The following is a 144179-nucleotide window of genomic DNA, read 5'->3' on the forward strand; positions in this document are numbered from 1 at the left end:
AAACAACCTAGTTGAAACTATGTAAAAAATTCGGTTACATTTCGGATAGTAGGTATTTCACATTATCACACCTGTCCAGGGGCACCAAGCTTTATCTGACTCCAGTTCCCAAGGTCAACTAGCCTACATAATGTGGTATCCAACCTAGTCGAATAAAAGATTGAATCTCGGATAATCGGTTTTCAGATATTTTCGGTGAGCCGGCTTTTGTGGCTCCGTTCACCTGAAAGAGGTTTTTTCTATCACACCAGCTCTTGTGGCTCCTCGTTTAAAATGTTTGAAAATAACCCCAGAACAAATAGTTAATATGTTTAATGTAAAGGCAAAAACGTAGGCAAGAATTATGTTAGAGCAAGAAATACATGCTCGAATAGGTTTCTTGCCTGTCCTAATTAGATCGGCAGTCATTTTATTTTTACACACTTTACCCTATTGGAAAAATGTGTGTGGAACACAATTATGCCCTCTCCATATTCAATTATTTATGCAATGCGGATATACAATATTTAGTGCATACTTTTTTACATTATCTGTACATAATTGTTGTTTGAACAAAAACAATGATATCAAATGCCCGCTTTCACTAATGTGATTAGTCCCCCAACGATCACAAAAGGAGCCGTTCGTTCGGGAACAACTCATCCCTACTTCTCACACCTGATGATGAACCGCACCAAAAATACATCTAGTGCCATCCCATGTTTCTGAATTGGCCATGTTTAATCCAAAGGAGAGCAGGTGGCTGAAAGTTAACTGGAAAATAGTACGTTGGTGGATATGTCGGTTCTATATTTATCAGTCAACTTCCCTGAGAATAACATGGAGCAAAATCTAAAGCCCAAACAAAGTGCTTATATCACTGTATCACAAATTGAAGAATCATCCTTTAGAACATTACATACATATTATGGAGGAAAAGTACTTGAAAAAAATTTCTTCACCAGTTTTACTTTTGTTGAATAAATACTGAATTCAAACAATGTAGGTACATTTATTATGGTTTTGGAGAAAATGTTACCTGACACAGAGAGCAATAATGTTGGAAATACATTTGCATTATTCACATATAACAATGTATCATGGTAGCTGATAGCCTTCTAAATTCGATTCACAGGGCTTCCACAGCAGCATTGTGATATTCCAAAATATGGCACTGGAAAACCTGGTTGACATGAAACACTTATTCTTTCCTTGAAGGAACTTCAAGGCCCTTTTGGTCTCCATCTCAATCCCTGGTAGTGCCGACCAACTTGAGTGTTGAGTCAGTAAGCCCCATTATAAAATAACTAAACCCTCAATATCACAATACTTAAGGAATTAAAGAATTACAAAAAGTAAAAAAAGATTTTGATTGAAATACTTGGTGTGGCATTATAGCTTTCTTTAGCAGGTCTAAAACTGCCCAAATCTTCCTCAGTTATTTCATGGAGCTGTCATGGTGAGTGAATTACCTAGAATCAGTCATGTAGTGTTAAAATCAACACAGTGATAAAAAAAAAAAAAATCCCTTAAAAACATGCAATGTCCAGCAGGAGCAGTGTCTAAATGGGAAACATTTATGACACCAATGTTTTTAGTTTCAATAACTCTCAACATTGACATTGTTGCAGACCTATGTATCAGGGAGATTTTTAAAAACACTTAGGTAACTGACTAGGTCCACCCAGTGGGTAATGGTGGCTGGGTTGCTGGAGCTCTTGATGACCTGGGCCATGAACATTGACCTGGAGGATATTGATCTGAAGATAGCTGAATCTTGTTTATTGATCTACTCCCGCTGCTCTCTTGGTACGTTTCCTTGGTGAGGCTTTGGGGGATGCCGATGCCTTGCCTGTAAGACAGAAAGAATGGTAAATATAACCTTTAAGTTTATATTCATCTTTGTACAGTTGTGGCTATAACAGTAGAAAATGGAGAAGCTTCAACACATTGCAGAATGGATGTCTTACAGAAACATTTACATTTACTATTGTAGTATCATTAGACATTCCTGAGGGACTTTTCATGCATGTGTGGGGTCTTTCTTGTCTCTTTCAGCTGTGGGATATGCCTAGCCGTCTTACCATTTAACCCTTCTTGGTTAAGTGCAAAGCAGATGGCTGAAACTTTTCTTCTTCAGTTGCTTTAGGTGGTTTTTTAACCATTCAAACCAACATTTGACAATTTCTGAGGTTGAGTATGTTCTTAATAGATCGTGGGTGGTTGATCACAGTTCAATAAGTCGCAAACTTCTGACTATATGAACATGAATTCCAAGGTCCCGGAAGACAGACTTTTAAACTTGAGAATGTCCATGAGGATTATATTGTTTCTGACATGCTCAGACAGTTCTTTGGTCTTCGCCATCTTGACAGTAGTACAGACAGCAGATATTTTTTTGTTTATCCTGTGTAGTTGTGACATATGCCAAAGCAACTCTTAACTACATAATTGTCTCTATTCTCAATGCATTTTTTATAATATGGAGAATTATACAAATAAATAGAAAGGTTGTGAACATTTCTGGCTGCAGAAGATACAAACATGTATTAGCCAGAAAAACTATGGCAGACTATCCAAGCTCAGTGGCAGACTATCCAAGCTCAGTGGCAGACTATCCAAGCTCAGTGGCAGACTATCCAAGCTCAGTGGCAGACTATCCAAGCTCAGTGGCAGACTATCCAAGCTCAGTGGCAGACTATCCAAGCTCAGTGGCAGACTATCCAAGCTCAGTGGCAGACTATCCAAGCTCAGTGGCAGACTATCCAAGCTCAGTGGCAGACTATCCAAGCTCAGTGGCAGACTATCCAAGCTCAGTGGCAGACTATCCAAGCTCAGTGGCAGACTATCCAAGCTCAGGACAAAAGTCTACTTACTCATTATGTTGAGGGTCTCCTGGGGAATCCAACTGATATCCACATTGTTCATCCCACCAGTGCCTGTCTCCACCTTCACTGGTAACCTTTTCCTCTGCACAACATAGGTGAAATATAATCATTATTTACCCTTCGTTCTCATTTTGACAGTAACATTCAGTATCACAGGTTAAGAGGTGGAGATATTTAAAACCACAATTAAAGATTTATTGTAAATGCATTCATGAAATGAAGAAGACTCGCACCGTCCTAGACTCCAGCACCTGGTACATGCCAAAGACTGCCAAGGCAACTAGTCCAGTCAGGAAAATATACATGAACATTCTGAAAGGGAATTTAAGAAAGAATAATTGTTAACGGGTAATGTGTCAGACAAACAATATAAACTTTTCTCGCCTTATTTAAACAAATGTACCTGAAACTGCCGAGAGATATAGAGTATACACTCCTGTCACAGGCTTCATATTTTGCTGCCTTTAAATTAAGTGTAAAAAGTGACAATTTCTCTGATTAATAAACAAGAAACCAGGCAAGCCTAGTTCAGCCGGCCTGCAATAGAAAGTATTGCCCTCTTGAGATTCTTCAGATTCAGGCTCACTATAACGTTATTACTCTATGTTGTAGCCAGCAAATGTGTTTGTATAAAATAATGTAGTCAGTGGAAGTTTTAGCCAGCAAAGTTTCGTCTATACAGAATAATTAATATGAGTACTTCGCTTCGCCTGTGAGGAAATACGAGGTCAGGACCTATAGTTCGCATGTCCGATTCTCTAACCACTACACTATTTAACAAGGTGTACAGAGTCAGTCAGTCAGTCAGTCAGTCAGAGACATTAGCTCTTCTTAGCCGGCTCCCCTTACACGGTCCGGCAAAAATAAGAAGGTACTGATTACATGAAGTGTGTCTTCACAGACCTGTGCTAACGCTTGCCATGAGGTGTTTAATTTTATAGGGTGGTCTAGCTTAAGTGCTGATTTAAATTGGCTTAAATATCAAGGAGGAAATGGTGGGTTTTATACATTTCTGTCTATCGATGATTTCCATTCAGGTTCACTCAGCTTGAGCAAATCAAAGAACAACAATAAGATACATCTTATCACCCTAAGGTCAAAAATTACAGCTGTAATGCTTCCAGCACTAAAATATGGGTTTTAAAGGTGTATCTAATCAAGACTTCTTCATTTTTTTCTGTTTAATGATTGGGAAAATGTTTCCTTCACTTTGAAAAGGTGTACTGGTAGTGAATTGTAGGAATAAAAAATAAATAAATCTAAAATGTGATGATTGTGATTTATGTTAAGGCAGCAAATGGGTGAGTAGTCTTTTCACTGTAAATGATTGTCACCCAATACTGGCGTGGCAATACCTAAGGGATTTGACAATACCATAATTAACATGTGACAATAAGCCCTTACGTCTCTCCATCCAGTCCCTCCTCCAACTCAACGATTGTGACTGTCTGGTTGTAAATGGCCGTCTGGAAACCATTGCCCTGTAGCACAGTCAAAACACAAGTTTTGCATTATATTAAAATACATTTCTCAAACTGGTCAGGGTGATTTCTAAACATGTAGTCAACAGCCCGTGTGACAAGGGCATCCTGAAGATGCAAGACACTGTAATCACCTCACTGTCCTGGTAGTTGAGGAGGATGACCAGGCCGAATGGACGACCAGCCATTGGCTGAGCAGGGATAAAGGAGTACTCAAAGGAGGCCTGCTTCTGGGGCTGCACCACAGTGCTCAGGGGCAAGGCTGTGAACTAGATACCAAAAACAGCTTGACTACTTTTCTTATCAACCTGTTGTACCCAAAATGACAGTAGCCCCCACTATTTAATGACAGTATTAAAAGGTATTCCATAACCACTTGTTAATACAACACATCTAAGAGGAAATACCTAAAATATGGGAAACATTATAAAAAAGTTATATTAGGTTTGCTCAGGTATTTAAAGAAGTGTGTGTTCTAGTAATTGTTAGTTAGTAAATTGAAAGAAAACAGATTACAAACCCCATTATAATGTGAAAAGTTAGTGTGTTGTCAAGAGGATGTTCAATTCATGCAGGCACCATGCGTCCAAGAGCCCACACTCACATTCTGGATGTAGAACTGGAAGTCCTGAGGGTAACGGAAGGAGGCCTCCAGTGAATGAACAGTGAAATCTTGGCTTCCCTTGTTGGTGAAACCCACCAGGAACTTTACAATTTCATTGGCTGGGAACTCTGGATAGAGGGCACAAGATTCAGGGCATGAGTCAGGATATACAAATGAAATAAAAATGAATTAATAAATACATTCCAGAATGTCATATATACTTCCCCTTAATATACAATGAACATCAGTTCATGTGAAAATACAGTCTTCATAAAGAAACACCAACCTTCCCCAGTCACAAAGACAATGGTAGTGTCAGCGTCAGGGTGAGAAGTTACATCTCCAACAGCAGCATCTTCATCTAAGTCATCCTCTTTTTCCTGAGAGATTTCAAAATGAAGTAAAGAAACTCGATTCAATAAACTGAATTGAGAAAAAGGGATTACGTCACACTACTGTCTGGATCATTTTGCAGGGGCAATAGAAATCGGTTTTATCCCAGTTTGACCGATGTTACATACCGAGCCTGGGACCTGATCTTCCTCCACCAGGACTTCTTCCTCTTCCTCCTCCTCATCTTCCTCTTCATCAACTGTTGAATCTAGTGCTATGTCTTCTGCAGAATCTGATTCTGCAGATACCTGGCCTGTTCAAAAACAGATTTAAAAAAAAGTTATCAGTGAGTGCATTTTAGTGTATATATACACACACACACACATTATACACATTATTGGAGTAGCCACCAGTAAAAGCCACTATAATTGGTGATGAAAGTAGTTGTGACAGGAAACTAGGGTTGCATGACATTTATACAAAGATCCATCTTTTAAACTAAAGACTAAATTGATACAAATGGCTATGACAGCAGCTGTCACAACTACTGTTTTATGATTCATGATTCTAATTATTCAAAAAGCTGGACATAAAATCGAATCTTTGAATAGGAAATTGTAATATAAATCACCATTTAGGCCTGTCTGTATCTTGGACCACGTAAATGACAAAGATAAAACGTATCAGAGGTAATTAAAACCGGTGTTAACAATGTATCAACACAGAATCGCTAACAGATCTGCTATCCTGGGACACGTCATCACAGAAGAGAGGGAAACCCAGCGTAAAATAACACAACACACTACAATACACCACATATCATGACTTGGAATTTAATATAATTTCTTCCCTACATATTCGTTTTTTTATTGTCTTTCACCACAAAACAACATTTCGGGAAAATGAGCATTTGCATAGACATGCAAGGTATCAACAAGCTTATTGAGAGATATTTCCAGTGCTGTGCTACTACTAACATTACATATTAAATACATTGGTTAACATAATTTGTCATATAAGAATACTGAGCACAAAACAAAGCCGTTTTCAAACTTTAAATACCACTCAATGAAAAAAAGTTCGTTATGCCACGTCAATGTTAACTTTGCCAACGTTTCATTATTTCAACTAACTGATAATACAAATCCTAAAAGTTTGAAATAACTTACCGAATGATATTAAGCCACATGGGAAAGCCATGAGAAAAAGCAAAAATATTTTTGATCCGAAAATAAACATTTTGCTACCGTCAAGTTTGTTGCTTGCAGCATGAACATCAGCACTCAGAAAAAGAAGGAACTACCTCTAGGCTCACAATGCTACGCTGGCTCCACCAGAGATACTCGATGTAAATACGAGATCCGTCCCCGCCTTAGAAATTATGCTTCCAGAACCCAATACCAGAAATCCTTGAAATGCAGAGATGGAAATCCAAGTCACTATTGTCCAATCGCTTTTAAGGTTGTCAGGCTGCGTCGCTAATCAATAAAATCCCTTCGTGATAGGGTGAGACTCTATCATTTTTAAGTATGTAATGTCAGGATAAATGATAAAAAAAAAAAAAAGAAGTTGTATTTCTCAGATCTCGAAAAAGATATTGTTGCGGGGAAGTATTTTTGCTTCAGTTCGTGTTTTCGGCCCACCTTTTTCTGACAGGTAGCACGGACAATGACATCACCTTCGTATGGTAATATAGAAACCTTCAAATTAAAATCCTGGATTTTCAAACATTCCAATGTCGCAGTTTTTCTCAAACATTGCGTGTTTTGGAACTGTAGTTTAATGTACACATCGCAAAGCAACATCGGTTAAATACTTAAATATATTTTTTTAAATATTATATTATCACTGTATGTTTTGTATTACACCCACTTCAGCAACAATTTCAAGTAATTAATTAATACAGATTTCACTGCAACATGTTTTGATTGCAGAACATTGTTCACGTAACAAGATAAGCATTTGTAATGCAAACATTAGTGAATGTCTTTCTAGTAAAATTAACAACTTATTCCACTTCTGTGTGGCAAGAAAAGTAAAAATAATTTCATCTAATTCAGAGCCTACATTTGACGTATCAGGTACCAACCAATCCTGTGTTCTTGTGCTATATTATTTATTTTCTGTTATCAAATGATAGGCAGGCTGTACATCTGTATAGGAATCCAATCATGTTTCTATATTAATTTGAAGTTGTATGAATCCAAATGAGGTGCAGTGGAATACAATAATGTATCATCTGCTTTCACATTAATGTCTACAATATTTCTAATGTCCATTATATACAGAATGAATAACAGAGGAGCCAATATATAGCCCAGTGGTAAACCTTCGTGCACTTCAAGAAATTCAACTTTTGTTCCTTCAGTCACGATAACTTTCGTAATTTTTATGGACAGAATTTCTAGGCGCAGCCAGGGGCCGGAGGGTGTCAGGTTTGGGGACCAAACGATTTCGTCTCTGCTCTTTGCGGATTATGTTGTCGTGTTGGCCCCTACAAACCAGGACCTTCAGCATGCACTGGGACGGTTTGCAGCCGAGTGTGAAGCAGTGGGGATGAGAATCAGTACCTCCAAATCCGAGGCCATGGTCCTCAATCAGAAAAGGGTGGCTTGCCCACTTCAGGTTGGTGGAGAGTGCCTGCCTCAGGTGGAGGAGTTTAAGTATTTAGGGGTCTTGTTCACGAGTGAGGGAAGGATGGAACGGGAGATTGACAGACGGATCGGTGCAGCTTCTGCAGTAATGCGGTCGATGTATCGGTCTGTCGTGGTGAAGAAAGAGCTAAGCCACAAGGTGAAGCTCTCGATTTACCGGTCAATCTACGTTCCTACTCTCACCTATGGTCATGAGCTTTGGGTCATGACCGAAAGGACAAGATCCCGGATACAGGCGGCCAAAATGAGCTTTCTCCGCAGGGTGGCTGGGCGATCCCTTAGAGATAGGGTGAGAAGCTCGGTCACCCGGGGGGAGCTCAGTGTAGAGCCGCTGCTCCTCCACATCGAGAGGGGTCAGCTGAGGTGGCTTGGGCATCTGTTTCAGATGCCTCCGGAAACGCCTTCCTGGGAAGGCGTTCTGGGCCCGTCCCACCGGGAGGAGACCCCGGGGGAAGACCTAGGACACGCTGGAGGGACTATGTCTCCCGGCTGGCCTGGGAACGCCTCGGTGTCCCCCCGGAAGAGCTGGAGGAAGTGTCTGGGGAGAGGGAAGTCTGGGCATCTCTGCTTAGACTGCTGCCCCCACGACCCGGCCCCGGATAAGCGGAAGATGATGATGATGATGATGATGATTTTTAATCAGAAAAGAGAATAGCTGTTTATTTTCCAGTTATTTTTGATAGAGAGGATAATTGGGTGATAATTGGAACTTTTGGAAAAACTACAGAGCTTAGAGTAATATTTAAAATATGGGCCATTGAGTTAGTCATAAATTGTGCTTGATATAAACCTGGCTGCATGTTGCCTGCCCTGATGGACTTCTTTGCATTTATAGCTAGAAAGAACATTTCAGGTAAACTGGCAAAAACAAAAACAATTCTATATCAACAATTGCATCTTGCTCCTTCCCACTGGGAGTAGGGACAGATGTTCTTTAAAAAAAAGGGGGAAAAGAGTTGCCAGTACAAGTACTGTTCATTTTGGGTAGAAGATCACTAAATCAACAACAAAAACATATAAAGTTCCCTGAATCAACAAAATAAACATATAAAGAATAAAAAAAAAATAATGACTATAACAAATGTATTATTATTAAATTATTTAGTTATTTTATAAATAATAATTCTTCCACCCTCAATGACTTAACTAACCTATTTGTGTTGGGATTTTTTTCAGGTTAATAAACATAATATCACCAAGGCGGTCCCATAAGGCCTGCTTTTGTGCCCTGCTCTATTGACTTTTTACACAAAAAATATTGGCCTATCTGTTGGGACCTGTAAATAACCAAGCTATATCAGAGCTGAAATCTGATTTGTTAGACTACAAAACACCCCTGTTGAATGTAAAATATTTTCAATAGTCGCCCACATTAACACCCTTCGTTTTTGAGTGGGTTTCTTCCTATAAATATCTGCCAGCCAGGAAATTAAGGATTAAAATAAGCTTCCTTTATAGAAACAGTTCTTGTATCTCACTACTTAGCAGACTCCTTTTACATATATATTTATGTAAATTGATACATTGCACAATATTTATGAATGTAATCCCCTTGTACAAGTTCACACAAAGATCTTTACTGAGCACTAGCTACCAGACATGATCTCGCTATTGCCTTCTGTCTCACTGAACTGGAAAAGATGGCTCTTAGTTTTTATGCAGACACCTTTTTTTAACGGATGCAGAGTAAACTAAAAATAGATGAATTTTGAGGCAGTTTATTTTTTATGATTTATTAGGCGATATATGATGTTGTATTTGTTTTCTTTAGGATTATCTGTTCAACTGCATTATTCTATTATTAAATATTATATTACATAAGATATTTATGTATTACATACCTGTTGCTCAAAATCTTACCTAGTAAATAGTTTTTTGGTTTCGATTGCTGTTTTGTTAATGCAGATAATCTAGGCCAATGTTGCATAAAGCCCTTGAATATTTTTATGGTTTCTTTGCAGTCTCTTTATCATTATCAACTGTAAGCAGACAATAACAGCAAGCACATAAGTACATTCCCATAAACATACAAACATACAAACTAAATTTAGTTCGTATCAAACAAAGCCCTGCTGCTAACCTTGATGTAAGACTCTCTCTTTTGCTTAATAGTGAACATGAGTTGTTTACATAGGAAGGATTGTGGTTTTCTGCAGATTGCCCTGCACAAGAGAACATGTCAAGCTAACATCCTGCAGCAATATATCCCAGGAAGAAACGGTATGAACGTGCCTCAAATCTTAAACCAGCACAAAAATAGTATTAATGTTCTAAGAAATGTAGTCGTTTTAGTACAGAATTATTAATTACTGTACATCTACTTGAATCAAGATTTTACAGAGAATTAAATTATATATTTTTTAACCAAGTCTGAATTAATTGGTCTCATAAACTCTCAGTCATGGCAGAAAGATGTAACAGCAGCTCTCAAACAACTGGTGAGTCCAATCTATTTCAATTGCAGTTGCTCTCAATTGTGTACAAGCATTTCTCAGAACAATGTTGCCTAAGTAGTGTTGTAAATACACCGAACTCTTTGGATTATTTCTAAAAAATACAATGTCTTTTCAAAATGCACTGTAGTTGCCTTCTCCTGAATATATACATTAAAGGAATATAGCTTGATGTAATGAAATGACCACTAACAGACCTTAATCCTTCAAAAATCAATATAAACATCTACTATATATATCCAATAAATGTAGCTTTTAAATCTGTTTTCTGTATCTGTTCTGTACATGAAAATTTGTCTGGAGCTATTTTGTGTAATTTGATATTATTTGTCAGTTCCCTTGTATATCATGTTTATTTTATTTATTTCTAATTCCATGTATTCAGTAAATAGGGTTGATCTGCAAACAGGTTTGTATTGTCTTTATCAATAAGCAGAAACACCATCCCCAATTTAAATAATGTAAAGTGAATTAAATGGAGGAACAAAACCTATGTGAATTTATAGGCCACAACCCAGACCAATGCAAATCATTGTAATAGAAGGTCACAAGGTTGAAGATTGACTTCTCTGCATTTCGACATGTCCGTAGTGTTGCACATATGCTTAGATCTTTGCAGAGATTGTTCCTAATAAAACCATTCCCAGTTCAAGTCATGTGTACTGACTGAAAAAAGAGTAAACAAATCGCAAACTCTTCTTTGATGAAGACAATATGTTTTTCTTCTGCTGATAGTTCAAACCCAAGTTCCAAAAAATGCTTGTGTGCAGGAAACTAGAACACTTTAAGTTAGACAATATGTTATTATCATGAAGAAGGCTTTGAAAACCATGAAAGTTTTAAAGGTTGATTTAATTCTGTGTTATACATAAAATACATAATATACAGAAATTAACCCACACATTATTGTAGTGGTCACCCCAAAAAATTGTGACCCAATAATGCGTTAATTTAGTTTCTTTGAACTATTTATTTACTTCAGTGATTTCTGAGTTGAGAGTACAGCAAGTATATAGGTAAGAGTATCTGGCCAATAAGAGAAAGGTTGCTGTCATTATCAAGTTAACGCTAATGTGAATCACTCTAAAAAGAAGTGATTAATTACTGAAATGTTGAGGTATACATATCAGCACACTGCCATAGGATACAATATATTTTTTAAATAGGTTTTCCTGCCTAATTGTGCAGTTAAATAAACATATATTTGAATAAAACGTGGTTCCGGAATGTTTTTCTAAATGTTTCTATATAAACATTCACTGATACATTGTGTTATTTCAACACCTGATGTAATAAGAATGTCTAAGGAATATTCTGTGGGGGTTGTTACAAATATATACAATATTTTAGTGAATATTAGGAGAAAAATACAAATACATTTTATTTTAAATTGGAATTATGACAATTATTCTTTGAATACTAGATAAAATCCTTTCTTAAGTTTTGGAAATGTTTGTAAATAACCCATAAACTATTCATGTAACTCCTTCCCAAAACAAATCTGAGCTGCTGCCTAATCACTAAACCTGCTAAGCACCTTATATCCATGCGTATATCACAACATATGCTTAGTACCAGTGCACCTTATCACTCTGCATATTTATATCACTTTCAGTGGTATAAACTATTGGTGTAATTTATTGATCTCTTTGTATTTTCAACTGCACATTGTGTTCTTGATTGTACAGTTGAAGTACAGTTGAAGGTTTACATACACCTTAGCCAAATACATTTAAACTCAGATGTTCACAATTCTTGACATTTAATCCTAGTAAAAATTCCCTGTTTTAGGCCAGTTAGGATCACCACTTTATTTTAAGAATGTGAAATTTCAGACTTATTAGTATTTGATAGCATTGCCTTTAAATTTTTTAATTTAGGGTCAAACATTTCAGGTGAATTTTGTTAGGTGAATGGCCCATTCCCCCTGACAGAACTGATGTAACTGAGTCAGGTTTTTAGGCCTCCTTGCTCACCCATGCTTTTTTAGTTCTGCCCACACATTTTCTATAAGATGGTGGTCAGGGCATTATGATGGCCACTCTATACCTTGACTTTGTTGTCCTTAAGCCATTTTGCCACACCTTTGGAAGTATGCTTGGGGTCATTGTCCATTTGGAAGACCCATTTGTGACCAAGCTTTAACTTCCTGTCTTGATATTTTGCTTCAATATATCCACATAAGTTTCCATCCTCATGATGCCTTATATTCTGTGAAGTGCACCAATCCCTCCTGCATCAAAGCACCCCCACAACATGATTCTGCCAATCCGTGCTTCCCTCTTGGGATTGGGTTCTTTGGCTTGCAAGCCTCCCCCGTTTTTCCTCCAAACAAAACGATGGTCATAATGTCCAAACAGTAAAATATTTGTTTAATCAGACCAGAGAGCATTTTTCCAAAAAGTTTTTTGCAAAGCGTCTTTTCGCACCAAAGTGAGTTAATCTCTAGGACAGAACGCTTCTACTTTCTGAGTGATCTGTCAGCTGCGTGGTCCCATGGTGTTTATGCTTGCATACTATTGTTTGTACTGATGAACGTGGCACCTTCAGGAATTTGGAAATTGCTCCCAAGGATAAACCAGACTTATGGAGGTCTACAATTTATTTTCATTTTCCCATGATAGCAAGAGGCCCTGAGGTTGAAGTTAGGCTTTGAAATATATCCACAGGTACACCTCCAATTGACTCAAATTATATCATTTAGCCTATCAGAAACTTCTTATGCCATGTCATTATTTTCGGGAATTTTCCAAGCTGTTTTACAGCACAGCCAACTTAGTGTATGTTAACTTCTGACCCACTGGAATTTTGATGTAGTGAATTATTTGTCAAAATTACTTGTGTCATGCACAAAGTAGATGTCCTAACTGACTTGCCAAAACTATAATTTGTTAACATGAAACCTGTGGAGTGGTTGAAAAATGTATTTTAGTCAATTCAACCTAACTATGTAAACTTCTGACTTCAACTGTATGTATGTTGATGCGTTGTCTTGCGATTACGATGCCTTTTGTCAAGTTGTCAGTTTAAAGGAACATTTGTTCTCATTTGGCTTACATAAAGGGGAAATAAACTTGTTTCAATGTTTCTGCTATTTTATTTAGTCAAGTAATGACCCTTTGTCAGGCTTAAACTATGTAAGCCCAAACTATAAATCCTGACTTCTGCACTTTTTCTCTGTTGTTGGTGTTATAGTGTTTGCGGTCTTCTGCGGGTCTTCTGCATTGTGGATCCTACTGGCAGTGGTCTGCCTAATTTTGCTATTTTCAGTTTGCTGGAATATTCTTTGCTGTATAGCAACATATTGTACAGGTAAGACTGAAGTCCAGAGTTAATCAACCTCAGATTTCCTTAGATAATGTTTTTTTACTACATTATTGAAAGATACAAATCTTTTGCCGTTACAGATAAAGGAAAGAAATTTATTCCCCGCTTCAGGAGAAGGTGGGTCCCTAAATTATGTCCAATATTAGAATAAAACAAGGGACAAAGGGATAGGTTGTTTGACTGATTTGTTGGCTGTCTGATCTGTTAATACACATTTCCTGGTACCCCCTTTACTTTAATATAGGCCTGTGCTGGCAAAATAGCCCCATAACATGTGATGATCATTACCCTAATTTACAGTACATGCTTAGAAGTAAAGGGGGCTGGAATCCGATTTGGGCTTTATGATATATTGGCAATACATCACAAATTGTCAAGATGCCTGATTCCTATTTTAAACCAGTTACCAACGAAATTACAGAAATAAAAAAAGGTGTTATGTCATACCGGTAGCGTACGGTCTCACAGATATCAGCCAGTCAGCAATCAGGATTCTAAGTGACCATATCATTCTAAAGGAATGTCCACTCTACTAAGCAATTGTCATCTTTTGATTTGAGCTAATCAAAATGCTATAAGGTGTGGAAGTATTTCTGATGATTGATCATTCAAATAATCACCATTACATCATTACTAATTCATACAATAAATTAGACAATAACCAGTCAGTATCCTACAACACAAAAATGCTAAGTTTCAATAAGCTAGCGAGCGAGCAACAGGAGTAAAATGTTTATCTTGTTCTTCCCTGGCTCAGTGCAGTGTTGAAACAAATATGCCTATAACACCATGTAAAGACAGGTGCATGGGGACCCCAGAGTGCAATAGGTGCTTAAATCACTGCCTTGCAACACTGCTTCATTGCGCCAGCGGTGAAATTCCAGGTTGCGGCATACCAACAATGCCCAGAGGCCAGTGTAGGGCACCTCAAATTGACTGCAAATCTTTTGTTTTTTACAACCATCTCTGCAGTTCTTAATCAATCACTTTATTGTACAGGGGCTAGACTAAGGCCACTCCTTAGTCTAGCCACTCCACAATGAAGTTAAAGGCCTATGACATGCTGCCCGAAAAATCTAACTATTAGGCCTGAATGCTAAGCGCTACATCTGGCAAAAACAAGGTACGGCTCATCACCTGGCTAGTAACATCCCTACAGTGAAACATGGGGGTGGGAGCATTATGCTTTAAATTAGGTCTATATAACTATGACTTGTGGAGAAATCGAAGGTGTCGGAATACTTTCCAAAGGCACTGTAAATTGCAGCAGAAGGAATGGATGCTAATAAGGGGCAGAATTATATTAATTAGAAGTTGCATTCAATCACTTGCTTTCAGGCTGATCTGCATATATTATAGTTTTAATGGCATCTGAAATGAATTAGGATTTATACATGTATGGTTGTGGACTTAACAGGACTAGACTGGCAACTAAACATAATAGTCAACACTGACCAACAAACAAACAGTAAAATAGGCAGGTGATGAGGGGAAAATGAGACACAGATGGGAAGACTAAACTACACAGGTGAAATCAATGAACACAAGGAATGAACCAACACTGAACATAGAAACAGAATGACTAGAACCTAAAGACACTCAACATTGAAATGTAGCAACTGGCACCGTGGTGGCCAATGTGTATTGATAAATAATATGATAACAATTCACATGACGCTACTGACTTTCCAATATGACCCCATCCGGAATTAAAACTCGCCACCTCTAGATTTTGTTATGAACTCTGTTTACCTGGCCATTTAGCTCTTCCTTAGGAAATCAAAACAAGGCTCTGAAATCGTAGAAATCATGATAATGCCCTTAATGAGTAAGAACCTGGGACTTTTGCGATTAACAAAATATTTTTTTTACACCACCCATTTTGTGCTGGATGGGTAATATGTTGTTTATATGTGTAGCTTCACTATTATACCTGTTAGCCAGTGATTCAAAGTGGTTTTGAAGTCAAAGAACACAAACAGGCATACACGTGACACGGTACACTACACAATATCCGGGTACCCTATTTTGCTCAACAGCACCACAACAAGTGGCATTCAATCCCAGAATGCATCTTTAATGACATCAGGACATTTGCCCAGTGCCAGGACGTTTAAAACCAAAGCCTGGTTACTCTACCGAAAAGTGAATCTACAAGCAAAATAATTAATCCAATCCCACATCAAACTGTACAAAGAAATGGTGTATTACCTGAAATCTATATATATTTATTTCAACTGCCATCTGTTTACAGACCTAAAACCCACTAAAACCTGCAGTTTGACATGAAGAAGGCAGGAAGCAAATAAAATCTAGGTCCAGAAATGAGTCAGTATGGAGTTATGGTCTATGATACCTCCCAATACCCCCAATATTTCTCCAACTTTAAATATTTTAGGAAAGGCCCAGTGCCATTACCATCACTAGATGAGGTATTGAAATGTATTGAAAGGAAGTATTAAGAGGTATACCAATTCCTTTTCTTTGTCAGCGCATTAATGCTTTATAGATACATTTTTTGCTCACTGGACCAAACTGTATATGGCTATGAGTAGATGGATTTTTATATTCATTTATTATTTGATTAATTAACCTGGTTTGAATGTAATGGGTTGTTGTGTTGAAATATCTGCTTTGCTAATACCTTAATTGTTTCCTCTCTCCTCATTCTCGATGGGAATCAACCAGTCTAAGTCTGAGACTGAGGGACATGGAGGACAATCCTATCTATGGGAACATCAGCTACACCCAGACTAGTGAGAATAAGTACCCACAGACTGTTCAGTGACCGCTCCATGCATAATTGACATAAGAAGTCACTACCTGCCCTTGGCCACTAGAGGGCTTCCAACCCTTAAGAATCATTGTTTTTGATGTCTGAATGCTGATCAGCCAAGCAAGACCTGATCTTAGAAGTCTCAGATTCATTTTCACTCAGACATCATACCATCATATGTCATGGCATACATTTTTACACAATGATATATAAAACTGCAAAATGTTCTGTCTGCCCTTGAATAGAATTGCAGGAAATAAGCAGTAAATAGCTAAATGTTCTCTACCACAAAATTATAAAGTAGAATTGCAGAGAACTTCCTTTAAAACCTTAACCTTAATCAAATCATTCTTACAGCCTCCAAAAACGACAACATTTTCTGACTATGCTTGTAGAAGTTTAGTTGAATTTCAGACTTAATGTTTCACTATTGACAGAGTATATCCTCAACTACAAAAAAAAAGCTAAGCATTGTGAATTGTAACGAAAGGGAAACGTTCCTTTTAGGTTTCAAATCCCAATTCTATGCTACTATTTGGTATCTGCACTACAATGTGAAGTGATCCCGGGATTAAATTAACCTTTTTCAAAGCTGCTATTTTTATTTGTGGACAGGAATAGACTTCCCAGTCAACTCCTCATCCGTCAGAGATCGTCCGGTCAGAAGTGGCTTTCAGGTACTACATTTGTGTCCTTGTGAAGCACAGGTGTCTTAGCGTCTTTGTTATCCTGTTAATCATGTTTCTTCTTTCTAGGCCCCTAAAGGCCAGGACTGCTATGCTAACCTGACTCTGAAAGCCCCCAAGCTGACGTCGGGTCGCAGCTCCCCACAGCCCAAGATTGAGTACTCAGATGTGGTGATGGCACAGGGGCCACAGGAAGTGGAGACAGAATCGGTGGCCAACAACAACACAGACACGATCTCTGTGTTATCTGACCTGTATGCTTCAGTGCAGACAGGCCAGACCAAAACCCTGGGCACAGTGGAGGACAATGACGGCTATGCCAACCACGTCTGAGAGATAAAGCACTGGTGATACACATTTCAATCTGTGGTAGCATTTCGTTGGTCAAGATTTGGTGATTATGGCATTGGTTGTCTAGCCACCATTTCAGTTTGTAACTATGGAGTATTTGTTGCTATTTTGAAAAATAATGACTGAAATCAAACTCTGCAAAGTGTGTGTGGTTTGAGTAAATGGACTAATAAGATTTCGGCCATAACTTTCCTCCCAACACAACTGAACTGTACTGACTGTCAGTTAAACCATTGCATGCAAACCAGTTAAGCTCCTATTTTCCTCTAACAAAACAAGACAAATATGACAGAGCTCTTAAACTACAACACATTGAAAGAGTGTGGTAATTACTGTGGTTTAGGAGTTGTTCTCGTGTTTCGGGGAGGAGGGTGTATCCATTGTAAAATATGGGGCCCCGGTGAAACAAAACCCTGCTCTACTATTTTAATGATTCAGAGGTATACACAAAATAATCCCAATTAATTATGTAATAGGTTATGTGTAATAACAACATGATAGATTTATATGCTAGTGAGACACACCAAAGATCGTAAGGCTCTGCTGAAAAGGCAAGACTCTCAGCTTTCCAAGACTCTCAGCTTGGTTACCCAGATAGGGCCTACTGTTCTTGAATAATAATGAATTTAATTAAGTAATAGAGGTATCCCAGATATGGGGTACTTACATTCAGGGGTAACTTAAAGACATTTGGACTAAATCAGACTTTATTACAACTTGTTGTAAATATCTTTTTAAAATCTTACTTATCTAATTGCCCTGATCCTTTGTCTGAATGTTTGAAGCAAACAAGAAGCCAGTTAGAGGTAAGATTCAGTCAAGGTTTATATTTGTAGGTGGGATTATTTTCTCTATGATTTCTATGACACATGGCTATTAGGACTGAGTTTCTATTATCTCCTTCTAAACAATAATGTTAAAGTGAGAATGAAATATAACATACATTTGCGAAAAGCAATTAGTTCCTTTATTAATCTACAATATAGTCAGTGTTCATAATTTTATAATAAACAAAAAATCTAATTATATATTTATGTTCTCTGCATATTAGTTTTGTCTTTTCATTTGACGGTTACATTGTCCTGCAAGGGCAATAATGTCATAGATTATATATACAGTGGGGAGAGCAAGTATTTCATAACCTGCAAAATCTGCAGTGTTTCCTACTTACAAAGCATGTAGAGGTCTGTCATTTTTATCATAGGTACACTTCAACTGTGAGAGACGAAATCTAAAACAAAAATCTAGAAAATCACATTGTATGATTTTTAAATAATTAATTTGCATTTTATTGCATGACATAAGTATTTGATCACCTACCAACCAGTAAGAATTCCGGCTCTCACAGGCCTGTTAGTTTTTCTTTAAGAAGCCCTCCTGTTCTCCACTCATTACCTGTATTAATTGCACCTGTTTGAACTTGTTACTTGTATAAAAGACACCGGTCCACACACTCAATCAAAGAGACCCCAACCTCTCCACAATGGCCAAGACCAGAGACCTGTGTAAGGACATCAGGGATACAATTGTAGACCTGCACAAGGCTGGGATGAGCTACAGGTCAATAGGCAAGCAGCTTGGTAAGAAGGCAACAACTGTTGGCGCAATTATTAGAAAATGGAAGAAGTTCAAGATGACAGTCAGTCTCCATCAGTCTGGGGCTCCATGCAAGATCTCACCTCGTGGGGCATCAATGATCATGAGGAAGGTGAGGGATCAGCCCAGAACTACACGGCAGGACCTGGTCAATGACCTGAAGAGAGCTGGGACCACAGTCTCAAAGAAAACCATTAGTAACACACTATGCCGTCATGGATTAAAATCCTGCAGCGCACGCAAGGTCCCCCTTCTCAAGCCAGTGCATGTCCAGGCCCGTCTGAAGTTTGCCAATGACCATATGGATGATCCAGAGGAGGAATGGGAGAAGGTCATGTGGTCTGATGAGACAAAAATAGAGCTTTTTGGTCTAAACTCCACTCGCTGTGTTTGGAGGAAGAAGAAGGATGAGTACAACCCCAAGAACACCATCCCAACCGTGAAGCATGGAGGTGAAAACATCATTCTTTGGGGATGCTTTTCTATTAATATTAAGTTCTGCTTTTCTGATGTATCAAATACTTATGTCATGCAATTAAATGCAAATTCATTACTTAAATATCATACAATGTGATTTTCTGGATTAGGATACCTATGATAAAAACAGACTTCTACATGCTTTGTAAGTGGGAAAACCTGCAAAATCAGCAGTGTATCAAATACTTGTTCTCCTCACTGTATATAGCCTTATGACTGGGCTATTTAACTACTGTCCTGGAGGGCCAAAATACTTCCTGTTTTAATCCTTTGCTCCTAATGTAGGACTATTTTAGAACAGAAACACCAGTTAAGTGTAATTAACTACTAGGTAAAAGCAAAAATCTACTAGGTAAAAGCCATGTCCACCCCACAGTTATAGTGTATTGTTTTTGTGTTGTTGGCAACTGTTTAGAGATACATGTTTTGCAATAGATTTCCATGCACAATAATCGTTAAGTTACATTTCTGTGTAATACCAAATTATGTTGTATTTAGATAATCAGATTGCTAAATGATCCATGATACCTCCATTCTTGGGCTACGTGACACAAACTGTTTTTTCTGTACCCTGGGGTGACTATTCAGAAAGGTTCAGTGGGTTAGAAGTCCTCTCTATTGATTGCCCAACATCTTGTCAACATGTAAAATCAGGACCTCAAACTCAGCTCTGGACATCGAAGCCAGTGCCACTATGTTTATTCTTTGCAACTCTCTATTCAGGGACTTATTTAGACCTGGGACACCAGGTGAAGGCAATTGATGATGAGGTAGAACAGAAAAGCAGGCTCTGGACCTCTAAGAGTTGAGAACCCCTGCCTTGTACAGATCGATCTTCAGAAACAAAAAACATTAGTAAAAACATCGCCACCTAGTGGTGGATTATATTATACACGTTTTTGTCTCTATAGACCATGGGAGTGCAAAGTTTTTGGTTGGGGCCACATCAGGATTTTGAAATTAAATGGAGGGCCACATTTCTTTTGTAATTTGTTAATCCTAAATGTTTAGAAGGCTATAAAAGGGCAGTAATTAAAACATTTATGCAGTAGGTTTAATATAATGTCTAAATAATTTAGTTTCAGATTCAAATGTATAAGAATGCGCTGTTATGTTTTGCTTCCCCTCAAAACTATTTTATTACCTACCGCGGGCCATATGGAATTGCCTTAATTTTCCCACCCCTGCTACAGACAGATATGAGATATGTGTAACATATATGCTCCATTTTTTGTCTACATGTTGATAGGATGTTAGACCATCAGTAGAGGGCCTTTACATTATAGTCTTCTCCATAAGCCGTTCATATTTTTAACACCTCCACAGCCCGGCTCATGGGCTGACTGCATTAGCCAACGTTTCGTCTTTGGAGACCGTTAGAAAAGGTTACATTTTGAATCCGCAATTCACATTAATCACATAAGATCTATAACATTTGTTTTTCACGCAGATAATTCTTATTTCACAAAGTTAACAAATTGCAATAGTAAGGGGGAGAGAATTACCCTCTCTCTCCCAGAGTTAGAGATTTCTGTGCATAGAGAGACTGTCCAAAAATTACTTCAAGCGATTTATGAAATCCCCTTAAACCGCTGGTATTTATCCGGGACAGCGCAACCTGTCTGGTGTTCATCGTGACAAGTTCTCCCATGTCACCCCCTGTACCGCTCACTCCGGGTTTACATGAAAGCTCGCATCCACAATAAAACCAGTGGATAACGAGGATCCAATAATATGCTACATGTCATATATATATTTACTTAATGTAGACAAAATAATATTCATTTTATATATTTGGATAGATGGTAGTTAATAAGTTAATGTCCACAAAACATGTCATAATTTAATTCGGATGACATAAAATATATAAAAGGTTTGAAGATTGTTTATTATCAAAAAGGTGAGGGAAATTTTTAACATATATTTAATTATCGCTTATTTTTGTCCTGTCACGCAGGGGATTTACAATAGTTCAGTCGCAGAGAAATATTTGTAAATTTAGAAATATTCTGACAGTAGACCTAGTATATGACAATGTTCAGGGTGGTGTGCGATGTATTTTCAAAGCTGTTGGGATTTACATGTGAGCAGTTTCAATCGTATGTTGTTGGATAGAGCAGTTCTGTAGTACATAGTCCATACACCAAAACCCGCATTAAGCAACGCCTACCGTCTGTAAATTGCATCTCTTGAATAAAACGTATCTGAAATAATTCCCATCATGCATTGTAGTGCCAACGTAGTCAAATCTGCTATTGCCTAGTTGTCAACATGGCTGCCGGTGTTTGACATCAGCTGGCTAGCATTCGCAGCTCTTCTCAATGGATGCGGTTTGAAATGACACACATTTTCCAATAATTCTAAGTCCACGTCTTTATCCCAAGCCTTATCGAAATAAGCAAGCCGGCTGCTTTGAACATCGCGTGCGTTGTACAATACTCACCCTGGTAAGAGACTGCTATGAGCTAGCAGTATTGTACATAACGTTATTGTAACTAGCTGCTAACGTTACTGATCAGCTCACTACAGTACTAGCTAGCGAGCCGGGCCAGTTCATGTGGTTGCTGTCTTCACTCAGTTATGTTACCTATTACACATTATGATAGTTTAATCGAATGTTATTCAGCTTTTTTTTTGTCAGTGCATATTCACAGCTACATAGTTTTCGAATCGTGTTAACGTAAACCGATGACATTGTTTAACGCTAACTCTGGATTGCTATGTCAAAAGCTGTCGAAGGCGTTCAGTTTTTGCTTCGCTGGTTTGCTTTAATAACCGAAGAATATATTAGAACGTGATTTTTTTTAATGGTGATTAGTAAATTATTAATGTTACTTACAGTGTAAGTCAAAATGGCAAGCCCAAGGACCAGAAGAGTGTTGAAGGAAGTGAGAACCCAGGAGGAAAACAACGTGAGTGTACTAATCTTATACTTCATTTTAATATGGATTTGATGTTGGTAACGACATTTGTTGGTTGGCTGAGCTGTATTGTTAGTAATGGTTTGGTATTGCTACCCTGGTATGAAGGCAAGCAAAAACTGAAATCCTCCATCATAGCAACGTTAGCTAGAAGAGCTCATTCGCTGAAACAATATCTGCTCTGCGAACCGTTTGGCTCCGTCCCATATTTAATCTTAACCCAGTCCACTTTTGGACATGCATTAAACATGCATACCTGAGACCAGTATCACAATCTAGATTACCTTCAACCAGCTATATAAATGCCCAGGGAAGATGTTTTACTGACCAAAATATGGAGTTTAACTGACCAGCTATATTCATTAGTCGTAACGCAGTATTTACTTCCCAAAATAATGTTTTACACTACATTAGTTATTTAGATTATCTAAGACAACCAGATACAGTGGGGAGAACAAGTATTTGATACACTGCCGATTTTGCAGGTTTTCCTACTTACAAAGTATGTAGAGGTCTGTAATGTCTATCATAGTTACACTTCAACTGTGAGAGATTGAGAAAAAAAAAAACATATCCAGAAAATCACATTGTATGCTTTTTAAATAATTAATTAGCATTTTATTGCATGACATAAGTATTTGATCACCTACCAACCAGTAAGAATTCCAGCTCTCACAGACCTGTTAGTTTTTCTTTAAGAAGCCCTCCTGTTCTCCACTCATTACCTGTATTAACTGCACCTGTTTGAACTCGTTACCTGTATAAAAGACACCTGTCCACACACTCAATCAAACAGACTCCAACCTCTCCACAATGGCCTAGACCAGAGACCTGTGTAAGGACATCAGGGATACAATTGTAGACCTGCACAAGGCTGGGATGAGCTACAGGTCAATAGGCAAGCAGCTTGGTTAGAAGGCAACAACTGTTGGCACAATTATTAGAAAATGGAAGAAGTTCAAGATGACAGTCAGTCTCCCTCGGTCTGGGGCTCCATGCAAGATCTCACCTCGTGGGGCATCAATGATCATGAGGAAGGTGAGGGATCAGCCCAGAACTACACGGCAGGACCTGGTCAATGACCTGAAGAGAGCTGGGGCCACAGTCTCAAAGAAAACCATTAGTAACACACTATGCCGTCATGGATTAAAATCCTGCAGCGCATGCAAGTTCCCCCTGCTCAAGCCAGCGCATGTCCAGGCCCGTCTGAAGTTTGCCAATGACCATATGGATGATCCAGAGGAGGAATGGGAGAAGGTCATGTGGTCTGATGAGACAAAAATAGAGCTTTTTGGTCTAAACTCCACTCGCCATGTTTGGAGGAAGAAGAATGAGTACAACCCCAAGAACACCATCCCAACCGTGAAGCATGGAGATGGAAACATCATTCTTTGGGGATGCTTTTCTGCAAAGGGGGCAGGACGACTGCACCGTATTGAGGGGAGGATGGATGGGGCCATGTATCGTGAGATCTTGGCCAACAACCTCCTTCCCTCAGTAAGAGCATTGAAGATGGGTTGTGGCTGGGTCTTCCAGCATGACAACGACCTGAAACACACAGCCAGGGCAACTAAGGAGTGGCTCCGTAAAAAGCATCTCAAGGTTCTGGAGTGGCCTAGCCAGTCTACAGAGCTGAACCCAATAGAAAATCTTTGGAGGGAGCTGAAAGTCCGTATTGCCCAGCGACAGCCCCGAAACCTGAGCGATCTGGAGAAGGTCTGTATGGAGGAGTGGGCCAAAATCCCTGCTGCTGTGTGTGCAAACCTGGTCAAGAACTACAGGAAACGTATGATCTCTGTAATTGCAAACAAAGGTTTCTGTTCCAAATATTAAGTTCTGCTTTTCTGATGTATCAAATACTTATGTCATGCAATAAAATGCTAATTAATTACTTAATATCATACAATGTAATTTCCTGTGATTTTTGTTTTAGATTCCGTCACTCACAGTTAAAGAGTAACTATGATAACATTACAGACTTCTACATGCTTTATAAGTGGGAAACACTGCTGGTTTTGCAGGTTATCAAATACTTGTTCTCCCCTCTGTATGCATCTGAGATATATTTCTTAAGATATAAACGGATGAACATGGCAACTGTCACATGTCACCTTGTGAGGAAAGGTGGGTAACTTTTCTGAGGATATTCCCCATGGTTACTGATGTTTAAAGACAATGTCTCACTCAGTGTGTTTTAGAGTGGAATAACTGGTGAAGTTCTGTAAGTCCTTCCGTCTCCATGAACCGAATCAGGGAAAACTGATGCGGTGAAGCAACTGAACACATTTCACACTGGCACCAAAATGTACTGTATTTACAGTATGTAACTAATACTGATGAAGGTTTGTTTTCTGCTGTCGAACAGTATTTGTCAAACCTTTCTGACTGTTCTAAATGTTTTTTCTAGCTTAAATGGCCGAAGATTACTTATGACTGGAAATGTTCACATTTGAGTCTACGGCCTTTAAAGTGAATTGGGATTTATGCAAATATGGTGCCAGAAGGATCAGAAGTTTCCAAACCTTTCTGAGAGTGCCACACAGTGTAGAGTTTTAGCATGCTCATTGTACAATCGTTTGACCCTGGTAACTTGTACAGTTTTGGCCCTACAGATGGCAGCAGAAAGCAATAAAATAAAAAGTTGTGCATTGCTTTCAGCAAGTAAACCTAATTATTATGTGAGGCAAATAAAGCAATTATTTCCAATTCTGGCTGCATCTATCCAGCCCTCGGTGTAGGCTATTGAATAACAACTCACAGGCTATGGGAACACAGACTCTTTCTCATTAGGATCAGTACTCTTTAATCTAAACTCTTTAAGTTGAATTACAATCAAAATGTATTTGTGCATTGTCAGTTGTCACACATTGCATTTACAAATACGCAGCTTAAAACCTCAAAGCAAACAACAACAATAAATTGATGCACAGTGGCAGAAAAAGTCACTAGTAGGATTGGAACCTAGAAATAAACCTGGAGAAGAGCTGGACCCTTGAGGTGTGGTCAATCCTCTTCTGTTTGTGCTTGGTGAAGATAAGAGTATATGATCTTTCTAAGGCCTCTGATGCTCCTCTCCCAGAAAGGAATAACTTTGCTTGAACTAAGCCTGTGTCCAGGCATTCAACATCATGATGTAAAAAAAGTGAAACTTTTTTTTTTCTTTCACTTTTCAAAATTTTTTGAATCATTATTCGGTGTTACCTGGCAACAATTGACATTATTCTGAATCTGATTAGCACTTATTAATCTCTGCTGTTTTGTAGGATTTCGTTGAAATCAGAGAAGACACAAAGAGGAAGATAGAAAACTTAAAGCAGTAGTTCTTAAATCTCTCTAGGGGGCTTCCAGCCATTCCATGTATTTGATGTTTTCCAAAGCTAACCCACCTAAATCAACATGTCTACTGTTTATCAAGCCCTTGACTACTTTATCTAGGTTTGCTAGTTCAGGGCTGAAATGAAATTGAGAAATCTGGGGATCCCCAGGAGAAGTTTGAAATCCACTGCCTTGAAGATCCTGCAGGAAGTTCTGGCAGGAACTGGGCACTCTCTGCATTTTGCAACAATTTGCAAGTATTCTCTGCCATGCTGGGCTGTGTGGTAGGTTGGTAAACGGATGCCATTGCTATCAAAAGAACATCCAAGCCTGTATACATTTAGCAGAAAGTCACATTCAGTCTCTCTTAATCCTGGGAAAAAATTTATTATGGTCTGGTGATGCCAATGTAGAACGTTTTGGCCTGACTTCCATAAGATCTGTTTGGCGCAAAACCAACACTGCTCATCACCCAAAGTACACAATACTTGCGCTCAGAATATCAAGATATTTTGGCACAAACCCTGCTGCTCTCTATGAGAAAGTTAAAGAATTTCGCCTTTCAACTCAACCCTCTGAAGTGTACAGCCAAAGCAACCAAGGAATTGCAAAAAGAATTAACAATGTCCTGGCCTTGCCCTCTGAGACCAGACAGCTGTGGGCTGACCTAAACAGGGCCATGCACAGGAAATCTGTTTGCAGTTTGACTGAGATTCAAATCTTCTGTGAAAAGAATAGGATAAAATTACAAAATCCAGGTGTCTTCTGTTTCTTGCTATGATGCCCAGAAGATTATTATTAAAAAATTAGTGTTACCAACTAACTTTCCCCAATCCAGCAAGGTAAACTTAGTTTTTCAGTGGACATTCTGTTTCTCTCGTCAGCATTTTATGACTGTGGAAATTGAAAAGAGAAAGTAAAAATCCCCTTGAATGTCTGTTATAAAACTAACTTTACTCTGCAATGTCAAACTAACTTCACTCCCCAATACCCTGCTTCCCATGATTCCGGCAGGATCTTTCTTCTGGCCATTCTGTGTCTCAGCCCTTTCAAATATTTAGCTGAGGATGGATACTCTTTGCCGATCTATTCAAAGGTATAGCTAGCTAGTAAACTGGTTAGTGTCCACATTAACTTTTTCATATTAAACAACAACTTGAAATGGAAAGTAAGCCACATTTTTCTTCCTTCCTCAGCTTTGCTTTGAGTGTGGGGGCTTCAACCCTCAGTGGGTGAGTGTGACCTATGGGATCTGGATATGTCTGGAATGTTCCGGCAAACATAGGGGCTTGGGCGTACACCTGAGGTAAGTCACTTTAAAGTAACAAAATGTCAGTTTTGCTGATTTGGTGAATTTTAATTGCCAGCGAAGGCGTTTTGTGCATGATGGTCGAAATCTTGTTGAATCTGTCATTCTTGATAGGCATGACTGAAGGGATAGATCATTATTTCTCTGATGTAATGGTCACCCGTAATTATGTAAATTCACCCACCATAACTAGCAGCCATTCTCATTTCGTCCTTCCTGTTTGGAAGTAATGAAACGCTGATCTGATCCTTGTACTCCAGCTTTGTGCGCTCTGTTACCATGGATAAGTGGAAGGACATTGAACTAGAGAAGATGAAGGCAGGAGGGAATGGAAAGTTCCGTATGTTTCTGGAACAACAAGAGGATTACGATGCCACTTGGACCATGCAGGAAAAATATAACAGCCGAGCCGCTGCACTTTTCAGAGACATGGTGAGGAAAGCCTGCTCTGAGTCATCTAATGATTGTGCACTGTTTCTCAGGAATACTCCAAATATCACTTTCTAATATCAGATAGTATATTTACTGTGGTCTCAATCACTCATTGTTATGCCTCTGTCTTCTGTTGACAGGTTGCCACCATTGCAGAGGGTAAGGAGTGGTCTGTTGAAACTTCCTTTGCCAAGGACTGGACTCCGCCACAGCCTAAAATAGGTCTTTCGTCATCCCATCGGTAAGGGTATCAAGAGTGTTTATTTAACTTGAGTGTTTCCCATATTATCTAATAATCTGGTATCTGTTTTTCAACATAGCTCAGGGGGCCCACGGCAGAACTCTGGAACACCTAAAGACAAGGCTTTTGAGGACTGGTTAAGTGATGATGTAAACTCTTATCAAAGGTGAGACCACAGTAACCAGGTCAGAACTTATGCACTTCTGGATGAGTGTTGGCTTAATTATGTGCCTTTGGCCCATGAGGCACCTGGGCTGTGTTTGTATAGTCTGTATACAGTCCCTTAAAAGCACCAGGCCTAAACCCGAAATACATTGCAGTAAAACAGCCTTGTTTATCCTTGACGCTACTGCAAATGTGTTAGGAAAAAAATAAGTTGGACTTTATTCCATGTGCTGGAAGTTGCCGTTTTATATCACATGCATGCGCACACACGTTGCTCAAATGTATTGTGTGATTAGGCTGCCATAAACAGAGATGCATTTTCATAATCCAAGATGTTTGTTTTAGACCTGCATATCAGATGAAAGTCCGTTATAGTTAACATTACTCAAGAATATAATGTCACTTCTGGAGTCCAGACCGATCACAATTAGATTTGAAGATTAGATTGAATGAACTGCATTTCTGTGTATTGCTCGGTGCCAACTTGGGCCCTTTTCTTCCTCATGAATATTGGAGGATTTCCCATGTAATAAGTCATGTCTAATATTGAAAGCAGTGTGAATTTTCCATAGACATAGCAGGTATGAAAAGGATCATGAAATCATATCTAGTATGCTGTTTTGTTATAGATTAATCTGTTTCCTGACTGTATTTTCTATGTGTTATATACAGTGGATATAAAGTCTACACACCCTTGTTAAAATGCCAGGTTTTTGATAAATCATGTCAGAACCTTTTTCACTTTTGATGTGACTTATAATGTGAACAATTCAATTGAAAAACAAACTGAAATCTTCAAGGGGGGATTTTTATATCAAGTGTACTGCACAGAACAAAAAACATGTAGTGTGTTGCTTCCACGTTTCTGAAATAAAAGATCCAGAAAATTTTCTATACACACAGTCTCTCATCTGAAATACATAGGGTAGGGCCTGTTCTGAGATACTTTCACCATGTTTGAGGATCTGCCTGCTTTTTTAAATCAAACCAAATGCACCTGGCATGAACCGAGGCTCTGTTTTGCAATCTCAGATTGAATAAGCCTTCTATCAAACAAATAACTTCAAATGCTTTTTGTGAATGTTTGCCCAAAATATTGCGTAGTCTTAATCCAAAAATAAGATTGCACAGGTTTCTTTAAGATCCTTTTAATGCTTATTGTTTTTTTCTTTACTATTTTGTCTTCCCGTATGTGTACAAGTCATTGTAATTCATTTTGCGTAAATGCATCTGCTAAAATGCATGTACTAATTAGGGCTTTCCATTTGTAGTGGTGGTGGTTACAGTGGGAATCAGGAGAACCGCTATGTTGGCTTTGGGAATACGCCAATCCCAGAGAAGGAGGAGCATGATGTCCTGAACAATGCTCTATCTTCCATTTACTCGGTATGACAGTAGTTTTGCACATCATGGAATTTGAATGGTCCTGAAGTAAAAAGTTGTGCCTGATGGGTATTCTTCAGTCCCATTTAGGAAAAAAACATGGCCATTAACATATCTGTCATACTGACTCATGTCTGTTTTGTTTTATAGGGCTGGAGCAATTTCACCATCGGGGCTAGTAAAATTGCAGCAGTTGCCAAAGATAATGTATGTTTTTCCAAATAACTTCTATTTTATCACAGAACTTAATATGAGGATTTATTGATTGCTTTCCCCAATCTTTTATTCTAAAACAGACCGCAAAACTTGCAACCACAGCAACTCTAAAGGTATGACACATTTTTATTTGGCAGATTACTTATCAGAGAGCTTTACTTTCAAACAATTTTCAATTATATGATTTAAGACTACCTTTAACAATGTTTATTTATCCTCTTTTGTATAATAAATTTTTCTTGTGCGCAATTTGTCTAAAGACGAGAATGATTTAGCCCCCCTTTTTGGGACATATGATAATTGTTTTGAGTGATAAGACTTTAATTTCTCTTTATTCAACCATAGACATGTTTTGGTTAAAAGGCTTCTTATATTTCCACAGTAATGTAATTATATTCTAGAACCTGATTTATATTCTATGGATTCACCACTGTATAAATATATTTAACGTGTCAATACAGTAGGTTTGTCCTACAGCTTTCCCTTGTATTATTGCTCATCATTGAAATGGACATAAATAATTGACCTTATTCAGTGAGCATTTCTGTAGTTTGACCTGTTTGTTGCTTATTCACCATCCTGGCTTTCTCTGGACATAGTTAAGGGGCTATAAGCCACCTCCTGAGCCGGTAAAACTAATCGTAAATGCATGGCTCTTTTTCTGTATGACACCTGCATAACTCATTTATTTGTTGTTTTTATGAGACTTGCAGCTTGTTTGGCTGGTCATTGTCGTATTGTCTGATACTGTCTTTGAAAATGTCCAGTACAACTCATTAGTGCATCAAGTGTTGTTATTGTAAGATTTTGCTTGGCAGGAAACAAGACATGTTTTTGATTTAAACATTATTTTAATGTCAAAGTCTGTGAGGGTTTAGCTCCCCGAATGTAAGTTTTCAATATCTGGTGTACCTCTGTTACTGAATAAAATTCAGTCTTATATTAGAAGGGTAGACCCTATCTGGGGAACCAGGGTGTCTGCTGAAAGCTGAGAGTCTTGGCTTTTCAGCAGTGTCTTCCTGCCTTTGATGTGACTCACTAGCATAGAAATCTACCATGTCTTTATTACACATAACCTATTAGATATTTGATTGGGGTTATTGTGGGTATACCTCTGAATCATTAAAATAGTAGAGCAGGTTTTGTTTTCAACATTTTACAGTGGATATACCCCCCTCCCCAAAAAACTAAAACTATTCCCAAACCACAGTTACTACCATATTCTTTCAATAGGTTGTAGGTTAAGAGTTCTGTTGTATTTTATTGTGTTTTGGAGGGGGTTGAACTGGCTTGCATGCAGTAGACAGTCTGGCAGTCCAAAAGTTCAGTTGTGTTGGGAGGACAGTTAAGGCTGAAATCGTATTAGTCCATTAACATCAAATGGGTTTATTACCTATGAATATACCTGCAAAGAGCTTGATCGCCTTCTCCTTGGTGGCTCAATAAGACCAAATAGTTGAGAACCCTTAGAAGTGAGCATTCCTGTCACTTATTATAAAAAGTGTAATCTTGTCACACCTGTATAGATGATTCATTTTGTACTGGCTGACCATAGGGTTTATCCATCCATGCATGACAGTCTCACTGCTCCATTCCCTGTGAAAGTCCCCCCTGTCTGCCCTGCTGACTGTGCTTGTTTAACATCTCTGTGAATGGCCTGCCCCGGATGCCTGCAACTTAGCACCTCAGCCTGCGTCCTGCGTTTGTCGTCAGTGTCGAACTGTGTTTAGTTTGATTCACACATGATGTCCCTCTCACGTTTTATCCCAACTAGGCTGCAGAGTTAGGACAGACTTTAAATGAGAATGTTATCAAACCTACCCATGAAAAGGTAACTGATTGATTATTTTTGTATTTTTTTTTTTAAAGATAATGTTGATTTGGTGGTGGGTCATTTTAGGCTAACATGCTTAATGGAATCCTCTTGAGATTTGAATGCGCATTATGTTCTGTTGAATGCATCTGCTTTAGTGGCTGACTAGATAGTGTTGACTATGCATGTGTAATAGCTAATTGCTTGATTTTGAAAGATTCCCACATAGCTGCTTTAAATGGGCGTTTAAAAAAATAACTAACGGACATCACATGCTCTCTCCTTATAGGTGCACCTATCACCTCATTGTTAATATTTTCCCCAGTAAATTATTGAATCCTAATAACTTTGCTCACCAAGTATGCAACCATTCTCAATCAGTAATACACCCTGTGCTAGCCTCAGTGGCTATGTCTTGATTTACAACACCAAGTTCTTGATGCTGTAACTTTTCCATTAATGGTGATTTGGCTTGTCCAGGTAAAAGATGGCAAGTTGATAGATGAAATGTCCGTCAGCATCGCTGGGCTGGCATCCAAGGTAGGAGAAGGTAGACCTCTGCCACACAGCACAAACCCATAACCAGTCTCCTGAGCAAGGGTCATGGGACGTGGTGCATTCCTTAGGAAGTAACCCAGGTTCAGCTAGGGTAAATACGCCGTGGCTCTCCCCTTTTGATGGAGCCTGAGGAGACTGGTTTGGATGTGTTAATGTGTACATTTTAAACATAGTGTAATGTTATCTCCCATCTCTCTTGCTGCCATTGTTATTCTGGTGGTGAGTACTTTATAGATTTAACTGTACTTATGCTACTACATCCTTTACTTGAGTGAATAATTAACTTTTTGTGTGGTTAAAAGGACATATTTTGACCTAAAATGAGACGTGATCGTGAAGTTGTCGTGTGCCTGCAGGTTCAGGGTGCTGGTGCAAAAAGCTGGAAAGACATGACTGACTTTTTTGCTGGAAAGCCAGAGAACAGGTAACATCCAACATTGATTTAATGTGGAAATAAAGGTGTGAATACCAAGTGAGTGGTGAAGTCGCTGGCGTGGTATTGTGAAGTGACTCTGCCCCCTTTATGACCGACCCTCTCGCAGCTCAGACGGAGAGAGCTACCAGAACATGGACGCCACTGAAGGTTACCAGGGCAACTCCGGCCCAGAACCAGGGCAGGCCCCTGCCAAGGACTTTTGGGAGACCTTTGGCAGCGCCAACTCCTCCAAGCCCAAGAAGTCCCCCAGCAGTGACAGTTGGACCAACGTCGACAGCTCGGCTGCTGAGAAGAAGAGTTCCGACAGCTGGGACAACTGGGGCTCTGAGGCCGCGTCCAACAACAAGCACAGCACTGGAGAGAGTTGGGAGGCCTGGGACAATAACTGGGACAATGCTGCTGGCGGGGAGACCAAGGGCAAAAAGAGCCCTGCCGCCAAACCTGCTGAAGAAACCTGGGACAATGCAGACTGGTAGAGGCCCCTCTCTCACTCACCTCACTCGTTTCTCTAACCCCTTTACCACCCACCCACCTTTCCTTCCTTCTTTCCATCTCACAGGCACTTTCACAGTTGCACAGTTCTGTCTCTGACCAGAGCTGGGCTCAATGCCAGTTCAATATGTATTTTTCTTTCAACAACGAAATGTTGTCGCCTGCGATTTTATATCCTGCCCGTGAACCCCACCCCCAACAGCCACCTCCACCATCCCTCACTAATAACAGGGCCCGTCGTTCACCCAGCTTTAATTATGATTGTGTTAGTGCTGTCTGAGTTAGCATGGGTTAGTGAGTCTCATTTCCCTGAACGTCAATGGGATTCAAGAGATAAGCGTGCTCGTTATAGTGCCACCATGTGGTCCAAATGAATGTTCTGGCCAGCGTTGAGTCTCGACAGTGTTTGCAACGTGTGTATCAAGTTCCTACAATACGAATACCCTTGATTGATTTATATGCATTCATGCCAGACCGCATCCATTTGAATGTTTAGTGGTCAAAACCAGCGCTTTTGGTTTAGCTACTTATCTGAAAAAGATTGCATTGAGCGAGCTTTGTCCATAGATGGAATGTTTTGTGCAAAACGGTGATTCTTTGCCGAAGTAGCGGACTTAAGTGTTTTGCTTCACCGAATTGGAAAGGTCGGACGAACCATGGGGGATTTATTGGGTTCTCGAAGCTTATTTGTTTCTTGTGAGCAGTGGAACCTGCAGTCAAATATGGTTTAGTATGTAGATGCACAAACTCTGGATGACCCCATCAGGGCACTCTCGTCTACTTATTGCACTCTTCCCAGAGAGTCTATCCTAAAACGAGCCATCACTGTCAAGTCTTTTTTTTTTTTTATTAATTTATCATCAACCCTTCTTTGCAATGGGGTCAATTTAGTGCACTAGAGTGGCCCTGACTTGATCAACACATCATGGAGGCGGGTCTCTGCTCCAGTGTGAAACCTTATTCGTGACTCAATCCGGGTGTAAGGGTTCACCATCTAAGGTTAGCATTTTCAGCAGCTTGTTGTAGCTCTGTCATCTGGCCAATCAGTCTAATTTTATATTTGGCAAGACTCATTCAACCAAGTTATGTCCAAATCTGGACAATGATGTCTGGGTTTGCATGAATGTACAGGGAACAATTCATAGTCCTCTCAGCGATTCCATCATGGGGGCAAAAAAATATGGAACTGAGCTCAACGCAAACTCAGCATTCCTGAATACCGGTGTTTACTAACTTTAAAAGAAAGCGCCGTTTCATTTAATATTTAGTTTTTCTAGATAAGTGTGTGTATATACCTTGGTGGGGAAAAAAAACGTAATGTACTTAAAATATACTAAAATCAAAACTGTAAAAATAATAATGGACTTAAATTAATACTTTTTTTTTGACAATGTCCGACTCGCTAATAATTACCAACATGAAAGCTAGATAGTCAGGGAGAATGAAATTCCAAGAATGATGGATGGTGGACCAATTACTTAGCTTGCTCTTGTTGAAGACCCTACATGCACCTGGCACAAACGCCTGAAAAAACTGTCAGCCCTCTCTTCATTGAATCCTCTTCAGAGCTTGTAGGTGTCTGTCCGACTTTAATATTTTAATGAGGAAAAGATTATTTTAATTCAAACTGGTCAAAAAAATTATGTTAAATTAATCATTGGGCAAACAACAAGTCTCAGGCCAGTCATGTAAGAATCCTAGCAGGAACTTTTTTTATGAAATATGTTTATGCACCTTTGCTATTATTTCTGTTCCATATCTGCCTTTATAATGTCTGACTCCGTTTCACCCCTTTGTTGATGCATAAGTGAGTATGTGAGGCATTGCCTAGATGATGTTTCCACTCCTCAGAAAGAGGACAAGGAAAGGCAACTAGTTCTCAGTTGCAGCAGTTTGTTGGCATTTCCTTCCCCTGGCTGTTTTTCTGGTAGAACCAGAGCATGTGGGCTGCAGTGGCATGCATTGTCTTGTCTGAACAGAAAAAGGGCATTTGCTAAATTAACAGAAAACAAGTCTTAGGTTGCATGTTGTCTTCTGCGCGCGCACACAAAATACAATGACCTGAGATGTAAACTGTGATGACTAACTGTGCAATGCTTGTGTAATAGTGCATCTTCTGCGGTAGTGTTCTCTATCCCCTGCCCTCAATTTTATGGTTGTGTTATGAGCCTTAAAGAGCTGTCTTCAGAGCTGTCCTCATAGTTATCTATTGGTGAACTGTTTGGGTGTACAGGTATGCGTTCTCCTTGAACATGGCCAGTGTGTACTCCATGAAATTATAAATTATGAAAGTAAAATGAGGTGCTTACAGTTTTCTTCTGTATTTCTGATACTTTGTAATTCATTTTTCTTGTACTGTATTATGTTTTATGATGACATAACATTTTCAGTTAGAATGAGAAACCCGGTTTCTTGTGTTTTTCCCATGTTTTCTGTCACGTTTTAGATTGCACAGGCCAATCTTTTTAAAATAACATTCAGTCAGGAAATAGTATTTTTCGATATTGTACATTAAATGACCATTGAAGCCTATTGTTTGGAGAATTACCAAAAGAGTTGAGGCACCCCTTTTTTTTTTAACCTTGTCTAAGTGCAGTTGAGTGTGGGGGAGTTCTCCTCAGTTCCACTAACTGACAGTATCTAGACAAGCATTCCATTTTGGCAATTGATTGAAGGGAATAATCCTTGTGTTTTTAAATGCCCTGTGAAACAAAACAGACTATTGAAATTAGATTTAAGAAATTATGTAAGGTATCTGGTTCATATGAGATTTAAAGAGCACACGCAGAAATTCCCTTGTCTCTATGACAACCGACATAGAGACAAGCTTCCATAATTGTTTTTTGGTAGGCCAATCTGGTCTGCTTATTGCCCCCACCCCGGTTTCCTAGAATGAGACGTCTCACCAGCAAGTGTTTTCGGTTCGAGGTTTGCCCCACCGGCCCCAGAACGACCGAAGAATGAGCCACTGAGATGTCTTGCTCTAGGGCACCCCCTCTGCGGGGCGGGGACAATAACCAGACTAGAGTGTCCGGGTAAGAAAAATAAAATCATGGGAATTGCTGGATCTCTACTTTCTGTTACGTCTGATGTGTACCATTAGACAAGTTTGCGTGTCCCTTCGTACTGTATAAATATGTTCAAGTTCTGGTCGTGGGTGTGTTTTTGTGCACCACCTGTTGTCTGTATGGAAAATAAAAACTTATATATATGTGGTATGTTTTGACTATCATTCATTCCGCGGTGAATATAATCTTTATGTAATATGCTGTCGATGTTATCAATGTTCGCATCCAGATCCAGTGGGATCTGTATGTTAATGTATACATTGCGCTAAATTGTATGCACGGCTGAAAAAAAGTGAAAGACAGGAATCCTGTGCAGTAGTCATGGACACAGACCTTATGTCCCGCCTACGAGGAGTGGTGATGTATCATCTTACCACAGAATCTCCATTGGTGGAAGTATCAGACAGCGGCGATCCGATCCGAGCAATGTGGTAAGGTAAGTAACTACCATTGCATGAGCGATTTACTAATAGTAAATAAACAATTAGGATATTGGATGCATTATATTATTTTGTCTTTACATTCTTACGAGACTACTATTTAGTGCGCCTGCAGACAGACCAAATGGATTATCGGGAGTAGTCTACTGAAAAATAGATATTTGCGAAGGAACATATCGCGTGAAGGCTTTTTTTTTTTATTGTGATTACCTCCTGAGAGGAATACGTTGTTCTTTCAGTGCGTACGTTTACCATGTAATGGAGATACTGACAAGTCTATTTTGTAAACCGAAGTTATTCTATTGGGCACTGGCTACTATTTCATTCAGGCTCTCCGTTTTTACACCACTAAGTGAATTTACGTGGCTTGCCATGCGATGCGGCTAATTTGCAGTCCATTTCCTTAGTAGCTTGCTTGTAATGTATGCTTAGCCTGCTACATTATGATTTATAAAATCGCTACTTTTATTTGTTTCTCAATTGACCGTGCTGTCCATGTTTCAAAAGATATGGCGTTTAAAACCAGATCAATCCAATGTATCTCCAAGTTACGGCTAATACTGTCATTATGTATTGGGCTGAAGCACCGTCCGCTTCTTACAATGGTATTGTTGATGGTCAGCATTGACCCATGGTTACAAATGCATCCAGCTGCCATATGTGTTCAACTGGAATCACCCGCATTTCTGTGAAAGGGGGGGACTTCCAATCTTTGAACAGAGGGTCAATATCTGTCGTCCTGGGCGCTATGTCCCTCTGGTACTAACCAGTCCATATATTGTCAGGAGCCAAGATCATGCACATGTCTTCAAAAAAAGGATGGAGGCATGTTTTCCGGTTAAGAGAACCATGCAAGCTCAGAATAGATTTAACTGAAGGTCAGTAAGTTTGGACCCTGAGGGCTGTGGGGTCTTGAGACCCAGATTAGGTAGGTCAGTGGTTGTTGGAGTTACTGAGGTTTACTGCAGCCTCACCAGCAGAATTGTCCTTTTTCACCCAGAATGCCTAATTTTTTCCATTCCCACACCACTAAGAGAATACTACATCAAGACGGCTTCCCTCAGATTCAAAACATTTCTATCTGTTCTGCAATTTATTTGTCAGTATTTATTAACAGAACTGAATAAAAATTCTCAATGAACGGATTTACATGGTAGGTAAACATTCAAGGATTTCTTTTTTTTTTTTTACTTTATCAAAATATGCTTTTCCACTGTTAGGCTTTGCTCCAGTGTTTGGCCCTGATATCAATCCAATGAAATGTATTTTATAAAGCCCTGCAGCTTTATATAATCAGAACTTTTAACAGTGTTTATACAGCTATCAATAAGAACTACTAATGAGATGTTGAAGCCCAGTGGCTTGGCAAAACTAGCTTGAAAGGTGGAATGCTATGAAGAGGTTAATAAAGGTGTCAGTAGCCAGTCCTCTTATGAGGTTATAAATAGTAGGCATCCTTTTAATGCCCCATTGTCTAATACATTTAAATGTTCAGATGACCACTATCAGCAACATGACCACGTAGACTTTGGAGGATGTTGCCTTGACAGCTGTTCGTCTCTTCACAGGGTTGCTGATGACATGATTTGAACGGTGAAACAGAGTGTGCAAAGTGCTCTCTCAACAGGTGAGGACGGACATATCTTGTTAAGATCAAACCCAGGATCAAGGGAGAAAACCCAACCGATGTTCCCAGTAATCGGTTTTAAGGGATAAGCATTGTCGACTGGAGAGAATTGCCTTATAGCATTAGATTAGAACCCTGGCTGGGACTGCTCTTCAAACGTGGGGGAATATTGTGGAAGAAACAGCAGAAGGGCTTTTTGTTCTGAATTTATGTTGATCATGATGGCTGCTGAGTCTGAGACCTCAGTTGTTTTGAGGAGAGCGAAGCCTGCTCAGTTGAGAATGGTGGTCTTTAAGGCATTCTGGGCATCTGTTTTCAATTCCCTCCTTTATTGCCCTGGCACACAGGTTCTGACTTTTACACACACACACCCACACAACCAGATGTTTAAACCACTGTCTCTCTTGACCTCTTATCCCTGGCCTTCATGGACTAGTTTCTTAGTGGTAGTTAGTGGTTTTTCCCACCATTGTGGTTGTGGCTTTCTGTCAACTACTGGAATTTCACTCAGTAGGTATTCAGATGTTGTCCTCACTATGCTGAACTTCAGTTTTTATTCAAGGCATAGTGTGCACTAGTATAAGATTGTTTATTTGTAATTAATTCCTTCATATTAAATTAAATTCTATATATCTGGAGTTTGCTCTCTTTGATTCAGTTATTGGGGAGACCCTGGGGCTTCCACTAATCATGGCACCCCAGTTGAGGTGTGAGCCTTAACTGTGCTGCTAGATGATGTTTATGTAAAGCCATACGGGGGGAAAAAATGACCAGGAACCCCTGGGAAACAGGGCTGCCACAGCCCTGGGGGATTTAATGATCTCATCGTGCTCTTGCGACTTCCTGCAAAGCCAAGGGAGGTCATCATGTGAGCTAGCAAGCCCTCAAATGCATTGACACACAAGACTTCGTAGCTGGAAGAGCAGTGTGGGAAAAAATCTAAGTGGCTTGACTTAGGTGCTTAGCTTAGAAAGCTTGCTGCAATCTACAACTCTCCAAAATCCATTGGTGGTTGTTATGATAAGACAGGGCTGCCGGTACAATCAGGTAAGAGATTGGGGATGGGAGAGAGAGGTTAAGGTATAAGAACAATAGTCTGGAATATTTCATTCGTGAATTGAGAATGTAAATAACATTCTTGCAAGTTTTATAAAATCTGTTCTCAAAGTGGAGCTCAAAGAAACAATGCAGGACCCAGTAGCACCAGCATTTGTACCAGCCTTGGCTGGTGCTAAAGCTCAAACTGCAAATCAGTCTATCATATTTCCTGTATAGTGAACTACGTTTGACCAGTCCCCTGCATGCTCTGTTCAAAATGAGTGCACTACCTCGGAATTGGATGCCATTTGAGATCGGGATTGGATGTCTCTCACTTATACCCTCAGACAGCGGTGGCATTGTGGCCCAGTTGATGTATGAGTTCCTGTCTGACAAGGTTAGGTTAGCCTTTAAATTTGCCCTGTCTCTCCTGGTGTCTGTTTTCACGTTGCTGCTGTTGTTGGGCCACATGCACAGATGCTGCAACAGCCTGGCTGTAGAATGTTATCTGTGTAATATAACAAATAGAAATCGTTTTTTTCTTAATGAATGAAACCCGCAAGAGTCCACACTGCTTTTGATGTGTTCTTTGAAAATGTGTCATGTGCTTTTTGTGTCTGAGGATGTTGTAAAAGATTTTATACGTCAGTGTTTCCGAATATTCTTCCCTTTATGGGAGATCTCTTGGGCCATAATAGTATATGGGTTTGAATGAACACTGCTGTTGATCTGTCCTGCATTTGGCAATATGGGACTCAATTCTCTGAATTTTTCTGTAGCTTTTTCACAGCAAGTTTAGGATTGGCTTTGTTGCATAACCCATTCTGTAATCCCAGCCAACGTCTGATTGTGGTCTTGTTAGTCTTAGTCCCTGTGAGTTCTATAGCCAGGAGAGTCTCCTGATGTATGGATATTATTTCCAGATAGATATGAGTGCTGTGGCAATACTGTATCAAACAGCAGTGTTGACCTGGACCCAGTTTGTTATTGGAGTTGTTATAAATGGAATTACATTTTTCTTTGGAAAGTAAACAAAACTGTTTGCACATACTGCTTTAGTGGATCTAGTTACTTGATTTTGTGTTGACGCAACCAAGAATTAGAGATTGTATTTGGCTTGGAAATATGTATGTTAAAAACCTACATCCATTGAAAACAATAAGACAACCAAGGTTGAGACACTTATCTGTGGCCATCTCTTCCCACCAACTGGCTCCTCAGCCAGAGTGGATCCCTGGAGACGGACTTCTGGGAGAATGTTTTTTCACTGATGCCTTTGGATGTGTTCCAGGCATTGTGTGTTTGGCAGAAGGGGTATAGACATTTCCCCAAACAAACCTGTTTTTGGACACTTACCCCTCTGACTTCCTCTGCACTCTACAAAAAGTGTTAGTTTGGAGCTTGTTGGCATCTGCACCATGCAGTGACAAGTACTGCTTGATTATGCGTTGTGTGTATCCCAATGAAACGCTGTTAGCACAGATTCCTACTGCTTGTAGACACATTCTCATCTGTCGTTGCACTGCCTGTCAACCAAGAGCAGAACAAAGAGTCCCTATGGACATGGAATAGGGAGGCTAGCAGGGGTAAACCTGAGCTCTGTAGTATGTTGTATCTGCGGTAGATCTGGGAGCTGAGCTAAATCAACCCCAGCCCACACACAGGTGCTAGGGTTTTTGAGTGGGAGGACAGCTTTTCAGAGATGTGGATCCTATAAAAACTGCCCAGCCCAGATAAAGTATATGTGGTGTTTACATTTTCTTAACAGAAAGGTGCAGAAACGGTCTGTAGGTGCCTGAATAATGTTGAATGAAATGCTGTTACTGGCTGTAAAGGCAAAACAATGTTTATTTATTTAAACAACTACATATGAGATGTTTTTAATTTGGTATCAGTGTCGGACTATTTCTGTCAGAGCTGTAGTCTAGTCAGAGCTTTCGATGCATAATATCACCGTGTTTCACTCTCACTGGTCCTGTGCTTTGATGTTTAATACCCTGAGGCACTGATATTTAGAGGACTTCCACATGAAAGACCTAGTCTCCCCATCAATGGACCAGTCCAATGTCAGTAAGGCTGTTAAAATGCCTTTTTGAAGGGGATTTAGGCATTAGGGCTAAACAAAGTGTGGAGCTACTTTTTGTGGATCTGAAATCATGAGAAGGAATCATATTGATGACTAGCTACCTCAAGCCACTACAGACACAATCTGTAAGATCTATCAACACATCAACTTGAGAGTATAGTTCAGATTTTTGGTAATGCACTTCCCTGGTGTCAGATGAGTGTGGATGCAATCTGTATCTCTGCATCCTGTTTGAAGGAAGGGAGGTGGTTTTTCAAACTAATGCCAAGTCACATGCTAAGAGTACCCCTAGATGTACTGTAAACAGGATAGTACAATATTTTTAAAAGCTTAGTACTGTCTGGTTTGGAAGTCTTTATAAGATGGGCAAGGACAAACTGTGTGTAATCAGACCAAATAGAATGTCTGTTTTTGCTTGGCAATGAAGATCTTCCCTTGTGCCAACCATAAGGTACATACCCTTCTAGAAAAACGTATGATTTAAAAAAAAAACTTTCGGCGATGGTAACACATGTAATATAACAGTAATGAGGTGCTCTGTATAACTCTGTGTTGCCTCTTTCCGGCAGCGTTGTGTGAGAGGACAGCAGCCATGCCACCTCCCTCTGATATCGTCAAAGTGGCAATAGAGTGGCCCGGTGCAAATGCCCAGCTCATCGAGATTGACCAGGTCAGTGGTGGTCTAAAAACAGCTCTAAAGGACAATACAGATCAACATGAACGTTTTAATGTGTTTCCCTTGTGCCAGCTATTTTAAACCGAAGACATTAGATAATAAAAGGGAGAACGACAATAGTATTTTTCTACTCAGACCGGTGTAAAAAAAACAGCATTAAGATTTTTGTCTAGCTTTATCTTGGAATGTCACCAGCAATGGTGCTACCGCAGAAGAATGTTGTCCAACACAATTTTAACGGGGCTTACCAAATTATTAGTCTGTCAACATTTATTTACCTCTACTGAAAGCCAAGCAAGGCAAGGATTAAGATCCATTTAAGTAATAATTATTAGGCCGCAAAAAGCACAAGTAAGATGATTTCAACACCCCATGTCGGATTTGTTCTGGAATTGGTTCTGCAGTTATTTTTGGTATAATCAGCATTCTTGAAACATGAATTTCCTGAAATATTGTATCTGTTAAAGCTAAATGATTGCACTTAAATTGGCCATCTCAGTTTATAGGTTTCAAATAAGTTCCTCACTTCCAAATGGGCAGTATAGAGAATTGTTTTTTCATAACTCTGATACAAATGTATACTTTAGATTTTAGATAAACGTATTTTTCTGAATAGGGTTTTCATTTTCAAGATTTTCAGGAGTGACGTAACATTTTTGCATTGTAATATCAGGAAATATATATTATAGGTACATACAAAAGCGTATTCCAAATATGCTGACATTCAATTGTGCAACAGACACCGGATTTAGTGTATATATTCAGAACACAATTTGTGCTCTTCCTCTCAGATTAATTGTTTGCCAGTTAACAAAAATGTCACAAATGTTTTAATGCTATAAAAATGGACATCACAATGAACATGTTGATCGGATTGTTTGTGACCCTTGAAAGCAAGAGATTATGCTTAAGTGTGATAAATGGCTTGCTGTAATTAAGGTCAATGCTTTTTACTACAGCTGAGAAATCAAGATAAAGAAATGAAATAGCCCGAAAAATTTATATTTCTGCAGTGGACTATGGAGGACCAAAGGAGTCAAAATGAAATGAGTTAATTTATTAAATACATTATTTTAAGTGACACATAATTATGGAATTTCTTGATATAATATCACTTTTCATAAATAATGGTGTGATATTTCCTAATAATGCATTGTATTAACTAATGGCCCTTTTCATCAAAAGATGTATTTAGTAATATCTAAACAGATCATGAAGTTCGTATAAGGCCTATTTCATAAATCCATTGCGTATTTCATAATTACATCTTCAATGTCTTAATATCATGTTGTTTTTCCATGATCACTTAGGTTATGTCAATCAATGCAAGTGGGTGATCTTTAGCCACAGATTGGCCAAATCTTTTACCTTTGCAGATCATGGCTACAAGGCATAAAGCTCGCGTTGGCAATATACACTCACCTAAAGGATTATTAGGAACACCTGTTCAATTTCTCATTAATGCAATTATCTAATCAACCAATCACATGGCAGTTGCTTCAATGCATTTAGGGGTGTGGTCCTGGTCAAGACAATCTCCTGGACTCCAAACTGAATGTCAGAATGGGAAAGAAAGGTGATTTAAGCAATTTTGAGCGTGGCATGGTTGTTGGTGCCAGTGTCTGAGTATTTCCCAATCTGCTCAGTTCTGGGATTTTCACGCACAACCATTTCTAGGGTTTACAAAGAATGGTGTGAAAAGGGAAAAACATCCAGTATGCGGCAGTCCTGTGGGCGAAAATGCCTTGTTGATGCTAGAGGTCAGAGGAGAATGGGCCGATTGATTCAAGCTGATAGAAGAGCAACTTTGACTGAAATAACCACTCATTACAAACGAGGTATGCAGCAAAGCATTTGTGAAGCCACAACACGCACAACCTTGAGGCGGATGGGCTACAACAGCAGAAGAACCCACCGGGTACCACTCATCTCCACTACAAATAGGAAAAAGAGGCTACAATTTGCACAAGCTCACCAAAATTGGACAGTTGAAGACTGGAAGAATGATGCCTGGTCTGATGAGTCTCGATTTCTGTTGAGACATTCAGATGGTAGAGTCAGAATTTGGCGTAAACAGAATGAGAACATGGATCCATCATGCCTTGTTACCACTGTGCAGGCTGGTGGTGGTGGTGTAATGGTGTGGGGGGATGTTTTCTTGGCACACTTTAGGCCCCTTAGTGCCAATTGGGCATGGTTTAAATGCCACGGCCTACATGAGCATTGTTTCTGACCATGTCCATCCCTTTATGACCACCATGTACCCATCCTCTGATGGTTACTTCCAGCAGGATAATGCACCATGTCACAAAGCTCGAATCATTTCAAATTGGTTTCTTGAACATGACAATGAGTTCACTGTACTGAAATGGCCCCCACAGTCACCAGATCTCAACCCAATAGAGCATCTTTGGGATGTGGTGGAACGGGAGCTTCGTGCCCTGGATGTGCATCCCACAAATCTCCATCAACTGCAAGATGCTATCCTATCAATATGGGCCAACATTTCTAAAGAATGCTTTCAGCACCTTATTTTCCACTACAACACACTACCGATTTCCTTCGCGAGTCACACCGCCAAAACAAGTGCACCTATCTATCAAGATACAAGCCTGCACAATTGAAGCTATGCGTGCGCCATGATAACGTTTGCTCTCTACAAATGACTCAGGGCTATTCCACAAAGAACCTGGGCTATTCCTCAAAGAACCCAGGCCTAGCGATGCCACTGGCAATGACTAGCAGCTTGTTTGTTGTTTTAGCATTTCTATAGTCATTTACAGGATGTGTACATATTAAGTGATTTTGCACGAAATTTCTTCATACAAATTTGCTAAATTGCAATCGTCAAGCAGACCCAACTTGATTTGATGAAACAGGCCATGAAGTTATGAAATATGCCATCAAATTATGTAAAAGGCAGTGATATGAAATTGGCCATGAAATTAGGAAATTTACCATGATTTAGGAAATGCGCACAATATTATGATAAAGGTCTTGACATTTTTAAAAAAGGCTGTGATTTTATTAAATACATTTTGTGATGAGAAAAAGGGAAATACAGTGAATTATTTTATAAAGTGGCATTTTGAAGTAAGTTTTTGTAGTAATGTGCCTCTTAAAAGAACACATTTATTATTTAGGTTTTTCAGTTTTACACGTAGTTTTCGATTTCGATGGTGGAAAAATGTTGGAGTAGAATAAACAAAACTGACATTGCTGAAGTCTGATTTTTTTCTTACACTGTTAGAACATTTGGATGCCTATTCCCACATTGCAAAGTGTCAATGTGTGTCTTTAAGTGCCAGAATTTGAACCATTAATGACTTCTTCCTAGACTGGCTTGAAGGATTTTATGCTTGAATTAAGGCCGACAATGAGACAGCCAGGCTTTTGCTGTTCTGGACAATCACAATATTTTCAGAAATATCTTAGAATATTTAGTAGGTTACTGGAATTAAATATAATGATGAGTTTGGCCTTTTTTGAACCATCAACTATTTTCACTGTGATTGCAGTAGTTTTGCAGAGTTTAACTGTCTTATCTGTCTGTTGTGTGTCTGCAGAAGAAGCCCCTGTCTTCTATCATACGGGAGGTTTGTGATGGGTAAGCACCAGCTCCCCGCGCCCAGCTGTTTATAATCACACAGGAACCAGATGTATAGCAGGTCTATAATGAAAATACACAGGGAAACGTTACAAATAGCCAGTTTTCCTGGACTAGAGCACACGGGTGTCTTTCTATAGAAAGTCTACACAACCTAGAACATTTTCAAACACACAATGAAATCCACACATTTAAGGATTTTATTTATTATTGATTAAAAAATGTGTTCATAATATAAAACAAAAAAATCCTAATTTGATAAGTCTCCACCCTCTTGAGGTAATAGCAGGTGGAATCCCCTTTGGGACAGCTGTCAGTCTGTCGGTAGGTTATATTAGATTCAACTTTATTGTCGCTGAACAGTACAAGTACAGTACAACTAAATTCAGTTAGCATCTAACCAGAAGTGCAAATTGAGGAGGGCAGAACATTTACAAGTATTTGCAAATATTAGGTATATGTATATTACCAGTTGAATATGTAGATGTGCAATGAAGGGAAATGCAGTACAAATGGCACTACCAAATGCGCAATAAGAAAATTTACAGTATTAGGTATAGTGTCTTTTACAAGTGGGTTAAAAGTTGTTCGAGTACAAATGGCAATTTCAAAGTGGTATTCAAGATGTGCAAACAAGGCAAGTGAGGGAATGATGTGCAAACAAGGCAAGTGAGGGAATGATGTGCACCCGGGACGCGGAGATAACAGCAGTTAGGTCCCGTGGTAGACGTGTGTAACAACTGTAAGAATGCAAGCACAATGGCAAATCTAAACGTGCAAAGAGGCTGGTTGAATGTACAAGGTGGATGTGCAACTGAAATGCAGGGATAGCAGCGATGAGGTTCCTGAGGTAGACCCGTACCTTTAACAACTGAGAAACATCCATTATCAGGCTTTGCAAGGCAGTGTCAAAGTAGTACAAGGGAGTAGTGCAACAAGGTCCCTGAGAGGCGGGGGGCGGGGGGTTTATGGTGAGTGACGAGTCAGAGTTCTCTGGGTAACAGCGTTAAGGTTATAGTAGATGGGAAGAAACTGTACAGGACTGAAGCGACCTGTACCGCCTGCCTGATTGTAGGAGGGCAAACAGTTTGTGGCATGGGTGTCCCAGAAAGTACAGGCGCTGTTACGTCTTTTTGACCAGGGCTGAGGTGTTTAGTGTCCAGGAGAGGTCCTCAGAGATGTGGACACCCAGGAATTTGAAGCTGGACACACGCTCCACCTCCATACCATCGATGAGGACTGGGGCATGACTGCAGCCTTTAGACTTCCTGTAATCCACAATTAGCTCCTTGGTTTTCTTTGTGTTGAGGGCCAGGTTGTTTTCGGCGCACTATGCTGCCAAGCACTTGACCTCGTCCCGGTAAGCGCATGACCTCTTCCCTTCCCTGTGACTCGTCCTTGTCCCTGATCAGGTCTACCACCGTGGCGCTGTCTGTAAACTTGACGATGGTGTTGGAACTGTGTACAGGAACGCAGTCGTGGGTGAAGAGGGAGTACAGGAGGGGGCTCAGCACACAGCCTTGTGGAACACCAGTGTGTTCAGGATCAGGGTGGAGGAGGTGAGGTTGTCTAACCTGACTGACTGGGGTCTGTTGGTTAGGAAGTCCAAAGTCCAGTTGCAGAGAGAGGGGCTGTTCCCCAGGTCATGGAGTTTGTTGACCAGCCTAGAGGGGATGACCATGTTTACTTCTGGGCTGAAGTCTATGAATAGCATTCTCACATAGCTGTTGGTTTTGTCCAAGTGGGTCAGAGCAGAGTGTAAAGCCGGGGAGATGCCATCCTCTGTAGACCTATTCGACAGGTAGGCAAACTGGTAGGGATCCAGTGTTGGTGGGGGTCAGGACTTAAGGTGGGCCAGGACTAGTTTTTTGAAGCACTTCATGGTTGTTGGGGGGAGTGCAACTGGTCAGAAGTCATTCAGGCTGGACATGGTCAACTGCTTTCGGCACTGGCACAATGGTTGCGGCCTTGAAACACATTGGGACAACTACCTGGGCCATTGACATGTTGAAAATGTCGGTAAAGTTCTTGGCCAGCTGCCCAGCACATGCTCTGAGCACATGCCCGGTGAAGGAGATGTTGCTGGTTGTGGGGGTAGGGTTCTTTGTCTGGTTGTCTGTGATGGCTTGGATGCCCAGCCACATGCGTCAGGGTTTGGAGTTGTTGTGGAAGAGTTCCTTGTTGTGGAAGTGTTCCTCGATCTGCAGTTTATGGTCATTTTTAGCCATCTTGATGCCGCATTTCAGATTGGCCCTGGATAAGCTGTAGGCCTCCGCGTCGCCGGATCTGAAAGCAGCGTTGCGTGCCTTAAGCATTTGTCGGACCTCTTTTCATCCACAGCTTCTGGTTGGAGAAGGTCTTTATTAGTTTATGGGTGGTGACATTGTTGGTGCAGATGTAATCCAGAACGGAGGAAGTATATGTTTCAATGTCTGTATGGGAGTCAAGGGTGGCTTGAGTGGCAAACAAACTCCAGTCTGTGTGTTGAAAATGGTGCTGTAGAAGTGAGTCTGAACCTTCTGGCCAAACTTTGACTGTCCTCACTGATGGTTTAATGAGGAGTAAACACTTAGGGAGTTGAAATAGTGAAAGATAGTCAAATTGCCCCAGGTGGGAGAGGGGAATGGCTTTGTAAGCCTCCGGAATGTTTGTGTACACTGCCTATTGTGTTACCTCTTTTGGTGGGGCAGTAGACATTTCGGTGCAATTTGGGAAAAACTGTTTTCAGACTTCAATGATTGAAATCCCCTGCAATCACCAAAACACCATCTGGGTATTTTGTCTGCTGTTTGCTTATGGCAGCCTGCAGTTCTTTTTTTTGTGAAGTTGGTAGAGGTCACTACCAACTTTACAGAACTTTTCAAGCTCTGTCAAATTCCTTGGGGAGCATTGATGGACAGCAATCTTCAAGTGCCTCAAATTTTCTATTGGATTTAGGCTGAGGCTTTGATTGTGCCACTCAAAAACATTGACATTTTGATTCTGTTGCCACTCTACCATTGCTTTGGCTGTATGCTACAGGTCATTGTATTGCTGAAATGTGAACTGCCATCACAGTTTCAGCTTTCTTACAAAATGTAGCAAGATTTTAATACATTCTCTGTATCTATCTTCAGTATTATTCTACCATGTGGAAAATGGTCAAGCTAAAAAATGGCCTTGAATGAGTTGGTGTGTCCAAGCTTTTGACTGGTACTGTACATATTATTGCACACCAAAAAAAGATGTGCCCAAAATTAAATGTGAAGAATGTGCAAAAATGCAGAAAATCAGACCAGGACAAAAACATTTTCACAGCACTGTATGTTCTTGCTCAGTCATACCCACTGATTTTAGTGACACTGGACTGATTTACAATACATCATCGCATAGTATAAGAATGCTGTTGGATGCAAGGTGTCGAATACCAATCTGCTTTTTCTAAGTGCTGATATTTATTCCATAACATACACAGCTTTTAAGTATAATCCCCAAATAAACATGCTCTGAAACACAATGTATTTAGATCTTAATTACATACTACAGACATACCAAATAACACCTTCTTTCCTTCTATGGGGCCAAGCCAGAAGTAGTCCACAGTGCTGAAAATAGGTTCACTGGGATGCATCCATGGTGACCTTGTTCACCATCATTTGCCAGTCCCAGTCTAAGCGGAGCCATAAGCTTAGGGATTCAATTAGTTTTGCTAAGCTGATATCTAGCTAATGGAGTCTGGGCTGTATTCATCTATTTTCATTCTCTCTCATATCCCAGTCTCCCACCGTCCTCTGTCTCTCTCATATCCCAGCCTCCCATCGTCCTCTGTCTCTCTCATATCCCAGTCTCCCATCGTCCTCTGTCTCTCTCATATCCCAGTCTCCCACCGTCCTCTGTCTCTCTCATATCCCAGTCTCCCATCGTCCTCTGTCTCTCTCATATCCCAGTCTCCCATCGTCCTCTGTCTCTCTCATATCCCAGTCTCCCATCGTCCTCTGTCTCTCTCATATCCCAGTCTCCCATCGTCCTCTGTCTCTCTCATATCCCAGTCTCCCATCGTCCTCTGTCTCTCTCATATCCCAGTCTCCCATCGTCCTCTGTCTCTCTCATATCCCAGTCTCCCATCGTCTTCTGTCTCTCTCATATCCCAGTCTCCCATCGTCCTCTGTCTCTGATGTCAGATCCTAAAACGCCTCGTTCTCCCCTAATGAAGGAGGTCTAATGGCGCACAGATGGGTGCCAGGCTCTGACTTGTGTTTCTATGCTTACATAACCGTTCTGCTTTCTTTTCTCTTTGTCACTCTGTTTCCCCAACTGTGTGATGGTTCTCTCTGACTCCCTCTCCTAGTGCCCCTTCTCATTGTCTTTCCATTTCCTCTCTTCATTCTTCTGATCCACCTCGCCTGTGTCAATTGTGATTACTTCTGCTAACTCTCATTTTCCTCCTCTCTACTTCTGTGCTCTCTGTTCTATCCTTCCTCCCACTCTCACATCTGAATGCATTTTTTCTAAATGTTTACTTTTTTTCAACACGTAACTCCCACAGAATATATCCCCCACAATCTTTACCATCTGCTCCTCTGGTAAATGGAAATGCTGGAGGCTCCCTAACTGACTTTGTTAACCTTATGCACACATTATATACTTTCTATAGGCTGGAAAAACCAACGGCATTACTGTAGATGGGTTTATTGAGATGTGTGTCTGCCTGATGTTTATGGAGGTGTACCGTGGTATTGAGTAGGATAATTGGAGAGTTCGGTCACCTACCTTCCAATTGATTTTGTGTGTGTGTGTACACAGGTGGTCTCTGTCTGGCTCAGAGCAGTTTGCCCTGCGTTATGCTGATGGCCCTCAGCTCTACATCACTGAACAGGTGAGCCTCTGTACCATGTCAGAGGATATTGCTGTTTAGAATTCCTCCACATAGTACACTATATGGTCCCTTGATATGTTACTCTTGCCATTTTATATCTCTCATCATCAATATGAAGTGCCTTTTGCTGCAGCATAATGTTCACTGGTTATATTGAAGTGTTTTCCAGAGAAGTGATGGTGTTATTAGCAATGTTCACTTTCTTTCTTTCCAGAGCCGTAGTGATATCAAGAACGGAACCATCCTACGACTGGCCATATCTCCTGTGAGGCTAATTCTGTTCTTGTTCACACTGTTTAATTCTTCTTCATACAAATGACTGGATATCTTAAGTATATTTAATCAACTCAACAATGAACTTATTGCTTCAAAGTTTATAGTTTGACCAGTGAAAGTTTTTAATAATGGTCACTGCATTAGACAAACCCTGTTGCTAAGCTATAGATTTCTCAACGATCGCCGCTTGCATGTATCCAACAGAATTAGTATTTGAGGTCAACCAGGTGAAACTCAATGGCCACCACCACCATGCTCTGTCCCCTCCACCCCTCTAATAGGCTCGTGCAGCGAGGCAGCTCCTGGACAGGATCCAATCCCATGGCATAGATGCCCGTCTGGAGGCCCTGAAAGAGCTTGCCAAGCTTTCCGCAGACCCCACCTTTGCCGCCGAGTTCATCAACATGGAGGGCATTGGGACCCTTGCTCGCCTGGTGGAGAGTGGCACCCAGTGAGTCACAGACAGACTAACCATGGGTCTATTTTAGCAACCTGACACAGGCAAAACAGAAAGCTTTTCTATTCCGGGAAGCTCCTAATCACAGTCAAAAGCTATAGACGACCACTATTCACATAGTCACAGAATTGTGCAACACAGTAAATCCCTCTAGCTTATAGATGCAGGCCTATTATTATAATACAAATGTATGATACTTATGATAATACCATTAAGTATTAGTACATCAGTCCGTGGACCACAGGTTGAAGACCCCTGAAGGTGAAGGTGCTTGTGTCTGAAGTAAGGGCCTGAAACTGGCGTCCTGCAGCCCAGTTGTAGCCCCCAAGCCATTGTTATGTCACCATGGCAACATCTTATTAAGACCAATAGTCCAGATAGCTCAGCCTTATTTCCACTGGCTTCTGGAAGCTTCTCTGCAGGTGGTTGCTTTGGGGGGGGGGGGCGACACTGATGGCCTGATATTATGCTGTTTTTGGCTGCAGTTGGCTTATGACCGATTCCTTGTCAGTTGGTGGCAGGTTAAATGCTTTTTTGTGTTACCCTCTGAACCACGGCGTAACCCTCTGAACCACGGCGTAACCCTCTGAACCACGGCGTAACCCTCTGAACCACGGCGTAACCCTCTGAACCACGGCGTAACCCTCTGAACCAGGGCGTAACCCTCTGAACCAGGGCGTAACCCTCTGAACCACGGCGTTACCCTCTGAACCACGGCGTTATTCTCTCTTCCACAGCTTTGGGGAAATGCTGGCCTTTACTTTAACTGCCTTCCTTGAGCTAATGGACCATGGAATAGTGTCGTGGGACCTCATCTCTCTGTCCTTCATCAAACAGGTTAGAACTCTCCTCCTTACTTCCACAAAGTACACCCCCAATGACACAGGTTTCTACACTGTTGGCATTGGAATCACAACAGTATGAATTGATTGCTTATTCAGATAGAGGTCTGTTTTATATTTATTTTCTCTTTTCTCTGAACGAGTTAGGGTAGTCTCAGTAGTTTGAAACATAGGCTTCAAACTACTGTCCCCGAAGTCCTGCCCCATGTCTTTTTTTCATTCAAGCGCTGCCGGAACTGAGTGGATTGCTGTTACCTAGCAACTCCCCCATGTTGTTTGGAGCCTTTTCTGAGCTCTTTCAGCTTGGTCTGTGAAGATTTTTAAACACTGAAGTACTGCACAACAACAAGCACTGTAGAAGTACTCTGTCTTTTTATGGGCTGTAGCTACATCTCTGCACCAGTATGCCTTGTTGTTTTTCCAATTGTATGCCATTTAAAAGACAAATCTCTGGTCCTAATCTCTTGTGTTAGTACATCAACTTTCAAATCAAGCTATAAATCTAGATTTAATTAACATTTGTGTCTATGTTAAAGGCGCAGAACAATCGAAAGAAGTAATTTTTTTTTTTTTTTTTTATATATTTCCATACTGACCATAATATATTTCCACACAAAATAATGAAATGTCTAATAATGCCCTTGACTTTCATTCTGTTCAGCTGGGCTGAAACAGTTTGCCTGTGTGGCGACTTCATTAATAGACCAAAAAGAGATTTTTAAACCCGTCTGCCATTAACAGCTAGTTAAACTTACTCCCTTTTCAGACATTGAATACAGTTGAATTTTAATTTTATTTTCAAAAAGTACCACATCAGAGCTACCTTTTAACACATTTAAATTCTGTATTGTTTCCCTGCCAACCACAGACTGTTTTTTAACAGATTTGCTGTGGAGCGTAGGCAGCATGTAGTCAGGCTAGCTAATACAGCTCAAGAATATTTGACTGACAGTTCTGGTCACCCAGGGATGGACATGAGTCCCACTTCAGACCCAGCATTTCTTTACAGACCAAGGAAATGCTGGTTCCAGAGAAGGTTGCTTGCCAGTGTTTAAAAAGCCGTACTCATAGATATATACAACTATGCGGTAACCGATGTGTTTTTGAACACTCCCGGAAAGCCTTAGCAAATTTCACACTAATTAAAATTGCTCATTGCAAATGTTTTCTATTCATGCATTTTATTATTTATTTTTTTACTGAAAACAATCACAGCAAGGTACTGTTATTCAGAAAGTATTAGATTTTCAATGTAAAGGCCGCCGTGCGGATTTAATGGAGTGTTTTCCCTCACCCGGCCGCTGGTCAGATTGCGGGCTACGTGAATCAGCCGATGGTGGACGTTTCCATTCTGCAGCGCTCGCTGGCCATTTTGGAGAGCATGGTCCTCAACAGTCACAGCCTCTATCACCGGGTGGCGCAGGAGATCACCGTGGGACAGCTCATCGGACACCTGCAAGTGTGAGCACACACACACGCACTGGGGCCCCCACACAGAGCTGTGTGGGGGATGTAGTGAGCGCTAGTGCCTAGAAACGTAGTGGAGAAACTAACGTTGTTGCCGTCGATTGTATTGCCCGGCTCCCTCTTCTGGTGACAATGACTAAGATTAGAAGTGTAGAACCCCAGAGACTAATACTCAACGATCCACATAACGATGTGGGTTTTAAATAGGCCATCTGTATTGACAATTGGTTATTCTAATTCTAATATACTCAACCGGTCGCCTCTTTAGTTGTTGTGTTCATGGAAGAGTCCCTGGAACTAGATGCTTCTAACGGGTGTTTCTATGTGTGATGCCTCCTTTAGATCCAATCAGGAGATTCAGACATACGCCATCGCACTCATCAACGCCCTTTTTCTCAAGGCCCCCGAGGACAGACGGCAGGTCAGTACCTGCCCGCGGAGAAAAAAAACAGTGCAGTGTATTCATACATGACCGAGGTAACTCCGACTGACTTATAAGGGTTCAAAAGCCTTAACACAGGTTCTATGCTGTCACCAGCCAACGCATGGAGCTCATGTCACACACATCTCACCATTCGTATGCACTTCACTGTCACTCATACACACTTGACGGCTGCTCATACACGTCAGTGTAACTCCTACATGACCCATGTCATGTAGGCCAACCTTGCTGTTACTGTCTCACTGAGGGCTGAGATCTATTTGTCAGTCTGTTCCATGTCCTTTAAGCTATGCTGAGCCCGTCCACCAGTTTTCCCAATTCAGGTGGTCTATACTTTGGTCTGTGTACACACCATTTGAAAGAAGGTTTGTTTTTTTTGCCTCATAAACTGTCAAGCAACCGTTCTAACGTCCCAGCACAGTTTCTGTAAGAAACAGATTAGAACTGCCTTGGCAGTTTTAGCATATTCAATTATTATGTAATTATTTTAACATTCTCAATCGAGCAATTTCATTTTCTATTTCCAGTATGGTCACAGTCCCTTTTTTAGGAGATATAGACAGCTTTTGAGCATCGTAAAGAGAAACAGTCAGTGGGACTTTTTCATGCAGAATTGACAGGCATTCCTCCAGGAACTGGTCCGTGGACCTGGGTTTGGGAAAGACTGAGACTCCATGCCATGCTATATTGTGTTAAGTTATGCTGTGCTGTAATGTGCATGTCTTTCTATTACCAATTGTAGATTTCATTCAGTGCCAAGCTATTGTTCACGGCCTGTGTCTTACTACCAAGTTAGACTGGACTGTACAGTAATGTGCTGTTACTGTTACCTGGTGTAACTGTACTGCACTATTACTGTACCGTTTGGTTACTTCTGTTACTGTTCTGTGCTGTTACTTCTGTTACTGTTCTGTGCTGTTACTTCTGTTACTGTTCTGTGCTGTTACTTCTGTTACTGTAACGTTCTGTTACTACTGTTACTGTTCTGTGCTGTTACTTCTGTTACTGTAACGTTCTATTACTTCTGTTACTGTTCTGTGCTGTTACTTCTGTTACTGTAATGTTCTGTTACTTCTGTTACTGTTCTGTACTGTAATGTTCTGTTACTGTACTGTGCTGTTACTTCTGTTACTGTAATGTTCTGTTACTGTACTGTGCTGTTACGCTGTTTCTCGTTATGATGCCTGCTTGTATGTCATGCTCCATGTATAAGTGTGCACTCTTTGTTTCCATTGCCGTCATGCCTGCACACCACCTCCCCTTCTCCCAACCCACCCCCTCAGGAGGAGCACACTCACCCCCTGGACCAGAGGCTCACTGTGAGTACACATCACCCCACCACCTGTTTACTCCACCCTCTCTCTGATCCAGCCTTTAAGTTCACTTCACTGTGAATCCGATGCACCAAATTACAGAGCAGGCCTGTCATAGTCACTCTGTGTCCCACTCATGGTAGCAGCTATCTTCAGGTCTCGTCTCAGTGCTGGAGGATATGAGTATCCCAGGGGAAATTTGATTGCAATAGAATTTACATTTAACCGCTATAAACTGGGCCTTGTTTCCTCAAACTGTCCTTTTTTATTATTTTTTTTTATTAACGAGCTTGTTGCCCTTCTCATATTAAGCCTTTTGAGTCTACTTGTATTTGTCTATTTATCCTCTTCTCAGGAAATGGCAAGCACCCTGGCCCAGAAACACCTGCGATCAATCATCCTCAACGTGAGTGTCAGAGAAAGCCTAAGTATGCTTGGATGGCCCGCCCAAACAGCCCTTTATAGAAATGTTGTGCTTTCAAACCCTTACCGACCCGGCGCTCCTAATGTGTGTCATCTCCCACAGCATGTTATCCGAGGTAACCGACCAATCAAAGCCGAGATGGCACACCAGCTGTATGTGTTGCAGGTGTTGACCTTTAACCTCCTGGAGGAGCGCATGATGACAAAGATGGACCCCAGCGATCAGGTAAAAAAATAATAATAATACGTATTGATCCCATGAATCTTACCTCAACGGACAATGTTAATTTTTTGACGGTTTTATGTTCTGCTGTTCTTCAGGCACAAAGGGACATCATTTTTGAGTTGCGCAGGATTGCCTTTGATGGGGAGAATGATGCCAGCGGGACGGAGAAGAGGAAGGCCGTGTACACCAAGGACTACAAAATGCTTGGCTTCACCGTGAGTCCACTTGGCGGGTTGTTTTTATGTTTTGTAGTTATGCAGAGCAGTCGTTCTTAGTTACCCAACGGCACACCTTACAGTTGTAGCCCCGGACAAACATACCTCATTCAACTCCGTGAGGACCTAGTGATTAGATGATTGGAGCACCAGAGTAGGTAATCACCGCGGTAGAGTGGTTGTTTGGGTCTGAGTGTGTTAATGCTCGTTTTAGAGGATTGCCTGATTCTGTAGAGGGTGTTGTACCTTGTTAAAGCTGCTGCTCTATGAGAGCTGCTCAGGGTCTCTTCTGGGTTTGGGTCTTCAGAACCATGTGAACCCTGCTATGGACTTCACTCAGACCCCTCCAGGCATGCTGGCCCTGGACAACATGCTGTATCTGGCCAAGCTGCACCAGGACACCTACATCAGGGTGAGTCCGTGGACCCAGTCCCTACAAAGACTCACTACTACAGACACAATACAAATCTGCACCGGGGCCTCTTTTGATCTTCCAAGAGATGGGGAAGTGGGGCGGGGGGGGTCACAGACAAGAAATTGTATGAATGGACCGGATTGGCCCCCCGTCACTGTTTGACACCACTGCTTTACAGTCAAGGGTTTCCAGGACTAAATGGGTCCGCTCTATTTATTTCCAAACTGGAGAACTTGAGTTCCCCCCCCCACTGTGCGTGTGTCTCTCACGTCAGATTGTGTTGGAGAACAGCAGCCGCGAGGACAAACACGAGTGTCCCTTCGGACGCTGTGCCATTGAGCTCACCCGTATGCTGTGTGAGGTACTCCAAGTGGGAGAACTGCGTGAGTAGCACCCCCCCCCTCTCACACATGGACACAACACATCGCAGGTGGCATTTGTAATCGTACACGTCGTACCTGTATCCTCAGGGGTATCAGCCATTCAGTCTTTTTTTAGTTTTAGTTTTTCTATGACGGCATTGTGCATTTGAATAAACACCCAGTGTGTTCTCCCTCTGTCCAGCCAACGAGGGCTGCAACGACTACCATCCCATGTTTTTCACCCATGACCGGGCGTGGGAGGAGTTCTTCTGCGTCTGCATCCAGCTGCTCAACAAGACCTGGAAGGAGATGAGGGCCACGGCTGAGGACTTCAACAAGGTCAGAGTTCGCCCACCCGGAGGATGACTTCAATGCAAAAACAGTTTAATGAGAATGTAGCTGTTGGCCGTGATGCGCGGTTGGCTCTCGCTGGTAATCCATTGTGTTGGTTCGCCCTGGAATGGCCCAGGTGATGCAGGTGGTTCGGGAGCAGATCACCCGGGCCCTGGCCATGAAGCCGTCGTCCCTGGACCAGCTCAAAGGCAAATTCCGAGCCCTGAGTTACTCCGAGATCCTGCGCCTGCGCCAGTCGGAGAGGATGAGCCAGGACGACTTCCAGTCGCCACCCATCATGTCAGTCCCCCATCGACGTGAACGCTGTGTTCATCAGATTGACGTGCCTCTGGGTTCGGCCTTGTGTCACTCTCCCAGACTCACTGCCGTCTTGTTCCTATGGAATCTGCTGTGTGTGTTGCAGTGAGCTACGTGAGAGGATCCAGCCAGAGATACTGGAGCTCATCAAGCAGCAGAGACTCAACCGCCTGTGTGAGGGCAGCTGCTTCCGCAAGCTGGGCAACCGTCGCAGACAAGGTGACACACACACACTAACAGATATGGTTGTGTTTTAACAAAGTATTTTTTCACTGTTGATTTACTTCAGAGGACTAAAGGCTTGTTTCGTGTCTGTTTTCTTAACGTTGTTTCTCATTATGTCCTCCTCAGAGAAGTTCTGGTTCTGCCGTCTGTCTCTCAACCACAAGGTTCTGCACTATGGGGATCTGGACGAGTCTCCCCAGGGGGAAGTGCCTTTTGAGCTTCTCACAGACAAGAGTGAGTCTCCGGGCTCGAGCGTTCAGTGTCTTTCACTCACTCTGTGGAGCCAGGCTCTCTCAGCCATCTGTGCATTCAGGACAGTGTTTTTATTCTACAATTTATTTTATTTTTTTACTTTTTTTTTGGTATAAGCCACAACTAATCTAATTCTTAATGAAGCACTCACCAGAATTTCAGAGCTAGACTGTTGGCGAACAACCGAGTGTTTTAAACATGCTTAGATCTGTGGGACTGTGCAGAGGCGGGCCTAGAGGCTTGTTAATCTGTTTTTTTGTATTACAGTCCCTGTGTCTGACATTAAGTCAGTGGTGACGGGGAAGGACTGTCCCCACATGAAGGAGAAGAGTGCGCTAAAACAAAACAAGGTACTGTACTGAAGCCTCCTGCCAGCAGAGGGTGCGCTTGTTTAGGACTCTTTGAATTCAACTTTCTTATTCTACACTGCCATTGTCATCCTTCTTTTTACATCATGTATGGTGAAATACTATTGAGCCAAAAACATGGAATATTGTATACCTTGCAGTCAGTTGCAGCCCACTCCCTGTTGGTTATCCAGTGTAGTACAAATGCAGCAGGCTGAAAACACTGCATCCAGTTCTGCAGTGCCACTGCAGCCACAGTGCAGTACAACCGCAGCACTATGCAGTAACAATTTCAGCAAAACACCACAGTTGACCTCTGCTGCATTTCCACTGCAGTTTCCAAGTCTGAAACCACAAATGAAATGTCTGGGCATTACCAAGTGCAAGTCCTTTCGGTAAAAGATTTGCAAAATGAATGAGACTGTTGTGTTTCACGTTCCAGTTGAATAGGTGTGAATACAATTCTACTTCCTGAAATTCATATTCAGTTCCCTGTGGGGGTGTGGCCAATTCACACTCATTGTTTTGAGATACCAAAATAAACCCAACCCTACTCTCAGTGGTTAAATAGTTACATCCCGAATGGCAATGTATTATTTTTATAGCTTTTATAGCTGCTTTGGATCAGGGCTGATTGTGGTGCAAGCCGTTCATGTTAGAGGTCACGTGAGATATCCTCTGTTCTGTGTAGGAGGTGCTGGAGTTGGCTTTCTCTATCCTGTATGATCCTGACGAGAACCTCAACTTTGTGGCTCCTAACAAATATGAGGTAATCAACCCGTTTAACCCCACAGTAAATATTGACATCTCTGAAGACGTGTGTCGCGAATGTCCTGTGCGCTATCTGACCTGTGCTCTCTATGTTGTGTCCACTTGCCTGCTTGTGCTCTGAGCAGTACTGTATCTGGACCGATGGGTTGTGTGCCTTGCTTGGTCGAGAGATGGCCAGTGACCTCACCCGCAGTGACCTGGACACGCTCATCTCCATGGAGATGAAGCTACGCCTCCTGGACCTGGAGAACATAACCATACCTGAAGCCCCTCCCCCTGTGCCAAAGGAGCCCAGCACTTACAACTTCACCTACAACTACGGCTGAGAAGTGTGTGTGTGTGTTTACATAGTGTGTGTGTGAGAGAGGTACTAATTGTATTTGTGTGCGTGTGGGTGGGTGCATAGTAGTGTATATGCGATTGTGTGTAGGAAGACAAGGAAACCACACACACACATTTTCTAGCCACTACAATGTGAGTGAAGTTGGCTGATACTCTGAAATCCAACTGCCCACAAGTAATTCAGGCAGGGTGCCTAACCCTACCAATATTGAAATATCACACTATTATGGTATGAGCTTATTGCAAACTTTTAATATATTGTTTCATAATTTGTCACTTCATGGCCTTATACAATGATATGTGTGAAAGGAAGCTCATTGGAACAGTTACAGCTGAGTCCCACTATTTCTTCATTCATAACAACAGAAACACATTTGTTGAAACCTGACCTGGATTTTCAAATACTGTGCATATATATATATATATGCGCACCGTGTATTGTAGACATAAATTTGGGAGCTCTGTTCAGAACCATGCTGATGTAGGCTAGTTAATTACTTGATTCTACCTCGTGTTTCTGAACAGATTAAATAATCTATATACATACGCTTTGGTAATAGCTGGTATTGATGTTAGAAATGTATAGCCTGGGAATTTAGTTTCCAGAAAACACGTAACTGCAGACACTGTTATTTAAATCATGGCTAATGAGTACCTATACAGTGCCTTGCTAAAGTATTTAAACCCCTGACCAATTCTCATGTTACTGAATTAGAAATGGAACATTCCAAAAAACACCAGGGGTTTATACAGGCCATGTGACAGGAACTTTAATGGTTTACAGGCGGAGGCAAATAGTTACGTAATTATGTCCTTGTTGGGGCAATTTCTGGACAGGGGTTGAATACGTATGGCAGCAACAACCTTTTCCCCTTACAAATAATTCCCAACGTAAACCCAATGCCACCATACATTAATGTATTTTGAGTGTCGAGTGTTTCAAAATAAAATATCAGTATGAAATGTTTATTTACCATTTCTAATTCAGTGGTATTATGTATTGGTCAGAGGTTTGAATACTTTTGCCAGGTACAGGTATATATGACAAATAATCCAATAAGAATGTATTCTAACCCAGATCAGGTTAAAACTGATTCTTTATGGGCCAAGATATTTTCCAAAGTGTCATTTTCAAAGTCGCTCTCGGTGTCGTCCTTAATTAATTACTTATCAATGTTATGTGTTTGTTATGCAGAATATAATTATATTTTTGTAAATGATTATGTAAACTCAGTTGTGAATAGAAGGAACACTAACTTTTTAACAACCTTATTTGACTTCAGAAACAGTGGTTTGGGGCACAGAATGAGAGACTAAGCAAGGTATCAAACCGTCTGAGACAGACATGCATACAGGTTGTTAAATAAGCAAAGCCTTCGATACTGTGTAGTCGGTAGGGAAGTATGTATTTTCTGTTTGTTGGGATTCAAATAGTCATTTGATTGTGGCGTAAAACTCGGACCATGTCGTTGAAGCGCTCAGCAAGGGTGTTGGAATAGGAAGCTGTGGGTTTGAAATGAGTTGCAATATGTAATTATAAATATAGCGTCATAGCATTTGTTTTCCCACTGGCATAGAATTTGGCCGCAGCCTGTGCTGCCCATAGACCTGCTCACAACTGTGCAAGATGTCCCTTTTATTTTCATTGTTTTATTAGGTAGGTATGCTAAGAACACCTTATTTATCGTAATGACCTAGGATCAATTAGGGATAACTGTCTCACTCAGGGACAGAACGACAGGGTTCGTGACCTTGTCAGCTTGGGGATTAGAACCTTTCACTCTTGACCACTAGTTTACCCTGCCATCCTGATGTTAATACGGTGTTGCTACGGTCATTTTTTTGTGGCTGTAATCATTATTTTAAGGACATTTTAAAAGGGATGAAGGTGTGCAAAAATGTTTATAGTACCAGGGGAGGGTTGTGTAAACATTTGTTGCGGAGGGAAGGCGTATTTTCTCTTTTTAAATGACAGCTTGAGTTGGATGAGATTTGTTTTGGGTGGAGATGACTGAAATGGAGGTGTGGCAGAGGTGTGTCTACAGATGAGGGTTTTTTGAAGGGTGGTCATACAGGTCTTGAAGAGACAACCCTATTATTTTATCTGTCTGGGTCCGCTCCATTGTGCTTATTTCCCGCCAGAGCCAGATGGCACCGACTCAGTTCTTCTGGTCAGTTGGCTGGGCCTTGATATTTGATGTATCAGTGTTTTATAGTACACTCTATGAAAGGGATGTCAGAGTCATCACTGTCAAGCTTGTAGCTGCTTAGAAAATTATACAAATTGCCACATTGAACAAAGTGTGGTTGCTAATGGACACGCCAACAATAAAACTTTAGGGAGACTTCTAAAGAGGCTTTAGCATTTGGTACTCAGGCCTCGTTTATACAGGCAGCCCAATTACGGTTTCTTCCTCTCCACTACCTGGTCTTTTGTTCCATACGATCATCAATCAGATGTGCTGGAGGTCACTCTGGATAAGAGCATCTGTTTACATTACTAAGATATAATCTGATTTGAAAAAAATGTGTTATTGGTCAAAAGAGACTTTGGGGAAATCCCCAATTGGACTGCCTGAGAAAATGCAGACTTTTACTTGCTAAGCCATTAACTGTGTTCAGGCTAGTAGTAGAGAATGACTTGTTGTTAGTCAAGAAATAACAACTATTACATTTAAATATGGTATTCATATATAAATCCTTGTCTGTATATATTGTGCTGCCTTATTAAAAATGTATTTTGTTTTGTGTGAATAAATACAAACATGAACATGTTTGTTAATACGATTTCATGTGATTGTGTTGTTAAGCCCATCCGCTACATGATACAGGCTACTAATCAAAACTTAAAATATATTGTAAAATGCTTAATTTCAACACATTTTTGTAAATAAAGAAGTAAACATTTATCAAGACATTATAATTAACAGGTTGACTTCAATTAAAATACGTTAGATATTATAGGATTGCAGAGGTGCTTGAAGCTAAAGTAAAACTATTGATCAGTGGCGTCCCGTTCTGTTTAAGTCACAAGGAGATTTATGCTGCAAATGCTTCCGTAGCTTAGCTACGTTGCTGTTCAGCAAAAGTAAAACATTAATCACACAGACACACTACTGGTGTCTGGGAAGCCCCATGGGCCAGCACAGCCCGAGAAAGGGTGAGGCAGGGGTTTCCTGATCCCATTGCGCTCTAGCAACTCAAATGGCTCAGGCACTGAGTTCATCAGCTGAGTGAGCATGCCCTCACTCGTGTTGACACATGTGACTTCCTTCTTTGAAGAGTAGTGTGGGAAAAATTATATTTGGGTATCCAGGGTAAAGCTTGCCACGGTCTTCAACAGGGTGACACTTATGGGGCACCGTTGTAGTTAGAGTTGGACATGACACAGTTGGGCAAGTATTATAAAGGAGTGGAAAAAACTGAACATTGAATAAGAATAAATCCAAATGTTTGCTTGAAATTTTCTTTTTTTGTTTAGCGTTAGACAATTTGTGTATGACAGTGGCTTTGAGTTAGGTCGTTTCCGCAAGGCCGTCCTGGAACCGAGACGTCCTATTCAGACCGTTTCAGACATGTCCCTGTTCTTTTGGATGCAGCCAGGGCCAATTCAGTCTACATATTGACCCTGTCCAACAGAGGGGTTTCCCCCAAAGCGAGACGTCTCATTGGCACAAGTTCTCTCGTCGGGGCGGGGACAATGAGCAGATCTCCCGGTCTGGATAACAAATTATAGGACGTTTCGAGTTTTTACATTTCTTGAAACGAAACGATATCTGTTTTCCCTAGAATTAACAAGTGATACCGCAGGTGAATTCGCGTACCCTAATTCGCCGCGCTTGTGTGGACCGGACGGAAGCGAGGATGACTTGAGTGCGTTTAGCGAGTGGCAGCTCACTTCACCACCAAAATCTAGCCCTGCAACTAGCTAGCTAGCTAATGGTAGCTAGGTTGTGCAGGCAATAATGATGTGGCCTATTTCACTACATCATCTTAGTGACTTCCTAGCTGTATATGTAACTAAAAGGTGGATTATTTGTAATGTGTAATCAATTTGGCGAAGAACTGTATGCGTAATTTAAATCTAGTTATCTAGTTACGATACGATTATGATAAGATTGTAGCGTGGAAACCATGAAAAAATCCAGAAGTGTTGGTGCTTCTTCACCTTTAAACGGGATTGGAAGACAAGGTATGTTCATCATGAACAGTTTTTTGTTATTTACATATCGGCTAGCTAGCTATCCAGTTTAGCCCATATGGTGTATCTTATAAACTGTCTGTCTGGTGTCATTTGCTAGCTTTGTAGCTAACGTTAACAGTAGCTATATTAGTTTACTTTTGTAAGCCTTTGCTAGATGGCCTAACTACTAGCAACAGCAGTACATGTAACTATGTTACGTTAGGTTTTGTAACTATTTAGCAAGTCTGTTCCAGTACCTTAACGAGTTGGAAAATGTTAGCAAACTAATGCATTTAGTTACCTTGTTGTAGGCTAACAACCTATTAACTACTCATTACAGTACTAGTTGCCTATTAAGGTTAACTATGAACATTTATTTCTGAATATATTGTCAAAACATAGGGAGAACACGTACATGGTAGCTACATTCCTTATTACAAATAGCTAGCTGAATTTACTAATGTGTATTCTTAAAGTAAGCATACAATAATTCAGTTAGTGCAGCATCACTATCCAGCCAGTAGTACTATGTACTACTTGCAAGTCAGTCCAGGCAGAACCTAGTTATTTGGGCTGCTTCAGTCCCTGAGCAGTACAGTGCAAAAGTATTTATTTTGCTAGGTGACCCACGTATTTATATTTATTAAGTTGCCAAATATAATTGAAATCTGAATTACTGTTTTCTGAGCAGTAGTGATGAAACTTAATAATGCGCTCTACCACTCAGGAACGGACTCTGATTTGGGCTAGTAAATGTTGTCACTCAACTCAGAACATTTGATTATTTTACTGGATTACAGAAGTTCACTTTAGTGACAGATGTACTTTATGTCTGTTGGCCATTTAGACCAAATGGCCTTTGTATTATGACTGTAGCTGTTGTGCATTGAGTGACCTTAACTGAACTGTTGTCACCTGGACAGATGGGGACTCTCGGAGGAAGAGGAAGGTAGCGGAGATCTCTCAGGCCCTGAACGTGACGCCGGTGGATGTAGCGGTGCTGAGAAGGATGGCCATCAGTGAGGGAGGGCTGCTCACAGATGAGATCCGCTGTAAAGTGTGGCCCTGGCTGCTCAACGTGCCAACCGATACCCTTCCTGAGGAACCAGGTGAGAGGTCTGGGCACTATTACTTATAGCCTGGTTTAAATCTTATTCATCTGAAAGATATCAGTTTGTTAGTGTGGATGGCATATCCTCTGACAAGTCAAAGGTATGCTTTGGTGTTCCTCAAGGCTCGGTTCTGGGCCCATTATTGTTTTCACTATATATGCTCCCCCTGGGCGACGTAATCCGAAATCACAACGTAAACTTTCATTGTTATGCTGATGACACGCAGTTATATATTTCAATGAAGCATGGAGAAGCCCCTAAATTAACTACTTTGGAAGCATGCGTTTCAGATATTAGGAAGTGGATGACAGATAATTTCTTGCTCTTAAACTCAAGGAAAACAGAAATGCTCGTTTTAGGACCCAAAAAACAAAGAGCATTGTTAGCAGATCTCACTGTGAACCTAGACGGCTGCATGGTCGTATCCCAAAAAACTGTAAGAAACCTCTGCGTTACCCTTGACCCTGACCTCTCCTTTGAAGAACATATAAAATATGTCTCGAGTTGCTTATTGTCATCCTCGAAACATTGCAAAAAGTAGAAACTTTCTATCAAAAACTGATGCAGAAACATTTATCAGTGCTTTCGTTATTTCTAGACTAGATTACTGCAATGCTATTCTCTCTGGTTATCCAGACAAATTAATAAATAAACTTCAATTAGTGCTGCACACGGCTGCTAGAATCCTAACTGGAACAAAAAAATGTGAACACATTACTCCTGTCCTAGCGTCCTTACACTGGCTGCCTGTTAGGGTTAGGGCTGATTTTAAGGTTTTACTCTTAACCTCTATATCAATACATGGACTTGCTTCTACTTACCTTGCTGAAATGATCCAGCCATACATACCTACACGTAACCTACGATCGCAAGATGCAGGCCTTTTAATTGTACCTAGAATTTCTAAACAAACAGCTGGCGGCAGGGCCTTTTCTCATAGAGCTCCACTACTGTGGAATGATCTGGCAATTAAGGTTAGAAATGCAAACTCAGTGCAAACTTTCAAGTGTCTACTAAAAACTCATCTCTACAGCACGGTTTATAATTAGGTGTAGCCTGGCCCAGGGGCGTGAAGGTGACCAGTAGGCTTGATACTATCCACCCTTGCCGTCTTGCCAGGTGGGCTCTCGTCGCCACTGGGATGCCCTCCCTCCAATGCCTTTCGGGGGAAGAGTCACTGGCTTGTTGTTGACTCTCTGTTGCGCACTTGTGCAATTGGGCTGTACGCTGCTGGCAATACTCTGCCCTCATTCAGGGGGGTTGCGGTTGGTGGGTGTCCCTTTGGTTGATGCCTGGCAATGTGGGTGGATTGATTTCCTGCCTGTTGGGGCCCTGTCCGGGGCCTCCCCCGGGTAGGGCCACAGTGTCGCCGGACCCCCCCGTCTCAGTTCCAAGGTGTTACGCTGCTATATTATTGTGCTGGGGGATATGAGGAATGCACTTCTAACTTTCCTCCAGTTTTAAATTTTAGGAGGAGATGAGGTCCTGGTCCACACCTGCAGATTACCTGGTTTGGGGGGCCCGTTGCTGTCCCTGTCCTTGTCCACCTGGTCCTTGTCCTAGCCTCTGGATTTAGCCCAGAGAAATGTATCAATTATTCCAATTGGACTCTTAATATCTTACCCGGCACAGCCAGAAGAGGACTGGTCACCCCTCTGAGCCTGGGTCCTGTCTAGGTTTCTTCCTAAAATTCGGCCTTCTTAGGGAGTTTTTCCTAGCCACTGAAATTCAACACTACTATTGTTTGCTCCTTGGGATTTAAGGCCGGGTGTCTCTGTAAAGCACTTTGTGACAACTGCTATTGTAAAAAGGGCTTTATAAATAAATGTGATTGATTGATTAATGATAGCCGGTAAAACTAGCCTACACACCAATGGACTTGTCTTAGCCCTAGGGTTTTTGCTGTGAGCTTGGCCTCTGAGATGGATGGGTGGGTGCATGCATGTGTATTTTTGTGTCTACGGTATAATTATGTCTAGGGTATATGTATGCATCTGAACTGAGGCATATGAGTCCCATTGTTACTAATTTGGTAGGGCATGGTGCCTGCAGGTGGGCCTGTGCAAAAATGTATACACTCCATGTTAATTTGCAGTGGATAAAAGCATCTGCTAAATTACTAAAATGTACTTGTAAGAATGGGCATCTACAATGCTGTTCTCTTCATGAAGCTTTATCCCATTTGCACATACATTCATCCTGAACAGATAAAATATAATGTCAGCCTTTATCAGCAGGTATTTATCAAAATATATATCTGTAATGTTGGATAGGGCGTTTAGTCCAAAAAGTGTATTATGGTGACGTTTTGCAGTATTACATTTGGGCCTTGTTTCATGTAGGATGCATGTCTTACACTGTATATACTATACACTCACTGGTCGCTTTATTTGGTACGCCTGCTTGTTAATAAAAAGATCTAAACAGCAAATCATGTAGCTGCGACTGAATATATAAAGCATTCCAATGTGGTCAAGAGGTTTAGGTGGCGTTCTACCAAATATTAGAATGGGGAAGATTCATGATCAAAGTGACTAAGACTGTGGTATGATTTTGTTGGTGCCACACATGGTGGTTCCAGCATCTCACGCACTACGGTCTCTTGAGTTTACAGAGAACGGAGCAAAGAACAAAAATATCCTTGGAGTGACAGGTCTTGGGGCAAAAACCCCTTATTAATTAGAGAAGTCAGGGGAGATTGACTTGTCCAAGTTGCAAGAAAGGCCTAATAACTCAAATAATCTGGCATAAGCGACATGAATCCATGGATCCGTCTTGCTTTGTGTAAGCGGTGCCGGCTTCAGACTAACCCAAAAGGAGGCCCTGCCTGATTATAGATAGGTGTACCTAATAAACTGTCCAGCGAGTGTATTCTATCATTTTCACTGTCATTTAGGTCATTCATGTGCTTGATCCATGCTTAGTTTTTCCCCAACACAGCAGTTTAACTCTGCTGTTTTTGAAATCTCTAATGTCATGGTGACATCCCTGAGCAGTTTCCTCCCTGTCCTGTCCATGTTGTTTTATCATTCAATTTCTGATGTTATTGTTACCCATCTACCAATAGAAGCTCCCTGGTCTTTGTAGTTGATTCGGTACTTGTGGTCAAGTACTTGACTAAAGGATGTTACAAATGTGTGTTTGCAAGGGGGTAGGCATTTAATAATGTAAATGCCTATTATTTCACACATTTGTTAAGCCACATTTTATGCCTGAACTAATTAAAGAAATGGATTGAATACAACAAATAATATTACAAGAAATGTTGTTTTAAAAAAAAGTATGCTGTCACTATATAATATCCTGTGTAAATCAAGCACACACATAGTACTAACCCAACTGGCCATAAAAAGTATTTAAGATCTATCCGTGCTTCCAGCACATACCAGTTTTACTTACTCAAACATGTTCTGAGGGCAGAAAGAAATCTGATAGGTACAGGCAAACATCCAATCGAAATGGAGAGGAGACGGTGCTCATGAACACTTAAATTACATCAAGAAGTGTGCAATTCTGTTAACGTCTGTGAAAGAGTAAGTTTGCGTATTATGCTATAATGATGTGCCAACTGACTTGATTACACTGACTGCTATCTGATCTCTCCTCCAGAGGCAGTAGAGAGGGAGAATAATAAGGACTATAACCAGGTGCTGTTGGATGTTCAGCGTTCCCTTCGGAGATTCCCTCCTGGTGAGATAAAGACACACACTATCTGTTTCTATTGAGATGAAGGGACACACACTATCTGTTTCTATTCCTTTATTTAGGAGGGATGTGGTAGATGTCTGTATTTTACTGCAGTCTTCGTTAAAGTAGCAGCAAGTTTTCTAGGTTTCTTCCTTAATTTCTTCCTTAAATTCAACACTGCTGTTGTTTGCTACTTGGGGTTTAAGGCCGGGTGTTATGAATACATTTGATTGATTTGAAGTTCCAAAATAAAGAGAAATATAATCTCCCTAGTACGCACTCGCTGTGCTTGTGTGTCTCAGGCCACTAATTCAGAACAACCTTGCATAGGAAAGTATGTTCATGTTGTTTGTAAGGACAGGACAATCATCTTTTTTCAACTTGATATCTGTGTGAGGGAATCACATGATCTCCTGTTTACATTGCATGACAGTGTATGAGATACACAAAGGCCATGTTGTACACTGCATTCAGAAGGTATTCAGACTCCTTCACCTTTTCCACATTTTGTTATGTCACAGCCTTGTTCTAAAATGGATCAACCTGATCTTGTTCCAGTGCATGTCAGAGTCAAAAACCAAGCCATGAGTTCAAAGGAACTGTCCTAAGAGGCCAGAGACAACGTTGTGTCGACTGTGCTGATATCTTTTGCTACCATTCCCCAGATCTGTGCCGCGACACAATCCTCTACGGACAACTCCTTCGGTCATTAATAGGGCCTAGTGCGTTGATTACTGAGCGGAAAATTAAATCGCTATAATCCGTTTTAGAATAGGTCTGTCAAAATGGGGAAAGAGCAAAGGGGTCTGAACACTTTCCGAATGAAGCGTACATGCTTCCCTCTAAGGATTGGTACCACAGCTAGGAAACCAACCAGGCGTTTGAATGAAGTCGACCCCTGTCCCTGTGTAGGCATGCCAGACGAGCAGCGCGAGGGCCTCCAGGAGGAGCTGATTGACATCATCCTGCGGGTGTTGGGGAGGAACACCCAACTTCACTACTACCAAGGCTACCATGACATCGTGGTCACCTTCCTGTTAGTGCTGGGCGAGCGCTTGGCCACTGCTCTGGTAGAGAAGCTTTCCACGCACCACCTCAGGTAGGTGCCTGTGTTCTCTCCTTGCATTGGGCTTTGGCTTTGAAAGGGGAAGCCATTTTCTTTCTTCATGTTTAATGGCTGTGAAGTGCTGACAGTTAGTTTGCCAGATGTTTAATCTTAAACCATTTCTGGTGTAGATGGAGCATATCTGAGTTGTTATAGACCCTTGGTGCAACTCGTGTGTTATGTTGTTGATCTGATCCTGGTTCATGTTTATCGACTGCAGGGACTTTATGGACCCCACCATGGACAACACTAAACACATCCTTAACTACCTGATGCCAATCATTGAGAGAGTCAACCCAGAGGTGCATGACTTCATGCAGCAGTAAGCATCTGTTTTCTTTACAACTAGTGACTTGTTGGAATAACTACTGACCACAACCGGTGTAGCTCTAACACCACTAATTTGACTAATGACTCATGTTACCCCAAAACTGTCTGTCTGTTGTGTCTCTCCAGGGCCGAGGTGGGCACCATCTTTGCCCTTAGTTGGCTCATCACCTGGTTTGGTCACGTCCTGTCAGACTTCCGCCATGTCGTGCGGTTGTATGACTTCTTCCTTGCCTGTCATCCTCTGATGCCAATCTACTTTGCTGCTGTGGTGAGCACCTGCATTTCGTGACTAAAGTGGAGCGTTTTTCTGACATGGCACCACATACCACCCTTTGTCAGTCGATGATGGTGCTGTGATGCAGAAATGTCTTTAGCCGTCCTTACAGTTCGTCATGTCTCTCAAAGCCTTCATTTTTTTGTTTTAGACGCGACCCTCAGCTCAGTAGTACACATCCTGTTGTCCTGTCTTTGGGCAGCGGCTTCCAAGCTGCCTCTGAGGAGATTGATACAATTCTGTTGTATTCAGTTGTCACTTCTAGGCCATTTGCGACTAACTGGTTGTTGTGCTGTGTGCCTGTGTTTGGTCCAGATCGTGTTGTACCGGGAGGATGAGGTGTTAGACTGTGAGTGTGACATGGCATCAGTGCACCACCTCCTGTCCCAGATCCCCCAGGACCTGCCCTACGAGACGCTCATCAGCCGCGCTGGAGACCTCTTCGTCCAGTTTCCCCCGTCGGAGCTTGCTAGGGAGGCAGCCCAGCAGTACAGTCAACAGTAAGACCTCTTCTGTTTGGTTCTTTATGTCATGTGGTCTCCAATGGATTCTCTCTTCCCCTCATCCCTTCTTTTGCTCTCTTTTTCTCTTTACACCTCTCTTTTGCTCCCTCCCCCCCCCCCTTTCTCCCTGCAGAAGTGAGTAATTTCCTCATTAACACTCTTAGGTGAGAAATAATGTGTGAAGTCACAGAGTAACCTTTTTCTTCTAACAGGAGAACTCTCTCTAATAAACTGACACAGATAATTCTTTCTCCTCATTCTTGTTAGCATGTATGACTGTTGTTTTCATGTACTTATTTCTTACCCATTTGTACATTAAGATTGAATTTGAACATGTTTCAGTATATTTAAGATGCTTGTTCTTCTGAGGGTTTCTTTCTTCAGTTTCTATGGCTTTCTATGTTTTGTGTGCTGCAAAAGGAATTGCTTTATCACCTCATTGAGAGCTGCAAAGCATTTCTGTTTCTACTGTTTATTATTATTATTTTTTTTTAAGAACGAGTCTCTATGAAGTCCCCAGTCTGCATCCTGAATGTGCTTGTTAATTCTGTTTCTATGGCCCCAGCAGCAGCAGCCTGACATTAATTAATTGTCACCCGTCTCTCAGGACCGCGGCCTCGACCTTCAAAGACTTTGATCTGGCCTCGGAACAGCAGCGGCCTGACTCGGTGCTGCGCCGGCGGCGGAGGGAGAAGCAGGCGCTCGACGGAGCGTCTGCGGGGGCTGTTGTGGCGACGGCCCAACCCACTGCGGCCCGACGCCTCGTCAGACTGGCCGTCATGGGACTCACAGTGGCCCTGGGGGCTGCCGCCCTCACCCTGGTCAACACCGCCCTGGAGTGGGCGCCCAAACTGGACCTGCAGCTCTTCCCCTGAGAGGGAGGAGGAGACCGGCTTTCTGGGGTGTAGAAGGGCTGAGAGGGACAGACTTAAACATGGCGGCCATCACAGCAGACAGTCCACAAGAGAGTAGAGAAATGTCATATGTGTTTTTATTAAACACTTATGACTGATGAGAATGTCTATAATTTATGTCTAAATAAAATAACCGGATATTGATTCATGTCCTCTTAGAGAGTTTAAATTATATAGGTGATGGCAAGCGTAGAGACTTGCATTAATAGGGTGAAGAATGGTCACTGGTGTCGAAACGGTCGCCAATGAACCCTGTTGGTGGCTACCCTTTTCTCTATGTAGGGCACTGGATGGGGTGCCATCTTGGATGCAGTCCCTGTGCGCATCGATGCCTGTGTTTGCGTGTCAATGCCGTCGATTTGAGAGGGGAACCTCACTTGGACCATGTTTGTACACGGGCAGAGCTCCACCCCAGCCTGGTTCCTTCCCCCCGCCAGGTCATCATAGTAAATCATAACTTCCCGTTTTCCTTTCATCACTTATACGAGACCAAATACTAAGTCCTGTCTTTGTGTTTAGCCTGTCATTATGGCATTTTCTAAGTGTTAATGTATTTGTTTGTATACACACACAACCTGTAGGTAACATACAGTAAGGTGCACAAGTATTTAAACAGTGACTTAGTTTTGACTGTTTTCTTAGTTGTGAGGTTAAAAGTGCAGACTATCAAATAATGAAAGATGTTTCTAAACACTTTGAAATTACTCTGGATTAAATTACTCTCCACCATGATTCGTGATTATCATTAATGTATTATAAGGACAAATGAAAGCTACAAAGGCCTACATTTCATTTCGAAAAGGTTAATCGAACATAAATGGAAATACCGGTATAATAAAAGATGAGTCTGCACTTTAACTTCTTATTCATTTTATCATTTCAAATCTAAAGTGCTGGAGTATGGTGGCCAAATGAAAACCATTGTCATTGACCAAATACTTTTGAACCTCACTGTACATTAAATTATGGATGTTTTGTGTAGTTACTGTCCACAGCATGCATATAATTAGGTTAAGAATAGGTTAACCTTGTTCCTAGGCTATTGTGCACAGCAAATTTGGGCAGAGGTGTTTAGGAACAAGATTAAGAAATGGTTAGCTTTGGGTTAATTTACAAAGAACCTGTCACAGAGAACCCGTTAGTCCTTGCTTGATCTTATGCTTTTGCACAATTATGAAAATCTAATATATTGTCCACGTCCTCACATTTCAGCAGAACTCGCCATACACACCAAATGGCCTTGCTGTAGAAAGGTTTTTGCACATTTAATTCTTAGCAGGGTTGCTTGACTCTGTTGACTACATTTGACATTGTTTTTATAATGTGATACATTGGACATGCTCAAATGTTTTCAACAGAAATACAAGCATCGAAATGTGCAGTCAAATGAAGGGTGACACAAAGATACTCAGCTGTGCCTATTTTGGATACAAAAACAATCGTTACAACTTAATCAGTCTTACTTGTAATGGATGGTTTTCGTTGCACTGAACTGGCTGCATTCTGTATCATTGCACTAAATGTTTTTTTTATCTGCCTTTTATGTTGATTTCTGTTACTGTCAACAGAAATAAAGTGCTTGCTAGGTTGAGTGGTCAGTTGTATCCGTTTAGTTCTCTATTTTGAAATCAGAATGTGCATATACAGTTTCTTTAGGGTCTTTTTATGGTTTTTAATTGGTCTGCTTACATTTACCAAACTACACAACAAATTGGATTGCTATTTGCTGTTCGCTAACACTTAATAATTACAACTTCAAAATGTAACCAATGAAATTTAAATATTCTTTCATTCCAGTTGTCGAAAGGAAAGGACATCTGTATGATTTACAGCAGCACAATCTACATTGCAAGGTTTTGGTATGTTTATGATTTGCAGTATCCTTTGTATTAATGTGTTTTATGAAGAGTCTCATGGAGACCTTCGTCTCAGTTTACCAATCAGGAATAATTAGCAAATATTTATTTCCATGTATGTTCAAATTAACACTGAAATAGTTCAAATAATGACGGTGCCTTTGGTGTATGAGCTGTTTTTAAACACACCTGTCTAACATAGATGCTGCTCTCTGTTCACACTTCCTCACTCTTCTGAACCATGATGTTGCCAATTGCTGTGTTTGAGAGGATCAAAACTCTGCAACATCTGCCTGGTCTCAATCATAATGAATTCAGTCACAATATACCCGTCATACATTGCTGTTTTGATCGTCTCAAACAAGGTTTACGTCTCTGCCTCCTTACTGAACACCAAATTAAAACCTTGCAACTACAAAAACCCTTTCCCTTTACACAATACAACCTTCTCAGTCGGTCTATTGTTATATTTACAAAAACGGGACACACGTGATCAATGTAGCCAGGCAAATTTTGTAACTGTCATTGTGTGACCACGGTTTGAATCCTGCTCACCAATTAGCTCAGGAGTCCCATTGTGAGCAATGCAATTTGCCAGCACTGTCTGGGTTTTGGAGGTTATAAAGTTTATATGGATGCCTTGACTCCTCACGCTCTAGAGAATCCCTGTTGTGGCTTGGGAAGTCAGCTGAGTTTGAAGGCTGGAGAGAGTGCATTCTCTCCACGGTGGAGCGAGTAGTGTGGCAAAAACCAGAACGACATCAGGCGTGGATGACGGGCATCTCAACATCGACTGTCTGGAGTTAACTGGGAGTTGCTCCAATGAAGCAGGGCTTTAAACCATAAATTGGATATCACTGAACAGAGCCTTTCAAGGTCCAAAGGCCCCTAAGCAAGTTTGGGCTGGGGCCATACCCAACTGTGGGCTGGAAATAACGATGAGTGGAGGTTGGAAAAATATTATTGGGGTGAATTGGAAAGACAAGAAAATTAATCAAGATGTTACCAAGCATTTTATCTTAATTTCCATGATATTAAAACCAATACATTCACCGATCAGTCATAACATTATAACCACCTGCTTAATATTGTGTTGGTCCCCCTTTTACCGTCAAAACAGCCCTGACCCATCAAGGCATGGACTCCACTAGATCTCTGAATAGGGGCTTTGGTAGCTGGCAAGATGTCAGCAGCAGATCTTTTTAAGTCCTGTAAGTTGTGAGGTGGGGCCTCCATGGATCAGACTTGTTTGTCCACCACATCCCACAGATGCTTGATTGGATTGGGATCTGGGGAATTTGGAGGCCAGGGCAACACCTTGAAGTCATTGTGTTCCTCAAACCATTCCTGAACCATTTTTGCTTTGTGGCAGGGCGCATTATCCTGCTGAAAAAGGCCAATGCCATCAGGGAATACTGCTGCCATGAAAGGGTGCACATGGTCTGCAATAATGCTCAGGTAGGTGGTACGTGTCAAAGTAACATCCATATGAATGCCAGGACCCAAGGTTTCCCAGCAAAACATTGGCCAAAGCATCACACTGCCTCCATCAGCTTGCCTTCTTCCCATAGTGCATCCTGGTGCCATGTGTTCTCCAGGTAAGCGACGCACACACACCCGGCCATCCACATGATGTAAAAGGAAACGTGATTCATCAGACCAGGCCACCTTCCATTGCTCTGTGGTCCAGTTCTAATGCTCACATGCCCATTGTAGGCGCTTTCGGCAGTGGACAGGAGCACCCTGACTGGTCTGTTGCTATGCAGCCCCATACACAACAAACTGTGATGTACTGTGAGTTCTGACACATTTCTATCTGGACCAGCACTAACCTTTTCAGCAATTTGAGCTACAGTAGATCGTCTGTTGGATCGGACCACACGGGCCAGCCTTCACTCCCCATGTGCATCAATGAGCCTTAGCCATCTGTGACCCTGTCGCCGGTTCATCGCTGTTCCTTCCTTGGACCACTTTTGACAGGTACTGACCACTGCAGACCGGGAACACCCCACAAGGACTGCAGTTTTGGAGATGCTCTGACCCAGTCGTCTAGCCATCACAATTTGGCCCTTGTCAAAGTCACTCAGATCCTTACGCTTGCCCATTTTACCTGCTTCTAACACATCAACTTTGAGGACAGAATGTTCACTTACTGCCTAATATATCCCACCCACTGACAGGTGCCATGATAGTGAGATTATCAGTGTTATTCTCTTCACCTGTCAGTGGTCAAAATGTTCTGGTTGATCAGTGTATATAATGTAGTGAAAAAAGTATTAAAATGTATAAATATATTATATTCATGTATTTCCTTGTTTCAGACATTTATTGAATAACCAAACTGGAAATGTGTGAAAGTTAGGTCAGTTTTTCTATTAAATACAAATAGCCACATAAAAACTGAAAATACATTTGTGACCATAAAAAAACATGGAACAGACATTAATGACAAAAAAAGAGAACAGAAAAGTTCTACTTCCTTGGTCCCTCACATAAAACATCTGTAATACAAAATGTGTGGCAATAACATAACACTGTAACAACATAGTTTTAAGAGACACCCCTTTGGTCTTGTTAGAGACAAATCCACATAATTTGAGAGAAAAAGAAATCTATGGAGAATGACGGTCTAGCCATGACCCCTAACACTTCAACCCCTAACACCACACAGGCACAATCCAGGTGTGCAAAGCGTTTAGAGACTTACCAAAGAAGACTAATAGATGTAATCGTTGATTCATCAACTCGATGGTTGCTGACGCCAACAATCGGTTTCCCTGAATGGACACTTAGGCTGAAAAGTGTTATATCAACACTTGTCACACCAATTCAACAAGTACAAACTGCTCAAGTTTGTACTTAAATAAAAGTTTGACATTAGAGTATTTTGTTGAGATTTCTGGCAATACATCTTTTGAATGCATTTCAATTACATTTTGTAAAGTAACAAAATGTAAAAAAAAAATTTAGTAAACTATTAGCTGCATTGCAAAATACGCACTGTACAATAGCAATAAATTAGCTTGAAATCTGCTATATTGTCTCTTGGCTTCATGGAAAAATCTAAAATATAGTATTTTATTATATTGAAAAAGCATGTATTTCTATAAAGCATGTGAAAATTAGCATTGTAAAATAGAAAATATTTCTATGTCGAAGTGCAGGAAGTTGTTTTCCAAAATAAATGGCCCAAAATGGCCCCAAACACATTTGTCCAGCACTGCCTCAACAGCAGTAAGGCAACAGAGACTGTGTGCATAAATAGATCAGCCTAAATAGAGCACAAGGGTAGCATGTTAGAAAGTATATGATCAATATGATTAGTGAGATGTCCACTGATACATCAACCAATGATCCAGTGATGCATTCCCTCAGGGTTCCCTGTCTGAAGCTGCACTGAGTTTAGACTGATGCATTCCCTCAGGGTTCCCTGTCTGAAGCTGCACTAAGTTTAGACTGATGCATTCCCTCAGGGTTCCCTGTCTGAAGCTGCACTGAGTTTAGACTGATGCATTCCCTCAGGGTTCCCAGTCGGAAGCTGCACTGAGTTTAGACTGATGCATTCTCTCAGGGTTCCCTGTCTGAAGCTGCACTGAGTTTAGACTGATGCATTCCCTCAGGGTTCCCTGTCTGAAGCTGCACTGAGTTTAGACTGATGCATTCCCTCAGGGTTCCCTGTCTGAAGCTGCACTGAGTTTAGACTGATGCATTCCCTCAGGGTTCCCTGTCTGAAGCTGCACTGAGTTTAGACTGATGCATTCCCTCAGGGTTCCCAGTCGGAAGCTGCACTGAGTTTAGACTGATGCATTCCCTCAGGGTTCCCTGTCTGAATCTGTATCGCTTTGTTACAGCAGGCATTGTGTCACTTGCATACAATGATTGAAACGTCTTTCATTTTCAATTCATTCAATCTAAGTTACATGGGGACTCTGCTTCCAATAATACAAATTATAGACAGTTAACATGATTAATGCCCTCTAGTTATGACCAAACATACTTTTACTTCGACTCAACCCAGGTAAGAGTAACGGTCTCTATTTTCAGTTTAGGTCTGAGACACTTTTTGATACAGGACCTGGAACTGAATTTGCTGTACTATTCAAATCTCAAAACATGGCTTGTTCCTCTGCGTCTAGATAGATATGCTGTATTATATTCTCATCACCCATTTTCCATGCTCCACTTCATGGATTGAGTTTGTATTGTTTTTCTCAGTCTCTCTTGGCTGCAGACCTAGTTGCAATCTCTTTGTTCATGCTTTGTTTTGAAACTGCCCTGTGACTACATAAATAATGCCTTGTTAATATTAAGGCTATCTTGTAATCTAAGATGGATGCATTGTATTTGTACATTTACAAATGGCATCCATTTTCCACGGATCCGGTATGTTGCACTTTTTTTTTTTATCACTATGTGCGCCTTGCACTATAAATATTATACTAAAACTGATTAGAGTTCATAAAGTCGCCTATTACTGTAGCCTCAGAACCGCTTGAAAAGATAAAGTTAAAGTTATAGCGTTTTATTGTCCTCCATTTGCGCTACCAATTTGCTCCCTTCGCTGAGTCAAGCTGCCGAATCTAGCAGGTGAAAAGACATATTAACTCCGCCCCCCGTTCCAATGTGCTGGACCTCCCGAATTACAAATTTAGCACTGTTGGCATAATTTAATTGATTCATACTGCTTGCTTACTTCTGATCGATTGCTTAATCGTTGGAGTGAGACACATTCCAACAAGCTCATCACTTTGAATAGCATTACACAGGTCACATACAAGGTATATATTTATGACGAATGACTGCTACATCTTTTACTAGTTCTAAGAGCTTGTAAACAATCTGTCTCCCACAGTGTTGTTTGAACCAATACCAAGCTTGTTACTGATTTACTGACACACAGTTATGGAATGCTTGCTCACAGTTCAAATGAAAATTGCACTACATTCACATCCATTTTAAATCCCCTTTCCAGCTAAGAGGTCCTACCTTCTGTATTAAACATTGGTTAACAAGACAAAATAAGAGTGTAATCCAAATGGAAGCAAACAGGGCAGTGCACGTCCTTTCCTAAACAACATAAATTACACCTGAATCTAATTTCGAAGAGGCAATATGTTGGGGACAGCATAAGCTTGTTTTTAGACTAGGTCTCTTTTTTTAAAAGAGGTTGCTGGGAGGAGCTTGGCAATTCCAATTGTGTGACCAAAGTGCACATTTCATTGACTCATCCGTCCTAATGACTTGAATGGAATTATGTAACCCTTCCCTACTCTTTCCCACCCACTTCAAATGGTGATGCCAGTGCTTCCAAAATCATTTGGGTACAAAATGTCTCAATCATTCTTAATGGTTTGTCCCCAAACGAACAGCACCATGTTGAGATTGAGTGGGGCCCTTCAGTGGCAGTTCTGGCAGTTAGGGTGGCAAAGCACCCCATTGACACGACATCCACAGCCTCCTGAGTTGTCCCCATTTCCCTGAAGAGATGCCCCAGAAACAATTGGTGAATACACTCAGTTATGCAGGATATTTAAAGCCTTATAGTACTGTAACAAGCATTTCAAAACCAGACTGTACTTGACTGAGGTAGGCAGGCATGTCAGTGAAAACAACAAATGTCATGCTATTATTTCTAATGTTTACCTATGTAGAAAAATCGAACGCATTCTGTAGGAAGGCCTTAATGTCTCTTTAGTCTATCATAGAAACTGGGAATGGTAAGTCGATCATATCTCAAACCTTTGGTAAAGGTTTTTAGCTCTGTTCATGTGAAATGTGTGAATCTACCAAGGCAAGGTTTTAGACTGGAGAAGCAGAGTAGCCGTAAAAATATAGTTTGATGTAACTGTAACTATAGTATTGTTTTACAATCAGAATAAATGTTCATGTAATTAGAGTATTGTCTTACATTCAGAAAAGATGTAACTAACGAGTATTGTCTCACATTCGGCAAGAAAAACTATCTTACATTTGGTCCCCAGCGACTCTGCCTGGTGATCCAGCAAATTTCCGTCTTACACATCAGGCAACAGATCCAATCACAGCCATCCTTTTTCTGAACTATGACCTTACACCTTGGACAGTGCATGGCCTCCCCATTCTGCAGTAAAGACTATCAAAGAAAATAAAAAAACAGGAGCTCAAGATACTGTAAGGTTTACCCATATCTAATGTATCATACTAGAGTTTAGTAGTGGAATTAGTAGGATTAATCACAGTTTTTGGATATTTACCCGTAGGCTTCACATTCAGTCAGTAGTGTATTAGGTCAATAGTGTGTTATCAAAACTAATAGCTTCATATTGCCACACTGTGCTGGAAACAAGGTCAATGGGGCAAGGATGGATAGACACCTGGCAAGCACTTTAATAGCACATTTACATTAAATGTAAATATTTTAGTAATTTACCCGAGGTTCTAATGCATACATAGGGATAAAAGAGCCAATTTAATGCTGGGGCTGATTAGGTGGCCATGGTGGCTTTCTCAGTTCCTGTGTTGCATCCCCCCAGATGGAAAACAGGTAATAGCAAACTCTGTTGGAGAACATAACTTCTGGCTAACCATAAAAACCTCCAAAGTGGACATGAAACTGTGTGAATGTCCATTATAATATCTGTGGTTTCGATTTTTTTTAAAAACCCAAAGATTTTTTGGATGGTATATGGTGGAGGTTTTATCCCCAGTCTCCATTTATAGAAGTATCTTGTTCTCAGAAATTTTGAATTTCTGAGAACAATTTAAAACCCTGTGGTGGACCAGATCAGGCTGCAGGTTTGACACCCCCTTTCAAAATGACAGACTTTCTGTTACCACATTACCTCAAGCATCTGTGTGGTCTGTTGGGCAGCAATGTCATTTTCAGCTCTAATGCGGAGATCGTCTTGATACTCCTTGCAGTTCATGTCTTTGTGGATGGCCTGAGAGAGGTAAGACAAAAAGGTTGACCAGGGACCTATCACAATCTTCATCATCTATTTTAGAATTAAACGGGAGGTCAGGGAGTGAAAGCAAGAGAAATCTGACACCTTGCAGAGGAGACAGTTGGTCTCTTTGCAGAGCTCACATATAAACTCATTGACTTCATCTTCAAAAATGCACCAGCCAGCACAGTCAGGGGTTTTGCAGTGGTAGCTGTTCTCACTTCGTGTCTCAGCAATACTGAGCCTGAGCTCTAGAAACTTCTGGTACTCCTCCTGAGAGAGAAGCTGGACAAAAAGAGGCCACTGTATAAAGTACAACATAGTGTATTAGGATACAGTATGTGTTTTGGTAATTGATCCCCTTCACAAAAGCATTTTTGGGTCTTCGGAAAGGACTATATAAATCCTGTGTGTCACTGTTGACATTGTGAAAAGCACCCTTAATAAATTAGACATGGTTTTGTCACCATGTAATAGCGATAGTTGTGATGAGATACAAGTCTGTTTTTTATTTAGCCAACAAAGCTACGACTGGCTGTCGGGCTAACAGCAAGAACACAACCAGAACGTACAGATTTGATCTCCCTGTCCAGGAGCTTGCTATCACAGCTGTACTCTTCATTCCTATAAGGGCAGGTCACTTCTGCATCCATGCTGTTCACTATGGTTCCTTTAAGACACTCTCTGTTTGGAGAATACACAAAAAGAAAGCAATCTGCACAATAATTTTGTTTAAGACAAAGGGTAGTTGTCGCTTTGGTTTTGTGTACCTGAGAGGAGTAATGGAGGCCGGTCATAGTGTTACTGAGATGAAACCAAGATCTGACATACCTGCAAAAAACATGCAGGCACTCCCGCAGTGTGGCTCCCTCCCCAGATGGAATGGAGCAGTAGCATATAGGGCAGTCCAGCTCTTCTGTATTCGGGACAAGACTGTGAGCATCTGTTTCCACCAGACTCTGGAAATTCCTCTCTCTCTCTACCTCCAATGCCTTCAATATGCAACAAGAGATGCTGTTTCACTCAAAGTGATTACATCAACAAGTATACCACAGGGTAGTCTGTCACTGGCAGCAAGATATGCACGCTTATGAAGTTGGATGTACTCACCAGCTGATACTGTTCGTTGGCTATCTCTTCTAGCTGAAGTCTGTGGATCTCATCATCGTCAGGCTGGTAAACATCAGGCACTTTATAGTCTGTAGGTCTCTCTGACCCACACATCTCGCAGCCCGGCCGTGTTGGCTTGTTGGCATAGGTGCACTCAGGGCATGCCCAGCCCAACTAGTCATGCAAAAACACACACACACACACACACACACACAAATAACATGGTTATTGTACAGTAATACAAGTGATGGCATCTGTATGACAAGTCATTTTAACGTGTACTACCTGAAACTGTCTAGACATCTTTAAAAAAAATAGTTCTTATTAATTAGTTACTGGTAGCTATTCAATGTAGCAGTGTGATAATAACCAGAACAGCTTGGTGATGTGTATAGGAAGACCTGTGTCAGTCACTGACTTTCATCACTTGCTAAAGGGTTGCTGCATTTAGACAAGATCAAAATAATGAATTGGAGATTGGGAGGGGAGAAAAACAGGGTAACATTATTTAAAAAGAAGTGATTTATAGCATTGGAATAAGTACTTGTACCTATTTTATTTTCATAATTATTTTCATAATTATTTAGATCTTTCATTAAACAGAAAAATACACTATGATACCTGAGGCTTTGGTAGAAGAGAAGGACTCGGGGGTTTAGGTTTAATGGGCGGAGTTGATCCAGTGGCTCCTCTGGCTAGTAGAGGACCCAAAGACTCGATGATACCTATATCAATCAATCAATCAAATGTATTTATAAAGCCCTTTTTACCACAGCAGTTGTCACAAAGTGCTTTTACAGAAACACCCGGCCTTAAACCCCAAGGAGCAAACAACAGTAGTGTTGAGTTTCCATACCATAGTAACAACACATTAAAATGACTGGATGATGCCTATACCGTAGTGACAACCCGTTAAAATGACTGGATGATACCTACACTGCAGTGACAAGACATTAAAATGACTGCCTAAAATGTGGGGGAGTTCATACACTGGCATAATTGTTCAGCTGTGCAACACATGCAGTAACACTGAAATCAGTGCCTTGATCAGTTATTGTGATGTAGGATGGAATTACTTTACCATGCAGCCGACGTTGCTCCTCCTCTTGATTCAGTTGCTCCCGGCTGAGTTTGGCATCATGGGCTGACTTGATATACAGGTAGGCCTGGTCTCCATTGTTCCTTACCCCATGGCTGTACAGAGTGTTACAGTCCTGGGCCAGACGCTTCCCGATCACCCAGTTTTGCAAAGATGGATGAAATCCATAGTCAGTATTGATCTATGAAGTGAGATTCAAGAATACATTATGTCTCCGTCTCGTCTTTTTTTCTACAAATAATATTTATATTAAAGATAATGATTACTTTTTTAAATTAAATATAAAGAATATATATATTGTTAAATTATTTCTGGTGAAAATGAATTTGCGTCAGTCATTGGTTTTACCTTCTCCTTCAGTTCCGAAATGGTCATGCTCAGAGTCACCAACAAGGTAACCGGGACATACTTATCTGACTGTGCGTCTCCAACTCCCACCTTCAACCTGCAGCAAAGTTACTTAATCTGTGAGAATTACTCAATATTAAAACACCATTACAAAGGTTTTAAGACTAATTCAATGACTTTTTACAGATACGAGAGAGCAACGCTGTAAAGTTATAGTAATCAACAAGTTTCTACCTAATATCTTAATACATCGGAATTTCATGAAGATTATTTCACTTATATTCGCATTTATTCGGATATAGGCTAATCCTACGTTATATTATGAATAACCGCACAAAACACTGCTAAATCATTCCACATACCGAATAGAGTCCTGGGAATAAGCCTTGTGGGAGATCCTGACGTCCACTGGTACGCATAATTCTGCCAGCTTCCCAGAACATCTCTTGGCTTCCTCTTTGTCACCACAGCTGATGGCCTCACTCAATAACTGGCTTAGCTCCTCTGCTGCAATAGAACAAATACATGTTCATCAAAGAACAGTACAGTACTTCATACAAAACGAAACTTGGTCCAAGGTAAATTGCAAGTACAGAGTTTCACATTGATCAAATGCATACATATCACTGCTCCTTCGCCCTTTATTGAGCTCCCAAAGATCAGGAAAACAGATACAAAAACCACACAGACATATTCGTTATGAATAACCTTTTTGCTTACCCTCTTTTAAGTTGTTTGTTGAGGTCTCCTCCGGAGAAGTCATAGTTTGACCTAATTTAATAAATGACATGATATAGAAGAATAACAGTGAAAAACAACAGCATACCAAATGTAAATGTTCATTACGACAGCACACTATCCCCTAAATTCACTCATCATAATAACGTGTAGGTAATACTGGCGATTAACCCAACGGTCTCCAGAGGCTTTATCCAAATTGTGAGGGAAATTTGCATGGGTCATATAACTATAACACGAGATAAAATTGGTAAAAGTGCAATGGATCTCAGCTGATCAGTTTGCAGTTACGTAATGTATCAGGCTTATTGACAGTTTGCATTGGCAATACATTTAAAACCTACCTTTTCTTCGCCTCAAAACAATCCGTATTTATAGAACTTCAAACCAATTCTTTTAAGTTGTTGCTACGTAATTCTCAATATAAGAACGGTAGTTAAACCAAAAACGAAACAAAACTTATTCAGGAAGTAAGTTAATTTAAAGGAGCCATTTGCATATTGCAATTTATAACCTACAATGAAATTATCGTATATAAATATTAATAAGTGTTCTTTCATAATATCCAGTTAATAATGCAAAGTGGTCAAAAAAAAAGTTTTATTTTAGGTTAATTACTATCGTGCAATTTTCTGTAACACATTTATCGAACTAAAAATAACTATAGAGAAAGCGTCCAAAATGGCCGACCATTGTTTTGAATGTATTGTTCGAGCCCCTAGACGCTCAGCTCAAAAATCTGTCCACATCGGCTTTTTGGGGGGGTGGGGGTGTGGGGGCCCTAACGTATAGTAAAACCACTGGACCAGTTTGGGACGATGGAGTGGCCACTATTAATGTACAGATGTAAATATCGTTGCCTCAATTTGCCTCAAAATGGTTTATTTTTAAACCTTGTTGATCATGTTTAGTATGAGGACTTTCTTTTTGGCTTTGCCTCCCCAGCCTAGGTTCCCCTGAAACAGTTCAAAGTTCAAAAGTTCAAAGTTCAAAAGGTTTATTTGTAATTTGCAATGACAAGTTACTGCAATGAAATGCTTGGTTTTCCTACCCCCGACAGTGCAGTTTAAAGTTAAAAAGTAACAATCATTATAATAATAAAAAAAGAAGATAATACAATCAATCAGTATTAACAATATACAAAAACACATCAATAATAATAACTATACAACTATACAACAGTAGTGCAATGTAAAAGTGACAGGTGTGCATGATATAAAGTGAGGATGGAAGGAAAGAGGGGTTCCCAAGTTGATCAGCCTTACAGCCTGTGGAAAGAAGCTGTCCCATAGCCTAGTTTGTTTTGGACTGAATACTTCTGTAACTTCTGCCTGACGTCAGCTTGGTAAACAGTCCGTGGCATGGGTGGCTGGGATCTGTAATGATCCGTTTGCTCCTCCTCCTACACCTCTCTGTGTAGAGATCCTGCAGGGATGGCAAGTCAGACTTTGTGATGCTCTCTGCTGTTTTAATCACCGTCTGAAGTGTAGCTGCCATACCAGGTGGTGACACAGCCGGTCAGGATACTCTCAATAGTGCATCTGTTGGTGAGTATCCTGGAATCCATGCCAAATCTCCTTAATTGGCCGTTTCCTGGCCTCCTTCACCACGACGTTAAAGTGATGAGACCAGGTCAAGTCATCCCTGATGTTGACCCTGAGGAACCTGATGTTGTGGACTCTCTCTACTGCAGACCCATTTATATGTATGGGGGCGTGGTCTCCCCGCCGCTGCTTCCTGTGATCAACAATCATCTCCTTTGTTTTGCTTATATTGAGCTGGAGGTTGTTATCCTGACACCATGAAGTCAGTGACCTTGCTTCGTCTCTATAGGCTGACTCGTCGTTGTCAGAGATCAGGCCAATGATGGTGGTGTCGTCAGCAAACTTAACGATGGTGTTGGAGACGTGAGTTGCCAGGCTGTCATGGGTGAAGAGAGAGTACAGGAACAGGCTCAACACACAGCCCTGGGGGGAACCATTACTGATAGTCAGTGAGGAGGAGGTGGCATTGCCCATCCGAACCACCTGGGGTCTGCCCGTCAGGAAATTCAGGATCCATCTACACATAGTGGGGTCGAGACCCAGATCCCTGAGCTTAACCGCCAGCTTGTAGGGCTCAATGGTATTGAAGGCTGAGCTATAGTCAATGAACAGCATTCTCACATATGTTTTCCTTTTGTCTAGATGAGAGAATGCAGAGTGGAGGGTCAGAGCGATGGCATCCTCTGTGGATCTGTTTTGTCTGTAGGCAAACTGTAGCGGGTCAAATGTTGCTAAGAGTAGCAGGGCAGGGTTGCCAAATTCTTTTGACTGTAAACCACTGTAAATCACCCGCAGACTCCACAAAAAACTGCCCGAACGCTATTTTTTCTATATAACCCTACCAGTAAATCGCCCCGCACAAGCCCATTTTTGCCCGAACACTGTCATTAAAAAGAGACAAATTTAACAGGAAACTACCCAATCTGGCAGGGCTAGTGCAGGGGGACCTCAGTCCGTTAAGATTTATAAAATACATTTTATGGATTGATTGGTTGATAGTTACGCTGTAACAACAAGACATACTTTGTCACACAGACCCAAGATCTTCAAAAAATATTAGGGTATTATTCATATCCAGAAAGAAAGAAACCTATTTTCGCCGAATGAATACAGGTTTTAATAACGACGTCATTGCATGTTTATGTGGCTTCTGTTGTGTCGCCCCCTCGTGGCTAAATGTGGTAAAAGAGGAACTGTGCTTGTAGAGAGGAAGTGCCTGCTATACTGAGGAAGGATCAAAACAGCAACATTTGGTAGCTGTTTATACAGACAAATTCAGGTGTATTTCGAAGGCGAAAGGCTTCGAGAAGCCTGGGATTTCTCTTCAACTTCTGATACAAAAGCTGGGATGAATAATTTTGTATGTAATTTCAGTTTATTTAATGGCAGGTATTGGAAATTTCACAGTAAAAAGGAAGACATTTTTATCAGACATATAAGTGCCTTAAGCCCTCGGCAAAGATCTTTACATAATCCGTAAACTATTAGTGCATTATTGAATGTAAGGTTAGTGTTTGAAATCGGTTACTTTTGGTGTTGAATGATATTGAGTAAGCACTACATAAACCGAACTGTTTTGCGCGCGCGAGCTGAGGATCTCCACGGCCCGTAGTCCAAGATCGGAAAGATTTCATTGCAAAGCAAGCTTTTTATTGCTGTTTAGCAAGATAACTAGTTTAACTAGTTAGTTGTAAAATGTAGTCAGCTGGATAAGCCTGAAACGTTTGACTGAGTCACTATTTTCTGGTGCAGTGCATAAAGCTAATTGTTATGTATATTAGCTAAATTAGTCCGACCGTTGTTCATTTGCTATATTGTGTGTACGAATTACTGTACACAGACAATTAATTTTTCGGAATTGACCTGGCGGGTAGATGTACTGTTGTGTCCAAGCACCGTGGCTATAGTCAGGTAATGAGTTTGTACTCACTGAAATATTAATATTTTGCGTAACAATAAAATAAATAATAAAGATGAAACTCCTGGAAAATTCAAGTTTTGAAGCCATAAACACAAGACTCACCATTGAAACGGGGGACTGTCAGATAATAGGAAGGTACGTTCTCAACACTTCAGTAGTGCCACCTGCTCATCAACGCAGAACTACACGTTGACCAACGTTGGCACAGAAGTGGATGCCTGATGTGAAGAACTATTCTGTTTCTCCTCAGGATTGAAAGCTACTCATGCAAAATGGCAGGAGAGGACAAGCAGATGTTCAAGCAGTTCTGTCAGGAGGGACTGCCTCATGTCCTGGAAGCCCTGTCCCCTCCACAGACTTCGGGAATCAGCCCCAACAAGTAAGAATTAAGTCCATACCACCCCACCCGTGAAAATACATGGAGGTCTATTCAGTAATGGTGAGAGGGTCAGTGTTTTACAGATAAATAGAACTTATACTTGTAGAGCACCTTATGGATTTAATGTACAACAGCGAATGTGGTCTTTAAATTCACCATTTTAATTATTAATCTTATGACATTTTCTGTATGTTTTCTGAAATGCCCGTGTCCTGGTCACATGAAAACCAACTGGAGTGCTGTAGTTCCAGTCAAAATCAAACAGAACGTTAAAATGTCCAGTATTGACTACAAGTGTGCACCGTTGTTGACTGGTCATGTTCATCACACGACAGTCTGGAGACTAGAGTCTTTCTGTGATTTGGTGCTGTGGTTGCAGGTTGAGTCAGAGTGGAGACGAGGGAGAAGGGCCTCTCTCTGATAAGTGCAGCCGGAAGACTCTCTTCTACCTTATCGCCACCCTCAATGAGTCCTTCCGCCCCGACTACGACTTCAGCCGCACCAAAAGCCATGACTTCAGCAGAGAGCCCAGCCTTAACTGGGTGAGGTTCTATATAAAGACTGTGTTGGCATTAAAAGCTGTCCAAGTGCCTCTTTCTTAATTTGAAAATGTTTTGAACATGCCAGATACCCTGGAAACTATAGCGGTACGTTGATTATGATGCCCACTCAAACCTTCAGTATTCTTAAAGGAAGATTAGAAGATGTGGCATTATGGTGCACTGGTCAGTTATACAGTTAAAAGCTGTTTTGAAGTCTGAGTTTAATGATCAGATATACAGTAAAAAGACATGTAAAAGTCTTAGTTTAATGATCAGTTTTATAGTTAAAAGCTGTGTTAAAGTCTGTGTTTAATGATCAGTTATACAGTTAAACGCTGTGTTAAAGTCTGAGTTTAATCATCAATTAAAAGACTTGTAAAAGTCTTAGTTTAATCATCAGTTATACAGTTAAAAGCTGTTTTAAAGTCTGAGTTTAATGATTAGTTATACAGTTAAAAGCCTTGTTAGTCTGAGTTTAATGATCAGTCATACAGTTAAAAGCTGTGTTAGTCTGAGATTAATGATTAGTTATACAGTTAAAAGCCTTGTTAGTCTGAGTTTAATGATCAGTCATACAGTTAAAAGCTGTGTTAGTCTGAGATTAATGATTAGTTATACAGTTAAAAGCCTTGTTAGTCTGAGTTTAATCATCAGTTAAAAGCCTGAGTTTTAACATCTCCTAGGCCGCATGACAGTGCCTTTATGCCTCATGCTGCTACCTCGTGCTGCTGGTATGAATTGCTTACGGCAGAACCAGCATGTTTTGCATCATGGATTTCACCACACAGCAGCAAGAGTCAACTGGGCTTGACGGGCCGAGGCAGCTTGTACACAACCCAAAGCCTGTGTGGTCTCATGTGGTATGAGACTGTAATCCGTTACCTGGGGGACCAAAGCCTTGGGATGAGGACTAACCAATCAGCCCCAGAATGTGTATTATTAACCAGTTGGTTCCGGTCCTCAATGCCAGCTGGCATTGGTTATGGGTTTGTATGGCGTTGTTAACACGGTCTGTGGCCTCAGGTTTTCAATGCGGTGAACAGCAGTCTGTCAGCGGCGGTTGGGGAGGAGTACAGTCGGCTACAGCCCCAGTTGTGGGAGGCTATCGGCTCAGAGATCTGCCTTTCGGAATGTGACATCTACAGGTGAGCCCTGTCTCATTCCTTGGGAGGGGGTCTGGTATTTGTGCCTCGGAGTTGGCAGTGATATCACCAGGAAATAATCTGACAAGAGCACTACTGTATTGCTTACAACCATCTGAATCTTTCAGATCAATAAAATATATATATATATATATATATATATATATATATATATATATACATGGTGCTGTTTTCACAGGGCGATATTCAATGTTATGTGTGATTTGGTTTTCTTGGAGTCAAACATGCAGTTTGTTAATCAGAATGTTAAGGCCTTTTTGATTTGGATTGTACAGCTATAACCCAGACCTGGATTCTGACCCGTACGGAGAGGAGGGCAACATGTGGTCCTTCAACTACTTCTTCTATAACAAGAGGATGAAGAGGATTGTCTTTTTCACATGCCGCTCAGTCAGGTAAGATGGGAGACTGCAAAGAGCACCATCAGAGAGTAGTTCTCTCTTTACTGAAAGTAAATTTGGAATTGTACTGTACAACCCCAATAGGTCACATGTGAGGTCACTCCAATGTGCTCTGCTGTTCAAAAAGGTTTTTGAGAGTTAATACTGTATGTAATACTTTTAGGTCAATCTAATATCTATGAAATAATGTTCTTACTTTATTATGTTTTTGGTCCAAACACTTCTTAGTAGACCTCTGAGATATATTTGTTGAGGAATAGATCTTGGGAATATTATAAAAATTGCTAAAGCATTGAATGTTCCAAGGGGCATTGTGGCCTCCATCATTATGAAATGGAACAGGTTTGGAACCACCAACACTCTTCCTAGAAATGGCCTCACAGCCAACCTAAGTAAACAGTCAAGGAGGGCCTTGTTCAGAAAGGTGACCAAGAACTGAATGGCCACTCTAACAGAGCTTCAGAGTGTCTGCAGAGATGGGAGAACCTGTTAGAAGGACAACAGTCAGCATCATCATGTATTTACACTCTTGTGTAAAAGTCATATGACCTGCTGGCTGAAGGAGCATGAGGAAAAAGATTGGTCTTTTAGAAGCATACCCAAAATGACCCAAAGCTGTGATTGCTGACCAAGGTGCTTCTACAAATACTGAATAAGGGGTCTGAATACTGTTTCACTTGTTGTTGTTTTTATTTCTTTTTTATTAATTGTCACACATTTCCAAAAATGTGTTTTCTCTTTGTCGTTATTGGGAATTTAAATTAATTTAGTCAGGGCAAAATAAATGTTGTCAGTTATAAATTAATTCCTCTACTCATGGAGAAAGTGAACACTACACATATTTATGTTCACTACAAATACTATTGTTTAAAATATATCATTCAATGTAGTGTCATAAAGTTCATACAACACATTTTCTACCTTAAAAAGATAATACTGACAAACTTTGTGTTAGGTTCCTTAAATTATTTGAGATAACCGATTCTAGCCCAAATACATTTTTGCAGATTAGGTAAGTTCTTGCAGTGTTTTTACTTCAAATGAACTGTTACAGTCCAATTATATCCATATTGACAATTTTAAAACCATCCTTTGTCTATTTCCAAATGTCCTGGGACAAGATGTGTAAGGTATACCACCCAATCTTATTTTCAGTTAACTATAGCTCACAGAATTTGAATGTGCAGTTGGCGTGTCAGTGGTCTGGGTACGGTTTTCATGTAGTTGTTACAAAATGAACGTGGTTGATTTTAGACAATGTAACTGCATATTGACATTACAGTCAACAAAGCATATGCACAAAAATCAATGAATACATGATAAATATCCTGGGTAGTGATGAATGGATGAAATACAAATAGCCTACTAGTCCAGGACTGCTTTTGTGCTGTAGCTTAGAGGGGATGGTCTGTTGCCTCACAAGATCCCCCAATTTTGGTCAGTCTCAACATCAACAGTGAAGAGGTGACTTGGGGTGCTGGCGTTCTAGGCAGAGTTCTTCTTCGGTCCAGTTTTTGTGTTTTTTCTTTCCCCATCTAAATCTTTTCTTTGTATTGGCCAGTCTGGGATATGGCTTTTTCTTTGCAACTCTGCCAAAAAGGCCAACATCCCAGAGTCGCCTCTTCACTGTTGATGTTGAGACTGGTGTTTTGCGAGTCCTATTTAATGAAGCTACCAGTAGAGGACCTGTGAGGCATCTGTTTCGCAAAGTAGACACTAATATATTTGTCCTCTTGCTCAGTTGTGTGCCGTGGCCCCCCACTCCTCTTTCTATTCTGTTAGAGCCAGTTTGCGCTGTTCTGTGGAGGGAGTAGTACACTGTTATAAGAGATCTTCAGTTTGTTGGCAATTTCTCACATGGAATAGCTCGACATTTCTCAGAACAAGAATACCCTGACGAGTTTCAGAAGAAAGTTCTTTGTTTCTGGCCGTTTTGAGTCTGTAATCGAACCCACAAATGCTGACGCTGAGGATACTGAACTAGTCTGAAGGCGGACAGTTGTTTTGCTTCTTTAATCAGCACAAATGTTCTCAGCAGTGTTAACATAATTGCAAAAGGGTTTTCTAATGATCAATTAGCTTTTTAAATGTATAAACCTGGACTAGCAAACACAATGAGCCAATGGAACACAGAAGTGATGGTTGCTGATAATGGGCCTCTATACTCCTATGTAGATATTCCAGCTACATTTGTCATTTGCAACATTGACAATGTCTATACTGTATTTACTTGTAAACATCAATTTGATGTTATTTTAATGGACAAAAATGTTTCTTCTTTCAAAAACAACGACATTTCTAAGTGCCCCCTAACTTTTGAATGGCAGTGTATATTAAGAGTTTTGTGGGTTTTGTCTGCGTTTTAGCTTATTTATGGCCCCGCGGGACTCTGGCATTGGCAACGAACTGGATCTGGAGCTGGATGAAGATTGCTATGATGAGAAAATGGATGATGAGAGTTGAGAGGGGCACAGGCATAATCTTTGCATTTCTTCAAATTTTTACCCTTAAAATCTGAAATGTGGTTGGATATCTGTTACTTATGTTGAGTTTGGACATATTGCATTGTTTTTCCATCACTATGATCTCTAGCTACCTTTCTTTTTGTGTGTGTTTTTGGTTTGACTTTGTGTTATAAAAAGCTCTTTGTGTTATAAAAAGCTCTTTGTGTTATAAAAAGCTCTTTGTGTTATAACTTGTTTGCTTTATTTAAGCAACTTTATAAATTTGTATGGTCATGTTCTGTTTTATTTTTTTGGTTTTACCATTCCAAAGTGCTGTTCTTACCAACTTAACACTCTAGGGTTCTCAGACTGCATGCTTGAGGGCAATTTTGAACACCAGGGGGCAGACTTAACTGTAGCTACATTCATGAAACTCCTGTTTGCCAATGGCCAAAACAATACTGTTGCTTCAATCTCAGCTGATGGATAAGTCATATACCAACTTGAATCATTCTGCCTCTTGGGTAGGTTCTACCTTCAATATCAATGCTTGTCAAACTGATTACTTGTGTTTTATAAGACAGTAAATACTATTTTGCTACATCTGTGTTCCAAATGAATGTTAATACTCAACTCTATTATGTTTTTGGGACCTGTGTAATTCTCACACCAAATACAAACACTTCTTGTAGAGTGTAATTTTTAAACCTAATTTACATATCTTGTACTTTCATATAACTTTTAAGGAATTACTTTAGTTCAATCCATTTTTATTTTATGATGATTGGATGGGCTTAGTTACAGGTCTCTGAAAATTGCTTTCCCACTTTGTGTTTTTCTATACTTTCATTTTAGACCTAGTTTCAAGACAATATCTAGAGTCTTTATATACTTCATTCTTCTAAAACTCCCAGTAGAGGTCAGTCATTCCACTCGTAGAAATGTTATTATCAGTTTAGCATGATGGGAATGTACTTGATGTACAGTAATGGATTTGTAACTAATGGGGCAACTCAAGGCAGGAGATTTGGGCTCAGGCAGTATAGTGTGAATGGTTGGTTAGCTGGTTTTAGATTGCCTTCAGCCTGTATCAGTATTGCATTGTCATATTGACTACTGGCTGGACAGCGTTACTCTGTGGCATGCGGCTTGCTCTTTCCTGTTTTAAGTCAAATGTGAAATAGACTCAATATTTGTACAAAATGGTATGAAGATTCATAATTTGTACAGTATGGTAGAAAGACTTGGTAATGTGAAGTTGCATCCAGCCCTTCTATGGGCTGTAATGTGTGGTTATGTATATGTATGTATATATATATATATATATCTGCCTTTAGTGTAGAACATGCTTCCTGGAGATGTTGTTAGATGTTGATACAAGAAACAAATTTGAAGTCCTGAATTTATTTCCGTATTGGTTTTAAATATCAACAACATCCAGTGATCAGTATATCGGCTTAAGACAAGCACATAGATATGGCTACAGTACACACTTCCTTGATTGTCTTTGATTGTTTCTACTGAACCAGCTGTTAGACATATATACAACACTGTTGATTTATGTCATGTCCAATGTAACCCATATGTAAGAACAAGGTGGTTGTCAAGGTATCATAATGTAAAGGCTTTTTTTGTCTCAGACTTTTTTTGTCTCAGCAATGTGGCCCAATAAATACTAAGAAACAAGCTTCCAACTAACTTTTTTATTAGCAGGACTAGATTTCTCTCATTGTGTCATTATTATTCCGACAACTTCCATTAATTCTAAAGCCTAAACAATAAAAGATAATACAAACCAACTCTTCAATATTTAGACTACTCTGACACGTGTTGCTGAGAAGGTGGTTTTGTTGGATTTGATAAAGCATTTCAATGGGGAAATGCTACTTGAATTGGGCCAAAACCAAACAATCTGGACATTCCTCCTATCTTGTTCAAGCGATAAACTCCTATCCAATTTGATGTTTTTGAACCATTCAAGCTAGAGAGATTAAACCCGTTTTTTTGCACATGGTTAGGTTATCACAATGTATAATGCCTGAATGTTTATTAACGATATATATTAATTTGCTTAATTTTCATATTAAGCATTCATTAATGCTAAAATACTATCTCTGGTAGCGTTCACGCTAAAGAGATCAAACCAATGTTGTTTTATAAGATTTTACTAACCCAATGTAAAATATTTAAGTCAATCAAATTTTCAATCAAATTTATTTATAAAGCCCTTTGTGACAACTGCTGTTGTATAAAGTGCTTTACAGAGACACCCGGCCTTAAACCCCAAGGAGCAAACAACAGTAGTGTTGGATTACAGTTTAAGTATTGACTATGACTATATTAACAAGCTTATTTTGCATAAGTTGCATTCATTCTAAATCAATATCTCTTGAACCGTTCAAGCTAAGGACACCACAACCACTTTGTCTCAAATGTTTAAGCTACCCAGCTTAAATACATATTAAGACATTGACTGACTATATTCCATATAACTTTTTAAATGTAAACATGCTGACAAGCACAATGCATTTTCTGATTTAGTGATTTGTCCGTGATAAGGTTAAATCAGAAAGACGCTCCCACTGACAGCTAAAATGTCATACATGTGATTTTGTTTCACAAAACCTGTATCCTCTGGTTTGTCAATTCATGTAAATAAAGGTATTGAATAAAACAGCCTCACTGCCCCATTTTTACAACAATTATATAAATGTGTAGTTCTTTACAAACTAGGGCACAGTATTCCTGTGTGTTATTAAACCCGATCAAAGTATTCAATGAGACTAGTAGATCAGTGATATTGTGCATAGCTGTGAATCAACTCTTCTCGTGCTGTTAAGCATAACTTGGTCATAGCATCTGACCTTGCAGTTCTAACTTTGTTGTTTTCTGCTGCAAATACAACACTAGTATGCAATGTTGGTTTGTAGTCTATAAATCATTTATTGATTCCAGGATCTATTTACCTGACCCTGACTATGAAAATAGTGATTGGGTAATAAACAAGTGTGTTACAACCATCTCTGACGACAAAGCTTGGCTTAAATGCAAAAACAAAACTGATTGGCAAACAGCTGGACGGGTTTAATTTTTTTACTGGCAACAACAAAAATACTTGTTTACAAAAGTACATCCACCAACCCTCCAACAAAAGAACAACAAATGTAGTGTACTTTCTTTGCATTATCGAAAATAACAAAAGAAAAACATTATTTACAAAGATTACAATAAGAGCTATGGCAAAGTGAAGAACATAGTGGGTTCTGAGATGTATTCAGGGTCAGCAAACTGCATGCAGGCATCGTCACAACTAACATCATTCCCTAATGTATGTGGTGCCCTTGTTTCCTCAGGCCAACGGATACACCATTATATGGGCAATTAAGATTTTTTTTACAGTACACTACAGCACTGTATCCTTCAGGACTGAACCCACTGCACAATATTCTTCTACAGACATGAACTCACGCCTGAAGTCATGATGACTACACTTGTCTGGGGATCTAGACAATGTCTTCATGCTGACTGACATTACATGTTCTTCAGAAAACAAACCCTGTGACAGAGTTGAACAATAACTGAATCACACATCACTAAACCTGACTTGGCACACTAAGTGATGATTGAGGGTAGCTTACGTCTTTGGTAAAGCAAAGCTTGGTGAAATTCTGATAGGGATATGCTATAAGAGGGGAGGAGGACTACTCAACATAAACTGTTGAAAACAAGGCACTTTAATGGTTGGTTACGATCCAAATGTCACTTTAAAATACATATGTAAACAAAAGTACAAACAAACAAAGGCACAAACTGTGCATCAAGTATTCCAGGATTTTGTCAAGTTCAGAAGTGTCAGGTATCAGTCCTTTCAGACATACATCTTCAATTTAGTGTTCCCAAATCCCAACAGATTTGTTCAGAATCTCAAAACTGGTCAATTTACTGCTTTTGCAAAGGGCAATACTGTGGAACAGACTGCTTCTATAATGGGGCAGGGTATCTGAGGGCTGTTTCCACCTGCTCTTCCCACCGAGTAAAACAAAAAATTATTCCATTACTTAAAGCAAAATAGTAGCTTTTGAAAAGCACCTTCCTTAATGTTACTCTGCAGGGTGTGTGAGCCCAACTCAAAAGAGGCGCCCACAGCCAGAAGATCCAGTCGTTACTGCTCTGTGTAACTGCAACATCACTACCTACACACATGCTTCATGATACAGAGCGAAATAATACATTTGGTAAATCTTTAGATTAAGAGCCCTGGATAACACGATCATAACTTCTTTAAATCAAAACTTCAACATCTATCCATACTAAAGTCTAACAGCAGAGCAGAATAAAATACCGAACTCCTGCATTCAGACACTAGAATATGAGGTTAACTTAAGCCATTTGCAATGCCTTATAACTACGTTATGTTTCTTAAGTGTCACCAAACATTTCAGGTAGGTAGGGAAAAACCCTTGCATTATCAGTATACCTTGTACAGAGATTATACTGCGAAACTTGTGTCAGAGGGACATAGTAGACAATGGACAGAAGGAAATTTTCATTGATTTTCCTCCTAGAAACAGCCTGTACCCTCATCGTCTTCTGTGTAGCTGGGGACCACCTGATCAGTGCAGTTCCTGGAGTTGAGGTGCATATTGGGAGGTGTTGTGTGGTTGGAACAGTTCAACCATGGGTGGAGAAGCAGCTCTGAGGCCTCCAGTCTCTCTGAGGGCGCTTTACGCAGCATGCAGCGCACCAATGACTTGGCCCGCACCGAGAGCGACTCTGGCACCGTGAAAGCCCCCCGGCGGATCTTACTAAAGAGCGCCGCAGGTTCCACATCCTGAAACGGATAGCGTCCCACCAGCATGGTGTACAGAACCACGCCCAGGCTCCACACGTCAGCAGCCTTCCCTGAATATGAGTGGCGCGAGTTGAGGATCTCCGGGCCCACATAGGCGGGGCAACCGTGCTTGTCCGTCAGAGAGTCGTCATCCCCGTGGAGCAGACAAGAGTCTTCCAGGTTCTGAAGAACAAGCTTGGTCCTGAAGGGGAAGAAAAACAGAAAGACGTTGAGTCGTCGCTACCGTCATGACTGCCGTGCCCAAACCAGTGTGACGCGTTTCTGCACTGTGAGATTTCAAGCTGGCGCTGTGGTTCTACAGGCAGAATACAGTGGCTTAAATAATTCACATATGAATCACGAGGAAATTACACTTTTGTTTTTTGCGGTCACATGAGATATTTCCTGAAGAACCTCGGTGTCACTTTGACATAACTTCTGATGTGACACAGTGGAGGTGAACACAGTGCACACCCTACGCCTGGCACGCATGTAGCCAAGTCAGCCTTCAAACGACGCACTTGCGCCACACGTCCCAGACATCGAACAGGCGAGCCGAAAGACGACGTTCCACAGTTCAAGGGGAGAGTGAGCTACTAACCTCTGCGGGTCCGTGAAGACGAACTTGCGCAGCTTGAGGTCCCGCAGGACAACACCGTGCTGGTGACAGTGCGCCACTGCTGCTGCCATCTGGCTGAAGAGGTGCACTGACTCCTCCTCCTTGAGCCGTTTGCACGTGCGCACGTACGAGTGCATGTCGCCGTAGTTGCGCTGGAAGAACACGTAGACGTTGTGCTCGCCCGTCACCACCTCTGCCACGCGGCAGATGTTGTCATGGGGCAGCAGGCGCACGTAGGGGGCGATGAGCTCCCGGTAGCGTCTCATACAGAACACCTGGTAGAGGACAGGTTGGTTAGGTTGGAGGTCAAGGTCAAACCGCAGAGACTACGTGAATGTCTCCTCCTGGGTGACAAAGTCATCACAGAACAGCCCCCGGGGCGCTCAATCGTCAAAGAATGTCACATCAAATGGGTTTGCATGTAGGTCAGCTTCTCTGTCTGACAGTTAGTGAAGCTGAAAGTGAAATTAGAGTTTGATTAAATGGCCAAGCCAACACACCACTGAGTGATGGGGCTAGCTACAACACGTACCTTGCAAGTGTACTCCTGTTCTGTTATCCTGTTGATGGCCCTGTAGGTCTCTGTTCCCTCTGTTGGTTCCAGCAGGGCGTAGGGACCAATGCAGGACACACAGTGCTGGTCGGAGCCCCCGTGACCAGGACTGTGGCTCAGGGGTCTGAGGCAGGGGGCCAGGCCAGGGGACGACGGTGGCACACTAAGCCGGGGACGCTTGCACTTCAAGGCCTCCGTCTCGTCCTGAGGGTCGTCCAGCTCAAGCCTTTTCAGGCGCAGGGGGCGGGTAGGTGCGGGGGCAGCAGAGCGTATGTTTCCGCTCATCTGAAAGTGTCACATTGGTTGTTAGTGGGTTTCACTGACATATATGAGTTGGTTGTACATTTGGTGATTGAGTGTAAATACCGAAAATATATTTAACTAAAACAACATTTTAACTGCAGTGACAGAACTACCTAGAAGTTGGTGTTCAAAACTCATTGTCCGTGCACACAGACAATGCATCCGAGACAAAGAGGAACTTTCAGAGTAGACGTGAATCATATCCGCCATTAAACAGTGCCAAATAATAGGCTGAAAGAGCTTGGATGATGCTACGGAGTCTTGACTAATGAGTAGTGTAGCCTGTAGTATGCATTAGCCATTTCAAATTACTGTCATCTCTTTCGAAATGCGGCTCCTAACGTGAGTCATTCACAGCCACCCGAATAAAAAAAAAAGTAAAAATATGTGTACGGACGTCACAAGTCACGTCAGGGTTCCCTTTAGCTTTCTCTTAATTACATTTCTCAGGTATGATTTTTATTATTATCACGAGAAATGTACATTTTCAACATGGAGCTCACATAGGGTCGTGTTATTAGTCAGTTAGTCAAAATATACATTTGTGGAACCGGGCACAACTGGTCAACAAAGTTAGCAATTACAAGAACGAGTGAGCGCAAGCGGTGTTGCGATGATAGACCGGGCGCGAGGAGTGGTAGGGAGAGTTGAACCTTCACTTTCTGAAGTTTAACCTTGCTGTTTCACAACATATGTTTAAAAAAATCTACGTATTCTCAATACAGGCAGAGTTAGCAGACATACCATTCAACCCAAATTAACGATTAAAAACACGGACCATTTGGGGTAGGGTGAAAATATGAACTGTTACCTTGGCCGTGGAAGACAAAGGGGTCCGTTCTTCAAAACCGAACAATGGTATAGTAACTCCAGGTTCGAGTGTAGTGCTTTGCTTGTCAATAAACTCGAAATGTGCAGTAAACGTAGCAAAACCCACGCCGTGTAGAGTAAAACCAGAGGTTGGATGGCTTCAGAAGTTTTTTCTTCCTTCTAAAGGGGATAATGGTTCACCGTAGTCCTTATAACTTAATTACAGTTATGCTGCATGTGCAAATTTATGTCTACATCAAAATAATATTTCAAATGAGAACTGATGGTTCTTGCGCAGGATGCATGTTCACCTATCCAAAGCAGAAGTCCTTGTCAAATTCAATTGCTTATTTTTCTTTGAAGTGTGGCGGTAACACCGGTGTCTACTGTTGGTACAGATGTCTTTGTTCCTTATTCCCGCTGTGTGGTAGCGACTTCTATCCTGGGATTTTCCTTGCGTCTTGAATTGCGCAACGAGTAGATGTTTTCTAAACCGAAGGGTTTTGGCTGAAAACCGAAACAACTTTCTATAAACAAAAAAAATTCAAAGGTAATTTTTTAAAGGCTGCTGTACAATATTGAAGATAGTCTAGTTGTCCAAAGTTGTGGAAACTCGTGGACGCGTCCCAATAAATACAGTAATGATTACTCATAGGGAAAAGTACACGTCCCTTTATTTGGTCACTTGTGCAATAATCCTTTAATATGGAAACTGAGTACCAAAAAGTTAAAAATTCTAATCAGACGTGACCCCACCGACTGCCTGTCTGATTGAAAATAGACCGGACAACGCAGCAGCTTGAAATATCCTTTCTTGTAACAGAAGTGAAGTTGATGATGCGCGATTGAGCATGATTGCAACATCGTAGCTCCACCCCCTGGTCTGACGACATCGGCGGGTGAACCTCGCAATAGTCGCCCCGGCAGTTTACGTCTTGAATGGAACAAAAGAATCGTGCAACGTAAATCTGAAGTTGCAAGGTGTGTTGCAAGTCATTATTAGACATAATAATAATAATTTAACAAAATCCATCTAAGATTAAACATAACCGAATTTCACTAAAATGTGTTTTACTAAACAATATAGTCCACATGCCATAAATAGTACGCAATTTAATTTAAGATGTCCTAAACGGTATTTGGCATACAATTTAAAAAGCTAAAAATTATCACTGTTAACCATATGTTGGAAGGGGTGTGCCACACCCCTTCTTGTGACTCAATAGCAATGATGGTATTGCACCATTCCTCACAATGCCTGCTCTCGGCACGCACATGGGGATGGGTTATTGGTTATAAAACATCAGTTTGATGTTGCAACCATGGAAAAGTAGAGACATGGGTTTTGAAATGAGGAGGGCATTAATCTCATCTCTCTGCTCAAAATATTGCACCTGTAAGAAAAACGTGGCTGCCATTAATAACAAAGCTCCAAAACAAGTAAGTTGGTGGAAAATAACAATGCAAGGACTTAGATAACCTTTGTTCAGCTATTGACATAACCTCCCCTGGCATTGTTCACTTACACACCTGCATGCCTCACTAAATCACACACACACATACACACACACAGGGGTGTAAACACATAATTTTTGTTAATGAGACAAATCCATATTTTGTTTCTGCACCGCTTTTAATGCATTGGCCTTGTGCATAACGAGTTGAGTGACAAACAACAGATAAATGTTCCTTTCATATCTGTCTTTTTGTGACTCTGGGGAGGATGTACTGCCTCATAATGGTGTGGTCGTGAGCTGAGTCAGATGGTGTGTGTTTGTGTGTGTGTATATGTATACACATGTAAGCATGTGTGGGTGAGGGAAGCTTCCTGTGGCTGTTCTGTGATGACTTTAGCTAGCCCTGAGTGGGAGATCATCTTTTAAAATGGAAACATTTCAGTCGCACACAGTGTTGCATGAGTGCTACAGAGATTGCCTAAGGCTACAGCCGTAAAATTGTCCCTCGTCGCAATGAAACACGGCAGCACTAAATACATCTAAATATTCTCTGGGTGTATTTCTCCCCCTGCCTGCCTGCTGCCTCAATCTCCCTACATTCACTCTGCCCTCTGTGAGTCACTGTTTGATGTTGAATGAATCATCCTTTGTATCAACACTCACATGGAAGGATTTTGAAACAATTTAATTTGTGTTGGCAACCTAGCTGCTAATAGAGCAATAATAATCCAATACACAGCAATATGAGGAAATTGATTAGTGGGGAAAATGACTGGATTTCTTTGAAACCCTCTGCTGTGTTGAAGTCATACTTCCTGGATTTCAAAACAGTAGGCCTGATATCACCATGGGAGATAAGTTGCTGTTCTCACAGTGGTGTGGCTGGTTGGTGGAGTCACATAGCTGTCATGATAAGTCATGCAACAGAATGTACCTGTAACCCATACCCGATGTTCTGTGGTAGAGTAGTCACTGCCTGGGGCACATGCACTGGAGGCAATGGGGCTGCCTGCCAAGTGTCAATGTCTTGTTAAGAAAGCGATAGAGCCCAGCACTACTGAGTTTTGGAGGTCACATGCTGTCTGCTGGTGTCAGTCGCACATGTAAGAGGGTTAGCTCAATTAGCCCCATTTACAAAGAGGCTATAGCTATACTATGTCTGTGGGTAATTGGATTAGCAAAGCTTCCAGGGGTTTCAATGGCTCCTTTGGAGTTTGGCTATTCAGCTATCAGGATGCAGAGAGCAGTACAGTGAAGTTCCTGGCATTCACAACAGACAAACAGCAACTGGGCCTGTTCCCACTACTGTACTTGGGATTCAGTCAGTGGAAAGAAAAGGGCAGGTTTGGAGCATTGCATCATGCTGCTTTTGTGGTGGATGGTTCCCTGTTAGGGAAAACATTGGCAGGACTTTTTAACAGGAAGATAAATAACTGCAGAGCCAGCCATACACGGGCTGGCTTCGCTCTGGCATGGCCACATCATTGCAAGCGATTACAAAAGCAGAAATTCCATTGCAGCGACAGGTCCTTTTTGCATAAACAAGTTATTCAGCAATGTTGTTCTCAGACAGAGTACCTGCTGCTCTGACCATGCAGCTGTTTACATGCCCTCCAAGGGCCTCTATATTAATAGCCTATTTATCTTTATATATAAATAATTAACTTAATACTTGGACCATAAAAGTGTAATTTATCTGAATAACCAAACGAAACTGTGTTGTAATAAAGCTTCATAAACTGATTCACTTTTTCCACTTAACTGATGATTTTGTCTGGTTTGCTTTTTGTTTTGCCTGTATTAAGGCCTATCCGAGTGATCACTGTAATAACTTCATCAGACCTTTTTAGAGACCTATCGTAGCCCTACACCTCATCAGACGTTCAGCCCTAGTCTGTTTACAGATCAAGGTGTTAGCTTACATTATGACTGGCCTTTAACATCTAACTGCTGGCTGCGGGGGAACAGCTCCACAACACACTGCAGGAGTGGGGGTGTTTGTGTATTGCGTGGGAAGGCACAGTTTGTGTATTGCAGTTGGTTTCTAATCGTTCATTAATGTCTAATCAGGAAAAGGGAGCTTTGCCCTTTGAGGAAGCAGTAAATCCCCAAAGCCTTCCCCCTCCTACCACTTCACCAGTCCCCACTGATTTCTTCATTCCTGCTACGTGACGTCAGAGTAGTGATTTTCATGTTCTTTGCGCTAGCAGTATTCTCTGCACCTGCGTGACAGTTTCAAACCATTTCTAAAATGACCCATCCTAAAGGTTGTTGTGCGAGCAATTCACGGAGATCCATAACTGTATACCGTTTTAAATCCACAGATTCCACACTCCCAATGCAATGTGAACCATTCAGTTGTTCTCAGCAGCAGTGGTAAAGTTAGCATCGAGGCAGGTGCTGATTAGCGTGCAGATTCTCTGCAATTTTACACCTCCACCACAAATTATCATGCAAAACCATTTTGGTCTCCCTGACCATTTTCATCACCATTTTCAATTCATAAACTAATTGTTAATATGAAGATACGTCCGACTTGTTTATTTGCTGAACTTGGCATACGATTAAGTACAATTAATGGAGTTTACAAATATTGACTTGTAGTTGACTACAGCATTGGTTGTCAGGGATCTTATTTAAATATATTTGTATAGATTCTTTTAACGTTTTATTGCACATGATAGAGCAGAGACCACTCTAGGCCATAACATGATTCCAGTTAAAAACTACAGCATAGCTTCATTATATTGTATACATACCTTTTATTATCAGTTTGTAGTCAAATTAGTTTCTCCAGAAACTGTACCCTGCACAATTCTCTGAGACCTAATCCTTGTAAACCTATGCCCTCTTCTAGTTTTAGCAAACAGCTGTTCTGGGTACTGACCAAACTGAATGCTTCCGTCTGGTGGGAGCTTAGTGTCTGCTAGGACTTGTTATAGGAAGGACGCGCTGCCGCCTCTGGCTAATCCATTCTACGGTATACTGTAGTGTACTATTGCCATTGGAGCGACTTGGTCATTCACACCAATTTCAAACACCTGTGAGAATTGGCAACCATGGCATCTCCTAACAGCCCTCCATTGTCTGTTTTGCTAAAGGTGTCTCGCTTGACCTGTTCTTTTATAAAATGACAACATCTAGGTATTATAAATGATAACATGTGGACCCACTTCAGATTGATTCAATGTTTTGCCTGTTCTAAATGGGGAAGGCAGGTTGTGGCGTGTAGAGATACAGTAGCAAACCCATTCTGTTGGCCTCAGAGAATGCAAGGTTACACTGGATCCTGTCATTGGTCACAACTGTTGCCCCGGAAGCATCCCAGACTGCTAAGACTGTTTCACAGTTGGTGTGCCTTCTACTCTCTGGAGCAATCCTCTGAGAGGATCGGGTTGGTTTCACATGTGGCAAAATTCTCTCTCTCTTTCTCTCTCTCTCTCCTTCTCTCTCTCCTTCTCTCTCTCCTTCTCTCTCTCCTTCTCTCTCTCTCTCTGCATGTGTAAAGGTGATAGGATCCACCCATCTTATTTTACAGACCTTCCAGTGCCTACTGGCCCCATTAATTAGTTTGTCATTCCCTCCAGTGTCTTCTGGAATTTTCTGCAAAGCCTAGAAGGACCCCTCAACACTGAACACACTGTCTCTGTGTCAGCTAGCCTGTGCATAACAATATGGGGGGAAAGAAGGTCAGGTGGAGACGTCTTTGCTATTTTAGTTACAGGTGGTGTGAGGTTGTGTAGCATAACTTAAAAGATTGCAAAAACACTCCATATAGTGTGTACTACATGATGAAATATTGAAGAAATGTGTAGGAGGAAAGATGTGAATGTTAATTTAAGTGGTGTATCTGATTATGGGCTTGAGAAAAAGCCAAGCAAGTTTAGCAGTCTCTCGCTTGGATCCAGTCTGTAACTGACTCCGCTTTGTTTTTAAATTCAAATCATCAATCTGTTTAGCAAAACTATCAAATTATTATCAAAGGTCTACCCAGCTAATCAAATTATTATCAATTATTATTATCAGGTCTACCCAGCATTTACCTGTAGTAAATGTACCTGTACCTGTAGTAAATGTACCTGAACGTGTGAATGACTCAGACATGCATACTGACTTGGTACTGGTACCTTTAAATAGCCATGTTATTAATCCTTGTTGTTGTTGTTATTCTTATCACTCCTTGTGGTACTGTTTTTTTTACTTCTATCAGCATTTCTGGAGAAAGGGCCGTAAGTAAGCATTTCATTATTGATAATATCTGTTGGAAAAAAGAATTTGAAAAAAATATATATTTGCTTTGATTTTTAATTTGGATAGCATAGCATGACTCACTGACTTCCTTATTCCTTGCCACTATTTGTTTATTTCAGAGGAAATGTGAGGAATTAACTCACAAACAATGTGGAAAATGCTGAGGTGGAAGGTTCTTGTGAAAGATTTCTCAATAAGAAGTCATGTCCTTAACGATGAAATAATTATTCGGAAGTGATGACCATGAAAGAAACTGAAAGTCAGAATGGTTAGGGATTGCCTCATTTGCTCCACAAGGGTTTGCCCTTGTTTCTTTTCATAGCTGGGTATTTTTTGGTTAATAATTACTCGCTATATTGACAGATTAAGCCTTTTTTCTTACTTGAATGATTTTGTTCCATCAAAAGGAAGAACATACTTTAAAATAACTTAGAATTTGAACTGCTTGAACCTTTTAATTATTTTGCTGTAAGCTATTGCCTAATTTAGCCAATGGAAAGGTACAGCCAATGTCTTTGATCCCTTAACACTGTCTTGTGGCCTTTTCTCTCAAAACAATACAAACCCTGTCTCCACAAAGAACTCCTGCCTGCGTGGGTATGTGAGTCATGTCAAACACATCTTTGAGTCTTGTGTAAACATAGCATGAGGCCTCTGAAACTGAAATGACCTTTTGCAGCCTGTAGCTAAGGGCAACAGATACAATCTCACAAGATCCTTATGACTGTAATAAAATCATATTGCCTGCTAAATTTAATGTTACCAACCTGGCATAGAAGCTAAAAAGCCTGTGTGCTAAATAGAACAGAGCCAGTGGATGCCCAGGTCAATGGAGAATTAGCTAAGACTGTATGCTGAGCAAGCAATCAAATACTGAGAAATGTTTTTTGGTTCTGACTAAGGCCACACACTAAGCCCATTCATGTCCATGTTGTCTATTGCATTGGTGTATCTAACATTACGACACACCAAAACAACTGCAAAAGAGAGAAATACTTGACACAGATCAGCATTTTTTCTTTTTTAAAGCATAAGAAAAAAATGATAATTTTCATAGGTTCAGGAGTAGTCCTTTAGGACTGGGATCAACCAAATGCTAGATTTTTGGTCTAGTGTGGATCGTAATACCTACATACAGTTAGGTCCGGAAATATTTGGACACTGACACAGTTTTCATACTTTTTGCTGTCTACGCCACCACAATTGATTTGAAATGAAACAACCAAGATGCAATTGAAGTGCGGATGTTCAGCTTAAATTCAAAGGGTTGAACAAAAATATTGTATGAAACGTTTAGGAATTGCAACCATTTTCATACACAGTCCCCTTTTTTCAGGGGCTCAAATGTAATTGGACAAATTAACACAATCATAAATTAGCACACTTCAAGCAGGCAATGACTGCTTGAAGTCTGTAATGCATGGACATCACCAAATGCTGGGATTCCTCCTTTGTGATGCTTTGCCAGGCCTTTACTGCAGCTGTCTTGAGTTGTTGTTTGTTCATTGGCCTTTCTGCCTTAGGTCTTGTTTTCAGCAAGTGAAATGCATGCTCGAACAGATTGAGATCATGTGATTGACTCGGTCATTGCAGAATAGTCCACTTCTTTGCCTGAAAAACATATGGGTTGCATTTGCAGTATGTTTTGGGTTATTGTTCATCTGTAAAGTGAAGCCAACCAATCAATTTTGCTCAATTTGACTGAATCTGAGCAGACAATATATCCCTGTACACTTCAGAATTAATCTGGCTGCTTCTGTCTTCTGTCTCATCATCAATAAACACTAGTGACCGAGTGCCATTAGAAGCCATGCATGCCCATGCCATCACAATGCCTCCACCGTGTTTTACAGACATTCTTCGAGATCATGAGACATTCCAAGCCTTCTCCATACCTTTTCTTCCCATCATTCTGGTACAGGTTGATCTTAGTTTCATCTGTCCAAAGAATGCTGTTCCATAACCTAGCTGGCTTTTTTAGATGTTTTTGGCGAAGTCTAATCTGGCCTTTCTATTCTTAAGGCTTATGAATGGTTTGTACCTTGTGGTGAACCCTTTGTATTTGCTCTTGTGAAGATTTCTCTTACTGGTACACTTGGATAATGATATGCCTACCCCCTGGAGAATGTTCTTCACTTGGCTGAATGTTGTGAAGGGGTTTTTCTTTACCATGGAAAGGATCCTACAATCATCCACCACTGTTGTCTTCCGTGTACGTCCAGGCCTTTTTGCGTCACCAGTGTGTTCTTTTTTTCTCAGAATGTACCAAACTGTTGATTTGGCCCCTCCTAATGTTCCTGCTGTCCCTGTGATGTATTTTTTTTTGCAGCCTAGGGATTGCTTGTTTTACTTGCATTAGGAGCTCCTTTGACCGCATGTTGTGGGTTCACAGCAACAGCTTCCATATGTGAATGCCACACCTGGACTGAACTCCAGACCTTTTTCATGCTTAATTGATGAAGAAATAATGGAGTAGCCCACACCTCTACACGACACAGCTTTTGAGTCCATTGTCCAATTACTTTTGGTACCTTCAAAAAGAGGGGGCTACATATTAAAGAGCAAAAACCTTTTGCAATTATGTTAGCACTGCTGAAAACTGCTGTGCTGATTAAAGAAGCAATAAAACGAACCTTCTTTAGACTAGTTATATATCTGGAGCATTGGTAATTGTGGGTTCGATTACGGGCTCAAAATGGCCAGGAACAACTGCCTCTAACCTGAATAGAATGAGGAGTGGGAGGCCCTGGTGCACATGTGGGGAAGAGGATGCTGGCCTTCAAGCCAGAGTTGCAAAGAAAAAAAGCAAGCAAGTTTATTTATATAGAACAATTCACAGAAGCAATTCAATGTGCGTTACAAGTAAAAATAAAAACAACAAATAGGCAATTAATGTGCTTTACATAGAATAAGAAAATAGCAATAGAATAAAAATGAAATATAACCATAACTGGTAGATTCTGTAGTAGATTCAAGACCTTACAGAGGGCCACAGGAGATGCTTGGTCTTCTGCCCTAGCCATTTCCAGGACCATGGAGACTGCAATAAACCAATCCAATCAACCAATCAAATAAAAATGTCATGTTAAAACATGCAGTTGAACCTGTGACATAAACCAATCTCTGACTGTTATAGTTGGTGGATTGTGAGCATTTTACATCTGTAGACACTGAGATACCCCATTTAGTCTAGAATGGTCAGCAGTGTCCTGCACCTTCTGGTATTTCCTTGACTACAGCTATAGAAAAATTGACAAAGCCAAAGTTGAGAGAATAGCAAGACATTGATATTGGTTTTAAACCTTTGCCGGAACACAGTCAGTCACTTGAGAGTTACTGGGCATAGCTGGGAGCAGAAATCATGTTTGAGATGGACATGGGCAGCAGATTCCCAAGCATGGAGACAACAGTCAAATCTTGAAAGGATTTAAGACCAGGAGTTCTCAAACTAATCCTCTGAGAGTCCCAGCCAATCCATATGTTCAAAGTACATTGCTCCAAGAAATTAAGGGAACACAAATCACCCATCGGGTCTTGATGAACGAAATATATTAAAGATCATAATTGTTACTGTACATTGTGTAATTCATTGAGAACAAAATTACACAACAACTGTCAATGGAAACCAAAAGCACCAACTAATTGAGGGCTGGATTCAAACTCACACCAAAAATCTAAGTAAACAACTGAAATCACAGGCAGTTCCATCTTGTGTGAATTTCGTCATGGCAACTCGTATTGTGACTCAGCAGTTTGTATGGCCCCACGCACCTGTATGCACTCCCGACAACAGCTGGGCAGGCTCCTGATGAGACAGTGGATGATTTGCTGTGGGATCTCCTCCCAGGCCTGGATCAGGGCATCAGTAAGCTCCTGGACAGTCTGTGGCGCTCCATGGCGGTGTGGGATGCACCGATACATAACGTCCCAGAGGTTATCAGTTGGATTCATGTCTGGGGAATATGAGGGCCTGTCAATGGCATGAGTGCCTTCATTATCTAGGAACTGCCTACACACTCTGGCCATATGAGGCCGGGCATTGTCCTGCACCAGGACAAACCCAGGGCCCACTGTACCAGCGTAAGTTCTGACAATGGGTCTGAGGATTTCATCCCGGTACCTACTGTAACAGCAGTCAGTGTACCGTTGGTTAGCACGTGAAGGTCTGTGTGACCCTCCAAGGATATGCCTCCCCAGACCATCACTGATCCACCGCCAAACCGGGTATGCAGGATTATGTTGCAGGTAGCATAAAGTTCACCATGACGTCTCCAGACTCTTTCACATCTGTCCCACGTGCTTAGTGTGAACCTTGCACTCATTGGAAAAGAGAACGGGGCGCCAATGGCGGACCTGCCAATTCTGGTGTTTTTGGGGCAAATGCCAGTTGAGCTGCATGGTGCTGAACTGTGAGCCCAGGTCCCACCAGATGACGGTGAGCCCCCATTCCACCCTCATAGAGTCTGTTTCTGACAGTTTGGTCGGAAACATAAACACCAGTAGCCTGCTGGAGGTCATTTTGTAGGGCTCTGGCAGTGCTCCTCCTGTGGTTCCTCGCACAAAGGAGCAGATACCAGTCCTGCTGCTGGGTTGATGCCCTTCTGCCCTGTCCAGCTCTCCTCATGTAAAGGCTCATCTCCTGATATCTCCACCATGCTTTTGAGGCTGTATTGTGAGGCACATCAAACCTTCTTGCAACGGTACGTATGGATGTGCCATCCTGGAGGTGCTGGACTACCTGTGCAACCTGAATGGGCTGCAGGTACCGTGTCATGCTACCAGTAGTGACAAAGACAATAACAAAACGCAAAACTAGAGAAGAATCAGTCAGGAAGAATAAGGAGAGAGCATTTGTCTGTGGCCACCACCTGCAAAACCTTTCCCTTGTGGGTGTGGTCTTGCTGTTGCCTCTCCAGTGCGCCTGTCGTTACTTTAATTTGCACCAAAACAGGTGACATCAGCTCATTATCAAGGACTTGAAGGCCGGCGACGACGCCCCCCGAACACCACGCCGGGGGGGGAGGGCGTGCGTCTCCCACGCGAGTCCTCGTTACAAGGAAACTGCAAAGTGGACAGGCACCCACTGACAGGCATCATTATAATGAGATGTACAGTGTTATTCATTTCACCTGTCAGTGGTCATCATGTTATGGCTGATTGGTGTATATTGGTATACATGTCTGTAATGGTGGTTGAGAAACCCCTTATGTCAGTAGAATGTGCTGTTTACTATGCTTCGTTTAGAGTAGAAAGTTCGGGAAGACTCATGAAAACCTCTGTAATTACCCAGAGAGTATGTTATGCGTTATTTCTTCTAAAAGTAAAGTCTTGGAAGACATTCAGTTTTTTTTTTTTTTTTTTTACTGTGGTATTCATAACAGTCTTGGAATAAAATGGTTGGCGCTTCAAATGTATAAATACACATTTTAGACTGAGTAGAACCTCTGGAAGAGGATTGGTTTGGCTGTACAACGCCAACAATCTTCTCCATCGGTTATGGTCTGTGGGTGACCCGTATTAGGATGCTGCTTTAATTACTGTAAATAGTTCCTTTGTCCTAACCTCAGCCTTATTTGAGTCTAACATCTCCTGGTACAGAGTTCATTGTTCATGGTGAAATGTATTTAACCAGGCTTCCAGGGCCTTTGGAGGCAAAATGATCCCACAACATCACATACCCACGAACATACTTCACCGTGGGGAGATGAAGGCAAACCAATCTAACAACTCGCACAAAAAACAAAAAATCAGTGTTGTTATGCGATGACAGGTGGTACACTTCTACATTTACCATCACATAAAATGATCTGTTTTGGTCTTAATCATATGGGTGTGTGGTAGCAGAGAATACCAAGATCAAAACACCTTTCTGAGGCACGCAGAAGAAAGGTTAGAGATGCCCATAAATCTGGGAGGGGTTACAAAGCCTTTTTCCAAGCAATTCGATGTACATCATTCTAACAGATCGTCTATAAATGGGAGAGAAGTCCAGACCAATGGCAATCTATATAGGACAGGTCGACCAAATTCAACACAAGCTGGCCGAATGATGCTCATAGAAGTCTATAAGTATCCCAGGGTAAACTTAAATGGATCTAGAAGACTCTCTTGCCACAATCAATGTCAAAGGTCATGACTCAACAGCCTGAAAGAGACTACAAATACTTGACTATACATGGGAGGTCAGGAAGAAAGAACCCTCTACTCTTAAAAAGTAATATCAAGCCATGACTGCCGTTTGCCATAAAAAAAATGTTAACTACTGGAACAAGGCATTTGACAGATGAATAACGATAGAGTTGTTTGGCCTCAATGCCATGCTTATCAAAAATGAAATGCTGCCTTTGTACAGAAGAACTTCCTCCCAACTGTTAAGCATAGAGGCTGGTTTGGGGGCTGCTTTTCTGCCTCAGGGCCTGAGTCAACTATGAATTCTTGAAGAGAATGTGAAGCAATTACAAGTACTGGCTACATGAGGTTATTTTAAAGAGGACAACACCAACTATTGAACCTAGGTAGGTACTTACTTTTTACATGCAATGACAATTCTCTAATTGTGATCCTTGGAAAATACTGTAAGCACAGTGGCTCAGAAAAGCACCCTTGAAATGCAAGAAACTTCCAAGGTGTGGCAAGTCCTGTTCTGGCTGTGCTGTATGAAGATTATAAGTAAACCCTAAAACCTTAAGCTTCATAATGAAACCATTAGGGGTTCCTTCGAGACACTACAGCATAGTACAGAACAGACAATGATCTCAACTTTTAGATTTTTTTCAGTCAAGTGTCTTTGCCTGCTTTCATCTCAAATTATAAATGTATAGATTTCTGCAAGAACCCTCACCCACTAAAGGGTGTCCTTGATAAACCCAATGCTGACTTTTCATAGCTGAGCATTTAGAAGCTGAGACATCTGGTGCAGAAGAGCAGCTAACGTCAGACTTATATTACTGACAGGTAACATCATATTGCAGGTGCTTTCGGTGATGTTTTAGGATAGGAAGGAATAATGCGTCTGACTTGTTCTTTGTGATTCAGCTAAGCTGACATTAGTGGATGTAAAAAGTGGTTCAGCGTGATTGATTCTCCCCCACAGTTTTTGAGTCTGAAAGAGCTGTGATTATGAGATGTCACTAAAGACTCTGGAGACAGGGCTGGGATGGTAGTCAGGAATCAGGATGCAATTATCTGGGACACTACCCATCTAAATCTCTGTGAGAGACTTCCCTTTTCAGCCACCCCCCCTCTCACCATCCCACAGTCTTGCTGGCAACCTCAAGGTCCTGCCTGACTGCTGGCCTGCCTGCTGTGGGGGGGGGCTGAGGTCTGTGGTTTAGCCAGCGCTTCCGCTCCCGGCTCATATGACTGACCGTGAGTAACCAGATCTCAGAGAAGGAGCAGCAGAGGACAGGCCCCGGGACTGCATATCGGCACAAGTGAGGATTGTGCAATCCGTGTTGAAAACAAAAGCAAAAGTGGCACAGTGGCAACACTGGACCAGCCAGGAGTCAAGCACATTGAGATCAGTCCAAAAAAAACAAAAAAAAAACACCCATTTGATATTTCTCATGACAAGGTAATTCAAATGTGGAATAATATTAATGCCTTTGGTAGGAAACAACTATCAGATGTTGTCATCTAATCTTTGTGTTGGGAGATTCATCCTGCTAGGAGCAGGAAATCCATGGGACTGTCTGTGTGCTATCTGAACTCTGATTGATTTCCGCGTCTCCTTCCTTGCTCCTTCCCCTCGGCTGCACGGTCCTCCCTGTTGCCCGTTCAGCCCGGCCACACACCAGGAAGGAAATGGAAGCAAATGCCATGTCCACGTAGCTGGGTGGGTACATGAGAATTGTCCTCCAAATAAAGGAGGGTATCCACTGTACAACTGTAAAGAAGACTAATTCACTTAGCGTAGAATATTAATTCCTAGTTAAGAATGAAAGATTGATTGACGGAAGGGATTTCCCCTGGATACTAATTATTGCAGTCATATGAATAGGATATACTTCAGAGATTACAATTGATTTGCATAGAGGTAGCAGTTTCGTAGTTCCAATGTAATGCAGATTTATACAGGAATTAACTTAGAAAGTCTCACAAAAGAAGTACAAAGGGAGACCTTCATGGCTACTTTTTGTGCACCACCTCATCTCCTCCCCACAACCCCATTCTTCTTATAACTTCAGGCATACATCACCCTCATTCCTAATACAGGACTTAACTCCCCTTGCCCAGATGACTGCTAGGGTAGTGGCAGCCATTTCAGAGCATGCAGGCTTGGGAATGGAACTCTGATGAAACACTCTGTAATGCAGCGTGTCGGCATGACAATTCAATAGAGGGTCATACACCAGGGTCAAAAATTATCTTCTACCATCGGCGCTCTCTGTGCGATGCAAATTGCAGTCCTTGTACACATTTGACAGTTGAATAAAAAGAACTTAAAGTAGTTTTTATTTTCTTGTTGGGAATTCCCATTGGGAAGAGTTAGTACAGCGCGGCATGATGCAATGCCAACATAATCACATACACTTAATGAAAACGACAGTGTTGTGAGAACTCTGAGGAAGAATCATTCTGAAGGGTGGGGGTTCACTCATGAGTTGAAGTGCCTGATAATTATAACCTTCCTTTTTTCTGATAAAAGAAGTAAATGTACATTTCCGTGATCAGAGGTAAATGTAAATTCTCTGGAACATCCCTATCTAAAACGGTACATATTAAGAAAAACACCCCAGACTATTCCACAGAACTTCTGGGTTCAAACAAAGAGGCAGTGTAAACTGTTGATGCCATCACCACGGTATTCCCTTTGTCTTTTCCATAGCTCTGTCCCATCCTGGTTGTGTAGAACACTTCCATACTGAAACAAGTAACAGCGTAGGATCAGATAGGTCTGAGTGTCATCAAGGAGGACTCGACACCACAGTCATGTGACATATTCTGGTCTCTCGGTGTAACTCTCTTGAAATGTTTGCTTATCTCAGATGATGATTAGCCTCCAACATTCAGTGAGATCAGGAGTGTCGCAGGAGGCTTGATAATAAAGGTGATAATGACTATTTCTCACACCACACAACCTCGAATTGCCCATGCAACACAAGCCAACACACTGAAGCCCATATACTGCATATTGAACTACTGTCACATGCTTCAGGCTAGTCTGGTAACGTAGCAACCTCTTACAACAAGTTTTGGAGGTCAGGTGAAGGGCACATTTCAATATTAAATATTAAATGTGTAAGTTTAAAGCTAGGGCTATGATGGACATAGTTGCACTAGAAGTGTCTAATTAATGCCTTTCTCAGTGTAGTTATTATTATGAACATTTTAAAGTGTCCTGCGAGGATTTTGTCCAGGTCTGTCTTAGAAAATATATTTGTAAGCTCATGAGGCTAACCTGGAAAAGTAAAAGGTAAAATCAATCAATATAAATATCTGGATAGTTTCTATGGCGACTTATTTGCTCTGGCTTTTGTTTTCGCTCCCGGTGTGTCGACACAGTTCCTGTAGGCGGTGAGGGAGAGGTTGAGCAATCCTCTGGGCCGTTGCGCAAGCTGCCCCACTTTGCTTTCAGGTGCAAGTGAGTGAGTCTATCTGAGCGGCTGAAAGTCAACCCTCTTCTAGGAATGTGATACATGTAAGAGAAAGCAGGAGTGAGGTAATTCCATGCAAACACTGCCCCAACCCCACTGACTGCACTGACAGAGACAGGCAGCACATCACGCAAGGGAGGTTGAGCAACAGCCCATACAGACATGCAGGCTCATATAGGGGAGGGAGATAGAAAGATACACACAGAGAGAGAGAGAGAGAGAGAGAGAGAGAAGGAGAACAACCGAGAGGTTGACCAAGAGAGATAGAGGGAGACAGAGAGAGATGGAGACAAGGAGAGGTAGAGATGGAAGACAGAGAGAGAGATGGATGGATACAGACAGAGAGAGAGATGAATACAGACAGAGAGAGGGATGGATACAGACAGAGAGAGAGATGGATACAGACAGAGAGAGAGATGGATACAGACAGAGAGAGAGATGGATACAGACAGAGAGAGATATGGATACAGACAGAGAGAGAGATGGATACAGACAGAGAGAGAGATGGATACAGACAGAGAGAGAGATGGATACAGACAGAGAGAGAGATGGATACAGACAGAGCGACAGGGAGACAGAAAGGGAAAATAGACAAGGGGAGGGGGACCAAAAGGTTGGTGCAAAATGTAAAGGGCAGAAGAGTACAGAGTAGTAGCAAAATGAATAGGAAAGCAATGAGAGGTAAGGAGAGCAAGCAACAGATTGCCAGGCAGAGAGTATGTGACCAAGCAGCTGTTTAAAAAAAAAAAGAAAAGAAAAACAGTAAGAGGGAAAACGGTGAGGAGGATGGTAAACAGGCAAAAAAAAAAGAAAGATAAGCAGATAAGCAACAGGTTCAGAGAGCAAAGGGGAGGCTCACGGAATATGCAGAGCAAGAGAGTGGCCGACAGAGAAAGTACGGGAACTAATGAAAGCAGACACATTGCTCCGTCCACTTCCAGGCCCCTCCATAAACATCTCAGTCAGATCTCAGTCAGTTTTCTCTCAGGAATTCATTTTCAACACATCTCCGTGTTAAGCCCTTTTTACGACCTCGGAGCCCCATGGTTAAATCTTGTGCACTTGTGTGCGTGAGCGTGTGTGAGTGTGTGTGAAATACTGGGGATGACACAACAGCCCAGAGAGGGCTGTGTACATACTGTACAGTTTACACCCATCAAATGCAATTCCAAGCAATAACAGTGTCTCCCATCGCAACAGACAGAGCAAAGTGGGACTGACTGCTATCATGCCGTAACGAATTGCAATCAGTGTGCAACGATGACCAACGCTTAGGCATCACCTCTCCACACACGTAACTTAGTGTTTCAAGCAGCACCACAGGAGTCAACAGAAACGAAAAACTGAGTTGAGATTGCATGAGTGTTGCACGAGGCGAGCCTGTCTGTCGGATCATATGGGATTTCAGAGTGACAGGTGCTGAAAAAGAAAAGGACTGACTGAGAGAAAAAAAAGTCAAGAATGCTAAAATGTGTATGATATTAATAATCTGTGTGTAATCCAATATATTCGTTCATGCTACATGGAATTAATATAATAGTTTTACTTCCAGCCATTTTGATGTCATTGCCATTGTGAACCCATTTTTCAACATGACCTAAATACAACATTTATGCACCTAAACTTCACCAAGACAGAGATGCTCTTTCTCCGGGGGAAGGTCTGACCGGTCCAAGATCTCGCTATCATGGTTGTCGACTCTGTTGTGTCCCCATTCCTGAACGCAAAAAACCTTGATGTGACCTGGGACAAAAACACTGCCGTTCTCCACAGACAGGATGGCAACTTTCTCCTGTATGTACACCATTTGTAGAGCACAACCTTATCCCACACAGGAAGAGATTCAGGTGCTGTACAAATCTTCACACGTCATGGCTACTGCAACTCACTGTTGGTAGGGATCCCTACTAGTGCTGTCAAATCCCTGCACTGTATTCACTTCGCAGCAGCCCACCTAGTCCTCTCCCATTTCACCCTGCTCCTCCGCTGGCTTCCAGTTTCAGCTTGCACCCACTACTTGACCATTGTGCTTGCGTACAGAGCAGCAAGGGGCATGGCCCCCGACCTTCCTTGGGACAATGCTAAATGCCTGCATTGCTACGTGAGGTCTTTGCTCTGCCACTTACGATCTCATGTCCATCCCACCCCTCGGAGAAAGACCAGTCAAATCACTTTTTGGTACCGTTGACCAATTTCCCCTTGAAACTAGGGGGAAAAGGGTTCTGGTCTTTTTTCAGGAAATATCTGAAGAGTGTGCAAGTTTGCTTTAATGCCTAGATTGTTTAGCCCATTTTGATTTAGCCCAAACCTGGAGTGTTTTTACCCCTTAGTCCAGTGTGTTTGGGGAAGTAAGAATGCACACATCACACCTGGGTGTACAGTACACTAAATAACTGCACTGTGGTCCGCTTCAACAAGGTGGTCTTGGGCTGCTTCTTAATGAACCCTGGCGTGCTTCATTTCTAGTGACGATACAATAATACCAAAAGTCAAGTTAGAATCAAACCCTGTTTACAAAGAAGTTGGGACGCTGCGTAAAATGTAAAGAAAAACAGAATGCAATGATATGCAAATCATTTAAACTCCAAATATTATAAAGAAAATAGTACAAAGACAACATATCAACTGTTGTTGTTTTTTGACAAATACATGCCTACTTTGAATTTGATGCCAGCAACACATAAAAAAAACCTGGGACGGACAACAAAAGACTGGAAACGTTGTGTAAAGCAAAAAAAAACCCGGTGGAACATCTCACAACTAATTAGGTTAATTGGCAATAGGTCAGTAACATGATAAAAAGAGCATCCCAGAGAGGAGGAGTCTTTCAGAAATAAAGATGGGGAGGGGTTCACCACTCTGTGAATGACTGCGCAGAATAACGTTTCTCACCTGTCTCAGCCCCAAGGTTTTATGCTTCTATATTAATGTGTCGGGAGGAGTAGGGTCAGATCTCCTTCTCCACTGTAAAACCTTGTAAACCTAAGGAACGCACTCTCTAAATGTTCTTGTCTCCTGCTCCGTTCAAACTTAAAAGGACATGAGGTCTTGGCCCACACCTCTCGAGTACCAGGCTCTAAAGATTCATTGTTGCCACTGTCCAAAGTCCTCCTGGCTGTGTTGGAGATCAAGCGACGATACCTGACAATTCCAGCTGCCAGTCTGATAGCCACCCCCAGCCCCCCCCTCCACCTGGTTGTCCCCGTCCTTGTCCACCTGGTCATGCTTCTGACATGGATTAGGTTTTATAGACTCTGGACACAACCCAAATTGATTTACTAATAATTACAACTTGTACTCTTAAAATGTCCACCCAGCATAGCCAAAAGAGGACTGGTCACCCCTCCAAGCCTGGTTCCTCTCTAGGTTTCTTAGGGAGTTTTATCCTAGCCACTGTGTCAACATTGTTGTTGCATGCTCATTGGGATTTCTGGCTGGGTGTTTTGTAAAAGCACTGCTGATGTAAGAAGGGCTTTATAAATACATTTGATTGATTGCAAAGAGTTTGGGGATCTCATCATCTACAATACAGTTGTGCTCAAAAGGTTGCATACCTTTGGAGAATTGATAATATGTACCATTTGTAAAGAAAACACAAGTGACATTTGCAAGGCTTTGGATATCTTTTTATATCCTTTTCCATCTTTATAAAGTTCCATTACCTTGTTACGCATGTAATGGAACTTTGTTTCTGTAACAAGGCCAAACATTCAAGGGTATGTCAACTTTTGATCAGGGCCATTTCTGTTATCATTATGATTTAAAAAGGAGCCAAAACTATGTGATAAGAAATGGCTTCATATGATCACTATCCTTAAATAAAATATTTTTTTTATGTCTGATCAATCATATTTTCAAAATCAATGCCAAAATGTCACAATTTCTGCCAGGTTATGCAAACTTATGAGCGCAACAGTAATAATATCATTAAAAGTTTCAGAGAATCTGGAGAAATCTATGCATGCAAGGGACAAGGCCAAAAAACAAGATTGGAAGGCTGTGATCTTCAGGCCCTCAGGCGGCACTGCATTAAGAACAGACATGATTCTGTAGCGGAAATCACTGCAAGGGCTCAGGAACACTTCCGACCATTGTCTGTGAACACAGCACATCGCTACATCCACAAATGCAAGATACATCTCAACCATGCAAAAAAGAACCATACATAAAGGCCACGGCCTTCTCTGGGATTGAGCTCAATTTAGATGAACATAATCCAGGACCATCTGGCTTGTTTTCAGTGAACAGTGCAAAAGCCATTATGGTATGGGGGTGCATTAGTGCACATGGTATGGGTGACTTGGACTTCTGTGAAGGCACTATAAATGCTGAACAATATATACAGGTTTTGGAGCCACATCCAGCCATCCAGACAAAGTCTTTTCCAGGGAAGGCCTTGCTTTTCCAGGGAAGACCACATTATTACCATGTATTACGACTGCATGGTTCCGTAGTAAACATGTTTGGGTGCCAAACTGGCCTGCGTACTGTCCGGACCTGTCACCGTTTGAAAACTTTTGGCGTGTTATGAAATTAAAAATATGACGAAGCAGATCCCGAACTGTTGAGCAGCTGAAATCCTACTGTATATTAAGCAAGAATGGGAAAACATTTCACATTCAAAACTTCAGCAATTGGTCTCTTCAGTCCCCAAACTCCTGCTTACAGAGTATTGTTAAAAGAAGAGGTGATGCAACACAGTGGTAAACATGCCCCGTCCCAATTTATTTGTTGCTGGTATCAAATTCAAGATGGGCATGTATTTTTCCAAAAACATCAACAAAAAAAAAATCTCAGTTTCAACATTTAATATGTAGTCTTAGTACTATTTTCAATTAAATATAAGAATAAATTATTTCCACATTGTTGCATTCTGTTTTTATTTCCAAAATTACCAACTTTTTTGGAAACTTAATATATTAAGAAGTATAATCAAAGCTCTGCCCTCATTCTCTGATTGAGAATTGAGACAATGCCACCTGTACAGAGATTATCCAACGGGCCAGCAGCTGACTGTCCTGGAGACGTATGTGGAAGGAGAAGACGTGCCTACCGAGTTCAGTTTGAAACCCAGGATCCAGGAAACAGCTTGCAACAGGGGTGGGTAGCTATTCTCTTGGTTGACTGAGGTGTTGTGAGCTGTGCAACAGCACCAGTTCCCCTGACTCTACCACAACCAACCAGATGTCACCAGTTCCACTGACTCTACCACCACCAACCAGAAGTCACCAGTTCCACTGACTCTACCACAACCAGCCAGATGTCACCAGTTCCACTGACTCTACCACCACCAACCAGAAGTCACCAGTTCCACTGACTCTACCACAACCAGCCAGAAGTCACCAGTTCCACTGACTCTACCACCACCAACCAGAAGTCACCAGTTCCCCTGACTCTACCACCACCAACCAGAAGTCACCAGTTCCCCTGACTTTACCACCACCAGCCAGAAGTCACCAGTTCCACTGACTCTACCACCACCAACCAGAAGTCACCAGTTCCCCTGACTCTACCACCACCAATCAGAAGTCACCAGTTCCCCTGACTCTACCACCACCAGCCAGAATTCACCAGAGCCCCCTGCTCCTAATTGATGCCAGAGATCCCTCTACCACCTTTGATAAGATTCAAAGGGACACAATGTTCTGCCCCTTTTGTTTGCTTGGCAATTTTGACTGTACCAGCCATCCTAGGCCTGCAAAGTGTGAGCAAACAAATTGCCAGAACTCTCATCTGGGTACGGGCGGTGTGTTGACGTTATTATTCTCCTGGAGTTCCTAACCCCATGTCACTGTTTTCAGTCTCCAGGGCAACACTACGCATGCGTGGGCAGTGGTCACATCAGGCAACCAGCCCCATGAGCTGCGGAAGCTCTGTTTACCTGTAACATGCCCCTTCTATATCCCTCACTCTCGACGACAAAGTGATAGACTGAGGAAAAGGGATTTTTGTTATTGTGTACACACGTTTGCACAAAACCTTCAACGTTTACGACTGTGGGAGCTGAAGTGGAAACGGAATGCTTGAACTGTAGGACAGCAAAAACATTGAACAAAATGGAAGGAAAACAACGTGGGGGTCCTGAGCTCGCGTCCTTCCCCACGCCACACGCTGTCTATGTTTGTATGGCGGCCTCTTCTACGCCATAGAGTAAACCATTGGACAAGTGCCTGTGTCAACGTTGCGACTCCTGAGCAGGAGAGGCCTGGCCCAAGGAAAGATGGGAAAAGAAAAACTACAGACCAAAACGGAAATGCTCCTCTTAACCCTTTGAGGCTTGGGAACCGGTCGGACCGCCTCAGTGGATGTCAGAGGGAGAGAAGTGCACAGTATAGCCAAACAACACCCTTGGGGATATTGCCTCATCTTGGATTCTCTGGTCCTACATGGTCGACCAAAGATGGTGCTGTGGCACTCCCCCACTGCAAGCGCTGCACCTTGAGACATGCACAGGACAGCTAACAGCTCCTTGGTTCGAGACACATTTGAGACTATAAACAAAATAGGGTAAAACTATGTATGTACAATTAATACAATTAATGTACAATTAATGACATACACAGCTCAAAAAAATGAAGGCAATACGTAATCCTCATAGTATAACACCAAGTAAATTAAACTTCAGGGATGTCAATCTGTCTAGTTGTGAAGCATAAGCGATTGTGAATCACTGTCACCTGTTTTGGTGCAAATGACAGTGACAACAGGCGCACTGGAGAGGCAACAGCAAGACAACCCCAAAAAAGGGAATGGTTTTGCAGGTGGTGGCCACAGACAAATGCTTTTTCCTTATCCTTCCTGACTGATGATTTTCTAGTTTTGCGTTTTGCTAGTGTCTTTGTCACTACTGGTAGCATGAGGCAGTACCTGCAGCCCATTCAGGTTTCACAGGCAGTTTAGCTCCAGGATGGCAAGAAGGTTAGCTGTGTCTCCCAGTACAGTCTCAAGAGCATGTGGGAGAGATAACAGGAGATGGGCCATAACACAATGGAGAGCTGGACAGGGCCATAGAAGGACATCAATCCAGCTGCAGGACCGGTATCTGCTCCTTTGTGCAAGGAGGAACAGGAGGAGAACTGTCAAAGCCCTACAAAATGACCTCCAGTGGGCTACTGGTGTACATGTTTCTGATCAAAATTTCAGATACAGACTCCATGAGGGTGGCATGAGGGCCTGACATCCTCTAGTGGGACCTATGCTCATAGTCCAGCACCATGCAGCTCGATTGGCGTTCGCCAGAGAACACCAGAATTTGTAAGTCCACTATTGGCACCCTGTTCTCTTCACAGATGAGAGCAGATTCACACTGAGCATGTGACAGATGTGAAAGAGTCTGGAGATTTCATGGTGAATGTTATGCTGCCTGCAACAGAATCCTGCATACCCGGTTTGGCGGTGGGTCAGTGATGGTCTGGGGAGGCATGTCCTTGGAGGGTCACACAGACCTCCACGTGCTAACCAACGGTACACTGACTGCTGTTACAGTGGGGAGAACAAGTATTTGATACACTGCCGATTTTGCAGGTTTTCCTACTTATAAAGCATGTAGAGGTCTGTAATTTTTTATCATAGGTACACTTCAACTGTGAGTGACGGAATCTAAAACAAAAATCCAGAAAAAAAATAAATATATATATATATAATTAATTTGCATTTTATTGCATGACATAAGTATTTGATCACCTACCAACCAGTAAGAATTCCGTCTCTCACAGACCTGTTAGTTTTTCTTTAAGAAGCCCTCCTGTTCTCCACTCATTACCTATATTAACTGCACCTGTTTGAACTCGTTGCCTCTATAAAAGACACCTGTCCACACACTCAATCAAACAGACTCCAACCTCTCCACAATGGCCAAGACCAGAGAGCTGTTTAAGGACTTCAGGGATAAAATTGTAGACCTGCACAAGGCTGGGATGGGCTACTGGACAATAGGCAAGCAGCTTGGTGAGAAGGCAACAACTGTTGGCGCAATTATTAGAAAATGGAAGAAGTTCAAGAGGACAATCAATCTGGGGCTCCATGCAAGATCTCACCTCGTGGGGCATCACTGATCATGAGGAAGGTGAGGGATCAGCCCAGAACTACACGGCAGGACCTGGTCAATGACCTGAAGAGAGCTGGGACCACAGTCTCAAAGAAAACTATTAGTAACACACTACGCCGTCATGGATTAAAATCCTGCAGCGCACGCAAGGTCCCCCTGCTCAAGCCAGCGCATGTCCAGGCCCGTCTGAAGTTTGCCAATGACCATCTGGATGATCCAGAGGAGGAATGGGAGAAGGTCATGCAATAAAATGCTAATTAATAACTTAAAAATCATACAATGTGATTTTCTGGATGTTTGTTTTAGATTCCCTCACTCACTGTGGAAGAGTACCTATGATAAAAATTACAGACCTCTAAATGCTTTGTAAGTGGGGAATACCTGCAAAATTGGCAGTGTATCAAATACTTGTTCTCCCCACTATAGGTACTGAGATGAAATCCTGAATCCAACTGAGAACCTATGGAACGTAATGTATTGGTCAATCTGACGCCGCCAAATAGCGCCGCAGACTGTCCAGGAGCTCACTGATGCCCTTATCCAGGTCTGGGAGGAGATCCCCCAGGACACCATCACCTGTCTCATCAGGAGCATGCCCAGACATTGTGGGGAGTGCATACAGTTTACTTCGATTTCTGGTGTGAGTGTGAAGGACACTCGATGTGTGATTTAAGTGTTCCCTTAATTTCTTTTGGTTTCATATTTTAATCTGATTACACAGTGGCCCTATATGGCACTGCATGGATTGTTTTAAAACAGATTCTTCATCAGATAAAACCAACACAAGATACTTCTATAGACTGCTCACTACTTAAAGTCACTACTTAAGGTGGAACCGACAGAATTTTAACAACATGAAATCTTATTAAAATATATTGAAATACAAACACAGTAACAAGTGACAACCTTTATAACATTGACAATTTCACAGTTCCATACTGTCATAGAATGTCGGGGAATGTATTTGAACAAGGCATCGGTGAACATTCTATAGCAAAGTAGAGAGGGGAGGTGGATGCAGATTTGGACAAATGTTAGCCGTTGTAGTGACTAAAAACAAATGAAAACGTGTCAGTCTTCCACCCTTCACAGGCTATAGGCACTTACAGGAACAGTTGGCCAATATGCAAACAAGCAATTTTTAGAAGTTCAACTTCATATCATTTCAAAAACATTAAATCCACAACACCCTCCTGAATGTTTTACGCAAATGTGTTAATACCATGAGATAGCTCTTATTTTTGGGAACATACCATTCGTAATGAAAGAAATATGAGCAGCCTTTCAACCAAAGTTGCACACGTCGACAAGAACATTAACTAGTCAGAGTAAAATGAGCCAAAAATATCTGTTCATGGTATAGTAGATAAACCTTCAAAGGTTATCAGCGTTTCAAAAATGAACTTGTACTTCTGCAACCTGTATGCATGTATGCAAATTATCCCTGCATACAACTTCTAAGCGCTGAGTGATCTGAGTGTACAGGCTACTACAAATGTAGCCACAACCTAACACTTTATGGAAAGGGAAAAATAATAAGCTATCCTATTGCGAACAGGTTCAGTGTTTTTAGCTGGTTATATAAATATTGGACTGGCTCCAAAACTAGGGAAGCAACATTGAATTATGATCATCACTGCCCTTAGTAGTTTACCAGTGTTGACATTAACAGACATATTCCTTTACTTTATATACTTAAACAGTGCAAACCATTTAACAGCCTATGTTTTACAGTTTGATACCTGTTTATGTGAATAGCAAGCAAATTATCGAAAGTGAAACAATCATTATAGACTTAAGCCCAAAAGTATTCATACTCATGCCAAATTTGGAAATGACATAAACAAGTGACAAAACACATTATTTTCCAAAAAATTCCATTATTCATACCCCTGGAAATTGTTGCAGATTTTTGAGAAAATGCAAGTTTCTATACTATTTAAAATGGTCTTGTAATTTCCAGCATGAGAGAGCATTCTAATCACCTATAAATTGAGAACAGCTGAACAGCAATTGTTTTCTAGTCAGTTACAAATCAACTGCAAGTCATGGCTAAGAAATAGTAACTTTATTCATTTGTTTCTCCAGCACAATGTCTAATTGTGTTTTGTCACTTGTTTAAGTCACTTCCAGCCAGAAGAAACCTATGGGTCAAATAGAAATTCACTATGGCTCAAAACTTGGCATGGGTATGAATACTTTTGGACTTAACTGTATGTAATAACTTGAACTACATCAATCTTTCTGCCCAGAATGCCTGTCAAATACTTCAAAACCTCATATGAAGCTGGTTTTGGAGTATACAATTAGAATTTGATATGTTTTACATATATTATGATTGTATCTATTGCTTAACATCTTCCAAGAAGTCAAAATGCCGTCAGTTCCACCTCTATTGTATAATTCTGTGAAAATAGGAAAATTATTCTAAGAACATTGAGGAAACATTTTGTACATCCATAAAAAGATTTTAAGAATGTCATTGCCACTGAATATATTTGCCGGGAAAGTTTAAGGAACTTTTTTTATTAAATGTTCAGCTCAGTTCAGTCCCTTCTAATGTTACAGTTTTCTGTGTTATGATCACATTTACGGTAACCTAACAGGCTATCAGGGAAGTTTCTCAGAACCAATTTTGTTTTGCTACATGGTCTCCTACATCAGAGTTTGGACTGGTTTGATTGGGGCAAAAGATGTTAAAGTTAAATCCACAGGAACAAATGACAATAACAACTAAAAAAAGTTCACCTCAAGCAAAAGGGAAGTGCCTCTGGTGTTAAAAGGTCTCTTTGGTGTCTCCGTGGTTTCCGCTGTAAAGGAAGTGCTGAGAGGCAAATCTGGGTTTCTCTGCTCTTTCTGTAAAGAGAGTGTCTGATAACATTGGTATTCCCCTATTCACTGAGGCGCGCGCACACACCAATCACACACACACACACTCCCACACAAACAATTGTGGAAGTGCAATGTCTTTGCAAGTTCCTCTTGCTGGAAAAAGTGACAGGCTGGGAAAGGAGGCGAACTAAATCTCTGAGGTGGTCAGAAAGCATTACTCATTACCAGAAACTGACTGTCACATTGGGTGCAAATATTACCTAGCATTTTCCCTCTCGAGGGCATTTCCATCTATTTAGCTGACCTTTCTAAAAAAATAAATTTTTACTATTGCGTGGACAGAATACTTCATTATTCCAGTGTGGCTGAGTTGCTAGAGCATGGCACGTGCAATGCCAGGCCAGTGAGTTTAATTTCCATGGGGCCACGATGAAAATGCATGCACTCTTGCTGGTCTTAGTACCTCTGCTAAATTATGTAAATGGTGTGCTTTTAGAGATTTTCTCTTCTACTCTTTTCATGCACTCATCATATCTTTTTACAGATTTCTTCATCCAGAGGTATTTCATGTAACTTTACTCTTAAGATGGCTGTTAGTGTGTGTGTGTGTGTTTGCATGCATGCATGTGGACATGTACTCAGTGTGCACACATGTGAGCTTGCTGCTTGCATGGGTGGGTGTGTGCATACTGTGTAGGATATGTGTGAGTCATTTAGAAAGCATGTGGGGGACCTGGTTGTAGTCATGGCTACGGTGTTATGCTGCCAGTAGAAACCAATGGTTCCACAGAGCTTAATGTGTGTGTGTGTACCAGTAGAAACCCATGGTTCCACAGTGCTTTATGTTTGTGTGTGTACCAGTAGAAACCCATGGTTCCACAGTGCTTTATGTGTGTGTGTACCAGTAGAAACCCATGGTTCCAAAGTGCTGTGTGTGTGTGTACCAGTAGAAACCCATGGTTCCACAGAGCTTTATGTGTGTGTGTACCAGTAAAAACCAAGTGTTCCAAAGTGCTGTGTGTGTGTGTACCAGTAAAAACCCATGTTTCCACAGTGCTTTATGTATGTGTGTACCAGTAGAAACCCATGATTCCACAGTGCTGTGTGTGTGTGTACCAGTAGAAACCTATGGTTCCACATAGCTTTAAGTGTGTGTGTGTACCAGTAAAAACCAAGGGTTCCAAAGTGCTGTGTGTGCGTGTGTACCAGTAAATACCCATGGTTCCACAGTGCTGTGTGTGTGTACCAGTAGAAACCCATGGTTCCACAGTGCTGTGTGTGTGTACCAGTAGAAACCCATGGTTCCACAGTGCTGTGTGTGTGTGTGTGTACCAGTAGAAAGCCATGGTTCCACAGGGCTGTGTGTGTGTACCAGTAGAGAGCCATGGTTCCACAGTGCTGTGTGTGTGTGTGTGTACCAGTAGAGACCCATGGTTCCACAGTGCTGTGTGTGTGTGTGTACCAGTAAAAACCCATGGTTCCAAAGTGCTGTGTGTGTGTGTACCAGTAGAGACCCATGGTTCCACAGTGCTGTGTGTGTGTGTACCAGTAAAAACCCATGGTTCCAAAGTGCTGTGTGTGTGTGTACCAGTAGAAACCCATGGTTCCACAGTGCTGTGTGTCTGTGTGTGTACCAGAAGAGGCCCATGATTTTACAGTGCTGTGTGTCTGTACCAGTAGAGACCCATGGCTTCACAGTGCTTTGTGTGTGTACAAATAGAGGCCTTTGGCTTTACAGTGCTGTTTGTGTGTGTGTGTTCGCAACCAACCAGTACAGTCACCAGACGTCATTCTTTATCACAATCGTGTTGATTTTAACAATATTGCGAAAAACATATAAATAGTGATGCATGTAACATTTTAAACCATGCGCCTAAATATAGATCAAATTATAAATATGTGAGTATGTGAGGAGATTATGTATGTTTTGGCGTCTGTGATCTTCACAGTCAGGATTATTCACTCATTATTCTCATTAGAATATTTTCCGCAATCTGGAATATTTCCTTGTGTTCCTCGTGGAGAAGCTGTAAATGCAGTTGAGACACATTTACCAGATGATTTTGGTGAAGAACCTTCTGTGCTGATAATAAATACACCAGAAAGACACGTTGCTTTCCTTTACTTCACACACAGTCTATTTTGAAGTGTGATTATAATTGTACTGAAGATGTGTGGTGGAAACACTAAAACCTATAGCTGATGTATTCATCAGTCTGGCAGGACGTGTCTAGGTACTTATTTGTAAATTGTGCGCGTGCAACTTCAACCGAGATGTGACTCTGAATACAACGACGCTTTCAGCCCATTTATGGGGACAGATATCCAAGTCTCACAGACATATGATTCACCCAGTTACCCATTCAGCTGATTTCTGATTCCTCAGCTGAGAGTGGTCTCACTGATGTCAATGGGAGTGAGAGCCCAGTAGTCATGGTGAGTGGACAGGCATGGACACCATTCTAACGGGGAGTGAGAGTGATGTTGCACCATGTTTGGCCCTGCGGGCCCTGGCCAAAAGGTACAAAGACAAAGCTGCTGTAATGGCCGAGCTCCTCTACACCTTTCCGTGTGTTTTTCCATGCCTGTTAAGTGAACTGTCATTCGGAATAGAAACGGTCTTCCTTCTTCCTCCCTGTTGCACCGCTGAGCGCAGGGAGCCGTTTGGCCTCAGCCGGGTGTATTGAAACATGACGTTTGATGCCCCTCTTTTCAGAGCCATCTGTAGGCCTTCTCACAGGAGCCTGTAGTGTGCCATGTAGAATGACGTTCATTTGTCTCTCCCGTCTGTTCCGAGGAAGGCCGTATCTACACATTCTTTGCCAGGCTATTAATACTGGGTTTCCCATGCATCACAGATCTGTGACTTGGTGGGTTTTCTGCGTGTGTGTCTGTGTTTGCACATGTTGTAATGAGTGTACACTTGCGCTTATGTGTGTTTGCACACATTTTAATGAGTTTGTGTTTGTGGTCTGTGTGTGTGTGTGTGTGTGTGTGTGTTTGCCCATGTTGTAATAAGTGAGTGTGCGTGTGTGAAAACACACATTTTACTGAAAGTTTGTGTGTGTGTGTGTGTGTGTGTGTGTTTGCCCACGTTGTAATAAGTGTGTGTGTGTGTGTGTGTGTGTGTGAAAGCACACATTTTACTGAAAGTTTGTGTGTGTGTGTGTGTATGTGTATTTCAAGTCATGGAGAGTTGACCTCTCACCTCCTGACACATTTGACTTCCAAGTGAAGCTGTTCCCAGAGTTCCATGTCAAAGACTTCCTGGATTAGTTGGGGCAACTTGTTATTCTAGCTAGGTCCGTGATCCCTTATCTATCAAACTCCTGAGCTTAGATAACAAACAAGCACAGAGATGTCCCAATTGTACTCTGTTGTGTGGGCTTAAGGTTAAGTTTGTTATCGAAGATGGTTGCCTCTTCATTCACAAAATGTAGAACAGCCTATGATCAGGCGGGGGGGGGGGTGGCTTGTAACATGAGGACGGTCCCATTCCCAGTGGGCCACAGCACAGAGCCTCCAACATCCTCCCAGCGGCACACAATGAGGCTGCTTTATTGTCACAAAAGCATCTTTGTCACATGCTACTGGTTAGTGCTTGCCAAAGACATCTTCCGTCCACTAGCATTCATCTCCTGCGTTTGGAACCCAGTTAAAGAGAGAGCTTGTTGGGATATTTCCCTGCCTTATAGCCCTGAGGTGGTGTGTTGTGCTCTGCTGACAAGGGTGATGGGAACACCATCAGGTAATTACATCCCATAGCCCCTGGCCAGTTTGAACAAGTTGGTTTTACAGTACTTATTTTGGTACTAACATCCACTCTGGGTGTTGATATCCCTCAGGGTCTGACATTACAAGACTACTGGTGCATTTTAACTTTCTCCCATTCAAATTAAGGTCCAAGTCCAACTTTTTTATTTAGTTTTCTCTGTAAACCACAGCATGCGAATACAGATCAGTTAAGGTATACTTTTAAATCCTGGTTTGACTGTACATAAAAATGGCACGTAATGAAAAGCTGTAAGGTACCTTGTTAGAGTATGTTCAGGCCACATAATGACGTAAAACAACACATTGTTCCGAAAAGGTTAGCTATTTTTCAAAACACACAAACTATGTTTCATATGCCCCAGATGACAAATGAATGTCCTGTTTTTCATTTGAATGACTACATCTTTATATCGTTACATCTAAGCACAACAGAAGCCTGGGTTACGTTAGATAGACTGAGAGTAAAGAAACATTGTCAATAGATGATGTCATTCTTTGTAACTCGGTGTGGTCCATGCACACCACCAGTTTGTTTCCCTTCTCATATGAACGATCTTAACAGACAAGCATTCCTGCTTGACATGACACACAAATTAGATTAGAAATGCAACTTTATTGTCATTGAAGAGTACAAATACAGTACAACGAAACGCAGTTAGCATCTAACTATAAGTGCAAGTAGATGAGGGCAGAACATTTACAAGTATTGACAAGTATTAAGCATATGTACACACATATACAAATACACATACACAACACACACAGACTTACATAGATAAACCCCACGCATAGAAAGACGACAACTCATGCACACACGCATAAAATCCACCTTTTTAAACAGGATGGTGTGGGGGGGGGGGGGGAGTTACTCTGAACACCAAGCACTGTGTCTCAGCTCTACGGCTTCCTTCATCTTCTCATAACAGAAACTAAAGCTTCATCCTGTTGCTGCTGTATGATTCTACGGTGACTGGTCAGTGTGCACAGATCAATGTTGGATTCCTCTCTCATTTCAGATCCCCCCATCCTCTATATTCCTTCTATTAGCCCATGTAGGGAAAAGCTGGCTGTGATGGCCTGGAGGATGTCAGCTTTCACCTTGACATTTTTGTCATTTAGCAGATGCTCTAATCCATTGCGAGCAATTAGGGTTAACTGCCCTAAAAGGTCACACTGACAGATTCTTCACCTTGTGAGCTCTGGGATTTAAATTAGTAACTTTACTGGCCCAAAACTCTTACCACTAGCTTGCCTTCCACCCAATCATGTTGTTGGTCAGAGGCCAGGGAGCCTGGGTAACAGTAGCAGACAGAGCTAGAGGCACATTGTTTCACTTGCTCAATTATGTCTTGGAGGCAGATTGGGCTGAATTCTCTAAGTAGACATTTGACCAATGTTATTATGTATACCTTACCAAAACCTTTTAGTCCTACTTAAACCTAATCTTAACTCTTCTACTAGCTGTTTTTGAATGAAACAAAAATGGTGTGATTTCAGAATTGGAACGTAAGCACCGCCCTCTCCTTTGAATCAACCAAACACATTCATTTCTGCCTTTAGGGACAGACAGGGATTTTAGACAGGGATATCAGACAGGGATATCAGACAGGGATATCAGACAGGAATGTCAAACAGGGATATCAGGCAGGGATATCATTGGCCTCCAACTTCTTCCAGGGCATAACTGGACTGGAAGCCTGTTGGAAACTGAATAAGCTTACTGCCTGGTCTTAATTCATGTAATTCTCGTTGTGTCTGTACCAGTGTTGAATTAATGTGACAATGAAGAGACAGAGCTCCTCTTCTCTCCGCTTCCCTCCTCTTCCCTGTGACCGGACGATTATGTCGGGGGCCATTGCTCAATATCCTCCCTCCGGGTCATGTGAAAAGAGAGCGAGGGGTAGCGACTCACAGGATGTTCAGTCTAGGAGCCTCCCTCCTTCCAGCTCTTCCTTCTTCCCTTCCAGCCGTTCTCAGCCTTCTCCGGAGCTCCATGAAATAATAGGACTTAGAGTGGAGAGAAGCTTTTGTGTGTGATCACACGAGAGAAAGACCACACGTTCTATGTTGCAGAATGTGCATTCGTGCTAATGTGTGTATGGATAAGTGCTGGTGCATAGAACTGTATTGTATGTGTGTGTGTATCTGTGTGTGTGCAGGAGAGTTGTAGGTTCTAATTTACATTTATAATGTCCTATTTATAATATTCTAATATGCTGTTTCCCACTGCATTGTGCCTTTGTCCAAGGCACATCTCAACCCTTGACTTGTTCACATTGCCACATCCGGGCAGGAAGGTATTTTTATGTCTGAGGAAATATTTGTAGATCATTCCAGATGCCTGTCCGATTGTGTTCAGCTCCCTCCTTACTAAACCCATGACCATCAGCAGCAGTGCAAGTGACAAGCAGAGTTGCAACATCGCTAGTAGCTTGTCATTACTTAACTTTTGAGTTGAATGAAGCTTCTGTATTTATACAAATAACAACAGATGGCATTTATTTTCACACAGTTCTGTGAGGCACCCAACACTCTTCTAGTGCTGGTGGTCTAATTCAATATATTTGTGTATATTCTGGAAGTACATAAACAGACATCTTTAATGAAATATCAAATTATGACCATAAGACTGAACGAAACACATCGGCACCCAAAATGGATTCAATTTATTTGTGTCCAGACTGGCAACTCAACACATATTCTCCCTATTTGTATTCCCCTGAACATAACAGACGCTCCTATCTTTATCCAATCGATTTTGCCTAAATCATTAACGTGATTTATTTTCCTGAGAGGAGCTCTTCAGACCAGGAAGTGTGGATGCGTGAAGGGAAGGGGAGGAAACGGGGAAGGAGGATGGGGAGACTGTGGATGCGTCCTTATCGTTTACTCAGGAAGTCAGGAGAATTGGTTTCCAGAGTTCAGCTCAATATTGACCTGACAATGAATCATTTCATTTCCCTTTCCCTGCTAATGCCCTCCTCCCACCCGGCTGTTTGGGCTCCTCTGGCCTGTACTGATCTAATCTGCAACACACGGATCACATACATACACATTGTATGGCATATGATGTGTTTTGTTTTCGATGAAAGTTCCAGGTATATTTTATGTTATTATAGTACAGTGGATATAAAAGGTCTACACACCCCTGTTAAAATGCCAGGTTTTTGTGATGTAAAAGAATGAGACAAAGATAAATCATGTCAGAACTTTTTCCACTTTTAATGTGACCTACAATGTGAACAACTCAATTGAAAAACAAACTGAAATCTTCGAGGGGGAAAAATTCCAAATAAAAAACTCACAATAACCTGGTTGCATAGGTGTGCACACCCTTAAACTAATACTTTGTTGAAGCACCTTTTGATTTTACAGCACTCAGTCTTTTTGGGTAGGAGTTCATCTTCTTCTGGTGAAGCCATGTTTTTGTGGATTTGGATGTGTACTTTGGGTCGTTGTCGTGCTGAAAGGTGAACTTCCTCTTCATCTTCAGCTTTCTAACGGGCGCCTGAAAGTTTTGTGCTATTTGGTATTTGGAACTGTTCATAATTCCCTCCACCCTGACTAAGGCCCCAGTTTCAGCTGAAGAAAAAAAGCCCCAAAGCATGATGCTGCCACCACCATGCTTCACTGTGGGTATGGTGTTCTTTGGGTGATGTGCAGTATTGTTTTTGCGCCAAACATACCTTTTGGAATTATGGCCAAAAGGTTCAACCTTGGTTTCATCAGACCATAACACATTTTCCCACTTTTAGGGGACTTGATGTTTGTTTTTGCAAACTTCAGCCAGGCTTGGATGTTTTTCTTTGTAAGAAAAGGCTTCCGTTTTGCCACCCTACTTCATAGCCCATTCATATGAAGAATACAGTACTTGCCGAAATTCCTGCAGTTCCTTTAATGTTGTTGTAGGCCTCTTGGAAGCCTCCCTGACCAGTTTTCTTCTCATCTTTCCATCAATTTTGGAGGGACGTCCAGTTTTTGGTAATGTCTCTGTTGTGCCATATTTTCTCCACTTGATGATGACTGTTTTCACTGTGTTCCATGGTATATCTAATGTTTTGGAAATTCTTTTGTACCCTTCTCCTGACTGATATCTTTGGAAGCTCTCTGTGGACCATGGCTTTTGCTCTGAGATGCAACTAAGAAAATGCCAGGAAAATCCTACTAGAACAGCTGAACTTTATTTGTGATTAATCAGAGTCACTTTAAATGATGGCAGATGTGTAATGACTTCTATTTACCATGAGTTTGAATGTGATTGGTTAATTCTGAATACAGCTACATCCCCAGTTATAAGGGGGTGTGCACACTTATGCAACCAGGTTATTGTATGGTTTTTAATTTAAATTTTTCCCCCTCGAAGATTTCAGTTTGTTTTTCAATTGAATTGTTCACATTATCGGTCACATTAAAAGTGGAAAAAACCTGGTATTTTAACAGGGGTGTGTAGACTTTGTATATCCACTGTAACTTATAATAGACCAGTTATATTCTGGTCTTTTAAGGGTAGAAAATAGTTGGCATTTTTAATAATCACAAGTATCTGTGTAGCTTTAGGGACAGGCTGCTGAAGGATATGGATAGTGGTGAGGACAGGATTAAGACAGGATTAGGACAGGATTAAGACCCTAACATCCTCTCTCCTCCACCAGCGTTCCTGCTGCCTGCTCACTCATTAACTGACCTATGCTGCCACACAGTGGTGCAATGATGAAACTACAGTGAGTGAACCTTAATGTGTTTGCTGGAAGGAATTACTCTTGCTGAGGCCCCCTGGGGATTCAATCACCCTGGTTAACTACCATTGAACATATTCCTAATGTAAACAAACAGATTTTCAGAGAAATGTGATTGATCATTACCATTAGTCAATAAAACACACTGCAAATAACTTGGTCTGTATAGTTAGACCAATCATGAGCATTTTAAGACGTGCTTTTAAAATAGTTTGTTCTTAAGGTTGTATGGCACATCTGCAACGGCAGAGAAAACATGCTCCTGTAAAAAACATCCCTTCACTTTCACTACTCAGATATATCCTCACAGAACCTGCCAACAGCACGTGGACAGATACATTGCATAATAGGTGTGGTTTCTGAGCTTCCTGCAGGGTTTTAGAGAGGGCTCTATTGACACATAACCCAAGGCTTTCTCACTCATTGAGGGGAATAATGATTCTTGTAAAAAGAAACTGCTTGCTTCCTGGTACAGTGTCAGATTTCCGTCCAGTCTGTTAGGAAGACCTGCTATTCCCCATAGTGGTGTCATTCCTGCTTACTCTTATATGAGATCTTATTGAGCAACTGCAACACTGAGTTTGGTAAACAGCTGCTTTACAAATAGCACCCTATTTCCCAGTATACTCACGAGCCCACTGACGGCAGGCTTTTGCAATATGCTAATACCAGATTTCAGTATGTGTGACTCATTCCAGGGGGCAGTGGTCAAACGTTCAATATAAAGTGAAAAGAGCTTCATTTGGGACACATTCATGAGCATTTAGTATTGCCATTATACTTGCATTTTTACAATTGTCACACACTCACGTCTACCTCGAGGACTTTAGTGCTGCTATCTCTGCATCATGGTTGCTCATGCTAACCTACACATCTAGAATGCCATTTAGAAATGGTCAATTGTACCCGAACAACTATTATCCCACTCGTAACATACTCAATACCTATTACTTGTAACCTTGTTTTTATTTATTTCAGATTTATTTTTTATACATGCATATATTTCTTTCTGAAAGCCAATACTACTTTTAAAAAAAATAAATAAATCTGCATGATAAAGTATTCAAAAGTACAAAACTCTCCTTGTGCTGGTTTCGCAGACACAGATTAAGTCTAGTTTAAGTCTAGTTCTGGACCAAAAAAATCTAGCTCAGTGGAGATTCTCCATTCTGGTAGATTTTTCTGTTTAGGACCAGGCTTAAATCTGTGTCTGCGACACCCGCCCCTCATGCTTAACTAGTTGTAGATTTACAAAAATAGAATTTTGGGCAATGTCAGTCATTTAACCGACTAGTCTTTTTCTTTTCCTGTTCACATCATGTTTTGTTATTGTTGTACACATTAAAACTACTCATGATTCCTACTTATGTTCTATAATCTTTGTGCATGTAATGGTTTAATTATATTGACAGTACCACAACAACGGTTTCCTTTCACACACACACACACACACACACACACAGACACACACAAACACACACACACACACACACACGCACTACGACACAGTATTTTGTTCAGTCCCAGGCACACACAAACTCCCTGAGCCGTGCTCATTTAGGAGAGTACTTCAGACGTGAAGTAATACCTTTAAATAATGTAGAGATGTTTTTCACTTGGATATCCAAGGAAAGCTCCTTGGCTCCCTGGCTCATTAAAGCTTCAACTAAATGGGGATATCCACCAGGGTATCAAAAATGTGTCAGAGGAATCAAACAGACTATTCCACATCTTATCTCTGTGTAGGCTTGGGGGGAAAAGCCACGAAATGAGCCCCCACGCCACAGAAAGGTTTACGTGATTCCAGAGTCCTTCATATTAGAGTAGTTATATAGGTCTGATAAACATTCCTTGGTTGGGTACAAGCCCGTTAGAAATGATGTAATAACTTAGTAAGTTAATCCGTATGTAGGATGAAAGGAACTGCTGTACCAACACAGTTGTTTTGACATGGTTCAGTGATTTCTGATGAAGGCTAAAGAGAACATTGAAGTTGATGGAGTAGCAACGCACACAGACACAGACATGTACCTTAATCATTTATAGCTGGAAGGGCTATTTCCTTTCTTACACCATCTTACGTGTACCACTACGCTGCTCCATCTAATCATTTTTCAATAGTCACTTGGGAGGGATCGTCCACACATACTCATGGACTGTAGATTTGTTTCAACTCCATTCCCTTAACTCTCAATGCTGATATTATACTCTGACCGTTCTGTATGTGATCCATACCAAATAACTGGTCAATGTTACTTTGGGCCTAAAGGAGCCCACGAGATAGCTGCCAACTGACCAGTGGAAATAACAAATGAAAAACCAATTTTCCTGAACCTCTAACCCTAAACCTTACCTGATCTATAGCCGAGTCGTGCCTCGCCCCCTGTTTTGGCAACATAGCGCACCTGTTTCGACAGCGTGCCTCGGAAAGGAACTTAATGCCTGAGTAGCGGTGAATCCAGTCTCGTCAGGACGTGCTGGGGCTACAACAGGGGGAGCTGCTTCACCCTTCAACAACCTTACTTCCTGTGGCTGTGCCTTTTTAGGAGAGGTAAGGTGCTGCTAACCTTAACACTAACCTTAACCCTTACCCTTTAACCCTAATGCTCAGTAGCCTACAAAAGCATTCTAAACTATTTTGACATGAATACATTTTCTGACTCCATGTTTCATGTTTTCATGTAATTTCAATACTTTTTTTTGTGAATTTTGTTCCTTAAATGGTAATGAAACAGACAGACAGACACACACACACACACACACAATCTTACAGTCTTCCGTAACAACACTGACCTGTATGAGTTAAATAACGAAGGAGAAGTTACTCTGGATTCCCTTCCTCAGTGATGAAACGGGTTGAACCATTATATTGTCTGAATTGTAAACCACATTGTGGTGGATAATCCTTTTTTGTTGCTATTAATAGTCTGGACATGTAACATTACGATGACTCACACTTTACATGCTGTCTCTGGGATCCTCTTTTTCAGCTTCTTAGTAGCAACTGACTGGGGAACGATAACAGAGCATCTCAAATAGTCCCCTGCTTCCTAAATAGAGCAGTACCTCTGTCCACCGCTCTGGTGACGTGTAGACCGCCAGGGAATAGGTTGCCAGTTGAGAAAGCAGTGTCAGTATTTACATGGTTGTTAGGTACAGTGGAGAGACTGTAAGGAGACATGACGCAATCCTGCTGATGGGTCAAGATGGAGCGTCATAGACAGATGGACGCCAGAGTGGAAATACTATGGAGGCCAACAGAAGATCTGGACTGTATAAGACACAGCTACTGTAGGCAAGAAGGTGAGCGTGTATGTGGATGTGAATTAGGTTGTATGTCCAAAATAAAATCTTTATTCATTATGGAACCACAAAGACCACATACTTCTGAGGTAGTTCATTACTTCTGATTCCTCCCATTAACCCATCCTCAGACTCCCCCAGACTACCCCTGCCCCCACCCATCCTCAGACTCCCCCAGACCACCCCTGCCCCAACCCATCCTCAGACTCCCCCAGACCACCCCTGCCCCCACCCATCCTCAGACTCCCCCAGACTACCCCTGCCCCCACCCATCCTCAGACTCCCCCAGACTACCCCTGCCCCCACCCATCCCCAGACTACCCCTGCCCCCACCCATCCTCAGACTCCCCCAGACTACCCCTGCCCCCACCCATCCTCAGACTCCCCCAGACTACCCCTGCCCCCACCCATCCTCAGACTCCCCCAGACTACCCCTGCCCCCACCCATCCTCAGACTCCCCCAGACTACCCCTGCCCCCACCCATCCTCAGACTACCCCTGCCCCCACCCATCCTCAGACTCCCCCAGACTACCCCTGCCCCCACCCATCCTCAGACTCCCCCAGACTACCCCTGCCCCCACCCATCCTCAGACTCCCCCAGACTACCCCTGCCCCCACCCATCCTCAGACTCCCCCAGACTACCCCTGCCCCCACCCATCCTCAGACTCCCCCAGACTACCCCTGCCCCCACCCATCCTCAGACTCCCCCAGACTACCCCTGCCCCCACCCATCCTCAGACTCCCCCAGACTACCCCTGCCCCCACCCATCCTCAGACTCCCCCAGACTACCCCTGCCCCCACCCATCCTCAGACTCCCTCAGACTACCCCTGCCCCCACCCATCCTCAGACTCCCCCAGACCACCCCTGCCCCCACCCATCCTCAGACTCCCCCAGACTACCCCTGCCCCCACCCATCCCCAGACTACCCCTGCCCCCAACCATCCTCAGACTCCCCCAGACTACCCCTGCCCCCACCCATCCTCAGACTCCCCCAGACTACCCCTGCGCCCACCCATCCCCAGACTACCCCTGCCCCCACCCATCCTCAGACTCCCCCAGACTACCCCTGCGCCCACCCATCCCCAGACTACCCCTGCCCCCACCCATCCTCAGACTCCCCCAGACTACCCCTGCCCCCACCCATCCTCAGAATAGCCCAGACTATCCCTCCCCCACCCATCCTCAGACTCCCCCAGACTACCGCTGCCCCCACCCATCCTCAGACTACCCCTGCCCCCACCCATTCTCAGACTCCCCCAGACCACCCCTGCCCCCACCCATCCTCAGACTCCCCCAGACTACCCCTGCCCCCACCCATCCTCAGACTACCCCTGCCCCCACCCATTCTCAGACTCCCCCAGACCACCCCTGCCCCCACCCATCCTCAGACTCCCCCAGACTACCCCTGCCCCCACCCATCCTCAGACTAGCCCAGACTACCCCTGCCCCCACCCATCCTTAGTCAGTCATGCTCACAGATTGCAGCCTGGTGAGGCCATGCAGACATGAACATGAAGCCTTACGGCTCGCGTGTCTGGTTGTCATGGTGACCATGACCAATTACTTCTGTCAGCTTGCACATTCAGGGTGACGGGGGCAAAGACTGATCAAAGAGAATCAGGCTTGTGATGGTAGGCCTGAGAGGCAGAGAGTGGGAGGGAAAAAGACATAGAAATGTGGAAGGGACAACTGGGGGAGAGAGTGAAGAGAGAGGGTAGGTGTAAAGGAGAGAGAGAGGGAGAGAGTATATTGAAAGATGACGGGGGCTTAGAGTTAGTGAGAGAAAGAGACAGTGAAGAGGGGACGAGAGAGAGGGGGATGAAAGAGGGAGACGGTAGAGTGGTCTGATCACTGGTGACATAAGATAAGACCCTGAGGAGACCAGACATTTCACTGCTGCCAGCTTCAGGTCAGGAGCAACCGAAGAAGAACACAGTATACAGGATTAGTTCCATTATAATCATGACTGCAGTCATCGGGTTCAGAGGTGTTGTTATTGTAGCATGTGCAAATCCATTCCAATTAAAATGTTTTAATAGTTGTTGTAAGCTATTTATTAGCAATAGAAAAAGTACTACTGTACTTGCCCATAGGCATCTCATCAAAAGAACAATAAACTGACACTACACCCTAAAGCAACTGTAAACCAGTTTTCTGATTTTCTGAGGGTTAGAAGAATATTCCATAACCACAGCAAAATGGTTCCCATATTCTCAGAACCTAAATTACAGAGAGAAACATAGATATTAATAAAAAAATAAAAATTCTTCGAAAGCATATGTCACAATGATTGGCACACCTAGAAGTTCTTAGGATCCAAATACTTTCTGAAAATCTCTACAGAAATTAGGTAATGGCTGTAAAAGACAAATACACATCTACACTACACGGGCAATAAAAAATGTTATTCCACTGAAGCTGTAAAAAAACAGGAAGTGTATTTTCTTCCAAGAGCAGTGAGGAGGATGGTTGAGAAATAAAAGAAAATCTAAAATGATCCCATTTTGGAGAATCACAGAGGTTGGTTGGATATTGGGATCTCTAAAAACTAAAATTAAACCCCACTTCCATGTCAACAAGTTAGTTGGTTGAAATGTTTCAAATATATTTTATGAGTCTCCTGAATATTTACAATTAAATCGGGGTTTTACAATTGCTGATGTCTTGTAATTGCAGAGTAACTATTAATCAAATGTTGTTTGAGTAGTCATAAATTACGTATACAGTGGGGAGAACAAGTATTTGATACACTGCCAATTTTGCAGGTTTTCCTACTTACAAAGCATGTAGAGGTCTGTAATTTTTATCATAGGTACACTTCAACTGTGAGAGACGGAATCTAAAACAAAAATCCAGAAAATCACATTGTATGATTTTTAAATAATTAATTTGCATTTTATTGCTGTCTTCAGATCACCCCAACAATGATACATTTTGTGCCGAGATTGCCTGGTATTTGGTCCTGTTCATAATTTCCTCCACCCTGACGAAGGCACCGGTTCCAGCTGAAGAAAAACAGCCCCAAAGCATGATGCTGCCCCCACCATGCTTCACTGTGTGTATGGTGTTCTTTGAGTGATGTGCAGTGTTGTTTTTGCACCAAACATACCTTTTGGAAGTATGGGCAAAAAGTTCAACCTTGGTTTCATCAGACCATAACACATTTTCCCATGTGATTTTTTGGGGGACTTGATGTTTGTGTTTGCAAACTTCACCCTAGCCCATTCATATGAAGAATACGGGAGATTGTTGTCACATGTAGCACACAGCCAATACTTGCCAGAAATTCTTGCAGTTCCTTTAATGTTGCTGCAGGCCTCTTGGAAGCCTACCTGACCAGTTTTCTTCTCATCTTTCCATCAATTTTGGAGGAATGTCCAGTTCTTGGTAATGTCTCTGTTGTGCCATATTTTCTCCACTTGATGATGACTGTCTTCACTGTTGTTCCATGGTATATTCAACAATATGATCCCTCTCATGCTTTGGAAGCTCTCTTGCGACCATGGCTTTTGCTCTGAGATGTCAGGAAAATCCTACTAGAATAGCTGAACTTTATTTGTGATTAATCAGAGTAACTTTAAATGATGGCAGGTGTGTAATGACTTCTTTTTAACATGAGTTTGAATGTTTTTGGTTAATTCTGAACACAGCCACATTCCCAGTTATAAGAGGGTGTGCACACTTATGCAACCAGTTTATTGTAAGGTTTTTATTTTTCCTTTTTCCCCCTCAAAGATTTCAGTTTGTTTTTCAATTGAATTGACATGATTTATCTGTCTCATTCTTTTATATCACAAAAACCTGGCATTTTTACAGGGGTGTGTAGACTTTTTATATCCACTGTAGTTCCTAAAATACCCAACATAGAAACAAACCTGGATATACCCACACACACACTCACACACACTCCCACACACTCCCACAAACACACACACTCCCACACACACACACTCCCACACACACATACTCCCACACACACACAGTGGGGAGAACAACTATTTGATACACTGCCGATTTTGCAAGGACCTGGTCAATGACCTGAAGAGAGCTGGGACCACGGTCTCAAAGAAAACCATTAGTAACACACTACGCCGTCTTGGATTAAAATCCTGCAGCGCACGCAAGGTCCCCCTGCTCAAGCCAGGGTATGTCCAGGCCCGTCTGAAGTTTGCCAATGACCATCTGGATGATCCAGAGGAGGAATGGAAGAAGGTCATGTGGTCTGATGAGACAAAAATAGAGCTTTTTGGTGTAAACTCCACTCGCTGTGTTTGGAGGAAGAAGAAGGATGGGTACAACCCCAAGAACACCATCCCAACCGTGAAAAATGGAGGTGGAAACATCCTTCTTTGGGGATGCTTTTCTGCAAAGGGGACAGGATGACTGCACTGTATTGAGGGGAGGATGGATGGGGCCATGTACCGCAAGATCTTGACCAACAACTTCCTTCCCTCAGTAAGAGCATTGAAGATGGGTTCGTGGCTGGGTCTTCCAGCATGACAACGACCCGAAACACACAGCCAGGGCAACTAAGGAGTGGCTCCGTAAGAAGCCTCTCAAGGTCCTGGAGTGGCTTAGCCAGTCTCCAGACCTGAACCCAATAGAAAATATTTGGAGGGAACTGAAAGTCTGTATTGCCCAGCGACAGCCTCGAAACCTGAGGGATCTGGAGAAGGTCTGTATGGAGGAGTGGGCCAAAATCCCTGCTGCAGTGTGTTCAAACCTGGTCAAGAACTACTGGAAACGTATGATCTTTGTAATTGCAAACAAAGGTTTCGGTATCAAATATTAAGTTCTGCTTTTCTGATGTATCAAATACTTCTGTCATGCAATAAAATGCAAATCTATTACTTAAAAATCATACAATGTGATTTTCTGGATTTTTGTTTTAGATTCCGTCACCCACAGTTTAATAGTACCTACTGTGGGGAGAACAATTATTTGATACACTGCCGATTTTGCAGGTTTTTCCACTTACAACTGTGAAGTGTACCTATTTTTGTCTCATCAGACCACATGACCTTCTCCCATTCTTCCTCTGGATTATCCAGATGGTCATTAGCAAACTTCAGACGGGCCTGGACATGCGCTGGCTTGAGCAGGGGGACCTTGCGTGCTCTCTGGTCTTGGCCATTGGTTGGAGTCTGTTTGAGTGAGTGTGTGGACAGGTGTCTTTTATACAGGCAACAAGTTCAAACAGGTGCAGTTAATACAGGTAGTGAGTGGAGAACAGGAGGACTTCTTAAAGAAAAACAGGTCTGTGAGAGCCGGAATTTTTACTGGTTGGTAGGTGATCAAATACTTATGTCATGCAATAAAATGCAAATTAAATATAAAAAAATCATACAATGTGATTTTCTGTATTTAGATTCCATCTTTCACAGTTGAAGTGTACCTATGATAAAAATTACAGACCTCTACATGCTTTGTAAGTAGGAAAACCTGCAAAATCGGCAATGTGTCAAATACTTGTTCTCCCCACTGTATAAATATGTTCTCCATACACACTATAAATTCACGTTTACAGTCAACTGACAATATTCATTTCGATTAATCATTGTAAACCTTAATAATTTGGCCAAATATAATTAATCACACTCAGTAAAGCAATGTGGAATTCCCAGCTGGCTGTAATGTGGTGACATGTTCGTTTGAATATTTCTCCTTTCAGTTGAAGCTTCTTTTCTGACCTTTAGAGGATGCTGTTGTCACTGGCACAAGGGAATCTACGCAACCCTCTTTTTTCCCGTTATCCTTCTCTTTCCATTCAATTTTAATCTTACTCTCTCCCTGTCTGACTTCCTCTCTCACCTGCTCTCACTCTCTGAGTCCCTCTCTCACATCTCTCACCCTTTGACTCTCTCAGACTGCCTCTCTGACCATCTGTTCCCCTCTGTATAGTTACTAGTAAGAATGACATGGTGAAACAACGAAACACAGTATGATTCACAATGTTTGCACTCCACTGGTTGCCCTCTCCTCGTGGGAACGGGTCACAGATCCTGCTGCTGTGATTGCACATTGAGTTATTTTGCACAACAGATATTGGCGCTTATCAATGTTTGATTTCATTTTAAATACTTTGTGCGTCTGTATGATCTGAGGGAAAAACACTATGTGCCTCTAATTTTGTTCGTACATTTGACATGAAGTTAAGAAGTGCAACACTGTTTCCACAACAGTGGGCAGTGGTCACATAGCCTGTCTTCTCTTGGAAACTAGGTCTGCTCATGGCAGACCTACTCTCAGTAACAAGCTCATGCCCACTAAGTTTGTACATACTCAATGTTTTTCTTAATTTTGTGTTTGTCACTGTGGTCCAGTGCACTCTCTGTTGAGGGCGAGCCAATACGGAAATCTAATATATGGTCATACCCATATGTAAAAGTAATAAATAGCAAGATTTTTATGTAACTTATGTCTTATATGAGCATAAACACTCATATAAAACCTAAAGGATTATTAGGAACACCATACTAATACTGTGTTTGACCCCCTTTCGCCTTCAGAACTGCCTTAATTCTACGTGGAATTGATTCAACAAGGTGCTGAAAGCATTCTTTAGAAATGTTGGCCCATATTGATAGGATAGCATCTTGCAGTTGATGGAGATTTGTGGGATGCACATCCAGGGCACGAAGCTCCCGTTCCACCACATCCCAAAGATGCTCTATTGGGTTGAGATCTGTTGACTGTGGGGGCCATTTCAGTACAGTGAACTCATTGTCATGTTCAAGAAACCAATTTGAAATGATTCGAGCTTTGTGACATGGTGCATTATCCTGCTGGAATTAGCCATCAGAGGATGGGTACATGGTGGTCATAAAGGGATGGACATGGTCAGAAACAATGCTCATGTAGGCCGTGGCATTTAAAGGATGCCCAATTGGCACTAAGGGGCCTAAAGTGTGCCAAGAAAACATCCCCCACACCATTACACCACCACCACCAGCCTGCACAGTGGTAACAAGGCATGATGGATCCATGTTCTCATTCTGTTTACGCCAAATTCTGACTCTACCATCTGAATGTCTCAACAGAAATCGAGACTCATCATACCAGGCAACATTCTTCCAGTCTTCAACTGTCCAATTTTGGTGAGCTCGTGCAAATTGTAGCCTCTTTATCTATTTGTAGTGGAGATGAGTGGTACCCGGTGGGGTCTTCTGCTGTTGTAG

The 144179-nt window shown here is 41.5% G+C and overlaps 7 protein-coding genes across 22 annotated transcripts; 4 read left to right on the forward strand and 3 right to left on the reverse strand.

Moving 5' to 3' along the window:
• Window positions 1-975: 975 nt before the first annotated feature.
• Window positions 976-6610, reverse strand: LOC105017078 (translocon-associated protein subunit alpha). Its single transcript, XM_010881406.5, has 9 exons — window positions 6455-6610; window positions 5474-5598; window positions 5239-5332; window positions 4953-5080; window positions 4483-4617; window positions 4272-4348; window positions 3101-3179; window positions 2856-2949; window positions 976-1831 (listed from the first exon to the last, which is right to left on the reverse strand). Exons 1-9 carry the CDS (start codon window positions 6522-6524, stop codon window positions 1761-1763), a joined length of 873 nt encoding a protein of 290 aa, XP_010879708.3. The 5' UTR covers window positions 6525-6610; the 3' UTR covers window positions 976-1760.
• Window positions 6611-21841: 15231 nt separating this feature from the next.
• On the forward strand, window positions 21842-36104 carry arfgap1 (ADP-ribosylation factor GTPase activating protein 1). 10 transcript variants are annotated; one of them, XM_010881399.3, is made up of 14 exons: window positions 21842-22052; window positions 22447-22517; window positions 27038-27147; window positions 27411-27582; window positions 27723-27823; window positions 27903-27989; window positions 29260-29374; window positions 29522-29578; window positions 29668-29700; window positions 30187-30216; window positions 31362-31418; window positions 31881-31940; window positions 32315-32382; window positions 32501-36104. In XM_010881399.3, exons 2-14 carry the CDS (start codon window positions 22458-22460, stop codon window positions 32868-32870), a joined length of 1320 nt encoding a protein of 439 aa, XP_010879701.1. In that variant the 5' UTR covers window positions 21842-22052; window positions 22447-22457; the 3' UTR covers window positions 32871-36104. The 10 variants fall into 10 exon arrangements, with proteins under 10 accessions (XP_010879701.1, XP_019911290.1, XP_010879703.1 ...); XM_020055731.2 differs by lacking the exon at window positions 31881-31940; XM_010881401.3 differs by lacking the exon at window positions 31881-31940 and having other exon boundaries at window positions 32321-32382.
• A 194-nt stretch (window positions 36105-36298) lies between these two features.
• On the forward strand, window positions 36299-62096 carry elmo2 (engulfment and cell motility 2). 5 transcript variants are annotated; one of them, XM_010881393.4, is made up of 23 exons: window positions 36299-36390; window positions 37963-38021; window positions 41715-41815; window positions 45388-45428; window positions 50211-50283; window positions 50498-50548; window positions 50841-51010; window positions 51754-51853; window positions 53168-53319; window positions 53668-53746; window positions 55051-55086; window positions 55436-55486; window positions 55607-55729; window positions 55825-55944; window positions 56252-56356; window positions 56634-56742; window positions 56924-57060; window positions 57191-57354; window positions 57479-57591; window positions 57724-57831; window positions 58117-58199; window positions 58888-58965; window positions 59093-62096. In XM_010881393.4, the coding sequence occupies exons 3-23, from the start codon at window positions 41738-41740 to the stop codon at window positions 59291-59293; spliced, it is 2172 nt and encodes a 723-aa protein (XP_010879695.1). In that variant the 5' UTR covers window positions 36299-36390; window positions 37963-38021; window positions 41715-41737; the 3' UTR covers window positions 59294-62096. The 5 variants fall into 5 exon arrangements, with proteins under 5 accessions (XP_010879695.1, XP_010879698.1, XP_010879699.1 ...); XM_010881396.4 differs by having other exon boundaries at window positions 53168-53313; XM_010881395.4 differs by having other exon boundaries at window positions 36352-36385.
• Window positions 62097-62613: 517 nt separating this feature from the next.
• tbc1d20 (TBC1 domain family, member 20) lies at window positions 62614-73694 on the forward strand. The gene is made up of 8 exons (XM_010881392.4): window positions 62614-63501; window positions 64416-64601; window positions 68214-68294; window positions 69204-69390; window positions 69617-69718; window positions 69853-69994; window positions 70316-70500; window positions 71111-73694. Exons 1-8 carry the CDS (start codon window positions 63444-63446, stop codon window positions 71376-71378), a joined length of 1209 nt encoding a protein of 402 aa, XP_010879694.1. The 5' UTR covers window positions 62614-63443; the 3' UTR covers window positions 71379-73694.
• A 1969-nt stretch (window positions 73695-75663) lies between these two features.
• On the reverse strand, window positions 75664-83979 carry rbck1 (RanBP-type and C3HC4-type zinc finger containing 1). Of its 3 annotated transcripts, XM_010881390.5 has the most exons (13): window positions 83836-83979; window positions 83474-83524; window positions 83116-83260; window positions 82754-82850; window positions 82388-82586; window positions 81928-82031; window positions 81307-81480; window positions 81028-81188; window positions 80769-80880; window positions 80302-80481; window positions 80095-80193; window positions 79242-79385; window positions 75664-78750 (listed from the first exon to the last, which is right to left on the reverse strand). In XM_010881390.5, exons 2-13 carry the CDS (start codon window positions 83514-83516, stop codon window positions 78670-78672), a joined length of 1539 nt encoding a protein of 512 aa, XP_010879692.2. In that variant the 5' UTR covers window positions 83517-83524; window positions 83836-83979; the 3' UTR covers window positions 75664-78669. The 3 variants fall into 3 exon arrangements, with proteins under 3 accessions (XP_010879692.2, XP_010879691.2, XP_010879693.2); XM_010881389.5 differs by having other exon boundaries at window positions 80769-81188; XM_010881391.3 differs by lacking the exon at window positions 75664-78750 and having other exon boundaries at window positions 79283-79385; window positions 80340-80481; window positions 80769-81188.
• A 2249-nt stretch (window positions 83980-86228) lies between these two features.
• Window positions 86229-94561, forward strand: maf1a (MAF1 homolog, negative regulator of RNA polymerase III a). Its single transcript, XM_010881388.3, has 6 exons — window positions 86229-87091; window positions 87207-87335; window positions 87715-87877; window positions 88901-89022; window positions 89316-89435; window positions 91808-94561. The coding sequence occupies exons 1-6, from the start codon at window positions 87009-87011 to the stop codon at window positions 91902-91904; spliced, it is 714 nt and encodes a 237-aa protein (XP_010879690.1). The 5' UTR covers window positions 86229-87008; the 3' UTR covers window positions 91905-94561.
• Window positions 94562-94953: 392 nt separating this feature from the next.
• Window positions 94954-99816, reverse strand: trib3 (tribbles pseudokinase 3). Its single transcript, XM_010881387.3, has 4 exons — window positions 99003-99816; window positions 97868-98173; window positions 97318-97610; window positions 94954-96918 (listed from the first exon to the last, which is right to left on the reverse strand). Exons 2-4 carry the CDS (start codon window positions 98171-98173, stop codon window positions 96447-96449), a joined length of 1071 nt encoding a protein of 356 aa, XP_010879689.1. The 5' UTR covers window positions 99003-99816; the 3' UTR covers window positions 94954-96446.
• Between the last annotated feature and the right edge of the window lie 44363 nt (window positions 99817-144179).

This window comes from Esox lucius, chromosome 17 (assembly GCF_011004845.1).
Source record: "Esox lucius isolate fEsoLuc1 chromosome 17, fEsoLuc1.pri, whole genome shotgun sequence".
Lineage (NCBI taxonomy): Eukaryota > Metazoa > Chordata > Actinopteri > Esociformes > Esocidae > Esox > Esox lucius.

Bases quoted from the DNA above. Each gene is read 5' to 3' on its own strand.
- rbck1 (XM_010881389.5), bottom strand. From the start codon at position 83,516: ATGACTTCTCCGGAGGAGACCTCAACAAACAACTTAAAAGAGG. The intron at 82,587-82,753 runs GTAAAACCAATG...CTCACTTCATAG, and splicing joins TTTCGGAACTGAAGGAGAAG to ATCAATACTGACTATGGATT. The intron at 82,032-82,387 runs GTAAAGTAATTC...TGATTGATATAG, and splicing joins GGAGCAACGTCGGCTGCATG to GTATCATCGAGTCTTTGGGT.
- elmo2 (XM_010881393.4), top strand. From the start codon at position 41,738: ATGCCACCTCCCTCTGATATCGTCAAAGTGGCAATAGAGTGGCCCGGT. The intron at 56,357-56,633 runs GTGAGTCCGTGG...CTCTCACGTCAG, and splicing joins ACCAGGACACCTACATCAGG to ATTGTGTTGGAGAACAGCAG. The intron at 57,592-57,723 runs GTGACACACACA...TGTCCTCCTCAG, and splicing joins GGGCAACCGTCGCAGACAAG to AGAAGTTCTGGTTCTGCCGT.
- trib3 (XM_010881387.3), bottom strand. From the start codon at position 98,173: ATGAGCGGAAACATACGCTCTGCTGCCCCCGCACCTACCCGCCCCCTG. The intron at 97,611-97,867 runs GTACGTGTTGTA...GTCCTCTACCAG, and splicing joins AACAGGAGTACACTTGCAAG to GTGTTCTGTATGAGACGCTA. The intron at 96,919-97,317 runs GTTAGTAGCTCA...CTTCCCCTTCAG, and splicing joins GTCTTCACGGACCCGCAGAG to GACCAAGCTTGTTCTTCAGA.
- arfgap1 (XM_010881399.3), top strand. From the start codon at position 22,458: ATGGCAAGCCCAAGGACCAGAAGAGTGTTGAAGGAAGTGAGAACCCAG. The intron at 27,148-27,410 runs GTAAGTCACTTT...CTTGTACTCCAG, and splicing joins GGCTTGGGCGTACACCTGAG to CTTTGTGCGCTCTGTTACCA. The intron at 30,217-31,361 runs GTAAAACTAATC...TATCCCAACTAG, and splicing joins ATAAGCCACCTCCTGAGCCG to GCTGCAGAGTTAGGACAGAC.
- tbc1d20 (XM_010881392.4), top strand. From the start codon at position 63,444: ATGAAAAAATCCAGAAGTGTTGGTGCTTCTTCACCTTTAAACGGGATT. The intron at 64,602-68,213 runs GTGAGAGGTCTG...TCTCTCCTCCAG, and splicing joins TACCCTTCCTGAGGAACCAG to AGGCAGTAGAGAGGGAGAAT. The intron at 70,501-71,110 runs GTAAGACCTCTT...CCCGTCTCTCAG, and splicing joins GCCCAGCAGTACAGTCAACA to GACCGCGGCCTCGACCTTCA.
- maf1a (XM_010881388.3), top strand. From the start codon at position 87,009: ATGAAACTCCTGGAAAATTCAAGTTTTGAAGCCATAAACACAAGACTC. The intron at 87,878-88,900 runs GTGAGGTTCTAT...CTGTGGCCTCAG, and splicing joins GAGAGCCCAGCCTTAACTGG to GTTTTCAATGCGGTGAACAG. The intron at 89,023-89,315 runs GTGAGCCCTGTC...TGGATTGTACAG, and splicing joins TCGGAATGTGACATCTACAG to CTATAACCCAGACCTGGATT.
- LOC105017078 (XM_010881406.5), bottom strand. From the start codon at position 6,524: ATGTTTATTTTCGGATCAAAAATATTTTTGCTTTTTCTCATGGCTTTC. The intron at 5,081-5,238 runs GTTGGTGTTTCT...CCCTCTATCCAG, and splicing joins TGTCTTTGTGACTGGGGAAG to AGTTCCCAGCCAATGAAATT. The intron at 3,180-4,271 runs GTAAGGGCTTAT...ATTCCCTTTCAG, and splicing joins GAGGGACTGGATGGAGAGAC to AATGTTCATGTATATTTTCC.